Below are 115,094 nucleotides of genomic sequence, written 5' to 3'. Positions count from 1 at the left end.
CGCTAGCAACCGATACACCCTATTTACAACACGCTGATTCGCCTTAACCGCCAGAATATGCAGGTGGCAATTGGCTAAGGTGTCTTGGCTTATGTGTCTTGGCTAATGTGTCTTGGCTAAGGTGTCTTGGCTAAGGTGTCTTGGCTAAGGTGTCTTGGCTAATGTGTCATGGCTAATGTGTCTTGGCTAAGGTGTCTTGGCTAAGGTGTCTTGGCTAAGGTGTCTTGGCTAAGGTGTCTTGGCTAATGTGTCATGGCTAATGTGTCTTGGCTAAGGTGTCTTGGCTAAGGTGTCTTGGCTAAGGTGTCTTGGCTAAGGTGTCTTGGCTAATGTGTCTTGGCTTATGTGTCTTGGCTAATGTGTCTTGGCAAAGGTGTCTTGGCTAATGTGTCTTGGCTAAGGTGTCTTGGCTAAGGTGTCTTGGCTAATGTGTCTCGGCTAAAGTGTCTTGGCTAAGGTGTCTTGGCTAAGGTGTCTTGGCTAAGGTGTCTCGGTAAAAGTGTCTTGGCTAAGGTGTCTTGGCTAAGGTGTCTTGGCTAATGTGTCTCGACTAAAGTGTCTTGGCTAATGTGTCTTGGCTAAGGTGTCTTGGCTAAGGTGTCTTGGCTAATGTGTCTTGGCTAATGTGTCTTGGCTAAGGTGTCTTGGCTAATGTGTCTTGGCTAAGGTGTCTTGGCTAAGTTGTCTTGGCTAATGTGTCATGGCTAATGTGTCTTGGCTAATGTGTCTTGGCTTATGTGTCTTGGCTAATGTGTCTTGGCTAAGGTGTCTTGGCTAATGTGTCTTGGCTAATGTGTCTCGGCTAAAGTGTCTTGGCTAAGGTGTCTTGGCTAAGGTGTCTTGGCTAATGTGTCTCGGCTAAAGTGTCTTGGCTAAGGTGTCTTGGCTAATGTGTCTCGACTAAAGTGTCTTGGCTAATGTGTCTTGGCTAAGGTGTCTTGGCTAAGTTGTCTTGGCTAATGTGTCATGGCTAATGTGTCTTGGCTAATGTGTCTTGGCTTATGTGTCTTGGCTAATGTGTCTTGGCTAAGGTGTCTTGGCTAAGGTGTCTTGGCTAATGTGTCTCGGCTAAAGTGTCTTGGCTAAGGTGTCTTGGCTAAGGTGTCTTGGCTAATGTGTCTCGGCTAAAGTGTCTTGGCTAAGGTGTCTTGGCTAATGTGTCTTGGCTAATGTGTCTCGACTAATATGTCTCGGCTAAGGTGTCTTGGCTAAGGTGTCTTGGCTAAGGTGTCTTGGCTAATGTGTCTTGGCTAAGGTGTCTTGGCTAATGTGTCTTGGATAAGGTGTCTTGGCTAAGGTGTCTTGGCTAAGGTGTCTTGGCTAAGGTGTCTTGGCTAAGGTGTCTCGACTAATGTGTCTCGGCTAAGGTGTCTTGGCTAATGTGTCTTGGCTAAGGTGTCTCGGCTAAGGTGTCTTGGCTAAGGTGTCTTGGCTAATGTGTCTCGGCAAAGGTGTCTTGGCTAAGGTGTCTTGGCTAAGGTGTCTTGGCTAAGGTGTCTTGGCTAATGTGTCATGGCTAATGTGTCTTGGCTAATGTGTCTTGGCTTATGTGTCTTGGCTAATGTGTCTTGGCTAAGGTGTCTTGGCTGATGTGTCTTGGCTAAGGTGTCTTGGGTAAGGTGTCTTGGCTAATGTGTCTCGGCTAAAGTGTCTTGGCTAAGGTGTCTTGGCTAAGGTGTCTTGGCTAATGTGTCTTGGCAAATGTGTCATGGCTAATGTGTCTTGGCTAATGTGTCTTGGCTAAGGTGTCTTGGCTAAGGTGTCTTGGCTAATGTGTCTCGGCTAAGGTGTCTTGGCTAATGTGTCTTGGCTTATGTGTCTTGGCTAATGTGTCTTGGCTAAGGTGTCTTGGCTAATGTGTCTTGGCTAAGGTGTCTTGGCTAACGTGTCTTGGCTAATGTGTCTCGGCTAAAGTGTCTTGGCTAAGGTGTCTTGGCTAATGTGTCTTGGCTAATGTGTCTCGACTAATATGTCTCGGCTAAGGTGTCTTGGCTAAGGTGTCTTGGCTAATGTGTCTTGGCTAAGGTGTCTTGGCTAAGGTGTCTTGGCTAATGTGTCTTGGCTAATGTGTCTTGGCTAAGGTGTCTTGGCTAATGTGTCTTGGCTAATGTGTCTTGGCTAATGTGTCTTGGCTAAGGTGTCTTGGCTAATGTGTCTTGGCTAAGGTGTCTTGGCTAAGGTGTCTTGGCTAATGTGTCATGGCTAATGTGTCTTGGCTAATGTGTCTTGGCTAAGGTGTCTTGGCTAATGTGTCTTGGCTAATGTGTCTTGGCTAATGTGTCTTGGCTAAGGTGTCTTGGCTAAGGTGTCTTGGCTAATGTGTCTCGGCTAAAGTGTCTTGGCTAAGGTGTCTTGGCTAATGTGTCTTGGCTAATGTGTCTTGGCTAAGGTGTCTTGGCTAAGGTGTCTTGGCTAATGTGTCTCGGCTAAAGTGTCTTGGCTAAGGTGTCTTGGCTAAGGTGTCTTGGCTAATGTGCCTCGACTAAAGTGTCTTGGCTAATGTGTCTTGGCTAAGGTGTCTTGGCTAATGTGTCTTGGCTAATGTGTCTCGACTAATATGTCTCGGCTAAGGTGTCTTGGCTAAGGTGTCTTGGCTAAGGTGTCTTGGCTAATGTGTCTTGGCTAAGGTGTCTTGGCTAAGGTGTCTTGGATAAGGTGTCTTGGCTAAGGTGTCTTGGCTAAGGTGTCTTGGCTAAGGTGTCTTGGCTAAGGTGTCTCGACTAATGTGTCTCGGCTAAGGTGTCTTGGCTAATGTGTCTTGGCTAAGGTGTCTCGGCTAAGGTGTCTTGGCTAAGGTGTCTTGGCTAATGTGTCTCGGCAAAGGAGTCTTGGCTAAGGTGTCTTGGCTAAGGTGTCTTGGCTAAGGTGTCTTGGCTAATGTGTCATGGCTAATGTGTCTTGGCTAATGTGTCTTGGCTTATGTGTCTTGGCTAAGGTGTCTTGGCTTATGTGTCTTGGCTAATGTGTCTTGGCTAAGGTGTCTTGGCTAAGGTGTCTTGGCTAAGGTGTCTTGGCTAATGTGTCTTGGCTAAGGTGTCTTGGCTAAGGTGTCTTGGCTAATGTGTCTTGGCTAATGTGTCTTGGCTAAGGTGTCTTGGCTAATGTGTCTTGGCTAAGGTGTCTTGGCTAAGGTGTCTTGGCTAATGTGTCTCGGCTAAGGTGTCTTGGCTAATGTGTCTTGGCTTATGTGTCTTGGCTAATGTGTCTTGGCTAAGGTGTCTTGGCTAATGTGTCTTGGCTAAGGTGTCTTGGCTAACGTGTCTTGGCTAATGTGTCTCGGCTAAAGTGTCTTGGCTAAGGTGTCTTGGCTAATGTGTCTTGGCTAATGTGTCTCGACTAATATGTCTCGGCTAAGGTGTCTTGGCTAAGGTGTCTTGGCTAATGTGTCTTGGCTAAGGTGTCTTGGCTAAGGTGTCTTGGCTAATGTGTCTTGGCTAATGTGTCTTGGCTAAGGTGTCTTGGCTAATGTGTCTTGGCTAATGTGTCTTGGCTAATGTGTCTTGGCTAAGGTGTCTTGGCTAATGTGTCTTGGCTAAGGTGTCTTGGCTAAGGTGTCTTGGCTAATGTGTCATGGCTAATGTGTCTTGGCTAATGTGTCTTGGCTAAGGTGTCTTGGCTAATGTGTCTTGGCTAATGTGTCTTGGCTAATGTGTCTTGGCTAAGGTGTCTTGGCTAAGGTGTCTTGGCTAATGTGTCTCGGCTAAAGTGTCTTGGCTAAGGTGTCTTGGCTAATGTGTCTTGGCTAATGTGTCTTGGCTAAGGTGTCTTGGCTAAGGTGTCTTGGCTAATGTGTCTCGGCTAAAGTGTCTTGGCTAAGGTGTCTTGGCTAAGGTGTCTTGGCTAATGTGCCTCGACTAAAGTGTCTTGGCTAATGTGTCTTGGCTAAGGTGTCTTGGCTAATGTGTCTTGGCTAATGTGTCTCGACTAATATGTCTCGGCTAAGGTGTCTTGGCTAAGGTGTCTTGGCTAAGGTGTCTTGGCTAATGTGTCTTGGCTAAGGTGTCTTGGCTAAGGTGTCTTGGATAAGGTGTCTTGGCTAAGGTGTCTTGGCTAAGGTGTCTTGGCTAAGGTGTCTTGGCTAAGGTGTCTCGACTAATGTGTCTCGGCTAAGGTGTCTTGGCTAATGTGTCTTGGCTAAGGTGTCTCGGCTAAGGTGTCTTGGCTAAGGTGTCTTGGCTAATGTGTCTCGGCAAAGGAGTCTTGGCTAAGGTGTCTTGGCTAAGGTGTCTTGGCTAAGGTGTCTTGGCTAATGTGTCATGGCTAATGTGTCTTGGCTAATGTGTCTTGGCTTATGTGTCTTGGCTAAGGTGTCTTGGCTTATGTGTCTTGGCTAATGTGTCTTGGCTAAGGTGTCTTGGCTAAGGTGTCTTGGCTAAGGTGTCTTGGCTAATGTGTCATGGCTAATGTGTCTTGGCTAAGGTGTCTTGGCTAAGGTGTCTTGGCTAAGGTGTCTTGGCTAAGGTGTCTTGGCTAATGTGTCATGGCTAATGTGTCTTGGCTAATGTGTCTTGGCTTATGTGTCTTGGCTAATGTGTCTTGGTTAAGGTGTCTTGGCTAATGTGTCTTGGCTAAGGTGTCTTGTCTAAGGTGTCTTGGCTAATGTGTCTCGGCTAAAGTGTCTTGGCTAAGGTGTCTTGGCTAAGGTGTCTTGGCTATTGTGTCTCGACTAAAGTGTCTTGGCTAATGTGTCTTGGCTAAGGTGTCTTGGCTAATGTGTCTTGGCTAATGTGTCTCGACTAATATGTCTCGGCTAAGGTGTCTTGGCTAAGGTATCTTGGCTAAGGTGTCTTGGCTAATGTGTCTTGGCTAATGTGTCTTTTCTAATGTGTCTTGGCTAAGGTGTCTTGGCTAAGGTGTCTTGGCTAATGTGTCTCGGCTAAAGTGTCTTGGCTAATGTGTCTTGGCTAAGGTGTCTTGGCTAATGTGTCTTTTCTAATGTGTCTCGACTAATGTGTCTCGGCTAAGGTGTCTTGGCTAAGGTGTCTTGGCTAAGGTGTCTTGGCTAATGTGTCTCGGCTAAAGTGTCTTGGCTAAGGTGTCTTGGCTAAGGTGTCTTGGCTAAGGTGTCTTGGCTAAGGTGTCTTGGCTAAGGTGTCTTGGCTAATGTGTCTCGATTAATGTGTCTCGGCTAAGGTGTCTTGGCTAATGTGTCTTGGCTAAGGTGTCTCGGCTAAGGTGTCTTGGCTAAGGTGTCTTGGCTAATGTGTCTCGGCAAAGGTGTCTTGGCTAAGGTGTCTTGGCTTATGTGTCTTGGGTAAGGTGTCTTGGCTAAGGTGTCTTGGCTAAGGTGTCTTGGCTAAGGTGTCTTGGCTAAGGTGTCTTGGCTAAGGTGTCTTGGCTAATGTGTCTTGGCTAAGGTGTCTTGGCTTATGTGTCTTGGCTAAGGTGTCTCGGCTAAGGTGTCTTGGGTAAGGTGTCTTGGCTAAGGTGTCTTGGCTAATGTGTCTTGGCTAAGGTGTCTTGGCTAATGTGTCATGGCTAATGTGTCTTGGCTAATGTGTCTTGGCTTATGTGTCTTGGCTAAGGTGTCTTGGCTTATGTGTCTCGGCTAATGTGTCTTGGCTAAGGTGTCTTGGCTAAGGTGTCTTGGCTAAGGTGTCTTGGCTAATGTGTCTTGGCTAATGTGTCTTGGCTAAGGTGTCTTGGCTAAGGTGTCTTGGCTAAGGTGTCTTGGCTAAGGTGTCTTGGCTAATGTGTCATGGCTAATGTGTCTTGGCTAATGTGTCTTGGCTTATGTGTCTTGGCTAATGTGTCTTGGCTAAGGTGTCTTGGCTAATGTGTCTTGGCTAAGGTGTCTTGGCTAAGGTGTCTTGGCTAATGTGTCTCGGCTAAAGTGTCTTGGCTAAGGTGTCTTGGCTAAGGTGTCTTGGCTATTGTGTCTCGACTAAAGTGTCTTGGCTAATGTGTCTTGGCTAAGGTGTCTTGGCTAATGTGTCTTGGCTAATGTGTCTCGACTAATATGTCTCGGCTAAGGTGTCTTGGCTAAGGTGTCTTGGCTAAGGTGTCTTGGCTAATGTGTCATGGCTTATGTGTCTTGGCTAATGTGTCTTGGCTAAGGTGTCTTGGCTAAGGTGTCTTGGCTAAGGTGTCTTGGCTAAGGTGTCTTGGCTAATGTGTCTTGGGTAAGGTGTCTTGGCTAAGGTGTCTTGGCTAAGGTATCTTGGCTAAGTTGTCTTGGCTAAGGTGTCTTGGCTAATGTGTCTTGGCTAATGTGTCTCGACTAATATGTCTCGGCTAAGGTGTCTTGGCTAAGGTGTCTTGGCTAAGGTGTCTTGGCTAATGTGTCATGGCTTATGTGTCTTGGCTAATGTGTCTTGGCTAATGTGTCTTGGCTAAGGTGTCTTGGCTAAGGTGTCTTGGCTAAGGTGTCTTGGCTAAGGTGTCTTGGCTAAGGTGTCTTGGCTAATGTGTCATGGCTTATGTGTCTTGGCTAATGTGTCTTGGCTAAGGTGTCTTGGCTAAGGTGTCTTGGCTAAGGTGTCTTGGCTAAGGTGTCTTGGCTAATGTGTCTCGGCTAAAGTGTCTTGGGTAAGGTGTCTTGGCTAAGGTGTCTTGGCTAATGTGTCTCGGCTAAAGTGTCTTGGCTAAGGTGTCTTGGCTAAGGTGTCTTGGCTAATGTGTCTCGGCTAAAGTGTCTTGGCTAAGGTGTCTTGGCTAATGTGTCTTGGCTAATGTGTCTTGGATAATGTGTCATGGCTTATGTGTCTTGGCTAATGTGTCTTGGCTAAGGTGTCTTGGCTAAGGTGTCTTGGCTAAGGTGTCTTGGCTAAGGTGTCTTGGCTAAGGTGTCTTGGCTAAGGTGTCTTGGCTAAGGTGTCTTGGCTAATGTGTCTCGGCTAAAGTGTCTTGGGTAAGGTGTCTTGGCTAAGGTGTCTTGGCTAATGTGTCTCGGCTAAAGTGTCTTGGCTAAGGTGTCTTGGCTAAGGTGTCTTGGCTAATGTGTCTCGGCTAAAGTGTCTTGGCTAAGGTGTCTTGGCTAATGTGTCTTGGCTAAGGTGTCTTGGCTAATGTGTCATGGCTTATGTGTCTTGGCTAATGTGTCTTGGCTAAGGTGTCTTGGCTAAGGTGTTTTGGCTAAGGTGTCTTGGCTAATGTGTCTCGGCTAAAGTGTCTTGGCTAAGGTGTCTTGGGTAAGGTGTCTTGGCTAAGGTGTCTTGGCTAAGGTGTCTTGGCTAATGTGTCTTGGGTAAGGTGTCTTGGCTAATGTGTCTTGGCTAAAGTGTCTTGGCTTATGTGTCTTGGCTAAGGTGTCTTGGCTTATGTGTCTTGGCTAATGTGTCTTGGCTAAGGTGTCTTGGCTAAGGTGTCTTGGCTAAGGTGTCTTGGCTAAGGTGTCTTGGCTAATGTGTCTCGGCTAAAGTGTCTTGGGTAAGGTGTCTTGGCTAAGGTGTCTTGGCTAATGTGTCTTGGCTAATGTGTCTTGGCTTATGTGTCTTGGCTAAGGTGTCTTGGCTTATGTGTCTTGGCTAATGTGTCTTGGCTAAGGTGTCTTGGCTAAGGTGTCTTGGCTAAGGTGTCTTGGCTAAGGTGTCTTGGCTAATGTGTCTCGGCTAAAGTGTCTTGGCTAAGGTGTTTTGGCTAAGGTGTCTTGGCTAATGTGTCTCGGCTAAAGTGTCTTGGCTAAGGTGTCTTGGATAAGGTGTCTTGGCTAATGTGTCTCGGCTAAAGTGTCTTGGCTAAGGTGTCTTGGATAAGGTGTCTTGGCTAATGTGTCTTGGCTAATGTGTCTTGGCTAAGGTGTCTTGGCTAAGTTTCTTGGCTAAGGTGTCTTGGCTAAGGTGTCTTGGCTAATGTGTCTTGGCTAAGGTGTCTTGGCTTATGTGTCTTGGCTAATGTGTCTTGGCTAAGGTGTCTTGGCTAAGGTGTCTTGGCTAAGGTGTCTTGGCTAATGTGTCTTGGCTAATGTGTCTTGGCTAAGGTGTCTTGGCTAAGGTATCTTGGCTAAGGTGTCTTGGCTAATGTGTCTTGGCTAAGGTGTCTTTTCTAATGTGTCTTGGCTAAGGTGTCTTGGCTAAGGTGTCTTGGCTAATGTGTCTCGGCTAAAGTGTCTTGGCTAATGTGTCTTGGCTAAGGTGTCTTGGCTAATGTGTCTTTTCTAATGTGTCTCGACTAATGTGTCTCGGCTAAGGTGTCTTGGCTAAGGTGTCTTGGCTAAGGTGTCTTGGCTAATGTGTCTCGGCTAAAGTGTCTTGGCTAAGGTGTCTTGGCTAAGGTGTCTTGGCTAAGGTGTCTTGGCTAAGGTGTCTTGGCTAAGGTGTCTTGGCTAATGTGTCTCGATTAATGTGTCTCGGCTAAGGTGTCTTGGCTAAGGTGTCTTGGCTAATGTGTCTCGACTAATGTGTCTCGGCTAAGGTGTCTTGGCTAATGTGTCTTGGCTAAGGTGTCTCGGCTAAGGTGTCTTGGCTAAGGTGTCTTGGCTAATGTGTCTCGGCAAAGGTGTCTTGGCTAAGGTGTCTTGGCTAATGTGTCTTGGGTAAGGTGTCTTGGCTAAGGTGTCTTGGCTAAGGTGTCTTGGCTAAGGTGTCTTGGCTTATGTGTCTTGGCTAATGTGTCTTGGCTAAGGTGTCTTGGCTAAGGTGTCTTGGCTAAGGTGTCTTGGCTAATGTGTCTTGGCTGAGGTGTCTTGGCTTATGTGTCTTGGCTAATGTGTCTTGGCTAAGGTGTCTTGGCTAAGGTGTCTTGGCTAATGTGTCATGGCTAATGTGTCTTGGCTAAGGTGTCTTGGCTAAGGTGTCTTGGCTAAGGTGTCTTGGCTAATGTGTCTTGGCTAAGGTGTCTTTTCTAATGTGTCTTGGCTAAGGTGTCTTGGCTAAGGTGTCTTGGCTAAGGTGTCTTGGCTAAGGTGTCTTGGCTAAGGTGTCTTGGCTAAGGTGTCTTGGCTAATGTGTCTTGGCTTATGTGTCTTGGCTAATGTGTCTTGGCTAATGTGTCTTGGCTAAGGTGTCTTGGCTAAGGTGTCTTGGCTAAGGTGTCTTGGCTAAGGTGTCTTGGCTAATGTGTCTTGGCTAAGGTGTCTTGGCTTATGTGTCTTGGCTAATGTGTCTTGGCTAAGGTGTCTTGGCTAAGGTGTCTTGGCTAAGGTGTCTTGGCTAATGTGTCATGGCTAATGTGTCTTGGCTAAGGTGTCTTGGCTAAGGTATCTTGGCTAAGGTGTCTTGGCTAATGTGTCTTGGCTAAGGTGTCTTTTCTAATGTGTCTTGGCTAAGGTGTCTTGGCTAAGGTGTCTTGGCTAAGGTGTCTTGGCTAAGGTGTCTTGGCTAAGGTGTCTTGGCTAAGGTGTCTTGGCTAATGTGTCTTGGCTTATGTGTCTTGGCTAATGTGTCTTGGCTAATGTGTCTTGGCTAAGGTGTCTTGGCTAAGGTGTCTTGGCTAAGGTGTCTTGGCTAATGTGTCTCGGCTAAACTGTCTTGGCTAAGGTGTCTTGGCTAAGGTGTCTTGGCTAAGGTGTCTTGGCTAATGTGTCTCGACTAATGTGTCTCGGCTAAGGTGTCTTGGCTAATGTGTCTTGGCTAAGGTGTCTTGGCTAAGGTGTCTTGGCTAAGGTGTCTTGGCTAAGGTGTCTTGGCTAATGTGTCTCGGCTAAAGTGTCTTGGCTAAGGTGTTTTGGCTAAGGTGTCTTGGCTAATGTGTCTCGGCTAAAGTGTCTTGGCTAAGGTGTCTTGGATAAGGTGTCTTGGCTAATGTGTCTTGGCTAATGTGTCTTGGCTAAGGTGTCTTGGCTAAGGTGTCTTGGCTAAGGTGTCTTGGCTAAGGTGTCTTGGCTAATGTGTCTTGGCTAAGGTGTCTTGGCTTATGTGTCTTGGCTAATGTGTCTTGGCTAAGGTGTCTTGGCTAAGGTGTCTTGGCTAAGGTGTCTTGGCTAATGTGTCATGGCTAATGTGTCTTGGCTAAGGTGTCTTGGCTAAGGTATCTTGGCTAAGGTGTCTTGGCTAATGTGTCTTGGCTAAGGTGTCTTTTCTAATGTGTCTTGGCTAAGGTGTCTTGGCTAAGGTGTCTTGGCTAATGTGTCTCGGCTAAAGTGTCTTGGCTAATGTGTCTTGGCTAAGGTGTCTTGGCTAAGGTGTCTTGGCTAATGTGTCTCGACTAATGTGTCTCGGCTAAGGTGTCTTGGCTAAGGTGTCTTGGCTAAGGTGTCTTGGCTAATGTGTCTCGGCTAAAGTGTCTTGGCTAAGGTGTCTTGGCTAAGGTGTCTTGGCTAAGGTGTCTTGGCTAAGGTGTCTTGGCTAAGGTGTCTTGGCTAATGTGTCTCGATTAATGTGTCTCGGCTAAGGTGTCTTGGCTAATGTGTCTTGGCTAAGGTGTCTCGGCTAAGGTGTCTTGGCTAAGGTGTCTTGGCTAATGTGTCTCGGCAAAGGTGTCTTGGCTAAGGTGTCTTGGCTTATGTGTCTTGGGTAAGGTGTCTTGGCTAAGGTGTCTTGGCTAAGGTGTCTTGGCTAAGGTGTCTTGGCTAAGGTGTCTTGGCTAATGTGTCTTGGCTAAGGTGTCTTGGCTTATGTGTCTTGGCTAAGGTGTCTCGGCTAAGGTGTCTTGGGTAAGGTGTCTTGGCTAAGGTGTCTTGGCTAATGTGTCTTGGCTAAGGTGTCTTGGCTAATGTGTCATGGCTAATGTGTCTTGGCTAATGTGTCTTGGCTTATGTGTCTTGGCTAAGGTGTCTTGGCTTATGTGTCTTGGCTAATGTGTCTTGGCTAATGTGTCATGGCTAATGTGTCTTGGCTAAGGTGTCTTGGCTAAGGTGTCTTGGCTAATGTGTCTTGGCTAAGGTGTCTCGGCTAAGGTGTCTTGGCTAAGGTGTCTTGGCTAAGGTGTCTTGGCTAATGTGTCTTGGCTAAGGTGTCTTTTCTAATGTGTCTTGGCTAAGGTGTCTTGGCTAAGGTGTCTTGGCTAAGGTGTCTTGGCTAATGTGTCATGGCTAATGTGTCTTGGCTAAGGTGTCTTGGCTAAGGTGTCTTGGCTAAGGTGTCTTGGCTAAGGTGTCTTGGCTAATGTGTTATGGCTAATGTGTCTTGGCTAATGTGTCTTGGCTTATGTGTCTTGGCTAATGTGTCTTGGCTAAGGTGTCTTGGCTAATGTGTCTTGGCTAAGGTGTCTTGGCTAAGGTGTCTTGGCTAATGTGTCTCGGCTAAAGTGTCTTGGCTAAGGTGTCTTGGCTAAGGTGTCTTGGCTATTGTGTCTCGACTAAAGTGTCTTGGCTAATGTGTCTTGGCTAAGGTGTCTTGGCTAAGGTGTCTTGGCTAATGTGTCATGGCTAATGTGTCTTGGCTAAGGTGTCTTGGCTAAGGTGTCTTGGCTAAGGTGTCTTGGCTAAGGTGTCTTGGCTAATGTGTCATGGCTAATGTGTCTTGGCTAATGTGTCTTGGCTTATGTGTCTTGGCTAATGTGTCTTGGCTAAGGTGTCTTGGCTAATGTGTCTTGGCTAAGGTGTCTTGGCTAAGGTGTCTTGGCTAATGTGTCTCGGCTAAAGTGTCTTGGCTAAGGTGTCTTGGCTAAGGTGTCTTGGCTATTGTGTCTCGACTAAAGTGTCTTGGCTAATGTGTCTTGGCTAAGGTGTCTTGGCTAATGTGTCTTGGCTAATGTGTCTCGACTAATATGTCTCGGCTAAGGTGTCTTGGCTAAGGTGTCTTGGCTAAGGTGTCTTGGCTAATGTGTCATGGCTTATGTGTCTTGGCTAATGTGTCTTGGCTAAGGTGTCTTGGCTAAGGTGTCTTGGCTAAGGTGTCTTGGCTAAGGTGTCTTGGCTAATGTGTCTTGGGTAAGGTGTCTTGGCTAAGGTGTCTTGGCTAAGGTATCTTGGCTACGTTGTCTTGGCTAAGGTGTATTGGCTAATGTGTCTTGGCTAATGTGTCTCGACTAATATGTCTCGGCTAAGGTGTCTTGGCTAAGGTGTCTTGGCTAATGTGTCATGGCTTATGTGTCTTGGCTAATGTGTCTTGGCTAAGGTGTCTTGGCTAAGGTGTCTTGGCTAAGGTGTCTTGGCTAAGGTGTCTTGGCTAATGTGTCTCGGCTAAAGTGTCTTGGGTAAGGTGTCTTGGCTAAGGTGTCTTGGCTAATGTGTCTCGGCTAAAGTGTCTTGGCTAAGGTGTCTTGGCTAAGGTGTCTTGGCTATTGTGTCTCGACTAAAGTGTCTTGGCTAATGTGTCTTGGCTAAGGTGTCTTGGCTAATGTGTCTTGGCTAATGTGTCTCGACTAATATGTCTCGGCTAAGGTGTCTTGGCTAAGGTGTCTTGGCTAATGTGTCATGGCTTATGTGTCTTGGCTAATGTGTCTTGGCTAAGGTGTCTTGGCTAAGGTGTCTTGGCTAAGGTGTCTTGGCTAAGGTGTCTTGGCTAATGTGTCTCGGCTAAAGTGTCTTGGGTAAGGTGTCTTGGCTAAGGTGTCTTGGCTAATGTGTCTCGGCTAAAGTGTCTTGGCTAAGGTGTCTTGGCTAAGGTGTCTTGGCTAATGTGTCTCGGCTAAAGTGTCTTGGCTAAGGTGTCTTGGCTAAGGTGTCTTGGCTAATGTGTCTTGGATAATGTGTTTCGACTAATGTGTCTCGGCTAAGGTGTCTTGGCTAAGGTGTCTTGGCTAAGGTGTCTTGGCTAATGTGTCTTGGCTAATGTGTCTTGGCTAAGGTGTCTTGGCTAAGGTGTCTTGGCTAAGGTGTCTTGGCTAAGGTGTCTTGGCTAAGGTGTCTTGGCTAATGTGTCTCGACTAATGTGTCTCGGCTAAGGTGTCTTGGCTAATGTGTCTTGGCTAAGGTGTCTCGGCTAAGGTGTCTTGGCTAAGGTGTCTTGGCTAATGTGTCTCGGCAAAGGTGTCTTGGCTAAGGTGTCTTGGCTAATGTGTCTTGGGTAAGGTGTCTTGGCTAAGGTGTCTTGGCTAAGGTGTCTTGGCTAAGGTGTCTTGGCTTATGTGTCTTGGCTAATGTGTCTTGGCTAAGGTGTCTTGGCTAAGGTGTCTTGGCTAAGGTGTCTTGGCTAATGTGTCTTGGCTGAGGTGTCTTGGCTTATGTGTCTTGGCTAATGTGTCTTGGCTAAGGTGTCTTGGCTAAGGTGTCTTGGCTAAGGTGTCTTGGCTAATGTGTCATGGCTAATGTGTCTTGGCTAAGGTGTCTTGGCTAAGGTGTCTTGGCTAAGGTGTCTTGGCTAATGTGTCTTGGCTAAGGTGTCTTTTCTAATGTGTCTTGGCTAAGGTGTCTTGGCTAAGGTGTCTTGGCTAAGGTGTCTTGGCTAAGGTGTCTTGGCTAAGGTGTCTTGGCTAAGGTGTCTTGGCTAATGTGTCTTGGCTTATGTGTCTTGGCTAATGTGTCTTGGCTAATGTGTCTTGGCTAAGGTGTCTTGGCTAAGGTGTCTTGGCTAAGGTGTCTTGGCTAAGGTGTCTTGGCTAATGTGTCTTGGCTAAGGTGTCTTGGCTTATGTGTCTTGGCTAATGTGTCTTGGCTAAGGTGTCTTGGCTAAGGTGTCTTGGCTAAGGTGTCTTGGCTAATGTGTCATGGCTAATGTGTCTTGGCTAAGGTGTCTTGGCTAAGGTATCTTGGCTAAGGTGTCTTGGCTAATGTGTCTTGGCTAAGGTGTCTTTTCTAATGTGTCTTGGCTAAGGTGTCTTGGCTAAGGTGTCTTGGCTAAGGTGTCTTGGCTAAGGTGTCTTGGCTAAGGTGTCTTGGCTAAGGTGTCTTGGCTAATGTGTCTTGGCTTATGTGTCTTGGCTAATGTGTCTTGGCTAATGTGTCTTGGCTAAGGTGTCTTGGCTAAGGTGTCTTGGCTAAGGTGTCTTGGCTAATGTGTCTCGGCTAAACTGTCTTGGCTAAGGTGTCTTGGCTAAGGTGTCTTGGCTAAGGTGTCTTGGCTAATGTGTCTCGACTAATGTGTCTCGGCTAAGGTGTCTTGGCTAATGTGTCTTGGCTAAGGTGTCTTGGCTAATGTGTCTTGGCTAAGGTGTCTTGGCTAATGTGTCTCGGCTAAAGTGTCTTGGCTAAGGTGTTTTGGCTAAGGTGTCTTGGCTAATGTGTCTCGGCTAAAGTGTCTTGGCTAAGGTGTCTTGGATAAGGTGTCTTGGCTAATGTGTCTTGGCTAATGTGTCTTGGCTAAGGTGTCTTGGCTAAGGTGTCTTGGCTAAGGTGTCTTGGCTAAGGTGTCTTGGCTAATGTGTCTTGGCTAAGGTGTCTTGGCTTATGTGTCTTGGCTAATGTGTCTTGGCTAAGGTGTCTTGGCTAAGGTGTCTTGGCTAAGGTGTCTTGGCTAATGTGTCATGGCTAATGTGTCTTGGCTAAGGTGTCTTGGCTAAGGTATCTTGGCTAAGGTGTCTTGGCTAATGTGTCTTGGCTAAGGTGTCTTTTCTAATGTGTCTTGGCTAAGGTGTCTTGGCTAAGGTGTCTTGGCTAATGTGTCTCGGCTAAAGTGTCTTGGCTAATGTGTCTTGGCTAAGGTGTCTTGGCTAATGTGTCTTTTCTAATGTGTCTCGACTAATGTGTCTCGGCTAAGGTGTCTTGGCTAAGGTGTCTTGGCTAAGGTGTCTTGGCTAATGTGTCTCGGCTAAAGTGTCTTGGCTAAGGTGTCTTGGCTAAGGTGTCTTGGCTAAGGTGTCTTGGCTAAGGTGTCTTGGCTAAGGTGTCTTGGCTAATGTGTCTCGATTAATGTGTCTCGGCTAAGGTGTCTTGGCTAATGTGTCTTGGCTAAGGTGTCTCGGCTAAGGTGTCTTGGCTAAGGTGTCTTGGCTAATGTGTCTCGGCAAAGGTGTCTTGGCTAAGGTGTCTTGGCTTATGTGTCTTGGGTAAGGTGTCTTGGCTAAGGTGTCTTGGCTAAGGTGTCTTGGCTAAGGTGTCTTGGCTAAGGTGTCTTGGCTAAGGTGTCTTGGCTAATGTGTCTTGGCTAAGGTGTCTTGGCTTATGTGTCTTGGCTAAGGTGTCTCGGCTAAGGTGTCTTGGGTAAGGTGTCTTGGCTAAGGTGTCTTGGCGAAGGTGTCTTGGCTAAGGTGTCTTGGCTAAGGTGTCTTGGCTAAGGTGTCTTGGCTAAGGTGTCTTGGCTAATGTGTCTTGGCTAAGGTGTCTTGGCTAATGTGTCTCGGCTAAAGTGTCTTTTCTAAGGTGTTTTGGCTAAGGTGTCTTGGCTAAGGTGTCTTGGCTAAGGTGTCTTGGCTAATGTGTCTCGACTAATGTGTCTCGGCTAATGTGTCTTGGCTCAGGTGTCTTGGCTAATGTGTCTCGACTAATGTGTCTCGGCTAAGGTGTCTTGGCTAAGGTGTCTTGGCTAATGTGTCTTGGCTAATGTGTCTTGGCTAAGGTGTCTTGGCTAATGTGTCTCGGCTAAAGTGTCTGGGCTAAGGTGTTTTGGCTAAGGTGTCTTGGCTAAGGTGTCTTGGCTAAGGTGTCTTGGCTAATGTGTCTCGACTAATGTGTCTCGGCTAAGGTGTCTTGGCTAAGGTGTCTTGGCTAAGGTGTCTTGGCTAAGGTGTCTTGGCTAAGGTGTCTTGGCTAATGTGTCTTGGCTAAGGTGTCTTGGCTTATGTGTCTTGGCTAATGTGTCTTGGCTAAGGTGTCTTGGCTAAGGTGTCTTGGCTAAGGTGTCTTGGCTAAGGTGTCTTGGCTAATGTGTCTTGGCTAAGGTGTCTTGGCTAATGTGTCTTGGCTAATGTGTCTTGGCTAAGGTGTCTTGGCTAAGGTGTCTTGGCTAATGTGTCTTGGCTAAGGTGTCTTGGCTAATGTGTCTCGACTAATGTGTCTCGGCTAAGGTGTCTTGGCTAAGGTGTCTTGGCTAAGGTGTCTTGGCTAATGTGTCTCGGCTAAAGTGTCTTGGCTAAGGTGTCTTGGCTAAGGTGTCTTGGCTAAGGTGTCTTGGCTAAGGTGTCTTGGCTAAGGTGTCTTGGCTAATGTGTCTCGACTAATGTGTCTCGGCTAAGGTGTCTTGGCTAATGTGTCTTGGCTAAGGTGTCTTGGCTAAGGTGTCTTGGCTAAGGTGTCTTGGCTAATGTGTCTCGGCTAAAGTGTCTTGGCTAAGGTGTTTTGGCTAAGGTGTCTTGGCTAATGTGTCTTGGCTAAGGTGTCTTGGCTTAGGTGTCTTGGCTAATGTGTCTCGGCTAAGGTGTCTTGGCTAAGGTGTCTTGGCTAAGGTGTCTTGGCTAAGGTGTCTTGGCTAAGGTGTCTTGGCTAATGTGTCTCGGCTAAAGTGTCTTGGCTAAGGTGTCTTGGCTAAGGTGTCTTGGCTAAGGTGTCTTGGCTAAGGTGTCTTGGCTAATGTGTCTTGGCTAAGGTGTCTTGGCTAAAGTGTCTTGGCTAATGTGTCTCGGCTAAGGTGTCTTGGCTAATGTGTCTTGGCTAAGGTGTCTTGGCTAAGGTGTCTTGGCTAAGGTGTCTTGGCTAAAGTGTCTTGGCTAAGGTGTCTTGGCTAAGGTGTCTTGGCTAAGGTGTCTTGGCTAAGGTGTCTTGGCTAATGTGTCTTGGCTAATGTGTCTTGGCTAATGTGTCTTGGCTAAGGTGTCTTGGCTAATGTGTCTTGGCTAAGGTGTCTTGGCTAAGGTGTCTTGGCTAATTTGTCTTGGCTAATGTGTCTTGGCTAATGTGTCTTGGCTAAGGTGTCTTGGCTAAGGTGTCTTGGCTAAGGTGTCTTGGCTAATGTGTCTTGGCTAAGGTGTCTTGGCTAATGTGTCTCGGCTAAGGTGTCTTGGCTAAGGTGTCTTGGCTAAGGTGTCTTGGCTAAGGTGTCTTGGCTAATGTGTCTTGGCTAATGTGTCTTGGCTAATGTGTCTTGGCTAAGGTGTCTTGGCTAAGGTGTCTTGGCTAATGTGTCTTGGCTAAAGTGTCTTGGCTAAGGTGTCTTGGCTAAGGTGTCTTGGCTAAGGTGTCTTGGCTAAGGTGTCTTGGCTAAGGTGTCTTGGCTAATGTGTCTTGGCTAAAGTGTCTTGGCTAAGGTGTCTTGGCTAATGTGTCTTGGCTAAGGTGTCTTGGCTAATATGTCTTGGCTAAGGTGTCTTGGCTAATGTGTCTTGGCTAAGGTGTCTTGGCTAAGGTGTCTTGGCTAAGGTATCTGGGCTAAGGTGTCTTGGCTAAGGTGTCTTGGCTAATGTGTCTTGGCTAATGTGTCTTGGCTAAGGTGTCTTGGCTAAGGTGTCTTGGCTAAGGTGTCTTGGCTAAGGTGTCTTGGCTAAGGTGTCTTGGCTAATGTGTCTCGGCTAAAGTGTCTTGGCTAAGGTGTCTTGGCTAAGGTGTCTGGGCTAAGGTGTCTTGGCTAAGGTGTCTTGGCTAAGGTGTCTTGGCTAATGTGTCTTGGCTAATGTGTCTTGGCTAAGGTGTCTTGGCTAAGGTGTCTTGGCTAAGGTGTCTTGGCTAAGGTGTCTTGGCTAAGGTGTCTTGGCTAATGTGTCTTGGCTAATGTGTCTTGGCTAATGTGTCTTGGCTAATGTGTCTTGGCTAATGTGTCTTGGCTAATGTGTCTTGGCTAATGTGTCTTGGCTAAGGTGTCTTGGCTAATATGTCTTGGCTAAGGTGTCTTGGCTAAGGTGTCTTGGCTAATGTGTCTTGGCTAATGTGTCTTGGCTAATGTGTCTTGGCTAAGGTGTCTTGGCTAATATGTCTTGGCTAAGGTGTCTTGGCTAATGTGTCTTGGCTAATGTGTCTTGGCTAATGTGTCTTGGCTAAGGTGTCTTGGCTAAGGTGTCTTGGCTAAGGTGTCTTGGCTAAGGTGTCTTGGCTAATGTGTCTTGGCTAAGGTGTCTTGGCTAAGGTGTCTTGGCTAATGTGTCTTGGCTAATGTGTCTTGGCTAATGTGTCTTGGCTAATGTGTCTTGGCTAAGGTGTCTTGGCTAATGTGTCTTGGCTAAGGTGTCTTGGCTAATATGTCTTGGCTAAGGTGTCTTGGCTAATGTGTCTTGGCTAATGTGTCTTGGCTAAGGTGTCTTGGCTAAGGTGTCTTGGCTAAGGTGTCTTGGCTAAGGTGTCTTGGCTAAGGTGTCTTGGCTAATGTGTCTTGGCTAAGGTGTCTTGGCTAAGGTGTCTTGGCTAAGGTGTCTTGGCTAAGATGTCTTGGCTAAGGTGTCTTGGCTAATGTGTCTTGGCTAATATGTCTTGGCTAATGTGTCTTGGCTAAGGTGTCTTGGCTAAGGTGTCTTGGCTAATATGTCTTGGCTAATGTGTCTTGGCTAATGTGTCTTGGCTAAGGTGTCTTGGCTAAGGTGTCTTGGCTAAGGTGTCTTGGCTAAGGTGTCTTGGCTAAGGTGTCTTGGCTAATGTGTCTTGGCTAATGTGTCTTGGCTAATGTGTCTTGGCTAAGGTGTCTTGGCTAAGGTGTCTTGGCTAAGGTGTCTTGGCTAAGGTGTCTTGGCTAATGTGTCTTGGCTAAGGTGTCTTGGCTAAGGTGTCTTGGCTAAGGTATCTTGGCTAATGTGTCTTGGCTAATGTGTCTTGGCTAATGTGTTTTGGCTAAGGTGTCTTGGCTAAGGTGTCTTGGCTAAGGTGTCTTGGCTAATATGTCTTGGCTAATGTGTCTTGGCTAATGTGTCTTGGCTAATGTGTCTTGGCTAAGGTGTCTTGGCTAAGGTGTCTTGGCTAAGGTGTCTTGGCTAAGGTGTCTTGGCTAAGGTGTCTTGGCTAATGTGTCTCGGCTAAAGTGTCTTGGCTAAGGTGTCTTGGCTAAGGTGTCTTGGCTAAGGTGTCTTGGCTAAGGTGTCTTGGCTAAGGTGTCTTGGCTAAGGTGTCTTGGCTAATGTGTCTTGGCTAAGGTGTCTTGGCTAATATGTCTTGGCTAAGGTGTCTTTTCTAATGTGTCTTGGCTAAGGTGTCTTGGCTAAGGTATCTTGGCTAAGGTGTCTTGGCTAAGGTGTCTTGGCTAATGTGTCTTGGCTAATGTGTCTTGGCTAAGGTGTCTTGGCTAATGTGTCTTGGCTAAGGTGTCTTGGCTAAGGTGTCTTGGCTAAGGTGCCTGGGCTAAGGTGTCTTGGCTAAGGTGTCTTGGCTAATGTGTCTTGGCTAATGTGTCTTGGCTAATGTGTCTTGGCTAAGGTGTCTTGGCTAAGGTGTCTTGGCTAAGGTGTCTTGGCTAAGGTGTCTTGGCTAATGTGTCTTGGCTAAGGTGTCTTGGCTAAGGTGTCTTGGCTAAGGTGTCTTGGCTAATGTGTCTTGGCTAATGTGTCTTGGCTAATGTGTCTTGGCTAATGTGTCTTGGCTAATGTGTCTTGGCTAAGGTGTCTTGGCTAAGGTGTCTTGGCTAATGTGTCTTGGCTAATGTGTCTTGGCTAAGGTGTCTTGGCTAAGGTGTCTTGGCTAAGGTGTCTTGGCTAATGTGTCTTGGCTAATGTGTCTTGGCTAAGGTGTCTTGGCTAATGTGTCTTGGCTAAGGTGTCTTGGCTAAGGTGTCTTGGCTAAGGTGTCTTGGCTAATGTGTCTTGGCTAAGGTGTCTTGGCTAAGGTGCCTTGGCTAATGTGTCTTGGCTAATGTGTCTTGGCTAAGGTGTCTTGGCTAATGTGTCTTGGCTAATGTGTCTTGGCTAATGTGTCTTGGCTAAGGTGTCTGGGCTAAGGTGTCTTGGCTAAGGTGTCTTGGCTAATGTGTCTTGGCTAATGTGTCTTGGCTAATGTGTCTTGGCTAAGGTGTCTTGGCTAAGGTGTCTTGGCTAAGGTGTCTTGGCTAAGGTGTCTTGGCTAAGGTGTCTTGGCTAATGTGTCTTGGCTAATGTGTCTTGGCTAATGTGTCTTGGCTAATGTGTCTTGGCTAATGTGTCTTGGCTAATGTGTCTTGGCTAATGTGTCTTGGCTAAGGTGTCTTGGCTAATATGTCTTGGCTAAGGTGTCTTGGCTAAGGTGTCTTGGCTAATGTGTCTTGGCTAATGTGTCTTGGCTAATGTGTCTTGGCTAAGGTGTCTTGGCTAATATGTCTTGGCTAAGGTGTCTTGGCTAATGTGTCTTGGCTAATGTGTCTTGGCTAATGTGTCTTGGCTAAGGTGTCTTGGCTAAGGTGTCTTGGCTAAGGTGTCTTGGCTAAGGTGTCTTGGCTAAGGTGTCTTGGCTAATGTGTCTTGGCTAAGGTGTCTTGGCTAAGGTGTCTTGGCTAATGTGTCTTGGCTAATGTGTCTTGGCTAATGTGTCTTGGCTAATGTGTCTTGGCTAATGTGTCTTGGCTAATGTGTCTTGGCTAAGGTGTCTTGGCTAATGTGTCTTGGCTAAGGTGTCTTGGCTAATGTGTCTTGGCTAATGTGTCTTGGCTAATGTGTCTTGGCTAAGGTGTCTTGGCTAAGGTGTCTTGGCTAAGGTGTCTTGGCTAAGGTGTCTTGGCTAAGGTGTCTTGGCTAATGTGTCTTGGCTAAGGTGTCTTGGCTAAGGTGTCTTGGCTAAGGTGTCTTGGCTAATGTGTCTCGGCTAATGTGTCTCGGCTAAGGTGTCTTGGCTAAGGTGTCTTGGCTAATGTGTCTCGGCTAAGGTGTCTTGGCTAAGGTGTCTTGGCTAATGTGTCTTGGCTAATGTGTCTCGGCTAATGTGTCTTGGCTAAGGTGTCTTGGCTAATGTGTCTTGGTTAAGGTGTCTTGGCTAAGGTGTCTTGGCTAAGGTGTCTTGGCTAATGTGTCTTGGCTAATGTGTCTTGGCTAATGTGTCTTGGCTAAGGTGTCTTGGCTAAGGTGTCTTGGCTAAGGTGTCTTGGCTAAGGTGTCTTGGCTAAGGTGTCTTGGCTAATGTGTCTTGGCTAAGGTGTCTTGGCTAAGGTGTCTTGGCTAAGGTGTCTTGGCTAAGGTGTCTTGGCTAATGTGTCTTGGCTAATGTGTCTTGGCTAATGTGTCTTGGCTAAGGTGTCTTGGCTAATGTGTCTTGGCTAAGGTGTCTTGGCTAATATGTCTTGGCTAATGTGTCTTGGCTAATGTGTCTTGGCTAATGTGTCTTGGCTAAGGTGTCTTGGCTAAGGTGTCTTGGCTAAGGTGTCTTGGCTAAGGTGTCTTGGCTAAGGTGTCTTGGCTAATGTGTCTCGGCTAAAGTGTCTTGGCTAAGGTGTCTTGGCTAAGGTGTCTTGGCTAAGGTGTCTTGGCTAAGGTGTCTTGGCTAAGGTGTCTTGGCTAAGGTGTTTTGGCTAATGTGTCTTGGCTAAGGTGTCTTGGCTAATATGTCTTGGCTAAGGTGTCTTTTCTAATGTGTCTTGGCTAAGGTGTCTTGGCTAAGGTATCTTGGCTAAGGTGTCTTGGCTAAGGTGTCTTGGCTAATGTGTCTTGGCTAATGTGTCTTGGCTAAGGTGTCTTGGCTAATGTGTCTTGGCTAAGGTGTCTTGGCTAAGGTGTCTTGGCTAAGGTGTCTGGGCTAAGGTGTCTTGGCTAAGGTGTCTTGGCTAATGTGTCTTGGCTAATGTGTCTTGGCTAAGGTGTCTTGGCTAAGGTGTCTTGGCTAAGGTGTCTTGGCTAATGTGTCTTGGCTAAGGTGTCTTGGCTAAGGTGTCTTGGCTAAGGTGTCTTGGCTAAGGTGTCTTGGCTAATGTGTCTTGGCTAATGTGTCTTGGCTAATGTGTCTTGGCTAAGGTGTCTTGGCTAAGGTGTCTTGGCTAAGGTGTCTTGGCTAATATGTCTTGGCTAATGTGTCTTGGCTAATGTGTCTTGGCTAATGTGTCTTGGCTAAGGTGTCTTGGCTAAGGTGTCTTGGCTAAGGTGTCTTGGCTAAGGTGTCTTGGCTAAGGTGTCTTGGCTAATGTGTCTTGGCTAAGGTGTCTGGGCTAAGGTGTCTTGGCTAAGGTGTCTTGGCTAATGTGTCTTGGCTAATGTGTCTTGGCTAATGTGTCTTGGCTAAGGTGTCTTGGCTAAGGTGTCTTGGCTAAGGTGTCTTGGCTAATATGTCTTGGCTAAGGTGTCTTGGCTAATGTGTCTTGGCTAAGGTGTCTTGGCTAAGGTGTCTTGGCTAAGGTGCCTGGGCTAAGGTGTCTTGGCTAAGGTGTCTTGGCTAATGTGTCTTGGCTAATGTGTCTTGGCTAAGGTGTCTTGGCTAAGGTGTCTTGGCTAAGGTGTCTTGGCTAAGGTGTCTTGGCTAAGGTGTCTTGGCTAAGGTGTCTTGGCTAATGTGTCTTGGCTAATGTGTCTTGGCTAATGTGTCTTGGCTAAGGTGTCTTGGCTAAGGTGTCTTGGCTAATGTGTCTTGGCTAAGGTGTCTTGGCTAAGGTGTCTTGGCTAAGGTGTCTTGGCTAAGGTGTCTTGGCTAATGTGTCTCGGCTAAAGTGTCTTGGCTAAGGTGTCTTGGCTAAGGTGTCTTGGCTAAGGTGTCTTGGCTAAGGTGTCTTGGCTAAGGTGTCTTGGCTAAGGTGTCTTGGCTAATGTGTCTTGGCTAAGGTGTCTTGGCTTATGTGTCTTGGCTAATGTGTCTTGGCTAAGGTGTCTTGGCTAATGTGTCTTGGCTAATGTGTCTTGGCTAAGGTGTCTTGGCTAATGTGTCTTGGCTAAAGTGTCTTGGCTAAGGTGTCTTGGCTAAGGTGTCTTGGCTAAGGTGTCTTGGCTAATGTGTCTTGGCTAATGTGTCTTGGCTAATGTGTCTTGGCTAAGGTGTCTTGGCTAAGGTGTCTTGGCTAAGGTGTCTTGGCTAAGGTGTCTTGGCTAATGTGTCTTGGCTAATGTGTCTTGGCTAATGTGTCTTGGCTAAGGTGTCTTGGCTAAGGTGTCTTGGCTAATGTGTCTTGGCTAAAGTGTCTTGGCTAAGGTGTCTTGGCTAAGGTGTCTTGGCTAAGGTGTCTTGGCTAAGGTGTCTTGGCTAAGGTGTCTTGGCTAAGGTGTCTTGGCTAATGTGTCTTGGCTAAAGTGTCTTGGCTAAGGTGTCTTGGCTAATGTGTCTTGGCTAAGGTGTCTTGACTAATATGTCTTGGCTAAGGTGTCTTGGCTAATGTGTCTTGGCTAAGGTGTCTTGGCTAAGGTGTCTTGGCTAAGGTGTCTGGGCTAAGGTGTCTTGGCTAAGGTGTCTTGGCTAAGGTGTCTTGGCTAATGTGTCTTGGCTAATGTGTCTTGGCTAATGTGTCTTGGCTAAGGTGTCTTGGCTAAGGTGTCTTGGCTAAGGTGTCTTGCCTAATGTGTCTTGGCTAATGTGTCTTGGCTAATGTGTCTTGGCTAAGGTGTCTTGGCTAAGGTGTCTTGGCTAATGTGTCTTGGCTAAAGTGTCTTGGCTAAGGTGTCTTGGCTAAGGTGTCTTGGCTAAGGTGTCTTGGCTAAGGTGTCTTGGCTAATGTGTCTCGGCTAAAGTGTCTTGGCTAAGGTGTCTTGGCTAAGGTGTCTTGGCTAAGGTGTCTTGGCTAAGGTGTCTTGGCTAAGGTGTCTTGGCTAAGGTGTCTTGGCTAATGTGTCTTGGCTAAGGTGTCTTGGCTAATATGTCTTGGCTAAGGTGTCTTTTCTAATGTGTCTTGGCTAAGGTGTCTTGGCTAAGGTATCTTGGCTAAGGTATCTTGGCTAAGGTGTCTTGGCTAAGGTGTCTTGGCTAATGTGTCTTGGCTAATGTGTCTTGGCTAATGTGTCTTGGCTAAGGTGTCTTGGCTAAGGTGTCTTGGCTAAGGTGTCTTGGCTAATGTGTCTTGGCTAATGTGTCTTGGCTAATGTGTCTCGGCTAAGGTGTCTTGGCTAAGGTGTCTTGGCTAAGGTGTCTTGGCTAAGGTGTCTTGGCTAAGGTGTTTTGGCTAATGTGTCTCGGCTAAGGTGTCTTGGCTAAGGTGTCTTGGCTAAGGTGTCTTGGCTAAGGTGTCTTGGCTAAGGTGTCTTGGCTAAGGTGTCTTGGCTAATGTGTCTCGGCTAAGGTGTTTCGGCTAAAGTGTCTTGGCTAATGTGTCTTGGCTAAGGTGTCTCGGCTAAGGTGTCTTGGCTAATGTGTCTTGGCTAAGGTGTCTTGGCTAATGTGTCTTGGCTAATGTGTCTTGGCTAAGGTGTCTTGGCTAAGGTGTCTTGGCTAATGTGTCTCGGCTAAAGTGTCTTGGCTAAGGTGTCTTGGCTAAGGTGTCTTGGCTAATGTGTCTCGGCTAAAGTGTCTTGGCTAAGGTGTCTTGGCTAAGGTGTCTTGGCTAATGTGTCTCGGCTAAGGTGTCTTGGCTATTGTGTCTTGGCTAAGGTGTCTTGGCTAAGGTGTCTTGGCTAAGGTGTCTTGGCTAAGGTGTCTTGGCTAAGGTGTCTTGGCTAAGGTGTCTTGGCTAAGGTGTCTTGGCTAATGTGTCTTGGCTAAGGTGTCTTGGCTAAGGTGTCTTGGCTAAGGTGTCTTGGCTAAGGTGTCTTGGCTAATGTGTCTTGGCTAATGTGTCTTGGCTAATGTGTCTTGGCTAAGGTGTCTTGGCTAAGGTGTCTTGGCTAAGGTGTCTTGGCTAAGGTGTCTTGGCTAATGTGTCTTGGCTAATGTGTCTTGGCTAATGTGTCTTGGCTAAGGTGTTTTGGCTAAGGTGTCTTGGCTAATGTGTCTTGGCTAAAGTGTCTTGGCTAAGGTGTCTTGGCTAAGGTGTCTTGGCTAAGGTGTCTTGGCTAAGGTGTCTTGGCTAAGGTGTCTTGGCTAATGTGTCTTGGCTAATGTGTCTTGGCTAATGTGTCTTGGCTAATGTGTCTTGGCTAAGGTGTCTTGGCTAAGGTGTCTTGGCTAATGTGTCTTGGCTAATGTGTCTTGGCTAATGTGTCTCGGCTAAGGTGTCTTGGCTAAGGTGTCTTGGCTAAGGTGTCTTGGCTAAGGTGTCTTGGCTAAGGTGTTTTGGCTAATGTGTCTCGGCTAATGTGTCTTGGCTAAGGTGTCTTGGCTAAGGTGTCTTGGCTAAGGTGTCTTTCTAATGTGTCTTGGCTAATGTGTCTTGGCTAATGTGTCTTGACTAAGGTGTCTTGGCTAAGGTGTCTTGGCTAAGGTGTCTTGGCTAAGGTGTCTTGGCTAAGGTGTCTTGGCTAATGTGTCTTGGCTAATGTGTCTTGGCTAAGGTGTCTTGGCTAAGGTGTCTTGGCTAAGGTGTCTTGGCTAAGGTGTCTTGGCTAATGTGTCTTGGCTAATGTGTCTTGGCTAAGGTGTCTTGGCTAAGGTGTCTTGGCTAATGTGTCTTGGCTAATGTGTCTTGGCTAATGTGTCTTGGCTAAGGTGTCTTGGCTAAGGTGTCTTGGCTAAGGTATCTTGGCTAAGGTGTCTTGGCTAAGGTGTCTTGGCTAATGTGTCTTGGCTAATGTGTCTTGGCTAATGTGTCTTGGCTAAGGTGTCTTGGCTAAGGTGTCTTGGCTAAGGTGTCTTGGCTAATGTGTCTCGGCTAAAGTGTCTTGGCTAAGGTGTCTTGGCTAAGGTGTCTTGGCTAATGTGTCTCGGCTAAAGTGTCTTGGCTAAGGTGTCTTGGCTAAGGTGTCTTGGCTAATGTGTCTCGGCTAAGGTGTCTTGGCTATTGTGTCTTGGCTAATGTGTCTTGGCTAAGGTGTCTTGGCTAAGGTGTCTTGGCTAAGGTGTCTTGACTAAGGTGTCTTGGCTAATGTGTCTTGGCTAATGTGTCTTGGCTAAGGTGTCTTGGCTAAGGTGTCTTGGCTAAGGTGTCTTGGCTAATGTGTCTTGGCTAAGGTGTCTTGGCTAATGTGTCTTGGCTAATGTGTCTTGGCTAATGTGTCTTGGCTAATGTGTCTTGGCTAAGGTGTCTTGGCTAAGGTGTCTTGGCTAAGGTGTCTTGGCTAATGTGTCTTGGCTAATGTGTCTTGGCTAATGTGTCTTGGCTAAGGTGTCTTGGCTAAGGTGTCTTGGCTAATGTGTCTTGGCTAAAGTGTCTTGGCTAAGGTGTCTTGGCTAAGGTGTCTTGGCTAAGGTGTCTTGGCTAAGGTGTCTTGGCTAAGGTGTCTTGGCTAAGGTGTCTTGGCTAATGTGTCTTGGCTAAAGTGTCTTGGCTAAGGTGTCTTGGCTAATGTGTCTTGGCTAAGGTGTCTTGGCTAATATGTCTTGGCTAAGGTGTCTTGGCTAATGTGTCTTGGCTAAGGTGTCTTGGCTAAGGTGTCTGGGCTAAGGTGTCTTGGCTAAGGTGTCTTGGCTAATGTGTCTTGGCTAATGTGTCTTGGCTAATGTGTCTTGGCTAAGGTGTCTTGGCTAAGGTGTCTTGGCTAAGGTGTCTTGGCTAAGGTGTCTTGGCTAAGGTGTCTTGGCTAATGTGTCTTGGCTAATGTGTCTTGGCTAATGTGTCTTGGCTAAGGTGTCTTGGCTAAGGTGTCTTGGCTAATGTGTCTTGGCTAAAGTGTCTTGGCTAAGGTGTCTTGGCTAAGGTGTCTTGACTAAGGTGTCTTGGCTAAGGTGTCTTGGCTAATGTGTCTTGGCTAATGTGTCTTGGCTAAGGTGTCTTGGCTAAGGTGTCTTGGCTAAGGTGTCTTGGCTAAGGTGTCTTGGCTAAGGTGTCTTGGCTAATGTGTCTTGGCTAAGGTGTCTTGGCTAATATGTCTTGGCTAAGGTGTCTTGGCTAATGTGTCTTGGCTAAGGTGTCTTGGCTAAGGTGTCTTGGCTAAGGTGTCTTGGCTAAGGTGTCTTGGCTAATGTGTCTTGGCTAATGTGTCTTGGCTAATGTGTCTTGGCTAAGGTGTCTTGGCTAAGGTGTCTTGGCTAATGTGTCTTGGCTAAAGTGTCTTGGCTTAGGTGTCTTGGCTAATGTGTCTCGGCTAAGGTGTCTTGGCTAAGGTGTCTTGGCTAATGTGTCTTGGCTAAGGTGTCTTGGCTAATGTGTCTTGGCTAAGGTGTCTTGGCTAAGGTGTCTTGGCTAAGGTGTCTTGGCTTAGGTGTCTTGGCTAAGGTGTCTTGGCTAAGGTGTCTTGGCTAATGTGTCTCGGCTAATGTGTCTTGGCTATTGTGTCTTGGCTAATGTGTCTTGGCTAATGTGTCTTGGCTAAGGTGTCTTGGCTAAGGTGTCTTGGCTAAGGTGTCTTGGCTAAGGTGTCTTGGCTAAGGTGTCTTGGCTAATGTGTCTCGGCTAAAGTGTCTTGGCTAAGGTGTCTTGGCTAAGGTGTCTTGGCTAAGGTGTCTTGGCTAAGGTGTCTTGGCTAATGTGTCTCGGCTAAGGTGTCTTGGCTATTGTGTCTTGGCTAAGGTGTGTTGGCTAAGGTGTCTTGGCTAAGGTGTCTTGGCTAATGTGTCTTGGCTAATGTGTCTTGGCTAAGGTGTCTTGGCTAAGGTGTCTTGGCTAAGGTATCTTGGCTAAGGTGTCTTGGCTAAGGTGTCTTGGCTAATGTGTCTTGGCTAATGTGTCTTGGCTAATGTGTCTTGGCTAAGGTGTCTTGGCTAAGGTGTCTTGGCTAAGGTGTCTTGGCTAATGTGTCTTGGCTAATGTGTCTTGGCTAATGTGTCTCGGCTAAGGTGTCTTGGTTAAGGTGTCTTGGCTAAGGTGTCTTGGCTAAGGTGTCCCCACTTGGCAGAAATCGCATGAGAGGGGGGAAATTTCTTCATTCTCGCTACCCCTGACCCTCACTTTCGAGCGATCGTACGACAAACTCTCACTCCACCACCCTACCTCACTCACACACGCTCCTATATTCTATGTAAACCCTCACCGCAACCTGCGTCACCAACCCACCCCACACCTGAACGGTCCCATACTCGAAGTGTTAGACAATTTTGGTTCCACACTTTGAAGCCTGTCGAGGAGTGTGGCACTATATTGTTTTTCGCTGTCTCCTTTCTTTCACTGCAAAATTGCTTTTGCCCTGTCTTTGGCGTATTCATATGAGTTTGGCCTTTGCTAAAGGCGGAGGTGTGTGCGCAAGCGTTATCGTGTTTTGTGAAGTGATTCTTTGCTCCGGTAAGTAATGTGAAAACTAATGATTGTGATTAGTGAATTAATTCTAATCCATGTGTTTTGTGCGTAGTGAATCCCATCGAGTCGATCAGCTGATGGAAAGAGTTTGGCCGTGAAGCGGAAAGGGTGCAGCCGGAGTTAAACCGCAGGATGGCAGGACAAATCACATCGGAGAGAGTGCTGAATATTCGACGTCTTGAGAGGTACGCATTTTAACACTCGAAATGAGTCAAAGAAAAAAACAAAGTGTAAAGATTTCTCATGTCTCTCCGTTTTTTTTCTTCTATATATTTACAGAAACCTCTGCCGAACATAGGCACCCCATCCCACCGTCCGCTTCGCAGAACGCCGGCAGTTTTTTTTACCTGTTCTTCCAGCGACCGCTTGCGCATGATGAGCAGAGGTGCAATAAAAAAAGGGATCGTATGTATTTCCTGGTAATTATTTCGTTCACTGTCGTGGTGTGTTTGGGACGAGGGTGTCCCGAATGCAGCAATAGGAAAGAAAGGGAAAGCGAGAAAGAAAAAAAGCGAAGGAAAGAACGGGACAAAATAAAGCTAATTTTTTGGCTTCCAGGCTTATTATAAATAAGCTTGGGAGCTTCCATGCTTGCAAGCTTGCATGCTCGTATGCAAGCGTACATACGCCCTGCCCCCTATACTCGATTCCCCCACCCCCGCGAACGATCCACGAACGAGGCTTACTAAGTTGCTAGTAAGCCTTTAATAAGCCGGCTAATAAGCCTCGATGTCGTACGACTTTTGCCAAGTGGGTCTTGGCTAAGGTGTTTTGGCTAATGTGTCTCGGCTAAGGTGTCTTGGCTAAGGTGTCTTGGCTAAGGTGTCTTGGCTAAGGTGTCTTGGCTAATGTGTCTCGGCTAAGGTGTTTCGGCTAAAGTGTCTTGGCTAATGTGTCTTGGCTAATGTGTCTCGGCTAAGGTGTCTTGGCTAATGTGTCTTGGCTAATGTGTCTTGGCTAATGTGTCTTGGCTAAGGTGTCTTGGCTAAGGTGTCTTGGCTAAGGTGTCTTGGCTAATGTGTCTTGGCTAATGTGTCTTGGCTAATGTGTCTCGGCTAAGGTGTCTTGGCTAAGGTGTCTTGGCTAAGGTGTCTTGGCTAAGGTGTCTTGGCTAAGGTGTTTTGGCTAATGTGTCTCGGCTAAGGTGTCTTGGCTAAGGTGTCTTGGCTAAGGTGTCTTGGCTAAGGTGTCTTGGCTAAGGTGTCTTGGCTAAGGTGTCTTGGCTAATGTGTCTCGGCTAAGGTGTTTCGGCTAAAGTGTCTTGGCTAATGTGTCTTGGCTAAGGTGTCTCGGCTAAGGTGTCTTGGCTAATGTGTCTTGGCTAAGGTGTCTTGGCTAATGTGTCTTGGCTAATGTGTCTTGGCTAAGGTGTCTTGGCTAAGGTGTCTTGGCTAATGTGTCTCGGCTAAAGTGTCTTGGCTAAGGTGTCTTGGCTAAGGTGTCTTGGCTAATGTGTCTCGGCTAAAGTGTCTTGGCTAAGGTGTCTTGGCTAAGGTGTCTTGGCTAATGTGTCTCGGCTAAGGTGTCTTGGCTAAGGTGTCTTGGCTAAGGTGTCTTGGCTAAGGTGTCTTGGCTAAGGTGTCTTGGCTAAGGTGTCTTGGCTAATGTGTCTTGGCTAAGGTGTCTTGGCTAAGGTGTCTTGGCTAAGGTGTCTTGGCTAAGGTGTCTTGGCTAAGGTGTCTTGGCTAATGTGTCTTGGCTAATGTGTCTTGGCTAATGTGTCTTGGCTAAGGTGTCTTGGCTAAGGTGTCTTGGCTAAGGTGTCTTGGCTAAGGTGTCTTGGCTAATGTGTCTTGGCTAATGTGTCTTGGCTAATGTGTCTTGGCTAAGGTGTTTTGGCTAAGGTGTCTTGGCTAATGTGTCTTGGCTAAAGTGTCTTGGCTAAGGTGTCTTGGCTAAGGTGTCTTGGCTAAGGTGTCTTGGCTAAGGTGTCTTGGCTAATGTGTCTTGGCTAATGTGTCTTGGCTAATGTGTCTTGGCTAATGTGTCTTGGCTAAGGTGTCTTGGCTAAGGTGTCTTGGCTAATGTGTCTTGGCTAATGTGTCTTGGCTAATGTGTCTCGGCTAAGGTGTCTTGGCTAAGGTGTCTTGGCTAAGGTGTCTTGGCTAAGGTGTCTTGGCTAAGGTGTTTTGGCTAATGTGTCTCGGCTAATGTGTCTTGGCTAAGGTGTCTTGGCTAAGGTGTCTTGGCTAAGGTGTCTTGGCTAATGTGTCTTGGCTAATGTGTCTTGGCTAATGTGTCTTGACTAAGGTGTCTTGGCTAAGGTGTCTTGGCTAAGGTGTCTTGGCTAAGGTGTCTTGGCTAAGGTGTCTTGGCTAATGTGTCTTGGCTAATGTGTCTTGGCTAAGGTGTCTTGGCTAAGGTGTCTTGGCTAAGGTGTCTTGGCTAAGGTGTCTTGGCTAATGTGTCTTGGCTAATGTGTCTTGGCTAAGGTGTCTTGGCTAAGGTGTCTTGGCTAATGTGTCTTGGCTAATGTGTCTTGGCTAATGTGTCTTGGCTAAGGTGTCTTGGCTAAGGTGTCTTGGCTAAGGTATCTTGGCTAAGGTGTCTTGGCTAAGGTGTCTTGGCTAATGTGTCTTGGCTAATGTGTCTTGGCTAATGTGTCTTGGCTAAGGTGTCTTGGCTAAGGTGTCTTGGCTAAGGTGTCTTGGCTAATGTGTCTCGGCTAAAGTGTCTTGGCTAAGGTGTCTTGGCTAAGGTGTCTTGGCTAATGTGTCTCGGCTAAAGTGTCTTGGCTAAGGTGTCTTGGCTAAGGTGTCTTGGCTAATGTGTCTCGGCTAAGGTGTCTTGGCTATTGTGTCTTGGCTAATGTGTCTTGGCTAAGGTGTCTTGGCTAAGGTGTCTTGGCTAAGGTGTCTTGACTAAGGTGTCTTGGCTAATGTGTCTTGGCTAATGTGTCTTGGCTAAGGTGTCTTGGCTAAGGTGTCTTGGCTAAGGTGTCTTGGCTAATGTGTCTTGGCTAAGGTGTCTTGGCTAATGTGTCTTGGCTAATGTGTCTTGGCTAATGTGTCTTGGCTAATGTGTCTTGGCTAAGGTGTCTTGGCTAAGGTGTCTTGGCTAAGGTGTCTTGGCTAATGTGTCTTGGCTAATGTGTCTTGGCTAATGTGTCTTGGCTAAGGTGTCTTGGCTAAGGTGTCTTGGCTAATGTGTCTTGGCTAAAGTGTCTTGGCTAAGGTGTCTTGGCTAAGGTGTCTTGGCTAAGGTGTCTTGGCTAAGGTGTCTTGGCTAAGGTGTCTTGGCTAAGGTGTCTTGGCTAATGTGTCTTGGCTAAAGTGTCTTGGCTAAGGTGTCTTGGCTAATGTGTCTTGGCTAAGGTGTCTTGGCTAATATGTCTTGGCTAAGGTGTCTTGGCTAATGTGTCTTGGCTAAGGTGTCTTGGCTAAGGTGTCTGGGCTAAGGTGTCTTGGCTAAGGTGTCTTGGCTAATGTGTCTTGGCTAATGTGTCTTGGCTAATGTGTCTTGGCTAAGGTGTCTTGGCTAAGGTGTCTTGGCTAAGGTGTCTTGGCTAAGGTGTCTTGGCTAAGGTGTCTTGGCTAATGTGTCTTGGCTAATGTGTCTTGGCTAATGTGTCTTGGCTAAGGTGTCTTGGCTTAGGTGTCTTGGCTAAGGTGTCTTGGCTAATGTGTCTCGGCTAAAGTGTCTTGGCTAAGGTGTCTTGGCTAAGGTGTCTTGGCTAAGGTGTCTTGGCTAATGTGTCTCGGCTAAGGTGTCTTGGCTAATGTGTCTTGGCTAAGGTGTCTTGGCTAATGTGTCTTGGCTAATGTGTCTCGGCTAAAGTGTCTTGGCTAAGGTGTCTCGGCTAAGGTGTCTTGGCTAATGTGTCTTGGCTAAGGTGTCTTGGCTAAGGTGTCTTGGCTAAGGTGTCTTGGCTTATGTGTCTTGGCTAAAGTGTCTTGGCTAAGGTGTCTTGGCTAAGGTGTCTTGGCTAAGGTGTCTTGGCTAAGGTGTCTTGGCTAAGGTGTCTTGGCTAATGTGTCTTGGCTAATGTGTCTTGGCTAAGGTGTCTTGGCTAATGTGTCTTGGCTAAGGTGTCTTGGCTAATGTGTCTTGGCTAATGTGTCTTGGCTAAGGTGTCTTGGCTAAGGTGTCTTGGCTAAGGTGTCTTGGCTAAGGTGTCTTGGCTAAGGTGTCTTGGCTAATGTGTCTTGGCTAATGTGTCTTGGCTAAGGTGTCTTGGCTAAGGTGTCTTGGCTAAGGTGTCTTGGCTAATGTGTCTCGGCTAATGTGTCTTGGCTAAGGTGTCTTGGCAAAGGTGTCTTGGCTAAGGTGTCTTGGCTAATGTGTCTTGGCTAATGTGTCTTGGCTAATGTGTCTTGGCTAAGGTGTCTTGGCTTAGGTGTCTTGGCTAATGTGTCTTGGCTAAAGTGTCTTGGCTAAGGTGTCTTGGCTAATGTGTCTCGGCTAAGGTGTCTTGGCTAAGGTGTCTTGGCTAATGTGTTTTAGCTAAAGTGTCTTGGCTAAGGTGTCTTGGCTAATGTGTCTCAGCTAAAGTGTCTTGGCTAAGGTGTCTTGGCTAAGGTGTCTTGGCTAAGGTGCCTTGGTTAATGTGTCTCGGCTAAGGTGTCTTGGCTAAAGTGTCTTGGCTAATGTGTCTCGGCTAAGGTGTCTTGGCTAATGTGTCTTGGCTAAGGTGTCTTGGCTAAGGTGTCTTGGCTAAGGTGTCTTGGCTAATGTGTCTTGGCTAAGGTGTCTTGGCTAATGTGTCTCGGCTAAGGTGTCTTGGCTAAAGTGTCTTGGCTAATGTGTCTCGGCTAAGGTGTCTTGGCTAAGGTGTCTTGGCTAAGGTGTCTTGGCTAATGTGTCTTGGCTAAGGTGTCTTGGCTAATGTGTCTCGGCTAAGGTGTCTTGGCTAATGTGTCTTGGCTAAGGTGTCTTGGCTAAGGTGTCTTGGCTAAAGTGTCTTGGCTAGGGTGTCTTGGCTAATGTGTCTCGGCTAAAGTGTCTTGGCTAAGGTGTCTTGGCTAATGTGTCTTGGCTAAGGTGTCTTGGCTAAGGTGTCTTGGCTAAAGTGTCTTGGCTAGGGTGTCTTGGCTAATGTGTCTCGGCTAAAGTGTCTTGGCTAAGGTGTCTTGGCTAAGGTGTCTTGGCTAAGGTGTCTTGGCTTATGTGTCTTGGCTAATGTGTCTTGGCTAAGGTGTCTTGGCTAAGGTGTCTTGGCTAATGTGTCTTTGCTAATGTGTCTCGGCTAATGTGTCTCGGCTAAAGTGTCTTGGCTAAGGTGTCTTGGCTAAGGTGTCTTGGCTAATGTGTCTCGGCTAAAGTGTCTTGGCTAAGGTGTCTTGGCTAAGGTGTCTTGGCTATGGTGTCTTGGCTAAAGTGTCTTGGCTTAAGTTTCTTGGCTAATGTGTCTCGGCTAAGGTGTCTTGGCTAAGGTGTCTTTGCTAAGGTGTCTTGGCTAAGGTGTCTTGGCTAAGGTGTCTTGGCTAATGTGTCTCGGCTAAAGTGTCTTGGCTAAGGTGTCTTGGCTAATGTGTCTCGGCTAAAGTGTCTTGGCTAAGGTGTCTTGGCTAAGGTGTCTTGGCTAAGGTGTCTTGGCTAAGGTGTCTTGGCTAAGGTGTCTTGGCTAATGTGTCTCGGCTAAAGTGTCTTGGCTAAGGTGTCTTGGCTAATGTGTCTTGGCTAAGGTGTCTTGGCTAATGTGTCTTGGCTAATGTGTCTTGGCTAAGGTGTCTTGGCTAAGGTGTCTTGGCTAAGGTGTCTTGGCTAAGGTGTCTTGGCTAAGGTGTCTTGGCTAATGTGTCTTGGCTAAAGTGTCTTGGCTAAGGTGTCTTGGCTAAGGTGTCTTGGCTAAGGTGTCTTGGCTAATGTGTCTCGGCTAATGTGTCTTGGCTAAGGTGTCTTGGCAAAGGTGTCTTGGCTAAGGTGTCTTGGCTAATGTGTCTTGGCTAATGTGTCTTGGCTAATGTGTCTTGGCTAAGGTGTCTTGGCTTAGGTGTCTTGGCTAATGTGTCTTGGCTAAAGTGTCTTGGCTTAGGTGTCTTGGCTAATGTGTCTCGGCTAAGGTGTCTTGGCTAAGGTGTCTTGGCTAATGTGTTTTAGCTAAAGTGTCTTGGCTAAGGTGTCTTGGCTAATGTGTCTCAGCTAAAGTGTCTTGGCTAAGGTGTCTTTGCTAAGGTGTCTTGGCTAAGGTGCCTTGGTTAATGTGTCTCGGCTAAGGTGTCTTGGCTAAAGTGTCTTGGCTAATGTGTCTCGGCTAAGGTGTCTTGGCTAATGTGTCTTGGCTAAGGTGTCTTGGCTAAGGTGTCTTGGCTAAGGTGTCTTGGCTAATGTGTCTTGGCTAAGGTGTCTTGGCTAATGTGTCTCGGCTAAGGTGTCTTGGCTAAAGTGTCTTGGCTAATGTGTCTCGGCTAAGGTGTCTTGGCTAATGTGTCTTGGCTAAGGTGTCTTGGCTAAGGTGTCTTGGCTAAAGTGTCTTGGCTAGGGTGTCTTGGCTAATGTGTCTCGGCTAAAGTGTCTTGGCTAAGGTGTCTTGGCTAAGGTGTCTTGGCTAATGTGTCTTGGCTAATGTGTCTTGGCTAAGGTGTCTTGGCTTATGTGTCTTGGCTAATGTGTCTTGGCTAAGGTGTCTTGGCTAAGGTGTCTTGGCTAATGTGTCTTTGCTAATGTGTCTCGGCTAATGTGTCTCGGCTAAAGTGTCTTGGCTAAGGTGTCTTGGCTAAGGTGTCTTGGCTAATGTGTCTCGGCTAAAGTGTCTTGGCTAAGGTGTCTTGGCTAAGGTGTCTTGGCTATGGTGTCTTGGCTAAAGTGTCTTGGCTTAAGTTTCTTGGCTAATGTGTCTCGGCTAAGGTGTCTTGGCTAAGGTGTCTTTGCTAAGGTGTCTTGGCTAAGGTGTCTTGGCTAAGGTGTCTTGGCTAATGTGTCTCGGCTAAAGTGTCTTGGCTAAGGTGTCTTGGCTAATGTGTCTCGGCTAAAGTGTCTTGGCTAAGGTGTCTTGGCTAAGGTGTCTTGGCTAAGGTGTCTTGGCTAAGGTGTCTTGGCTAAGGTGTCTTGGCTAATGTGTCTCGGCTAAAGTGTCTTGGCTAAGGTGTCTTGGCTAAGGTGTCTTGGCTAAGGTGTCTTGGCTAAGGTGTTTTGGCTAAGGTGTCTTGGCTAATGTGTCTCGGCTAAAGTGTCTTGGCTAATGTGTCTTGGCTTAGGTGTCTTGGCTAAGGTGTCTTGGCTAATGTTTCTTGGCTAAGGTGTCTTGACTAAGGTGTCTTGGCTAAGGTGTCTTGGCTAATGTGTCTTGGCTAATGTGTCTTGGCTAATGTGTCTTGGCTAATGTGTCTCGGCTAAGGTGTCCTGGCTAAGGTGTCTTGGCTAAGGTGTCTCGGCTAAGGTGTCTTGGCTAAGGTGTCTTGGCTAATGTGTCTTGGCTAAGGTGTCTTGGCTAATGTGTCTTGGCTAAGGTGTCTTGGCTAATGTGTCTCGGCAAAGGTGTCTTGGCTAAGGTGTCTTGGCTAATGTGTCTTGGCTAAGGTGTCTTGGCTAAGGTGTCTCGGCTAAGGTGTCTTGGCTAATGTGTCTCGGCTAAGGTGTCTTGGCTAATGTGTCTTGGCTAAGGTGTCTTGGCTAATGTGTCTTGGCTAAGGTGTCTTGGCTAAGGTGTCTTGGCTAAGGTGTCTTGGCTAAGGTGTCTTGGCTAAGGTGTCTTGGCTAATGTGTCTTGGCTAAAGTGTCTTGGCTAAGGTGTCTTGGCTAAGGTGTCTTGGCTAAGGTGCCTTGGTTAATGTGTCTCGGCTAAGGTGTCTTGGCTAATGTGTCTCGGCAAAGGTGTCTCGGCTAAGGTGTCTTGGCTAATGTGTCTTGGCTAAGGTGTCTTGGCTAATGTGTCTTGGCTAAGGTGTCTTGGTTAAGGTGTCTTGGCTAAGGTGTCTTGGCTTATGTGTCTTGGCTAAAGTGTCTTGGCTAAGGTGTCTTGGCTAAGGTGTCTTGGCTAAGGTGTCTTGGCTTAGGTGTTTTGGCTAAGGTGTCTTGGCTAATGTGTCTTGGCTAATGTGTCTTGGCTAAGGTGTCTTGGCTAATGTGTCTTGGCTAAGGTGTCTTGGCTAATGTGTCTTGGCTAATGTGTCTTGGCTAAGGTGTCTTGGCTAAGGTGTCTTGGCTAAGGTATCTTGGCTAAGGTGTCTTGGCTAAGGTGTCTTGGCTAATGTGTCTTGGCTAATGTGTCTTGGCTAAGGTGTCTTGGCTAAGGTGTCTTGGCTAATGTGTCTTGGCTAAAGTGTCTTGGCTAAGGTGTCTTGGCTAATGTGTCTTGGCTAAAGTGTCTTGGCTAAGGTGTCTTGGCTAAGGTGTCTTGGCTAATGTGTCTTGGCTAATGTGTCTTGGCTAATGTGTCTTGGCTAAGGTGTCTTGGCTTAGGTGTCTTGGCTAAGGTGTCTTGGCTAATGTGTCTCGGCTAAAGTGTCTTGGCTAAGGTGTCTTGGCTAAGGTGTCTTGGTTAAGGTGTCTTGGCTAATGTGTCTCGGCTAAGGTGTCTTGGCTAATGTGTCTTGGCTAAGGTGTCTTGGCTAAGGTGTCTTGGCTAATGTGTCTTGGCTAATGTGTCTCGGCTAAAGTGTCTTGGCTAAGGTGTCTCTGCTAAGGTGTCTTGGCTAATGTGTCTTGGCTAAGGTGTCTTGGCTAAGGTGTCTTGGCTAAGGTGTCTTGGCTTATGTGTCTTGGCTAAAGTGTCTTGGCTAAGGTGTCTTGGCTAAGGTGTCTTGGCTAAGGTGTCTTGGCTAAGGTGTCTTGGCTAAGGTGTCTTGGCTAATGTGTCTTGGCTAATGTGTCTTGGCTAAGGTGTCTTGGCTAATGTGTCTTGGCTAAGGTGTCTTGGCTAATGTGTCTTGGCTAAGGTGTCTTGGGTAAGGTGTCTTGGCTAAGGTGTCTTGGCTAAGGTGTCTTGGCTAATGTGTCTTGGCTAAGGTGTCTTGGCTAATGTGTCTCGGCTAAAGTGTCTTGGCTAAGGTGTCTTGGCTAAGGTGTCTTGGCTAATGTGTCTCGGCTAAAGTGTCTTGGCTAAGGTGTCTTGGCTAAGGTGTCTTGGCTAAGGTGTCTTGGCTAAGGTGTCTTGGCTAAGGTGTCTTGGCTAATGTGTCTTGGCTAATGTGTCTTGGCTAATGTGTCTTGGCTAATGTGTCTTGGCTAAGGTGTCTTGGCTAAGGTGTCTTGGCTAATGTGTCTTGGCTAATGTGTCTTGGCTAATGTGTCTCGGCTAAGGTGTCTTGGCTAAGGTGTCTTGGCTAAGGTGTCTTGGCTAAGGTGTCTTGGCTAAGGTGTTTTGGCTAATGTGTCTCGGCTAATGTGTCTTGGCTAAGGTGTCTTGGCTAAGGTGTCTTGGCTAAGGTGTCTTGGCTAATGTGTCTTGGCTAATGTGTCTTGGCTAATGTGTCTTGACTAAGGTGTCTTGGCTAAGGTGTCTTGGCTAAGGTGTCTTGGCTAAGGTGTCTTGGCTAAGGTGTCTTGGCTAATGTGTCTTGGCTAATGTGTCTTGGCTAAGGTGTCTTGGCTAAGGTGTCTTGGCTAAGGTGTCTTGGCTAAGGTGTCTTGGCTAATGTGTCTTGGCTAATGTGTCTTGGCTAAGGTGTCTTGGCTAAGGTGTCTTGGCTAATGTGTCTTGGCTAATGTGTCTTGGCTCATGTGTCTTGGCTAAGGTGTCTTGGCTAAGGTGTCTTGGCTAAGGTATCTTGGCTAAGGTGTCTTGGCTAAGGTGTCTTGGCTAATGTGTCTTGGCTAATGTGTCTTGGCTAATGTGTCTTGGCTAAGGTGTCTTGGCTAAGGTGTCTTGGCTAAGGTGTCTTGGCTAATGTGTCTCGGCTAAAGTGTCTTGGCTAAGGTGTCTTGGCTAAGGTGTCTTGGCTAATGTGTCTCGGCTAAAGTGTCTTGGCTAAGGTGTCTTGGCTAAGGTGTCTTGGCTAATGTGTCTCGGCTAAGGTGTCTTGGCTATTGTGTCTTGGCTAATGTGTCTTGGCTAAGGTGTCTTGGCTAAGGTGTCTTGGCTAAGGTGTCTTGACTAAGGTGTCTTGGCTAATGTGTCTTGGCTAATGTGTCTTGGCTAAGGTGTCTTGGCTAAGGTGTCTTGGCTAAGGTGTCTTGGCTAATGTGTCTTGGCTAAGGTGTCTTGGCTAATGTGTCTTGGCTAATGTGTCTTGGCTAATGTGTCTTGGCTAATGTGTCTTGGCTAAGGTGTCTTGGCTAAGGTGTCTTGGCTAAGGTGTCTTGGCTAATGTGTCTTGGCTAATGTGTCTTGGCTAATGTGTCTTGGCTAAGGTGTCTTGGCTAAGGTGTCTTGGCTAATGTGTCTTGGCTAAAGTGTCTTGGCTAAGGTGTCTTGGCTAAGGTGTCTTGGCTAAGGTGTCTTGGCTAAGGTGTCTTGGCTAAGGTGTCTTGGCTAAGGTGTCTTGGCTAATGTGTCTTGGCTAAAGTGTCTTGGCTAAGGTGTCTTGGCTAATGTGTCTTGGCTAAGGTGTCTTGGCTAATGTGTCTTGGCTAAGGTGTCTTGGCTAATGTGTCTTGGCTAAGGTGTCTTGGCTAAGGTGTCTGGGCTAAGGTGTCTTGGCTAAGGTGTCTTGGCTAATGTGTCTTGGCTAATGTGTCTTGGCTAATGTGTCTTGGCTAAGGTGTCTTGGCTAAGGTGTCTTGGCTAAGGTGTCTTGGCTAAGGTGTCTTGGCTAAGGTGTCTTGGCTAATGTGTCTTGGCTAATGTGTCTTGGCTAATGTGTCTTGGCTAAGGTGTCTTGGCTTAGGTGTCTTGGCTAAGGTGTCTTGGCTAATGTGTCTCGGCTAAAGTGTCTTGGCTAAGGTGTCTTGGCTAAGGTGTCTTGGCTAAGGTGTCTTGGCTAATGTGTCTCGGCTAAGGTGTCTTGGCTAATGTGTCTTGGCTAAGGTGTCTTGGCTAATGTGTCTTGGCTAATGTGTCTCGGCTAAAGTGTCTTGGCTAAGGTGTCTCGGCTAAGGTGTCTTGGCTAATGTGTCTTGGCTAAGGTGTCTTGGCTAAGGTGTCTTGGCTAAGGTGTCTTGGCTTATGTGTCTTGGCTAAAGTGTCTTGGCTAAGGTGTCTTGGCTAAGGTGTCTTGGCTAAGGTGTCTTGGCTAAGGTGTCTTGGCTAAGGTGTCTTGGCTAATGTGTCTTGGCTAATGTGTCTTGGCTAAGGTGTCTTGGCTAATGTGTCTTGGCTAAGGTGTCTTGGCTAATGTGTCTTGGCTAATGTGTCTTGGCTAAGGTGTCTTGGCTAAGGTGTCTTGGCTAAGGTGTCTTGGCTAAGGTGTCTTGGCTAAGGTGTCTTGGCTAATGTGTCTTGGCTAATGTGTCTTGGCTAAGGTGTCTTGGCTAAGGTGTCTTGGCTAAGGTGTCTTGGCTAATGTGTCTCGGCTAATGTGTCTTGGCTAAGGTGTCTTGGCAAAGGTGTCTTGGCTAAGGTGTCTTGGCTAATGTGTCTTGGCTAATGTGTCTTGGCTAATGTGTCTTGGCTAAGGTGTCTTGGCTTAGGTGTCTTGGCTAATGTGTCTTGGCTAAAGTGTCTTGGCTTAGGTGTCTTGGCTAATGTGTCTCGGCTAAGGTGTCTTGGCTAAGGTGTCTTGGCTAATGTGTTTTAGCTAAAGTGTCTTGGCTAAGGTGTCTTGGCTAATGTGTCTCAGCTAAAGTGTCTTGGCTAAGGTGTCTTGGCTAAGGTGTCTTGGCTAAGGTGCCTTGGTTAATGTGTCTCGGCTAAGGTGTCTTGGCTAAAGTGTCTTGGCTAATGTGTCTCGGCTAAGGTGTCTTGGCTAATGTGTCTTGGCTAAGGTGTCTTGGCTAAGGTGTCTTGGCTAAGGTGTCTTGGCTAATGTGTCTTGGCTAAGGTGTCTTGGCTAATGTGTCTCGGCTAAGGTGTCTTGGCTAAAGTGTCTTGGCTAATGTGTCTCGGCTAAGGTGTCTTGGCTAATGTGTCTTGGCTAAGGTGTCTTGGCTAAGGTGTCTTGGCTAAAGTGTCTTGGCTAGGGTGTCTTGGCTAATGTGTCTCGGCTAAAGTGTCTTGGCTAAGGTGTCTTGGCTAAGGTGTCTTGGCTAATGTGTCTTGGCTAATGTGTCTTGGCTAAGGTGTCTTGGCTTATGTGTCTTGGCTAATGTGTCTTGGCTAAGGTGTCTTGGCTAAGGTGTCTTGGCTAATGTGTCTTTGCTAATGTGTCTCGGCTAATGTGTCTCGGCTAAAGTGTCTTGGCTAAGGTGTCTTGGCTAAGGTGTCTTGGCTAATGTGTCTCGGCTAAAGTGTCTTGGCTAAGGTGTCTTGGCTAAGGTGTCTTGGCTATGGTGTCTTGGCTAAAGTGTCTTGGCTTAAGTTTCTTGGCTAATGTGTCTCGGCTAAGGTGTCTTGGCTAAGGTGTCTTTGCTAAGGTGTCTTGGCTAAGGTGTCTTGGCTAAGGTGTCTTGGCTAATGTGTCTCGGCTAAAGTGTCTTGGCTAAGGTGTCTTGGCTAATGTGTCTCGGCTAAAGTGTCTTGGCTAAGGTGTCTTGGCTAAGGTGTCTTGGCTAAGGTGTCTTGGCTAAGGTGTCTTGGCTAAGGTGTCTTGGCTAATGTGTCTCGGCTAAAGTGTCTTGGCTAAGGTGTCTTGGCTAATGTGTCTTGGCTAAGGTGTCTTGGCTAATGTGTCTTGGCTAATGTGTCTTGGCTAAGGTGTCTTGGCTAAGGTGTCTTGGCTAAGGTGTCTTGGCTAAGGTGTCTTGGCTAAGGTGTCTTGGCTAATGTGTCTTGGCTAAAGTGTCTTGGCTAAGGTGTCTTGGCTAAGGTGTCTTGGCAAAGGTGTCTTGGCTAAGGTGTCTTGGCTAATGTGTCTTGGCTAATGTGTCTTGGCTAATGTGTCTTGGCTAAGGTGTCTTGGCTTAGGTGTCTTGGCTAATGTGTCTTGGCTAATGTGTCTTGGCTAAAGTGTCTTGGCTTAAGTTTCTTGGCTAATGTGTCTCGGCTAAGGTGTCTTGGCTAAGGTGTCTTTGCTAAGGTGTCTTGGCTAAGGTGTCTTGGCTAAGGTGTCTTGGCTAATGTGTCTCGGCTAAAGTGTCTTGGCTAAGGTGTCTTGGCTAATGTGTCTCGGCTAAAGTGTCTTGGCTAAGGTGTCTTGGCTAAGGTGTCTTGGCTAAGGTGTCTTGGCTAAGGTGTCTTGGCTAAGGTGTCTTGGCTAATGTGTCTCGGCTAAAGTGTCTTGGCTAAGGTGTCTTGGCTAATGTGTCTTGGCTAAGGTGTCTTGGCTAATGTGTCTTGGCTAATGTGTCTTGGCTAAGGTGTCTTGGCTAAGGTGTCTTGGCTAAGGTGTCTTGGCTAAGGTGTCTTGGCTAAGGTGTCTTGGCTAATGTGTCTTGGCTAAAGTGTCTTGGCTAAGGTGTCTTGGCTAAGGTGTCTTGGCAAAGGTGTCTTGGCTAAGGTGTCTTGGCTAATGTGTCTTGGCTAATGTGTCTTGGCTAATGTGTCTTGGCTAAGGTGTCTTGGCTTAGGTGTCTTGGCTAATGTGTCTTGGCTAAAGTGTCTTGGCTTAGGTGTCTTGGCTAATGTGTCTCGGCTAAGGTGTCTTGGCTAAGGTGTCTTGGCTAATGTGTTTTAGCTAAAGTGTCTTGGCTAAGGTGTCTTGGCTAATGTGTCTCGGCTAAAGTGTCTTGGCTAAGGTGTCTTGGCTAAGGTGTCTTGGCTAATGTGTCTTGGCTAATGTGTCTTGGCTAAGGTGTCTTGGCTTATGTGTCTTGGCTAATGTGTCTTGGCTAAGGTGTCTTGGCTAAGGTGTCTTGGCTAATGTGTCTTTGCTAATGTGTCTCGGCTAATGTGTCTCGGCTAAAGTGTCTTGGCTAAGGTGTCTTGGCTAAGGTGTCTTGGCTAATGTGTCTCGGCTAAAGTGTCTTGGCTAAGGTGTCTTGGCTAAGGTGTCTTGGCTATGGTGTCTTGGCTAAAGTGTCTTGGCTTAAGTTTCTTGGCTAATGTGTCTCGGCTAAGGTGTCTTGGCTAAGGTGTCTTGGCTAAGGTGTCTTGGCTAAGGTGTCTTGGCTAAGGTGTCTTGGCTAATGTGTCTCGGCTAAAGTGTCTTGGCTAAGGTGTCTTGGCTAATGTGTCTCGGCTAAAGTGTCTTGGCTAAGGTGTCTTGGCTAAGGTGTCTTGGCTAAGGTGTCTTGGCTAAGGTGTCTTGGCTAAGGTGTCTTGGCTAATGTGTCTCGGCTAAAGTGTCTTGGCTAAGGTGTCTTGGCTAATGTGTCTTGGCTAAGGTGTCTTGGCTAATGTGTCTTGGCTAATGTGTCTTGGCTAAGGTGTCTTGGCTAAGGTGTCTTGGCTAAGGTGTCTTGGCTAAGGTGTCTTGGCTAAGGTGTCTTGGCTAATGTGTCTTGGCTAAAGTGTCTTGGCTAAGGTGTCTTGGCTAAGGTGTCTTGGCAAAGGTGTCTTGGCTAAGGTGTCTTGGCTAATGTGTCTTGGCTAATGTGTCTTGGCTAATGTGTCTTGGCTAAGGTGTCTTGGCTTAGGTGTCTTGGCTAATGTGTCTTGGCTAATGTGTCTTGGCTAAAGTGTCTTGGCTTAAGTTTCTTGGCTAATGTGTCTCGGCTAAGGTGTCTTGGCTAAGGTGTCTTTGCTAAGGTGTCTTGGCTAAGGTGTCTTGGCTAAGGTGTCTTGGCTAATGTGTCTCGGCTAAAGTGTCTTGGCTAAGGTGTCTTGGCTAATGTGTCTCGGCTAAAGTGTCTTGGCTAAGGTGTCTTGGCTAAGGTGTCTTGGCTAAGGTGTCTTGGCTAAGGTGTCTTGGCTAAGGTGTCTTGGCTAATGTGTCTCGGCTAAAGTGTCTTGGCTAAGGTGTCTTGGCTAATGTGTCTTGGCTAAGGTGTCTTGGCTAATGTGTCTTGGCTAATGTGTCTTGGCTAAGGTGTCTTGGCTAAGGTGTCTTGGCTAAGGTGTCTTGGCTAAGGTGTCTTGGCTAAGGTGTCTTGGCTAATGTGTCTTGGCTAAAGTGTCTTGGCTAAGGTGTCTTGGCTAAGGTGTCTTGGCAAAGGTGTCTTGGCTAAGGTGTCTTGGCTAATGTGTCTTGGCTAATGTGTCTTGGCTAATGTGTCTTGGCTAAGGTGTCTTGGCTTAGGTGTCTTGGCTAATGTGTCTTGGCTAAAGTGTCTTGGCTTAGGTGTCTTGGCTAATGTGTCTCGGCTAAGGTGTCTTGGCTAAGGTGTCTTGGCTAATGTGTTTTAGCTAAAGTGTCTTGGCTAAGGTGTCTTGGCTAATGTGTCTCAGCTAAAGTGTCTTGGCTAAGGTGTCTTGGCTAAGGTGTCTTGGCTAAGGTGCCTTGGTTAATGTGTCTCGGCTAAGGTGTCTTGGCTAAAGTGTCTTGGCTAATGTGTCTCGGCTAAGGTGTCTTGGCTAATGTGTCTTGGCTAAGGTGTCTTGGCTAAGGTGTCTTGGCTAAGGTGTCTTGGCTAATGTGTCTTGGCTAAGGTGTCTTGGCTAATGTGTCTCGGCTAAGGTGTCTTGGCTAAAGTGTCTTGGCTAATGTGTCTCGGCTAAGGTGTCTTGGCTAATGTGTCTTGGCTAAGGTGTCTTGGCTAAGGTGTCTTGGCTAAAGTGTCTTGGCTAGGGTGTCTTGGCTAATGTGTCTCGGCTAAAGTGTCTTGGCTAAGGTGTCTTGGCTAAGGTGTCTTGGCTAATGTGTCTTGGCTAATGTGTCTTGGCTAAGGTGTCTTGGCTTATGTGTCTTGGCTAATGTGTCTTGGCTAAGGTGTCTTGGCTAAGGTGTCTTGGCTAATGTGTCTTTGCTAATGTGTCTCGGCTAATGTGTCTCGGCTAAAGTGTCTTGACTAAGGTGTCTTGGCTAAGGTGTCTTGGCTAATGTGTCTCGGCTAAAGTGTCTTGGCTAAGGTGTCTTGGCTAAGGTGTCTTGGCTATGGTGTCTTGGCTAAAGTGTCTTGGCTTAAGTTTCTTGGCTAATGTGTCTCGGCTAAGGTGTCTTGGCTAAGGTGTCTTTGCTAAGGTGTCTTGGCTAAGGTGTCTTGGCTAAGGTGTCTTGGCTAATGTGTCTCGGCTAAAGTGTCTTGGCTAAGGTGTCTTGGCTAATGTGTCTCGGCTAAAGTGTCTTGGCTAAGGTGTCTTGGCTAAGGTGTCTTGGCTAAGGTGTCTTGGCTAAGGTGTCTTGGCTAAGGTGTCTTGGCTAATGTGTCTCGGCTAAAGTGTCTTGGCTAAGGTGTCTTGGCTAAGGTGTCTTGGCTAAGGTGTCTTGGCTAAGGTGTTTTGGCTAAGGTGTCTTGGCTAATGTGTCTCGGCTAAAGTGTCTTGGCTAATGTGTCTTGGCTTAGGTGTCTTGGCTAAGGTGTCTTGGCTAATGTTTCTTGGCTAAGGTGTCTTGGCTAAGGTGTCTTGGCTAAGGTGTCTTGGCTAATGTGTCTTGGCTAATGTGTCTTGGCTAATGTGTCTTGGCTAATGTGTCTCGGCTAAGGTGTCCTGGCTAAGGTGTCTTGGCTAAGGTGTCTCGGCTAAGGTGTCTTGGCTAAGGTGTCTTGGCTAATGTGTCTTGGCTAAGGTGTCTTGGCTAATGTGTCTTGGCTAAGGTGTCTTGGCTAATGTGTCTCGGCAAAGGTGTCTTGGCTAAGGTGTCTTGGCTAATGTGTCTTGGCTAAGGTGTCTTGGCTAAGGTGTCTCGGCTAAGGTGTCTTGGCTAATGTGTCTCGGCTAAGGTGTCTTGGCTAATGTGTCTTGGCTAAGGTGTCTTGGCTAATGTGTCTTGGCTAAGGTGTCTTGGCTAAGGTGTCTTGGCTAAGGTGTCTTGGCTAAGGTGTCTTGGCTAAGGTGTCTTGGCTAATGTGTCTTGGCTAAAGTGTCTTGGCTAAGGTGTCTTGGCTAAGGTGTCTTGGCTAAGGTGCCTTGGTTAATGTGTCTCGGCTAAGGTGTCTTGGCTAATGTGTCTCGGCAAAGGTGTCTCGGCTAAGGTGTCTTGGCTAATGTGTCTTGGCTAAGGTGTCTTGGCTAATGTGTCTTGGCTAAGGTGTCTTGGCTAAGGTGTCTTGGCTAAGGTGTCTTGGCTTATGTGTCTTGGCTAAAGTGTCTTGGCTTAGGTGTCTTGGCTAAGGTGTCTTGGCTAAGGTGTCTTGGCTTAGGTGTTTTGGCTAAGGTGTCTTGGCTAATGTGTCTTGGCTAATGTGTCTTGGCTAAGGTGTCTTGGCTAATGTGTCTTGGCTAAGGTGTCTTGGCTAATGTGTCTTGGCTAATGTGTCTTGGCTAAGGTGTCTTGGCTAAGGTGTCTTGGCTAAGGTGTCTTGGCTAAGGTGTCTTGGCTAAGGTGTCTTGGCTAATGTGTCTTGGCTAATGTGTCTTGGCTAAGGTGTCTTGGCTAAGGTGTCTTGGCTAATGTGTCTTGGCTAAAGTGTCTTGGCTAAGGTGTCTTGGCTAATGTGTCTTGGCTAAAGTGTCTTGGCTAAGGTGTCTTGGCTAAGGTGTCTTGGCTAATGTGTCTTGGCTAATGTGTCTTGGCTAATGTGTCTTGGCTAAGGTGTCTTGGCTTAGGTGTCTTGGCTAAGGTGTCTTGGCTAATGTGTCTCGGCTAAAGTGTCTTGGCTAAGGTGTCTTGGCTAAGGTGTCTTGGTTAAGGTGTCTTGGCTAATGTGTCTCGGCTAAGGTGTCTTGGCTAATGTGTCTTGGCTAAGGTGTCTTGGCTAAGGTGTCTTGGCTAATGTGTCTTGGCTAATGTGTCTCGGCTAAAGTGTCTTGGCTAAGGTGTCTCTGCTAAGGTGTCTTGGCTAATGTGTCTTGGCTAAGGTGTCTTGGCTAAGGTGTCTTGGCTAAGGTGTCTTGGCTTATGTGTCTTGGCTAAAGTGTCTTGGCTAAGGTGTCTTGGCTAAGGTGTCTTGGCTAAGGTGTCTTGGCTAAGGTGTCTTGGCTAAGGTGTCTTGGCTAATGTGTCTTGGCTAATGTGTCTTGGCTAAGGTGTCTTGGCTAATGTGTCTTGGCTAAGGTGTCTTGGCTAATGTGTCTTGGCTAATGTGTCTTGGCTAAGGTGTCTTGGCTAAGGTGTCTTGGCTAAGGTGTCTTGGCTAAGGTGTCTTGGCTAAGGTGTCTTGGCTAATGTGTCTTGGCTAAAGTGTCTTGGCTAAGGTGTCTTGGCTAAGGTGTCTTGGCTAAGGTGTCTTGGCTAATGTGTCTCGGCTAATGTGTCTTGGCTAAGGTGTCTTGGCTAAGGTGTCTTGGCTAAGGTGTCTTGGCTAATGTGTCTTGGCTAATGTGTCTTGGCTAATGTGTCTTGGCTAAGGTGTCTTGGCTTAGGTGTCTTGGCTAATGTGTCTTGGCTAAAGTGTCTTGGCTTAGGTGTCTTAGCTAATGTGTCTCGGCTAAGGTGTCTTGGCTAAGGTGTCTTGGCTAATGTGTTTTAGCTAAAGTGTCTTGGCTAAGGTGTCTTGGCTAATGTGTCTCAGCTAAAGTGTCTTGGCTAAGGTGTCTTGGCTAAGGTGTCTTGGCTAAGGTGCCTTGGTTAATGTGTCTCGGCTAAGGTGTCTTGGCTAAAGTGTCTTGGCTAATGTGTCTCGGCTAAGGTGTCTTGGCTAATGTGTCTTGGCTAAGGTGTCTTGGCTAAGGTGTCTTGGCTAAGGTGTCTTGGCTAATGTGTCTTGGCTAAGGTGTCTTGGCTAATGTGTCTCGGCTAAGGTGTCTTGGCTAAAGTGTCTTGGCTAATGTGTCTCGGCTAAGGTGTCTTGGCTAATGTGTCTTGGCTAAGGTGTCTTGGCTAAGGTGTCTTGGCTAAGGTGTCTTGGCTAATGTGTCTTGGCTAAGGTGTCTTGGCTAAGGTGTCTCGGCTAAGGTGTCTTGGCTAATGTGTCTTGGCTAAGGTGTCTCGGCTAAGGTGTCTTGGCTAATGTGTCTCGGCAAAGGTGTCTTGGCTAAGGTGTCTTGGCTAAGGTGTCTTGGCTAAGGTGTCTTGGCTAAGGTGTCTTGGCTTATGTGTCTTGGCTAATGTGTCTTGGCTAAGGTGTCTTGGCTAAGGTGTCTTGGCTAATGTGTCTCGGCTAAAGTGTCTTGGCTAGGGTGTCTTGGCTAATGTGTCTCGGCTAAAGTGTCTTGGCTAAAGTGTCTTGGCTAAGGTGTCTTGGCTAAGGTGTCTTGGCTAATGTGTCTTGGCTAAGGTGTCTTGGCTTATGTGTCTTGGCTAATGTGTCTTGGCTAAGGTGTCTTGGCTAAGGTGTCTTGGCTAATGTGGCTTTGCTAATGTGTCTCGGCTAATGTGTCTCGGCTAAAGTGTCTTGGCTAAGGTGTCTTGGCTAAGGTGTCTTGGCTAATGTGTCTCGGCTAAAGTGTCTTGGCTAAGGTGTCTTGGCTAAGGTGTCTTGGCTATGGTGTCTTGGCTAAAGTGTCTTGGCTTTAGTTTCTTGGCTAATGTGTCTCGGCTAAGGTGTCTTGGCTAAGGTGTCTTTGCTAAGGTGTCTTGGCTAAGGTGTCTTGGCTAAGGTGTCTTGGCTAATGTGTCTCGGCTAAAGTGTCTTGGCTAAGGTGTCTTGGCTAATGTGCCTCGGCTAAAGTGTCTTGGCTAAGGTGTCTTGGCTAAGGTGTCTTGGCTAAGGTGTCTTGGCTAAGGTGTCTTGGCTAAGGTGTCTTGGCTAATGTGTCTCGGCTAAAGTGTCTTGGCTAAGGTGTCTTGGCTAAGGTGTCTTGGCTAAGGTGTCTTGGCTAAGGTGTTTTGGCTAAGGTGTCTTGGCTAATGTGTCTCGGCTAAAGTGTCTTGGCTAATGTGTCTTGGCTTAGGTGTCTTGGCTAAGGTGTCTTGGCTAATGTTTCTTGGCTAAGGTGTCTTGGCTAAGGTGTCTTGGCTAAGGTGTCTTGGCTAATGTGTCTTGGCTAATGTGTCTTGGCTAATGTGTCTTGGCTAATGTGTCTCGGCTAAGGTGTCCTGGCTAAGGTGTCTTGGCTAAGGTGTCTCGGCTAAGGTGTCTTGGCTAAGGTGTCTTGGCTAATGTGTCTTGGCTAAGGTGTCTTGGCTACTGTGTCTTGGCTAAGGTGTCTTGGCTAATGTGTCTCGGCAAAGGTGTCTTGGCTAAGGTGTCTTGGCTAAGGTGTCTTGGCTAAGGTGTCTTGGCTAAGGTGTCTTGGCTAATGTGTCTTGGCTAAAGTGTCTTGGCTTAGGTGTCTTGGCTAATGTGTCTCGGCTAAGGTGTCTTGGCTAAGGTGTCTTGGCTAATGTGTCTTGGCTAAAGTGTCTTGGCTAAGTTGTCTTGGCTAATGTGTCTCGGCTAAAGTGTCTTGGCTAAGGTGTCTTGGCTAAGGTGTCTTGGCTAAGGTGTCTTGGCTAAGGTGTCTTGGCTAATGTGTCTTGGCTAAAGTGTCTTGGCTAATGTGTCTCGGCTAATGTGTCTTGGCTAATGTGTCTTGGCTAATGTGTCTTGGCTAAGGTGTCTTGGCTAAGGTGTCTTGGCTTATGTGTCTTGGCTAAGGTGTCTTGGCTTATGTGTCTCGGCTAAGGTGTCTTGGCTAAGGTGTCTCGGCTAATGTGTCTCGGCTAAGGTGTCTTGGCTAAGGTGTCTTGGCTAAGGTGTCTCGGCTAAGGTGTCTTGGCTAATGTGTCTTGGCTAAGGTGTCTCGGCTAAGGTGTCTCGGCTAAGGTGTCTTGGCTAATGTGTCTCGGCAAAGGTGTCTTGGCTAAGGTGTCTTGGCTAAGGTGTCTTGGCTAAGGTGTCTTGGCAAAGGTGTCTTGGCTAATGTGTCTTGGCTAAGGTGTCTTGGCTAAGGTGTCTTGGCTAAGGTGTCTTGGCTAAGGTGTCTTGGCTAATGTGTCTTGGCTAAGGTGTTTTGGCTAATGTGTCTCGGCTAAGGTGTCTTGGCTAAGGTGTCTTGGCTAATGTGTCTCGGCTAAGGTGTCTTGGCTTATGTGTCTTGGCTAATGTGTCTTGGCTAAGGTGTCTTGGCTAAGGTGTCTTGGCTAAGGTGTCTTGGCTAATGTGTCTTGGCTAATGTGTCTTGGCTAAGGTGTCTTGGCTAAGGTGTCTTGGCTAAGGTGTCTTGGCTAATGTGTCTTGGCTAATGTGTCTTGGCTAATGTGTCTTGGCTAAGGTGTCTTGGCTAATGTGTCTTGGCTAAAGTGTCTTGGCTTAGGTGTCTTGGCTAATGTGTCTCGGCTAATGTGTCTTGGCTAATGTGTCTTGGCTAATGTGTCTCGGCTAAGGTGTCTTGGCTAAAGTGTCTTGGCTAATGTGCCTTGGCTAATGTGTCTCGGCTAATGTGTCTTGGCTAAGGTGTCTTGGCTAATGTGTCTTGGCTAAGGTGTCTTGGCTAAGGTGTCTTGGCTAAGGTGTCTTGGCTAAAGTGTCTCGGCTAAGGTGTCTTGGCTAAGGTGTCTTGGCTAATGTGTCTTGGCTAATGTGTCTTGGCTAAGGTGTCTTGGCTAAGGTGTCTTGGCTAATGTGTCTTGGCTAATGTGTCTTGGCTAATGTGTCTCGGCTAAGGTATCTTGGCTAAGGTGTCTTGGCTAAGGTGTCTTGGCTAAGGTGTCTTGGCTAAGGTGTCTTGGCTAATGTGTCTTGGCTAAGGTGTCTTGGCTAATGTGTCTTGGCTAAGGTGTCTTGGCTAATGTGTCTCGGCAAAGGTGTCTTGGCTAAGGTGTCTTGGCTAATGTGTCTTGGCTAAGGTGTCTTGGCTAAGGTGTCTTGGCTAATGTGTCTTGGCTAAAGTGTCTTGGCTTAGGTGTCTTGGCTAATGTGTCTCGGCTAAGGTGTCTTGGCTAAGGTGTCTTGGCTAATGTGTCTTGGCTAAAGTGTCTTGGCTAAGGTGTCTTGGTTAATGTGTCTCGGCTAAAGTGTCTTGGCTAAGGTGTCTTGGCTAAGGTGTCTTGGCTTAGGTGTCTTGGCTAAGGTGTCTTGGCTAATGTGTCTTGGCTAAAGTGTCTTGGCTAATGTGTCTCGGCTAAGGTGTCTTGGCTAATGTGTCTTGGCTAATGTGTCTTGGCTAAGGTGTCTTGGCTAAGGTGTCTTGGCTAATGTGTCTTGGCTAATGTGTCTTGGCTAATGTGTCTTGGCTAATGTGTCTTGGCTAAGGTGTCTTGGCTAAGGTGTCTTGGCTAATGTGTCTTGGCTAAAGTGTCTTGGCTTAGGTGTCTTGGCTAATGTGTCTCGGCTAAGGTGTCTTGGCTAAGGTGTCTTGGCTAATGTGTCTTGGCTAAGGTGTCTTGGCTAATGTGTCTTGGCTAAGGTGTCTTGGCTAAGGTGTCTTGGCTAAGGTGTCTTGGCTAAGGTGTCTTGGCTAAGGTGTCTTGGCTAATGTGTCTCGGCTAATGTGTCTTGGCTAATGTGTCTTGGCTAATGTGTCTTGGCTAATGTGTCTTGGCTAAGGTGTCTTGGGTAAGGTGTCTTGGCTAAGGTGTCTTGGCTAAGGTGTCTTGGCTAAGGTGTCTTGGCTAATGTGTCTCGGCTAAAGTGTCTTGGCTAACGTGTCTTGGCTAAGGTGTCTTGGCTAATGTGTCTTGGCTAAGGTGTCTTGGCTAATGTGTCTCGGCTAAGGTGTCTTGGCTAAGGTGTCTTGGCTAAGGTGTCTTGGCTAAGGTGTCTCGGCTAAAGTGTCTTGGCTAAGGTGTCTTGGCTAATGTGTCTTGGCTAAGGTGTCTTGGCTAAGGTGTCTTGGCTAAGGTATCTTGGCTAAGGTGTCTTGGCTAAGGTGTCTTGGCTAATGTGTCTTGGCTAATGTGTCTTGGCTAATGTGTCTTGGCTAAGGTGTCTTGGCTAAGGTGTCTTGGCTAAGGTGTCTTGGCTAAGGTGTCTTGGCTAATGTGTCTTGGCTAATGTGTCTCGGCTAAGGTGTCTTGGCTAAGGTGTCTTGGCTAAGGTGTCTTGGCTAAGGTGTCTTGGCTAAGGTGTTTTGGCTAATGTGTTTCGGCTAAGGTGTCTTGGCTAAGGTGTCTTGGCTAAGGTGTCTTGGCTAAGGTGTCTTGGCTAAGGTGTCTTGGCTAAGGTGTCTTGGCTAGTGTGTCTCGGCTAAGGTGTTCCGGCTAAAGTGTCTTGGCTAATGTGTCTTGGCTAATGTGTCTCGGCTAAGGTGTCTTGGCTAATGTGTCTTGGCTAAGGTGTCTTGGCTAATGTGTCTTGGCTAATGTGTCTTGGCTAAGGTGTCTTGGCTAAGGTGTCTTGGCTAATGTGTCTCGGCTAAAGTGTCTTGGCTAAAGTGTCTTGGCTAAGGTGTCTTGGCTAATGTGTCTCGGCTAAAGTGTCTTGGCTAAGGTGTCTTGGCTAAGGTGTCTTGGCTTAGGTGTCTTGGCTAAGGTGTCTTGGCTAATGTGTCTTGGCTAATGTGTCTTGGCTAAGGTGTCTTGGCTAAGGTGTCTTGGCTAAGGTGTCTTGGCTAAGGTGTCTTGGCTAAGGTGTCTTGGCTAATGTGTCTTGGCTAATGTGTCTTGGCTAATGTGTCTTGGCTAAGGTGTCTTGGCTAAGGTGTCTTGGCTAATGTGTCTTGGCTAAAGTGTCTTGGCTAAGGTGTCTTGGCTAATGTGTCTTGGCTAAGGTGTCTTGGCTAAGGTGTCTTGGCTAAGGTGTCTTGGCTAATGTGTCTTGGCTAATGTGTCTTGGCTAATGTGTCTTGGCTAAGGTGTCTTGGCTTAGGTGTCTTGGCTAAGGTGTCTTGGCTAATGTGTCTCGGCTAAAGTGTCTTGGCTAAGGTGTCTTGGCTAAGGTGTCTTGGCTAAGGTGTCTTGGCTAATGTGTCTCGGCTAATGTGTCTTGGCTAAGGTGTCTTGGCTAAGGTGTCTTGGCTAAGGTGTCTTGGCTAATGTGTCTTGGCTAATGTGTCTTGGCTAATGTGTCTTGGCTAAGGTGTCTTGGCTTAGGTGTCTTGGCTAATGTGTCTTGGCTAAAGTGTCTTGGCTTAGGTGTCTTGGCTAATGTGTCTCGGCTAAGGTGTCTTGGCTAAGGTGTCTTGGCTAATGTGTTTTAGCTAAAGTGTCTTGGCTAAGGTGTCTTGGCTTATGTGTCTCAGCTAAAGTGTCTTGGCTAAGGTGTCTTGGCTAAGGTGTCTTGGCTAAGGTGCCTTGGTTAATGTGTCTCGGCTAAGGTGTCTTGGCTAAAGTGTGTTGGCTAATGTGTCTCGGCTAAGGTGTCTTGGCTAATGTGTCTTGGCTAAGGTGTCTTGGCTAAGGTGTCTTGGCTAAGGTGTCTTGGCTAATGTGTCTTGGCTAAGGTGTCTTGGCTAATGTGTCTCGGCTAAGGTGTCTTGGCTAAAGTGTCTTGGCTAATGTGTCTCGGCTAAGGTGTCTTGGCTAATGTGTCTTGGCTAAGGTGTCTTGGCTAAGGTGTCTTGGCTAAGGTGTCTTGGCTAATGTGTCTTGGCTAAGGTGTCTTGGCTAAGGTGTCTCGGCTAAGGTGTCTTGGCTAATGTGTCTTGGCTAAGGTGTCTCGGCTAAGGTGTCTTGGCTAATGTGTCTCGGCAAAGGTGTCTTGGCTAAGGTGTCTTGGCTAAGGTGTCTTGGCTAAGGTGTCTTGGCTAAGGTGTCTTGGCTAAGGTGTCTTGGCTTATGTGTCTTGGCTAATGTGTCTTGGCTAAGGTGTCTTGGCTAAGGTGTCTTGGCTAATGTGTCTCGGCTAAAGTGTCTTGGCTAGGGTGTCTTGGCTAATGTGTCTCGGCTAAAGTGTCTTGGCTAAGGTGTCTTGGCTAAGGTGTCTTGGCTAAGGTGTCTTGGCTAATGTGTCTTGGCTAATGTGTCTTGGCTTATGTGTCTTGGCTAATGTGTCTTGGCTAAGGTGTCTTGGCTAAGGTGTCTTGGCTAATGTGTCTTTGCTAATGTGTCTCGGCTAATGTGTCTCGGCTAAAGTGTCTTGGCTAAGGTGTCTTGGCTAATGTGTCTCGGCTAAAGTGTCTTGGCTAAGGTGTCTTGGCTAAGGTGTCTTGGCTATGGTGTCTTGGCTAAAGTGTCTTGGCTTTAGTTTCTTGGCTAATGTGTCTCGGCTAAGGTGTCTTGGCTAAGGTGTCTTTGCTAAGGTGTCTTGGCTAAGGTGTCTTGGCTAAGGTGTCTTGGCTAATGTGTCTCGGCTAAAGTGTCTTGGCTAAGGTGTCTTGGCTAATGTGTCTCGGCTAAAGTGTCTTGGCTAAGGTGTCTTGGCTAAGGTGTCTTGGCTAAGGTGTCTTGGCTAAGGTGTCTTGGCTAAGGTGTCTTGGCTAATGTGTCTCGGCTAAAGTGTCTTGGCTAAGGTGTCTTGGCTAAGGTGTCTTGGCTAAGGTGTTTTGGCTAAGGTGTCTTGGCTAATGTGTCTCGGCTAAAGTGTCTTGGCTAATGTGTCTTGGCTTAGGTGTCTTGGCTAAGGTGTCTTGGCTAATGTTTCTTGGCTAAGGTGTCTTGGATAAGGTGTCTTGGCTAAGGTGTCTTGGCTAATGTGTCTTGGCTAATGTGTCTTGGCTAATGTGTCTTGGCTAATGTGTCTCGGCTAAGGTGTCCTGGCTAAGGTGTCTTGGCTAAGGTGTCTCGGCTAAGGTGTCTTGGCTAAGGTGTCTTGGCTAATGTGTCTTGGCTAAGGTGTCTTGGCTAATGTGTCTTGGCTAAGGTGTCTTGGCTAATGTGTCTCGGCAAAGGTGTCTTGGCTAAGGTGTCTTGGCTAAGGTGTCTTGGCTAAGGTGTCTTGGCTAAGGTGTCTTGGCTAATGTGTCTTGGCTAAAGTGTCTTGGCTTAGGTGTCTTGGCTAATGTGTCTCGGCTAAGGTGTCTTGGCTAAGGTGTCTTGGCTAATGTGTCTTGGCTAAAGTGTCTTGGCTAAGTTGTCTTGGCTAATGTGTCTCGGCTAAAGTGTCTTGGCTAAGGTGTCTTGGCTAAGGTGTCTTGGCTAAGGTGTCTTGGCTAATGTGTCTTGGCTAAAGTGTCTTGGCTAATGTGTCTCGGCTAATGTGTCTTGGCTAATGTGTCTTGGCTAATGTGTCTTGGCTAAGGTGTCTTGGCTAAGGTGTCTTGGCTTATGTGTCTTGGCTAAGGTGTCTTGGCTTATGTGTCTCGGCTAAGGTGTCTTGGCTAAGGTGTCTCGGCTAATGTGTCTCGGCTAAGGTGTCTTGGCTAAGGTGTCTTGGCTAAGGTGTCTCGGCTAAGGTGTCTTGGCTAATGTGTCTTGGCTAAGGTGTCTCGGCTAAGGTGTCTCGGCTAAGGTGTCTTGGCTAATGTGTCTCGGCAAAGGTGTCTTGGCTAAGGTGTCTTGGCTAAGGTGTCTTGGCTAAGGTGTCTTGGCAAAGGTGTCTTGGCTAAGGTGTCTTGGCTAAGGTGTCTTGGCTAAGGTGTCTTGGCTAAGGTGTCTTGGCTAATGTGTCTTGGCTAAGGTGTTTTGGCTAATGTGTCTCGGCTAAGGTGTCTTGGCTAAGGTGTCTTGGCTAATGTGTCTCGGCTAAGGTGTCTTGGCTTATGTGTCTTGGCTAATGTGTCTTGGCTAAGGTGTCTTGGCTAAGGTGTCTTGGCTAAGGTGTCTTGGCTAATGTGTCTTGGCTAATGTGTCTTGGCTAAGGTGTCTTGGCTAAGGTGTCTTGGCTAAGGTGTCTTGGCTAATGTGTCTTGGCTAATGTGTCTTGGCTAATGTGTCTTGGCTAAGGTGTCTTGGCTAATGTGTCTTGGCTAAAGTGTCTTGGCTTAGGTGTCTTGGCTAATGTGTCTCGGCTAATGTGTCTTGGCTAAGGTGTCTTGGCTAATGTGTCTCGGCTAAGGTGTCTTGGCTAAAGTGTCTTGGCTAATGTGTCTTGGCTAATGTGTCTCGGCTAATGTGTCTTGGCTAAGGTGTCTTGGCTAATGTGTCTTGGCTAAGGTGTCTTGGCTAAGGTGTCTTGGCTAAGGTGTCTTGGCTAAAGTGTCTCGGCTAAGGTGTCTTGGCTAAGGTGTCTTGGCTAATGTGTCTTGGCTAATGTGTCTTGGCTAAGGTGTCTTGGCTAAGGTGTCTTGGCTAATGTGTCTCGGCTAATGTGTCTTGGCTAAGGTGTCTTGGCTAAGGTGTCTTGGCTAATGTGTCTTGGCTAATGTGTCTTGGCTAATGTGTCTTGGCTAAGGTGTCTTGGCTAAGGTGTCTTGGCTTAGGTGTCTTGGCTAAGGTGTCTTGGCTAATGTGTCTTGGCTAAAGTGTCTTGGCTAATGTGTCTCGGCTAAGGTGTCTTGGCTAATGTGTCTTGGCTAAAGTGTCTTGGCTAATGTGTCTCGGCTAAGGTGTCTTGGCTAATGTGTCTTGGCTAATGTGTCTTGGCTAAGGTGTCTTGACTAAGGTGTCTTGGCTAATGTGTCTTGGCTAATGTGTCTTGGCTAATGTGTCTTGGCTAATGTGTCTTGGCTAAGGTGTCTTGGCTAAGGTGTCTTGGCTAAGGTGTCTTTTCTAAGGTGTCTTGGCTAAGGTGTCGTGGCTAAAGTGTCTTGGCTAATGTGTCTTGGCTAATGTGTCTTGGCTAAGGTGTCTTGACTAAGGTGTCTTGGCTAATGTGTCTTGGCTAATGTGTCTTGGCTAATGTGTCTTGGCTAATGTGTCTTGGCTAAGGTGTCTTGGCTAAGGTGTCTTGGCTAAGGTGTCTTTTCTAAGGTGTCTTGGCTAAGGTGTCGTGGCTAAAGTGTCTTGGCTAATGTGTCTTGGCTAAGGTGTCTTGGCTAATGTGTCTTGGCTAAGGTGTCTTGGCTAAGGTGTCTTGGCTTATGTATCTCGGCTAATGTGTCTTGGCTAAGGTGTCTTGGCTAAGGTGTCTTGGCTAAGGTGTCTTGGCTAAGGTGTCTTGGCTAAGGTGTCTTGGCTAATGTATCTTGGCTAAGGTGTCTTGGCTAATGTGTCTTGGCTAAGGTGTCTTGGCTAAGGTGTCTTGGCTAATGTGTCTCGGCTAATGTGTCTTGGCTAAGGTGTCTTGGCTAAGGTGTCTTGGCTAAGGTGTCTTGGCTAAGGTGTCTTGGCTAATGTATCTTGGCTAAGGTGTCTTGGCTAATGTGTCTTGGCTAAGGTGTCTTGGCTAAGGTGTCTTGGCTAATGTGTCTTGGCTAAAGTGTCTTGGCTAAGGTGTCTTGGCTAAGGTGTCTTGGCTAATGTGTCTCGGCTAATGTGTCTTGGCTAATGTGTCTTGGCTAATGTGTCTTGGCTAAGGTGTCTTGGCTAAGGTGTCTTGGCTAATGTATCTTGGCTAAGGTGTCTTGGCTAATGTGTCTTGGCTAAGGTGTCTTGGCTAAGGTGTCTTGGCTAATGTGTCTCGGCTAATGTGTCTTGGCTAAGGTGTCTTGGCTAAGGTGTCTTGGCTAAGGTGTCTTGGCTAAGGTGTCTTTGCTAAGGTGTCTTGTCTAATGTGTCTCGGCTAAAGTGTCTTGGCTAATGTGTCTTGGCTAAGGTGTCTTGGCTAATGTGTCTTGGCTAAAGTGTCTTGGCTTAGGTGTCTTGGCTAATGTGTCTCGGCTAATGTGTCTTGGCTAAGGTGTCTTGGCTAATGTGTCTCGGCTAAGGTGTCTTGGCTAAAGTGTCTTGGCTAATGTGCCTTGGCTAATGTGTCTCGGCTAATGTGTCTTGGCTAAGGTGTCTTGGCTAATGTGTCTTGGCTAAGGTGTCTTGGCTAAGGTGTCTTGGCTAAGGTGTCTTGGCTAAAGTGTCTCGGCTAAGGTGTCTTGGCTAAGGTGTCTTGGCTAATGTGTCTTGGCTAATGTGTCTTGGCTAAGGTGTCTTGGCTAAGGTGTCTTGGCTAATGTGTCTCGGCTAATGTGTCTTGGCTAAGGTGTCTTGGCTAAGGTGTCTTGGCTAATGTGTCTTGGCTAATGTGTCTTGGCTAATGTGTCTTGGCTAAGGTGTCTTGGCTAAGGTGTCTTGGCTTAGGTGTCTTGGCTAAGGTGTCTTGGCTAATGTGTCTTGGCTAAAGTGTCTTGGCTAATGTGTCTCGGCTAAGGTGTCTTGGCTAATGTGTCTTGGCTAAAGTGTCTTGGCTAATGTGTCTCGGCTAAGGTGTCTTGGCTAATGTGTCTTGGCTAATGTGTCTTGGCTAAGGTGTCTTGACTAAGGTGTCTTGGCTAATGTGTCTTGGCTAATGTGTCTTGGCTAATGTGTCTTGGCTAATGTGTCTTGGCTAAGGTGTCTTGGCTAAGGTGTCTTGGCTAAGGTGTCTTTTCTAAGGTGTCTTGGCTAAGGTGTCGTGGCTAAAGTGTCTTGGCTAATGTGTCTTGGCTAATGTGTCTTGGCTAAGGTGTCTTGACTAAGGTGTCTTGGCTAATGTGTCTTGGCTAATGTGTCTTGGCTAATGTGTCTTGGCTAATGTGTCTTGGCTAAGGTGTCTTTTCTAAGGTGTCTTGGCTAAGGTGTCGTGGCTAAAGTGTCTTGGCTAATGTGTCTTGGCTAAGGTGTCTTGGCTAATGTGTCTTGGCTAAGGTGTCTTGGCTAAGGTGTCTTGGCTTATGTATCTCGGCTAATGTGTCTTGGCTAAGGTGTCTTGGCTAAGGTGTCTTGGCTAAGGTGTCTTGGCTAAGGTGTCTTGGCTAAGGTGTCTTGGCTAATGTATCTTGGCTAAGGTGTCTTGGCTAATGTGTCTTGGCTAAGGTGTCTTGGCTAAGGTGTCTTGGCTAATGTGTCTCGGCTAATGTGTCTTGGCTAAGGTGTCTTGGCTAAGGTGTCTTGGCTAAGGTGTCTTGGCTAAGGTGTCTTGGCTAATGTATCTTGGCTAAGGTGTCTTGGCTAATGTGTCTTGGCTAAGGTGTCTTGGCTAAGGTGTCTTGGCTAATGTGTCTGGGCTAAAGTGTCTTGGCTAAGGTGTCTTGGCTAAGGTGTCTTGGCTAATGTGTCTCGGCTAATGTGTCTTGGCTAATGTGTCTTGGCTAATGTGTCTTGGCTAAGGTGTCTTGGCTAAGGTGTCTTGGCTAATGTATCTTGGCTAAGGTGTCTTGGCTAATGTGTCTTGGCTAAGGTGTCTTGGCTAAGGTGTCTTGGCTAATGTGTCTCGGCTAATGTGTCTTGGCTAAGGTGTCTTGGCTAAGGTGTCTTGGCTAAGGTGTCTTGGCTAAGGTGTCTTTGCTAAGGTGTCTTGTCTAATGTGTCTCGGCTAAAGTGTCTTGGCTTAGGTGTCTTGGCTAAGCTGTCTTGACTAAGGTGTCTTGGCTAAGGTGTCTTGGCTAAGGTGTCTTGGCTAATGTGTCTCGGCTAATGTGTCTTGGCTAAGGCGTCTTGGCTAAGGTGTCTTGGCTAAGGTGTCTTGGCTAATGTGCCTTGGCTAATGTGTCTCGGCTAATGTGTCTTGGCTAAGGTGTCTTGGCTAATGTGTCTTGGCTAAGGTGTCTTGGCTAAGGTGTCTCGGCTAAAGTGTCTTGGCTAGGGTGTCTTGGCTAATGTGTCTCGGCTAAGGTGTCTTGGCTTATGTGTCTTGGCTAATGTGTCTTGGCTAAGGTGTCTTGGCTAAGGTGTCTTGGCTAAGGTGTCTTGGCTAATGTGTCTTGGCTAATGTGTCTTGGCTAAGGTGTCTTGGCTAAGGTGTCTTGGCTAAGGTGTCTTGGCTAATGTGTCTTGGCTAATGTGTCTTGGCTAATGTGTCTTGGCTAAGGTGTCTTGGCTAATGTGTCTTGGCTAAAGTGTCTTGGCTTAGGTGTCTTGGCTAATGTGTCTCGGCTAATGTGTCTTGGCTAATGTGTCTTGGCTAATGTGTCTCGGCTAAGGTGTCTTGGCTAAAGTGTCTTGGCTAATGTGCCTTGGCTAATGTGTCTCGGCTAATGTGTCTTGGCTAAGGTGTCTTGGCTAATGTGTCTTGGCTAAGGTGTCTTGGCTAAGGTGTCTTGGCTAAGGTGTCTTGGCTAAAGTGTCTCGGCTAAGGTGTCTTGGCTAAGGTGTCTTGGCTAATGTGTCTTGGCTAATGTGTCTTGGCTAAGGTGTCTTGGCTAAGGTGTCTTGGCTAATGTGTCTCGGCTAATGTGTCTTGGCTAAGGTGTCTTGGCTAAGGTGTCTTGGCTAATGTGTCTTGGCTAATGTGTCTTGGCTAATGTGTCTCGGCTAAGGTATCTTGGCTAAGGTGTCTTGGCTAAGGTGTCTTGGCTAAGGTGTCTTGGCTAAGGTGTCTTGGCTAATGTGTCTTGGCTAAGGTGTCTTGGCTAATGTGTCTTGGCTAAGGTGTCTTGGCTAATGTGTCTCGGCAAAGGTGTCTTGGCTAAGGTGTCTTGGCTAATGTGTCTTGGCTAAGGTGTCTTGGCTAAGGTGTCTTGGCTAATGTGTCTTGGCTAAAGTGTCTTGGCTTAGGTGTCTTGGCTAATGTGTCTCGGCTAAGGTGTCTTGGCTAAGGTGTCTTGGCTAATGTGTCTTGGCTAAAGTGTCTTGGCTAAGGTGTCTTGGTTAATGTGTCTCGGCTAAAGTGTCTTGGCTAAGGTGTCTTGGCTAAGGTGTCTTGGCTTAGGTGTCTTGGCTAAGGTGTCTTGGCTAATGTGTCTTGGCTAAAGTGTCTTGGCTAATGTGTCTCGGCTAAGGTGTCTTGGCTAATGTGTCTTGGCTAATGTGTCTTGGCTAAGGTGTCTTGGCTAAGGTGTCTTGGCTAATGTGTCTTGGCTAATGTGTCTTGGCTAATGTGTCTTGGCTAATGTGTCTTGGCTAAGGTGTCTTGGCTAAGGTGTCTTGGCTAATGTGTCTTGGCTAAAGTGTCTTGGCTTAGGTGTCTTGGCTAATGTGTCTCGGCTAAGGTGTCTTGGCTAAGGTGTCTTGGCTAATGTGTCTTGGCTAAGGTGTCTTGGCTAATGTGTCTTGGCTAAGGTGTCTTGGCTAAGGTGTCTTGGCTAAGGTGTCTTGGCTAAGGTGTCTTGGCTAAGGTGTCTTGGCTAATGTGTCTCGGCTAATGTGTCTTGGCTAATGTGTCTTGGCTAATGTGTCTTGGCTAATGTGTCTTGGCTAAGGTGTCTTGGGTAAGGTGTCTTGGCTAAGGTGTCTTGGCTAAGGTGTCTTGGCTAAGGTGTCTTGGCTAATGTGTCTCGGCTAAAGTGTCTTGGCTAAGGTGTCTTGGCTAAGGTGTCTTGGCTAATGTGTCTTGGCTAAGGTGTCTTGGCTAATGTGTCTCGGCTAAGGTGTCTTGGCTAAGGTGTCTTGGCTAAGGTGTCTTGGCTAAGGTGTCTCGGCTAAAGTGTCTTGGCTAAGGTGTCTTGGCTAATGTGTCTTGGCTAAGGTGTCTTGGCTAAGGTGTCTTGGCTAAGGTATCTTGGCTAAGGTGTCTTGGCTAAGGTGTCTTGGCTAATGTGTCTTGGCTAATGTGTCTTGGCTAATGTGTCTTGGCTAAGGTGTCTTGGCTAAGGTGTCTTGGCTAAGGTGTCTTGGCTAATTTGTCTTGGCTAATGTGTCTTGGCTAATGTGTCTCGGCTAAGGTGTCTTGGCTAAGGTGTCTTGGCTAAGGTGTCTTGGCTAAGGTGTCTTGGCTAAGGTGTTTTGGCTAATGTGTTTCGGCTAAGGTGTCTTGGCTAAGGTGTCTTGGCTAAGGTGTCTTGGCTAAGGTGTCTTGGCTAAGGTGTCTTGGCTAAGGTGTCTTGGCTAGTGTGTCTCGGCTAAGGTGTTTCGGCTAAAGTGTCTTGGCTAATGTGTCTTGGCTAATGTGTCTCGGCTAAGGTGTCTTGGCTAATGTGTCTTGGCTAAGGTGTCTTGGCTAATGTGTCTTGGCTAATGTGTCTTGGCTAAGGTGTCTTGGCTAAGGTGTCTTGGCTAATGTGTCTCGGCTAAAGTGTCTTGGCTAAAGTGTCTTGGCTAAGGTGTCTTGGCTAATGTGTCTCGGCTAAAGTGTCTTGGCTAAGGTGTCTTGGCTAAGGTGTCTTGGCTAAGGTGTCTTGGCTAAGGTGTCTTGGCTAATGTGTCTTGGCTAATGTGTCTTGGCTAAGGTGTCTTGGCTAAGGTGTCTTGGCTAAGGTGTCTTGGCTAAGGTGTCTTGGCTAAGGTGTCCTGACTAATGTGTCTTGGCTAATGTGTCTTGGCTAATGTGTCTTGGCTAAGGTGTCTTGGCTAAGGTGTCTTGGCTAATGTGTCTTGGCTAAAGTGTCTTGGCTAAGGTGTCTTGGCTAATGTGTCTTGGCTAAGGTGTCTTGGCTAAGGTGTCTTGGCTAATGTGTCTTGGCTAATGTGTCTTGGCTAATGTGTCTTGGCTAAGGTGTCTTGGCTTAGGTGTCTTGGCTAAGGTGTCTTGGCTAATGTGTCTCGGCTAAAGTGTCTTGGCTAAGGTGTCTTGGCTAAGGTGTCTTGGCTAAGGTGTCTTGGCTAATGTGTCTCGGCTAATGTGTCTTGGCTAAGGTGTCTTGGCTAAGGTGTCTTGGCTAATGTGTCTTGGCTAATGTGTCTTGGCTAATGTGTCTTGGCTAAGGTGTCTTGGCTTAGGTGTCTTGGCTAATGTGTCTTGGCTAAAGTGTCTTGGCTTAGGTGTCTTGGCTAATGTGTCTCGGCTAAGGTGTCTTGGCTAAGGTGTCTTGGCTAATGTGTTTTAGCTAAAGTGTCTTGGCTAAGGTGTCTTGGCTTATGTGTCTCAGCTAAAGTGTCTTGGCTAAGGTGTCTTGGCTAAGGTGTCTTGGCTAAGGTGCCTTGGTTAATGTGTCTCGGCTAAGGTGTCTTGGCTAAAGTGTGTTGGCTAATGTGTCTCGGCTAAGGTGTCTTGGCTAATGTGTCTTGGCTAAGGTGTCTTGGCTAAGGTGTCTTGGCTAAGGTGTCTTGGCTAATGTGTCTTGGCTTAGGTGTCTTGGCTAATGTGTCTCGGCTAAGGTGTCTTGGCTAAAGTGTCTTGGCTAATGTGTCTCGGCTAAGGTGTCTTGGCTAATGTGTCTTGGCTAAGGTGTCTTGGCTAAGGTGTCTTGGCTAAGGTGTCTTGGCTAATGTGTCTTGGCTAAGGTGTCTTGGCTAAGGTGTCTCGGCTAAGGTGTCTTGGCTAATGTGTCTTGGCTAAGGTGTCTCGGCTAAGGTGTCTTGGCTAATGTGTCTCGGCAAAGGTGTCTTGGCTAAGGTGTCTTGGCTAAGGTGTCTTGGCTAAGGTGTCTTGGCTAAGGTGTCTTGGCTAAGGTGTCTTGGCTTATGTGTCTTGGCTAATGTGTCTTGGCTAAGGTGTCTTGGCTAAGGTGTCTTGGCTAATGTGTCTCGGCTAAAGTGTCTTGGCTAGGGTGTCTTGGCTAATGTGTCTCGGCTAAAGTGTCTTGGCTAAGGTGTCTTGGCTAAGGTGTCTTGGCTAAGGTGTCTTGGCTAATGTGTCTTGGCTAAGGTGTCTTGGCTTATGTGTCTTGGCTAATGTGTCTTGGCTAAGGTGTCTTGGCTAAGGTGTCTTGGCTAATGTGTCTTTGCTAATGTGTCTCGGCTAATGTGTCTCGGCTAAAGTGTCTTGGCTAAGGTGTCTTGGCTAAGGTGTCTTGGCTAATGTGTCTCGGCTAAAGTGTCTTGGCTAAGGTGTCTTGGCTAAGGTGTCTTGGCTATGGTGTCTTGGCTAAAGTGTCTTGGCTTTAGTTTCTTGGCTAATGTGTCTCGGCTAAGGTGTCTTGGCTAAGGTGTCTTTGCTAAGGTGTCTTGGCTAAGGTGTCTTGGCTAAGGTGTCTTGGCTAATGTGTCTCGGCTAAAGTGTCTTGGCTAAGGTGTCTTGGCTAATGTGTCTCGGCTAAAGTGTCTTGGCTAAGGTGTCTTGGCTAAGGTGTCTTGGCTAAGGTGTCTTGGCTAAGGTGTCTTGGCTAAGGTGTCTTGGCTAATGTGTCTCGGCTAAAGTGTCTTGGCTAAGGTGTCTTGGCTAAGGTGTCTTGGCTAATGTGTCTCGGCTAAAGTGTCTTGGCTAATGTGTCTTGGCTTAGGTGTCTTGGCTAAGGTGTCTTGGCTAATGTTTCTTGGCTAAGGTGTCTTGGATAAGGTGTCTTGGCTAAGGTGTCTTGGCTAATGTGTCTTGGCTAATGTGTCTTGGCTAATGTGTCTTGGCTAATGTGTCTCGGCTAAGGTGTCCTGGCTAAGGTGTCTTGGCTAAGGTGTCTCGGCTAAGGTGTCTTGGCTAAGGTGTCTTGGCTAAGGTGTCTTGGCTAAGGTGTCTTGGCTAATGTTTCTTGGCTAAGGTGTCTTGGATAAGGTGTCTTGGCTAAGGTGTCTTGGCTAATGTGTCTTGGCTAATGTGTCTTGGCTAATGTGTCTTGGCTAATGTGTCTCGGCTAAGGTGTCCTGGCTAAGGTGTCTTGGCTAAGGTGTCTTGGCTAAGGTGTCTTGGCTAAGGTGTCTTGGCTAAGGTGTCTTGGCTAATGTGTCTCGGCTAAAGTGTCTTGGCTAAGGTGTTTTGGCTAAGGTGTCTTGGCTAATGTGTCTCGGCTAAAGTGTCTTGGCTAATGTGTCTTGGCTTAGGTGTCTTGGCTAAGGTGTCTTGGCTAATGTTTCTTGGCTAAGGTGTCTTGGATAAGGTGTCTTGGCTAAGGTGTCTTGGCTAATGTGTCTTGGCTAATGTGTCTTGGCTAATGTGTCTTGGCTAATGTGTCTCGGCTAAGGTGTCCTGGCTAAGGTGTCTTGGCTAAGGTGTCTCGGCTAAGGTGTCTTGGCTAAGGTGTCTTGGCTAATGTGTCTTGGCTAAGGTGTCTTGGCTAATGTGTCTTGGCTAAGGTGTCTTGGCTAATGTGTCTCGGCAAAGGTGTCTTGGCTAAGGTGTCTTGGCTAAGGTGTCTTGGCTAAGGTGTCTTGGCTAAGGTGTCTTGGCTAATGTGTCTTGGCTAAAGTGTCTTGGCTTAGGTGTCTTGGCTAAGGTGTCTCGGCTAAGGTGTCTTGGCTAAGGTGTCTTGGCTAATGTGTCTTGGCTAAAGTGTCTTGGCTAAGTTGTCTTGGCTAATGTGTCTCGGCTAAAGTGTCTTGGCTAAGGTGTCTTGGCTAAGGTGTCTTGGCTAAGGTGTCTTGGCTAATGTGTCTTGGCTAAAGTGTCTTGGCTAATGTGTCTCGGCTAATGTGTCTTGGCTAATGTGTCTTGGCTAATGTGTCTTGGCTAAGGTGTCTTGGCTAAGGTGTCTTGGCTTATGTGTCTTGGCTAAGGTGTCTTGGCTTATGTGTCTCGGCTAAGGTGTCTTGGCTAAGGTGTCTCGGCTAATGTGTCTCGGCTAAGGTGTCTTGGCTAAGGTGTCTTGGCTAAGGTGTCTCGGCTAAGGTGTCTTGGCTAATGTGTCTTGGCTAAGGTGTCTCGGCTAAGGTGTCTCGGCTAAGGTGTCTTGGCTAATGTGTCTCGGCAAAGGTGTCTTGGCTAAGGTGTCTTGGCTAAGGTGTCTTGGCTAAGGTGTCTTGGCAAAGGTGTCTTGGCTAAGGTGTCTTGGCTAAGGTGTCTTGGCTAAGGTGTCTTGGCTAAGGTGTCTTGGCTAATGTGTCTTGGCTAAGGTGTTTTGGCTAATGTGTCTCGGCTAAGGTGTCTTGGCTAAGGTGTCTTGGCTAATGTGTCTCGGCTAAGGTGTCTTGGCTTATGTGTCTTGGCTAATGTGTCTTGGCTAAGGTGTCTTGGCTAAGGTGTCTTGGCTAATGTGTCTTGGCTAATGTGTCTTGGCTAAGGTGTCTTGGCTAAGGTGTCTTGGCTAAGGTGTCTTGGCTAATGTGTCTTGGCTAATGTGTCTTGGCTAATGTGTCTTGGCTAAGGTGTCTTGGCTAATGTGTCTTGGCTAAAGTGTCTTGGCTTAGGTGTCTTGGCTAATGTGTCTCGGCTAATGTGTCTTGGCTAAGGTGTCTTGGCTAATGTGTCTCGGCTAAGGTGTCTTGGCTAAAGTGTCTTGGCTAATGTGCCTTGGCTAATGTGTCTCGGCTAATGTGTCTTGGCTAAGGTGTCTTGGCTAATGTGTCTTGGCTAAGGTGTCTTGGCTAAGGTGTCTTGGCTAAGGTGTCTTGGCTAAAGTGTCTCGGCTAAGGTGTCTTGGCTAAGGTGTCTTGGCTAATGTGTCTTGGCTAATGTGTCTTGGCTAAGGTGTCTTGGCTAAGGTGTCTTGGCTAATGTGTCTCGGCTAATGTGTCTTGGCTAAGGTGTCTTGGCTAAGGTGTCTTGGCTAATGTGTCTTGGCTAATGTTTCTTGGCTAATGTGTCTTGGCTAAGGTGTCTTGGCTAAGGTGTCTTGGCTTAGGTGTCTTGGCTAAGGTGTCTTGGCTAATGTGTCTTGGCTAAAGTGTCTTGGCTAATGTGTCTCGGCTAAGGTGTCTTGGCTAATGTGTCTTGGCTAAAGTGTCTTGGCTAATGTGTCTCGGCTAAGGTGTCTTGGCTAATGTGTCTTGGCTAATGTGTCTTGGCTAAGGTGTCTTGACTAAGGTGTCTTGGCTAATGTGTCTTGGCTAATGTGTCTTGGCTAATGTGTCTTGGCTAATGTGTCTTGGCTAAGGTGTCTTGGCTAAGGTGTCTTGGCTAAGGTGTCTTTTCTAAGGTGTCTTGGCTAATGTGTCTTGGCTAAGGTGTCTTGGCTAAGGTGTCTTGGCTAATGTGTCTCGGCTAATGTGTCTTGGCTAAGGTGTCTTGGCTAAGGTGTCTTGGCTAATGTGTCTTGGCTAATGTGTCTTGGCTAATGTGTCTTGGCTAAGGTGTCTTGGCTAAGGTGTCTTGGCTTAGGTGTCTTGGCTAAGGTGTCTTGGCTAATGTGTCTTGGCTAAAGTGTCTTGGCTAATGTGTCTTGGCTAAAGTGTCTTGGCTAATGTGTCTCGGCTAAGGTGTCTTGGCTAAGGTGTCGTGGCTAAAGTGTCTTGGCTAATGTGTCTTGGCTAATGTGTCTTGGCTAAGGTGTCTTGACTAAGGTGTCTTGGCTAATGTGTCTTGGCTAATGTGTCTTGGCTAATGTGTCTTGGCTAATGTGTCTTGGCTAAGGTGTCTTGGCTAAGGTGTCTTGGCTAAGGTGTCTTTTCTAAGGTGTCTTGGCTAAGGTGTCGTGGCTAAAGTGTCTTGGCTAATGTGTCTTGGCTAAGGTGTCTTGGCTAATGTGTCTTGGCTAAGGTGTCTTGGCTAAGGTGTCTTGGCTTATGTATCTCGGCTAATGTGTCTTGGCTAAGGTGTCTTGGCTAAGGTGTCTTGGCTAAGGTGTCTTGGCTAAGGTGTCTTGGCTAAGGTGTCTTGGCTAATGTATCTTGGCTAAGGTGTCTTGGCTAATGTGTCTTGGCTAAGGTGTCTTGGCTAAGGTGTCTTGGCTAATGTGTCTCGGCTAATGTGTCTTGGCTAAGGTGTCTTGGCTAAGGTGTCTTGGCTAAGGTGTCTTGGCTAAGGTGTCTTGGCTAATGTATCTTGGCTAAGGTGTCTTGGCTAATGTGTCTTGGCTAAGGTGTCTTGGCTAAGGTGTCTTGGCTAATGTGTCTGGGCTAAAGTGTCTTGGCTAAGGTGTCTTGGCTAAGGTGTCTTGGCTAATGTGTCTCGGCTAATGTGTCTTGGCTAATGTGTCTTGGCTAATGTGTCTTGGCTAAGGTGTCTTGGCTAAGGTGTCTTGGCTAATGTATCTTGGCTAAGGTGTCTTGGCTAATGTGTCTTGGCTAAGGTGTCTTGGCTAAGGTGTCTTGGCTAATGTGTCTCGGCTAATGTGTCTTGGCTAAGGTGTCTTGGCTAAGGTGTCTTGGCTAAGGTGTCTTGGCTAAGGTGTCTTTGCTAAGGTGTCTTGTCTAATGTGTCTCGGCTAAAGTGTCTTGGCTTAGGTGTCTTGGCTAAGCTGTCTTGACTAAGGTGTCTTGGCTAAGGTGTCTTGGCTAAGGTGTCTTGGCTAATGTGTCTCGGCTAATGTGTCTTGGCTAAGGCGTCTTGGCTAAGGTGTCTTGGCTAAGGTGTCTTGGCTAAGGTGTCTTGGCTAATGTGTCTCGGCTAATGTGTCTTGGCTAAGGTGTCTTGGCTAATGTGTCTTTGCTAAGGTGTCTTGGCTAATGTGTCTCGGCTAAGGTATCTTGGCTTAGGTGTCTTGGCTAATGTGTCTTGGCTAATGTGTCTTGGCTAATGTGTCTCGGCTAAGGTGTCTTGGCTAAGGTGTCTCGGCTAATGTGTCTTGGCTAAGGTGTCTTGGCTAATGTGTCTCGGCTAAGGTGTCTCGGCTAATGTTTCTTGGCTAAGGTGTCTTGGCTAAGGTGTCTTGGCTAATGTGTCTCGGCTAATGTGTCTTGGCTAATGTGTCTTGGCTAATGTGTCTTGGCTAAGGTGTCTTGGCTAATGTGTCTTGGCTGATGTGTCTTGGCTAAGGTGTCTTGGCTAAGGTGTCTTGGCTAAGGTGTCTTGGCTAATGTGTCTCGGCTAAGGTGTCTCGGCTAATGTTTCTTGGCTAAGGTGTCTTGGCTAAGGTGTCTTGGCTAATGTGTCTCGGCTAATGTGTCTTGGCTAATGTGTCTTGGCTAATGTGTCTTGGCTAAGGTGTCTTGGCTAATGTGTCTCGGCTAATGTGTCTTGGCTAAGGTGTCTTGGCTAAGGTGTCTTGGCTAATGTGTCTTGGCTAAAGTGTCTTGGCTAAGGTGTCTTGGCTAAGGTGTCTTGGCTAAGGTGTCTCGGCTAATGTGTCTTGGCTAATGTGTCTTTGCTAAGGTGTCTCGGCTAATATGTCTTGGCTAATGTGTCTTGGCTAAGGTGTCTTGGCTAAGGTGTCTTGGCTTAGGTGTCTTGGCTAATGTGTTTCGGCTAATGTGTCTTGGCTAAGGTGTCTTGGCTAATGCGTCTTGGCTAATGTGTCTTGGCTAAGGTGTCTTGGCTAAGGTGTCTTGGCTTATGTATCTCGGCTAATGTGTCTTGTCTAAGGTGTCTTGGCTAATGTGTCTCTGCTAAGGTGTCTCTGCTTATGTGTCTTGGCTAATGTGTCTTGGCTAATGTGTCTTGGCTAAGGTGTCTTGGCTAAGGTGTCTTGGCTAATGTGTCTTGGCTAATGTGTCTTGGCTAAGGTGTCTTGGCTAAGGTGTCGTGGCTAATGTGTCTTGGCTAATGTGTCTTGGCTAAGGTGTCTTGGCTAAGGTGTGTTGGTTAAGGTGTCTAGGCTAAGGTGTCTTTGCTAAGGTGTCTTGGCTAATGTGTCTTGGCTAAGGTGTCTTGGCTAAGGTGTCTCGGCTAAGGTGTCTTGGCTAAGGTGTCTTGGCTAATGTGTCTTGGCTAAGGTGTCTTGGCTAAGGTGTCTCGGCTAATGTGTCTTGGCTAATGTGTCTTGGCTAAAGTGTCTTGGCTAAGGTGTCTTGGCTAATGTGTCTCCGCTAATGTGTCTTGGCTAATGTGTCTTTGCTAAGGTGTCTCGGCTAATGTGTCTTGGCTAATGTGTCTTGGCTAAGGTGTCTTGGCTAAGGTGTCTTGGCTTAGGTGTCTTGGCTAATGTGTTTCGGCTAATGTGTCTTGGCTAATGTGTCTTGGCTAATGTGTCTTGGCTAAGGTGTCGTGGCTAATGTGTCTTGGCTAATGTGTCTTGGCTAAGGTGTCTTGGCTAAGGTGTGTTGGTTAAGGTGTCTAGGCTAAGGTGTCTTTGCTAAGGTGTCTTGGCTAATGTGTCTTGGCTAAGGTGTCTTGGCTAAGGTGTCTTGGCTAAGGTGTCTCTGCTTATGTGTCTTGGCTAAGGTGTCTTGGCTAAGGTGTCTTGGCTAATGTGTCTTGGCTAAAGTGTCTTGGCTAAGGTGTCTTGGCTAATGTGTCTCCGCTAATGTGTCTTGGCTAATGTGTCTTTGCTAAGGTGTCTCGGCTAATGTGTCTTGGCTAATGTGTCTTGGCTAAGGTGTCTTGGCTAAGGTGTCTTGGCTAAGGTGTCTTGGCTAATGTGTCTCGGCTAATGTGTCTTGGCTAAGGTGTCTTGGCTTAGAAGTCTTGGCTAAGGTGTCTCGGCTTATGTGTCTCGGCTAATGTGTCTTGGCTAAGGTGTCTCGGCTAATGTGTCTTGGCTAAGGTGTCTTGGCTAATGTGTCTTGGCTAATGTGTCTTGGCTGATGTGTCTTGGCTAAGGTGTCTTGGCTAAGGTGTCTTGGCTAAGGTGTCTTGGCTAATGTGTCTCGGCTAAGGTGTCTCGGCTAATGTTTCTTGGCTAAGGTGTCTTGGCTAAGGTGTCTTGGCTAATGTGTCTCGGCTAATGTGTCTTGGCTAATGTGTCTTGGCTAATGTGTCTTGGCTAAGGTGTCTTGGCTAATGTGTCTTGGCTAAGGTGTCTTGGCTAATGTGTCTCGGCTAATGTGTCTTGGCTAATGTGTCTTGGCTAATGTGTCTTGGCTAAGGTGTCTTGGCTAATGTGTCTCGGCTAATGTGTCTTGGCTAAGGTGTCTTGGCTAAGGTGTCTTGGCTAATGTGTCTTGGCTAAAGTGTCTTGGCTAAGGTGTCTTGGCTAAGGTGTCTTGGCTAAGGTGTCTCGGCTAATGTGTCTTGGCTAATGTGTCTTTGCTAAGGTGTCTCGGCTAATGTGTCTTGGCTAATGTGTCTTGGCTAAGGTGTCTTGGCTAAGGTGTCTTGGCTTAGGTGTCTTGGCTAATGTGTTTCGGCTAATGTGTCTTGGCTAAGGTGTCTTGGCTAATGCGTCTTGGCTAATGTGTCTTGGCTAAGGTGTCTTGGCTAAGGTGTCTTGGCTTATGTATCTCGGCTAATGTGTCTTGTCTAAGGTGTCTTGGCTAATGTGTCTCTGCTAAGGTGTCTCTGCTTATGTGTCTTGGCTAATGTGTCTTGGCTAATGTGTCTTGGCTAAGGTGTCTTGGCTAAGGTGTCTTGGCTAATGTGTCTTGGCTAATGTGTCTTGGCTAAGGTGTCTTGGCTAAGGTGTCGTGGCTAATGTGTCTTGGCTAATGTGTCTTGGCTAAGGTGTCTTGGCTAAGGTGTGTTGGTTAAGGTGTCTAGGCTAAGGTGTCTTTGCTAAGGTGTCTTGGCTAATGTGTCTTGGCTAAGGTGTCTTGGCTAAGGTGTCTCGGCTAAGGTGTCTTGGCTAAGGTGTCTTGGCTAATGTGTCTTGGCTAAGGTGTCTTGGCTAAGGTGTCTCGGCTAATGTGTCTTGGCTAATGTGTCTTGGCTAAAGTGTCTTGGCTAAGGTGTCTTGGCTAATGTGTCTCCGCTAATGTGTCTTGGCTAATGTGTCTTTGCTAAGGTGTCTCGGCTAATGTGTCTTGGCTAATGTGTCTTGGCTAAGGTGTCTTGGCTAAGGTGTCTTGGCTTAGGTGTCTTGGCTAATGTGTTTCGGCTAATGTGTCTTGGCTAATGTGTCTTGGCTAATGTGTCTTGGCTAAGGTGTCGTGGCTAATGTGTCTTGGCTAATGTGTCTTGGCTAAGGTGTCTTGGCTAAGGTGTGTTGGTTAAGGTGTCTAGGCTAAGGTGTCTTTGCTAAGGTGTCTTGGCTAATGTGTCTTGGCTAAGGTGTCTTGGCTAAGGTGTCTCGGCTAAGGTGTCTTGGCTAAGGTGTCTTGGCTAAGGTGTCTCTGCTTATGTGTCTTGGCTAAGGTGTCTTGGCTAAGGTGTCTTGGCTAATGTGTCTTGGCTAAAGTGTCTTGGCTAAGGTGTCTTGGCTAATGTGTCTCCGCTAATGTGTCTTGGCTAATGTGTCTTTGCTAAGGTGTCTCGGCTAATGTGTCTTGGCTAATGTGTCTTGGCTAAGGTGTCTTGGCTAAGGTGTCTTGGATTAGGTGTCTTGGCTAATGTGTTTCGGCTAATGTGTCTTGGCTAAGGTGTCTTGGCTAATGCGTCTTGGCTAATGTGTCTTGGCTAAGGTGTCTTGGCTAAGGTGTCTTGGCTTATGTATCTCGGCTAATGTGTCTTGTCTAAGGTGTCTTGGCTAATGTGTCTCTGCTAAGGTGTCTCTGCTTATGTGTCTTGGCTAATGTGTCTTGGCTAATGTGTCTTGGCTAATGTGTCTTGGCTAATGTGTCTTGGCTAAGGTGTCTTGGCTAAGGTGTGTTGGTTAAGGTGTCTAGGCTAAGGTGTCTTTGCTAATGTGTCTTGGCTAATGTGTCTTGGCTAAGGTGTCTTGGCTAAGGTGTCTTGGCTAAAGTGTCTCGGCTAAGGTGTCTTGGCTTAGGTGTCTTGGCTAAGGTGTCTCGGCTAATGTGTCTTGGCTAATGTGTCTTGGCTAATGTGTCTTTGCTAAGGTGTCTTGGCTAAGGTGTCTTGGCTAATGTGTCTTGGCTAAGGTGTCTTGGCTAAGGTGTCATGGCTAATGTGTCTCTGCTAAAGTGTCTTGGCTTAGGTGTCTTGGCTAAGGTGTCTTGGCTAAGGTGTCTTGGCTAAGGTGTCTTTACTAAGGTGTCTTGGCTAATGTGTCTTTGCTAAGGTGTCTCGGCTAATGTGTCTTGGCTAATGTGTCTTGGCTAAGGTGTCTTGGCTAAGGTGTCTTGGCTTAGGTGTCTTGGCTAATGTGTTTCGGCTAATGTGTCTTGGCTAATGTGTCTTGGCTAATGTGTCTTGGCTAAGGTGTCGTGGCTAATGTGTCTTGGCTAATGTGTCTTGGCTAAGGTGTCTTGGCTAAGGTGTCTTGGCTAATGTGTCTAGGCTAAGGTGTCTTTGCTAAGGTGTCTTGGCTAAGGTGTCTTGGCTAAGGTGTCTTGGCTAATGTGTCTTGGCTAATGTGTCTTGGCTAAGGTGTCTTGGCTAAGGTGTCTTGGCTAATGTGTCTCGGCTAATGTGTCTTGGCTAAGGTGTCTTGGCTAAGGTGTCTTGGCTAATGTGTCTTGGCTAATGTGTCTTGGCTAATGTGTCTTGGCTAAGGTGTCTTGGCTAAGGTGTCTTGGCTTAGGTGTCTTGGCTAAGGTGTCTTGGCTAATGTGTCTTGGCTAAAGTGTCTTGGCTAATGTGTCTCGGCTAAGGTGTCTTGGCTAATGTGTCTTGGCTAAAGTGTCTTGGCTAATGTGTCTCGGCTAAGGTGTCTTGGCTAATGTGTCTTGGCTAATGTGTCTTGGCTAAGGTGTCTTGACTAAGGTGTCTTGGCTAATGTGTCTTGGCTAATGTGTCTTGGCTAATGTGTCTTGGCTAATGTGTCTTGGCTAAGGTGTCTTGGCTAAGGTGTCTTGGCTAAGGTGTCTTTTCTAAGGTGTCTTGGCTAATGTGTCTTGGCTAATGTATCTTGGCTAAGGTGTCTTGGCTAATGTGTCTTGGCTAAGGTGTCTTGGCTAAGGTGTCTTGGCTAATGTGTCTCGGCTAATGTGTCTTGGCTAAGGTGTCTTGGCTAAGGTGTCTTGGCTAAGGTGTCTTGGCTAAGGTGTCTTTGCTAAGGTGTCTTGTCTAATGTGTCTCGGCTAAAGTGTCTTGGCTTAGGTGTCTTGGCTAAGCTGTCTTGACTAAGGTGTCTTGGCTAAGGTGTCTTGGCTAAGGTGTCTTGGCTAATGTGTCTCGGCTAATGTGTCTTGGCTAAGGCGTCTTGGCTAAGGTGTCTTGGCTAAGGTGTCTTGGCTAAGGTGTCTTGGCTAATGTGTCTCGGCTAATGTGTCTTGGCTAAGGTGTCTTGGCTAATGTGTCTTTGCTAAGGTGTCTTGGCTAATGTGTCTCGGCTAAGGTATCTTGGCTTAGGTGTCTTGGCTAATGTGTCTTGGCTAATGTGTCTTGGCTAATGTGTCTCGGCTAAGGTGTCTTGGCTAAGGTGTCTCGGCTAATGTGTCTTGACTAATGTGTCTTGGCTAATGTATCTCAGCTAATTTTTCTTGGCTAAGGTGTCTTGGCTTAGAAGTCTTGGCTAAGGTGTCTCGGCTTATGTGTCTCGGCTAATGTGTCTTGGCTAAGGTGTCTCGGCTAATGTGTCTTGGCTAAGGTGTCTTGGCTAATGTGTCTTGGCTAATGTGTCTTGGCTGATGTGTCTTGGCTAAGGTGTCTTGGCTAAGGTGTCTTGGCTAAGGTGTCTTGGCTAATGTGTCTCGGCTAAGGTGTCTCGGCTAATGTTTCTTGGCTAAGGTGTCTTGGCTAAGGTGTCTTGGCTAATGTGTCTCGGCTAATGTGTCTTGGCTAATGTGTCTTGGCTAATGTGTCTTGGCTAAGGTGTCTTGGCTAATGTGTCTCGGCTAATGTGTCTTGGCTAAGGTGTCTTGGCTAAGGTGTCTTGGCTAATGTGTCTTGGCTAAAGTGTCTTGGCTAAGGTGTCTTGGCTAATGTGTCTCCGCTAATGTGTCTTGGCTAATGTGTCTTTGCTAAGGTGTCTCGGCTAATGTGTCTTGGCTAATGTGTCTTGGCTAAGGTGTCTTGGCTAAGGTGTCTTGGCTTAGGTGTCTTGGCTAATGTGTTTCGGCTAATATGTCTTGGCTAAGGTGTCTTGGCTAATGCGTCTTGGCTAATGTGTCTTGGCTAAGGTGTCTTGGCTAAGGTGTCTTGGCTTATGTATCTCGGCTAATGTGTCTTGTCTAAGGTGTCTTGGCTAATGTGTCTCTGCTAAGGTGTCTCTGCTTATGTGTCTTGGCTAATGTGTCTTGGCTAATGTGTCTTGGCTAAGGTGTCTTGGCTAAGGTGTCTTGGCTAATGTGTCTTGGCTAATGTGTCTTGGCTAAGGTGTCTTGGCTAAGGTGTCGTGGCTAATGTGTCTTGGCTAATGTGTCTTGGCTAAGGTGTCTTGGCTAAGGTGTGTTGGTTAAGGTGTCTAGGCTAAGGTGTCTTTGCTAAGGTGTCTTGGCTAATGTGTCTTGGCTAAGGTGTCTTGGCTAAGGTGTCTCGGCTAAGGTGTCTTGGCTAAGGTGTCTTGGCTAATGTGTCTTGGCTAAGGTGTCTTGGCTAAGGTGTCTCGGCTAATGTGTCTTGGCTAATGTGTCTTGGCTAAAGTGTCTTGGCTAAGGTGTCTTGGCTAATGTGTCTCCGCTAATGTGTCTTGGCTAATGTGTCTTTGCTAAGGTGTCTCGGCTAATGTGTCTTGGCTAATGTGTCTTGGCTAAGGTGTCTTGGCTAAGGTGTCTTGGCTTAGGTGTCTTGGCTAATGTGTTTCGGCTAATGTGTCTTGGCTAATGTGTCTTGGCTAATGTGTCTTGGCTAAGGTGTCGTGGCTAATGTGTCTTGGCTAATGTGTCTTGGCTAAGGTGTCTTGGCTAAGGTGTGTTGGTTAAGGTGTCTAGGCTAAGGTGTCTTTGCTAAGGTGTCTTGGCTAATGTGTCTTGGCTAAGGTGTCTTGGCTAAGGTGTCTCGGCTAAGGTGTCTTGGCTAAGGTGTCTTGGCTAAGGTGTCTCTGCTTATGTGTCTTGGCTAAGGTGTCTTGGCTAAGGTGTCTTGGCTAATGTGTCTTGGCTAAAGTGTCTTGGCTAAGGTGTCTTGGCTAATGTGTCTCCGCTAATGTGTCTTGGCTAATGTGTCTTTGCTAAGGTGTCTCGGCTAATGTGTCTTGGCTAATGTGTCTTGGCTAAGGTGTCTTGGCTAAGGTGTCTTGGATTAGGTGTCTTGGCTAATGTGTTTCGGCTAATGTGTCTTGGCTAAGGTGTCTTGGCTAATGCGTCTTGGCTAATGTGTCTTGGCTAAGGTGTCTTGGCTAAGGTGTCTTGGCTTATGTATCTCGGCTAATGTGTCTTGTCTAAGGTGTCTTGGCTAATGTGTCTCTGCTAAGGTGTCTCTGCTTATGTGTCTTGACTAAGGTGTCTTTGCTAAGGTGTCTTGGCTAATGTGTCTTGGCTAATGTGTCTTGGCTAATGTGTCTTGGCTAAGGTGTCTTGGCTAAGGTGTGTTGGTTAAGGTGTCTAGGCTAAGGTGTCTTTGCTAATGTGTCTTGGCTAATGTGTCTTGGCTAAGGTGTCTTGGCTAAGGTGTCTTGGCTAAAGTGTCTCGGCTAAGGTGTCTTGGCTTAGGTGTCTTGGCTAAGGTGTCTCGGCTAATGTGTCTTGGCTAATGTGTCTTGGCTAATGTGTCTTTGCTAAGGTGTCTTGGCTAAGGTGTCTTGGCTAATGTGTCTTGGCTAAGGTGTCTTGGCTAAGGTGTCATGGCTAATGTGTCTCTGCTAAAGTGTCTTGGCTTAGGTGTCTTGGCTAAGGTGTCTTGGCTAAGGTGTCTTGGCTAAGGTGTCTTTACTAAGGTGTCTTGGCTAATGTGTCTTTGCTAAGGTGTCTCGGCTAATGTGTCTTGGCTAATGTGTCTTGGCTAAGGTGTCTTGGCTAAGGTGTCTTGGCTTAGGTGTCTTGGCTAATGTGTTTCGGCTAATGTGTCTTGGCTAATGTGTCTTGGCTAATGTGTCTTGGCTAAGGTGTCGTGGCTAATGTGTCTTGGCTAATGTGTCTTGGCTAAGGTGTCTTGGCTAAGGTGTCTTGGCTAATGTGTCTAGGCTAAGGTGTCTTTGCTAAGGTGTCTTGGCTAAGGTGTCTTGGCTAAGGTGTCTTGGCTAATGTGTCTTGGCTAATGTGTCTTGGCTAAGGTGTCTTGGCTAAGGTGTCTTGGCTAATGTGTCTCGGCTAATGTGTCTTGGCTAAGGTGTCTTGGCTAAGGTGTCTTGGCTAATGTGTCTTGGCTAATGTGTCTTGGCTAATGTGTCTTGGCTAAGGTGTCTTGGCTAAGGTGTCTTGGCTTAGGTGTCTTGGCTAAGGTGTCTTGGCTAATGTGTCTTGGCTAAAGTGTCTTGGCTAATGTGTCTCGGCTAAGGTGTCTTGGCTAATGTGTCTTGGCTAAAGTGTCTTGGCTAATGTGTCTCGGCTAAGGTGTCTTGGCTAATGTGTCTTGGCTAATGTGTCTTGGCTAAGGTGTCTTGACTAAGGTGTCTTGGCTAATGTGTCTTGGCTAATGTGTCTTGGCTAATGTGTCTTGGCTAATGTGTCTTGGCTAAGGTGTCTTGGCTAAGGTGTCTTGGCTAAGGTGTCTTTTCTAAGGTGTCTTGGCTAATGTGTCTTGGCTAAGGTGTCTTGGCTAAGGTGTCTTGGCTAATGTGTCTCGGCTAATGTGTCTTGGCTAAGGTGTCTTGGCTAAGGTGTCTTGGCTAATGTGTCTTGCTAATGTGTCTTGGCTAATGTGTCTTGGCTAAGGTGTCTTGGCTAAGGTGTCTTGGCTTAGGTGTCTTGGCTAAGGTGTCTTGGCTAATGTGTCTTGGCTAAAGTGTCTTGGCTAATGTGTCTTGGCTAAAGTGTCTTGGCTAATGTGTCTCGGCTAAGGCGTCTTGGCTAAGGTGTCGTGGCTAAAGTGTCTTGGCTAATGTGTCTTGGCTAATGTGTCTTGGCTAAGGTGTCTTGACTAAGGTGTCTTGGCTAATGTGTCTTGGCTAATGTGTCTTGCTAATGTGTCTTGGCTAATGTGTCTTGGCTAAGGTGTCTTGGCTAAGGTGTCTTGGCTAAGGTGTCTTTTCTAAGGTGTCTTGGCTAAGGTGTCGTGGCTAAAGTGTCTTGGCTTATGTGTCTTGGCTAAGGTGTCTTGGCTAATGTGTCTTGGCTAAGGTGTCTTGGCTAAGGTGTCTTGGCTTATGTATCTCGGCTAATGTGTCTTGGCTAAGGTGTCTTGGCTAAGGTGTCTTGCTAAGGTGTCTTGGCTAATAAGGTGTCTTGGCTAAGGTGTCTTGGCTAATGTATCTTGGCTAAGGTGTCTTGGCTAATGTGTCTTGGCTAAGGTGTCTTGGCTAAGGTGTCTTGGCTAATGTGTCTCGGCTAATGTGTCTTGGCTAAGGTGTCTTGGCTAAGGTGTCTTGGCTAAGGTGTCTTGGCTAAGGTGTCTTGGCTAATGTATCTTGGCTAAGGTGTCTTGGCTAATGTGTCTTGGCTAAGGTGTCTTGGCTAAGGTGTCTTGGCTAATGTGTCTGGGCTAAAGTGTCTTGGCTAAGGTGTCTTGGCTAAGGTGTCTTGGCTAATGTGTCTCGGCTAATGTGTCTTGGCTAATGTGTCTTGGCTAATGTGTCTTGGCTAAGGTGTCTTGGCTAAGGTGTCTTGGCTAATGTATCTTGGCTAAGGTGTCTTGGCTAATGTGTCTTGGCTAAGGTGTCTTGGCTAAGGTGTCTTGGCTAATGTGTCTCGGCTAATGTGTCTTGGCTAAGGTGTCTTGGCTAAGGTGTCTTGGCTAAGGTGTCTTGGCTAAGGTGTCTTTGCTAAGGTGTCTTGTCTAATGTGTCTCGGCTAAAGTGTCTTGGCTTAGGTGTCTTGGCTAAGCTGTCTTGACTAAGGTGTCTTGGCTAAGGAGTCTTGGCTAAGGTGTCTTGGCTAATGTGTCTCGGCTAATGTGTCTTGGCTAAGGCGTCTTGGCTAAGGTGTCTTGGCTAAGGTGTCTTGGCTAAGGTGTCTTGGCTAATGTGTCTCGGCTAATGTGTCTTGGCTAAGGTGTCTTGGCTAATGTGTCTTTGCTAAGGTGTCTTGGCTAATGTGTCTCGGCTAAGGTATCTTGGCTTAGGTGTCTTGGCTAATGTGTCTTGGCTAATGTGTCTTGGCTAATGTGTCTCGGCTAAGGTGTCTTGGCTAAGGTGTCTCGGCTAATGTGTCTTGACTAATGTGTCTTGGCTAATGTATCTCAGCTAATTTTTCTTGGCTAAGGTGTCTTGGCTAAGAAGTCTTGGCTAAGGTGTCTCGGCTTATGTGTCTCGGCTAATGTGTCTTGGCTAAGGTGTCTCGGCTAATGTGTCTTGGCTAAGGTGTCTTGGCTAATGTGTCTTGGCTAATGTGTCTTGGCTGATGTGTCTTGGCTAAGGTGTCTTGGCTAAGGTGTCTTGGCTAAGGTGTCTTGGCTAATGTGTCTCGGCTAAGGTGTCTCGGCTAATGTTTCTTGGCTAAGGTGTCTTGGCTAAGGTGTCTTGGCTAATGTGTCTCGGCTAATGTGTCTTGGCTAATGTGTCTTGGCTAATGTGTCTTGGCTAAGGTGTCTTGGCTAATGTGTCTCGGCTAATGTGTCTTGGCTAAGGTGTCTTGGCTAAGGTGTCTTGGCTAATGTGTCTTGGCTAAAGTGTCTTGGCTAAGGTGTCTTGGCTAATGTGTCTCCGCTAATGTGTCTTGGCTAATGTGTCTTTGCTAAGGTGTCTCGGCTAATGTGTCTTGGCTAATGTGTCTTGGCTAAGGTGTCTTGGCTAAGGTGTCTTGGCTTAGGTGTCTTGGCTAATGTGTTTCGGCTAATGTGTCTTGGCTAAGGTGTCTTGGCTAATGCGTCTTGGCTAATGTGTCTTGGCTAAGGTGTCTTGGCTAAGGTGTCTTGGCTTATGTATCTCGGCTAATGTGTCTTGTCTAAGGTGTCTTGGCTAATGTGTCTCTGCTAAGGTGTCTCTGCTTATGTGTCTTGGCTAATGTGTCTTGGCTAATGTGTCTTGGCTAAGGTGTCTTGGCTAAGGTGTCTTGGCTAATGTGTCTTGGCTAATGTGTCTTGGCTAAGGTGTCTTGGCTAAGGTGTCGTGGCTAATGTGTCTTGGCTAATGTGTCTTGGCTAAGGTGTCTTGGCTAAGGTGTGTTGGTTAAGGTGTCTAGGCTAAGGTGTCTTTGCTAAGGTGTCTTGGCTAATGTGTCTTGGCTAAGGTGTCTTGGCTAAGGTGTCTCGGCTAAGGTGTCTTGGCTAAGGTGTCTTGGCTAATGTGTCTTGGCTAAGGTGTCTTGGCTAAGGTGTCTCGGCTAATGTGTCTTGGCTAATGTGTCTTGGCTAAAGTGTCTTGGCTAAGGTGTCTTGGCTAATGTGTCTCCGCTAATGTGTCTTGGCTAATGTGTCTTTGCTAAGGTGTCTCGGCTAATGAGTCTTGGCTAATGTGTCTTGGCTAAGGTGTCTTGGCTAAGGTGTCTTGGCTTAGGTGTCTTGGCTAATGTGTTTCGGCTAATGTGTCTTGGCTAATGTGTCTTGGCTAATGTGTCTTGGCTAAGGTGTCGTGGCTAATGTGTCTTGGCTAATGTGTCTTGGCTAAGGTGTCTTGGCTAAGGTGTGTTGGTTAAGGTGTCTAGGCTAAGGTGTCTTTGCTAAGGTGTCTTGGCTAATGTGTCTTGGCTAAGTTGTCTTGGCTAAGGTGTCTCGGCTAAGGTGTCTTGGCTAAGGTGTCTTGGCTAAGGTGTCTCTGCTTATGTGTCTTGGCTAAGGTGTCTTGGCTAAGGTGTCTTGGCTAATGTGTCTTGGCTAAAGTGTCTTGGCTAAGGTGTCTTGGCTAATGTGTCTCCGCTAATGTGTCTTGGCTAATGTGTCTTTGCTAAGGTGTCTCGGCTAATGTGTCTTGGCTAATGTGTCTTGGCTAAGGTGTCTTGGCTAAGGTGTCTTGGATTAGGTGTCTTGGCTAATGTGTTTCGGCTAATGTGTCTTGGCTAAGGTGTCTTGGCTAATGCGTCTTGGCTAATGTGTCTTGGCTAAGGTGTCTTGGCTAAGGTGTCTTGGCTTATGTATCTCGGCTAATGTGTCTTGTCTAAGGTGTCTTGGCTAATGTGTCTCTGCTAAGGTGTCTCTGCTTATGTGTCTTGGCTAATGTGTCTTGGCTAATGTGTCTTGGCTAATGTGTCTTGGCTAATGTGTCTTGGCTAATGTGTCTTGGCTAAGGTGTCTTGGCTAAGGTGTGTTGGTTAAGGTGTCTAGGCTAAGGTGTCTTTGCTAATGTGTCTTGGCTAATGTGTCTTGGCTAAGGTGTCTTGGCTAAGGTGCCTTGGCTAAAGTGTCTCGGCTAAGGTGTCTTGGCTTAGGTGTCTTGGCTAAGGTGTCTCGGCTAATGTGTCTTGGCTAATGTGTCTTGGCTAATGTGTCTTTGCTAAGGTGTCTTGGCTAAGGTGTCTTGGCTAATGTGTCTTGGCTAAGGTGTCTTGGCTAAGGTGTCATGGCTAATGTGTCTCTGCTAAAGTGTCTTGGCTTAGGTGTCTTGGCTAAGGTGTCTTGGCTAAGGTGTCTTGGCCAAGGTGTCTTTACTAAGGTGTCTTGGCTAATGTGTCTTTGCTAAGGTGTCTCGGCTAATGTGTCTTGGCTAATGTGTCTTGGCTAAGGTGTCTTGGCTAAGGTGTCTTGGCTTAGGTGTCTTGGCTAATGTGTTTCGGCTAATGTGTCTTGGCTAATGTGTCTTGGCTAATGTGTCTTGGCTAAGGTGTCGTGGCTAATGTGTCTTGGCTAATGTGTCTTGGCTAAGGTGTCTTGGCTAAGGTGTGTTGGTTAAGGTGTCTAGGCTAAGGTGTCTTGGCTAATGTGTCTTGGCTAAGGTGTCTTGGCTAAGGTGTCTCGGCTAAGGTGTCTTGGCTAAGGTGTCTTGGCTAAGGTGTCTCTGCTTATGTGTCTTGGCTAAGGTGTCTTGGCTAAGGTGTCTTGGCTAATGTGTCTTGGCTAAAGTGTCTTGGCTAAGGTGTCTTGGCTAATGTGTCTCCGCTAATGTGTCTTGGCTAATGTGTCTTTGCTAAGGTGTCTCGGCTAATGTGTCTTGGCTAATGTGTCTTGGCTAAGGTGTCTTGGCTAAGGTGTCTTGGCTTAGGTGTCTTGGCTAATGTGTTTCGGCTAATGTGTCTTGGCTAAGGTGTCTTGGCTAATGCGTCTTGGCTAATGTGTCTTGGCTAAGGTGTCTTGGCTAAGGTGTCTTGGCTTATGTATCTCGGCTAATGTGTCTTGTCTAAGGTGTCTTGGCTAATGTGTCTCTGCTAAGGTGTCTCTGCTTATGTGTCTTGGCTAATGTGTCTTGGCTAATGTGTCTTGGCTAATGTGTCTTGGCTAATGTGTCTTGGCTAAGGTGTCTTGGCTAAGGTGTGTTGGTTAAGGTGTCTAGGTTAAGGTGTCTTTGCTAATGTGTCTTGGCTAATGTGTCTTGGCTAAGCTGTCTTGGCTAAGGTGTCTTGGCTAAAGTGTCTCGGCTAAGGTGTCTTGGCTTAGGTGTCTTGGCTAAGGTGTCTCGGCTAATGTGTCTTGGCTAATGTGTCTTGGCTAATGTGTCTCTGCTTATGTGTCTTGGCTAATGTGTCTTGGCTAATGTGTCTCTGCTTATGTGTCTTGGCTAATGTGTCTTGGCTAATGTGTCTTGGCTAATGTGTCTTGGCTAAGGTGTCTTGGCTAAGGTGTCTTTTCTAAGGTGTCTTGGCTAAGGTGTCGTGGCTAAAGTGTCTTGGCTAATGTGTCTTGGCTAAGGTGTCTTGGCTAATGTGTCTTGGCTAAGGTGTCTCGGTTAATGTGTCTTGGCTAAGGTGTCGTGGCTAAAGTGTCTTGGCTAAGGTGTCTTGGCTAATGTGTCTCGGCTAATGTGTCTTGGCTAAGGTGTCTTGGCTAATGTGTCTTGGCTAAGGTGTCTTGGCTAAGGTGTCTTGGCTTATGTATCTCGGCTAATGTGTCTTGTCTAAGGTGTCTTGGCTAATGTGTCTCTGCTAAGGTGTCTCTGCTTATGTGTCTTGGCTAAGGTGTCATGGCTAATGTGTCTCTGCTAAAGTGTCTTGGCTTAGGTGTTTTGGCTAAGGTGTCTTGGCTAAGGTGTCTTGGCTAAGGTGTCTTGGCTAAGGTGTCTTGGCTAATGTGTCTCGGCTAATGTGTCTTGGCTAAGGTGTCTTGGCTAAGGTGTCTTGGCTAAGGTGTCTTGGCTAATGTGTCTCGGCTAATGTGTCTTTTCTAAGGTGTCTTGGCTAAGGTGTCTCGGCTAAGGTGTCTTGGCTAAGGTGTCTTGGCTAATGCGTCTTTGCTAAGGTGTCTTGGCTAAAGTGTCTCGGCTAAGGTGTCTTGGCTTAGGTGTCTTGGCTAATGTGTCTTGGCTAATGTGTCTCGGCTAATGTGTCTCGGCTAAGGTGTCTTGGCTAAGGTGTCTCGGCTAATGTGTCTTGGCTAATGTGTCTTGGCTAATGTGTCTCGGCTAATGTGTCTTGGCTAATGTGTCTTGGCTAAGGTGTCTTGGCTAAGGTGTCTCGGCTAATGTGTCGCGGCTAATGTGTCTTGGCTAAGGTGTCTCGGCTAATGTGTCTTGGCTAAGGTGTCTTGGCTAATGTGTCTTGGCTAATGTGTCTTGGCTAAGGTGTCTTGGCTAATGTGTCTCAGCTAATGTGTCTTGGCTAAGGTGTCTCGGCTAATGTGTCTTGGCTAAGGTGTCTTGGCTAAGGTGTCTTGGCTAATGTGTCTCGGCTAATGTGTCGTGGCTAATGTGTCTTGGCTAATGTGTCTTGGCTAAGGTGTCTTGGCTAAGGTGTCTTGGCTAAGGTGTCTTGGCTAATGTGTCTTGGCTAATGTATCTTGGCTAAGGTGTCTTGGCTAAGGTGTCTTGGCTAATGTGTCTCGGCTAAGGTGTATCGGCTAATGTGTCTCGGCTAATGTGTCTTGGCTAAGGTGTCTTTGCTAAGGTGTCTTGGTCAAAGTGTCTCGACTAAGGTGTCTTGGCTTCGGTGTCTTGGCTAATGTGTCTTGGCTAATGTGTCTCGGCTAATGTGTCTCGGCTAAGGTGTCTCGGCTAATGTGTCTCGGCTAATGAGTCTCGGCTAAGGTGTCTCGGCTAATGTGTCTTGGCTGATGTGTCTTGGCTAAGGTGTCTTGGCTCATGTGTCTTGGCTAATGTGTCTTGGCTAATGTGTCTTGGCTAAGGTGTCTTGGCTAATGTGTCTTGGCTAAGGTGTCTTGGCTAATGTGTCTCGGCTAATGTGTCTTGGCTAAGGTGTCTTGGCTAAGGTGTCTTGGCTAATGTGTCTTGGCTAATGTGTCTTGGCTAATGTGTCTTGGCTAATGTGTCTTGGCTAAGGTGTCTTGGCTAAGGTGTCTTGGCTAAGGTGTCTTGGCTTATGTGTCTTGGCTAAGGTGTCTTGGCTAATGTGTCTTGGCTAATGTGTCTTGGCTAAGGTGTCTTGGCTAAGGTGTCTTGGCTAAGGTGTCTTGGCTAAGGTGTCTTGGTTAATGTGTCTCGGCTAAGGTGTCTTGGCTAATGTGTCTTGGCTAAGGTGTCTTGGCTAATGTGTCTTGGCTAAGGTGTCTTGGCTAAAGTGTCTTGGCTAAGGTGTCTTGGCTTATGTGTCTCGGCTAAGGTGTCTTGGCTAATGTGTCTTGGCTAATGTGTCTTGGCTAATGTGTCTTGGCTAATGTGTCTTGGCTAAGGTGTCTTGGCTAAGGTGTCTTGGCTAAGGTGTCTTGGCTAATGTGTCTCGGCTAAGGTGTCTTGGCTAAGGTGTCTTGGCTAAGGTGTCTTGGCTAATGTGTCTTGGCTAAGGTGTCTTGGCTAAGGTGTCTTGGCTAACGTGTCTTGGCTAAGGTGTCTTGGCTAAGGTGTCTTGGCTAAGGTGTCTTGGCTAAGGTGTCTTGGCTAATGTGTCTCGGCTAAGGTGTCTTGGCTAAGGTGTCTTGGCTAATGTGTCTTGGCTAAGGTGTCTTGGCTAATGTGTCTTGGCTAATGTGTCTTGGCTAAGGTGTCTTGGCTAAGGTGTCTTGGCTAAGGTGTCTTGGCTAAGGTGTCTTGGCTAATGTGTCTCGGCTAAGGTGTCTTGGCTAATGTGTCTTGGCTAAGGTGTCTTGGCTAATGTGTCTTGGCTAATGTGTCTTGGCTAAGGTGTCTTGGCTAAGGTGTCTTGGCAAAGGTGTCTTGGCTTATGTGTCTCGGCTAATGTGTCTTGGCTAAGGTGTCTTGGCTAATGTGTCTTGGCTAAGGTGTCTTGGCTAAGGTGTCTTGGCTAAGGTGTCTTGGCTAAGGTGTCTTGGCTAATGTGTCTCGGCTAAGGTGTCTTGGCTAATGTGTCTTGGCTAAGGTGTCTTGGCTAATGTGTCTTGGCTAATGTGTCTTGGCTAAGGTGTCTTGGCTAATGTGTCTCGGCTAATGTGTCTTGGCTAAGGTGTCTTGGCTAAGGTGTCTTGGCTAAGGTGTCTAGGCTAATGTGTCTTGGCTAATGTGTCTTGGCTAATGTGTCTTGGCTAAGGTGTCTTGGCTAAGGTGTCTCGGCTAATGTGTCTTGGCTAATGTGTCTTGGCTAAGGTGTCTTGGCTAATGTGTCTTGGCTAAGGTGTCTTGGCTAATGTGTCTTGGCTAAGGTGTCTTGGCTAAGGTGTCTAGGCTAATGTGTCTTGGCTAAGGTGTCTTGGCTAATGTGTCTTGGCTAAGGTGTCTTGGCTAAGGTGTCTTGGCTAATGTGTCTTGGCTTAGGTGTCTTGGCTAATGTGTCTTGGCTAAGGTGTCTTGGCTAATGTGTCTTGGCTAATGTGTCTTGGCTAAGGTGTCTTGGCTAATGTGTCTCGGCTTAGGTGTCTTGGCTAAAGTGTCTTGGCTAATGTGTCTCGGCTAAGGTGTCTTGGCTAAGGTAACTTGGCTAAGGTGTCTTGGCTAAGGTGTCTTGGCTAATGTGTCTTGGCTTAGGTGTCTTGGCTAATGTGTCTTGGCTAAGGTGTCTTGGCTAATGTGTCTTGGCTAATGTGTCTTGGCTAAGGTGTCTTGGCTAAGGTGTCTTGGCTAAGGTGTCTTGGCTTATGTGTCTTGGCTAAGGTGTCTTGGCTAAGGTGTCTTGGCTAAGGTGTCTTGGCTAATGTGTCTTGGCTAATGTATCTTGGCTAAGGTGTCTTGGCTAAGGTGTCTTGGCTAATGTGTCTCGGCTAAGGTGTATCGGCTAATGTGTCTCGGCTAATGTGTCTTGGCTAAGGTGTCTTTGCTAAGGTGTCTTGGTCAAAGTGTCTCGGCTAAGGTGTCTTGGCTTCGGTGTCTTGGCTAATGTGTCTTGGCTAAGGTGTCTTGGCTAATGTGTCTTGGCTAAGGTGTCTTGGCTAAGGTGTCTTGGCTAAGGTGTCTTGGCTAAGGTGTCTTGGCTAATGTGTCTCGGCTAAGGTGTCTTGGCTAATGTGTCTTGGCTAAGGTGTCTTGGCTAATGTGTCTTGGCTAATGTGTCTTGGCTAAGGTGTCTTGGCTAATGTGTCTCGGCTAATGTGTCTTGGCTAAGGTGTCTTGGCTAAGGTGTCTTGGCTAAGGTGTCTAGGCTAATGTGTCTTGGCTAATGTGTCTTGGCTAATGTGTCTTGGCTAAGGTGTCTTGGCTAAGGTGTCTCGGCTAATGTGTCTTGGCTAATGCGTCTTGGCTAATGTGTCTTGGCTAAGGTGTCTTGGCTAAGGTGTCTTGGCTTATGTATCTCGGCTAATGTGTCTTGTCTAAGGTGTCTTGGCTAATGTGTCTCTGCTAAGGTGTCTCTGCTTATGTGTCTTGGCTAATGTGTCTTGGCTAATGTGTCTTGGCTAAGGTGTCTTGGCTAAGGTGTCTTGGCTAATGTGTCTTGGCTAATGTGTCTTGGCTAAGGTGTCTTGGCTAAGGTGTCGTGGCTAATGTGTCTTGGCTAATGTGTCTTGGCTAAGGTGTCTTGGCTAAGGTGTGTTGGTTAAGGTGTCTAGGCTAAGGTGTCTTTGCTAAGGTGTCTTGGCTTATGTGTCTTGGCTAAGGTGTCTTGGCTAAGGTGTCTCGGCTAAGGTGTCTTGGCTAAGGTGTCTTGGCTAATGTGTCTTGGCTAAGGTGTCTTGGCTAAGGTGTCTCGGCTAATGTGTCTTGGCTAAGGTGTCTTGGCTAATGTGTCTCCGCTAATGTGTCTTGGCTAATGTGTCTTTGCTAAGGTGTCTCGGCTAATGTGTCTTGGCTAATGTGTCTTGGCTAAGGTGTCTTGGCTAAGGTGTCTTGGCTTAGGTGTCTTGGCTAATGTGTTTCGGCTAATGTGTCTTGGCTAAGGTGTCTTGGCTAATGCGTCTTGGCTAATGTGTCTTGGCTAAGGTGTCTTGGCTAAGGTGTCTTGGCTTATGTATCTCGGCTAATGTGTCTTGTCTAAGGTGTCTTGGCTAATGTGTCTCTGCTAAGGTGTCTCTGCTTATGTGTCTTGGCTAATGTGTCTTGGCTAATGTGTCTTGGCTAATGTGTCTTGGCTAAGGTGTCTTGGCTAAGGTGTCTTGGTTAAGGTGTCTAGGCTAAGGTGTCTTTGCTAATGTGTCTTGGCTAATGTGTCTTGGCTAAGGTGTCTTGGCTAAGGTGTCTTGGCTAAAGTGTCTCGGCTAAGGTGTCTTGGCTTAGGTGTCTTGGCTAAGGTGTCTCGGCTAATGTGTCTTGGCTAATGTGTCTTGGCTAATGTGTCTTTGCTAAGGTGTCTTGGCTAAGGTGTCTTGGCTAATGTGTCTTGGCTAAGGTCTCTTGGCTAAGGTGTCATGGCTAATGTGTCTCTGCTAAAGTGTCTTGGCTTAGGTGTCTTGGCTAAGGTGTCTTGGCTAAGGTGTCTTGGCTAAGGTGTCTTTACTAAGGTGTCTTGGCTAATGTGTCTCGGCTAATGTGTCTCTGCTTATGTGTCTTGGCTAATGTGTCTTGGCTAATGTGTCTTGGCTAAGGTGTCTTGGCTAAGGTGTCGTGGCTAATGTGTCTTGGCTAATGTGTCTTGGCTAATGTGTCTTGGCTAAGGTGTCTTGGCTAAGGTATCGTGGCTAATGTGTATCGGCTAATGTGTCTTGGCTAAGGTGTCTTGGCTAAGGTGTCTTGGCTAAGGTGTCTTGGCTAATGTGTCTTGGCTAAGGTGTCTTGGCTAATGTGTCTCGGCTAATGTGTCTTGGCTAAGGTGTCTTGGCTAAGGTGTCTTGGCTAAGGTGTCTTGGCTAATGTGTCTCGGCTAATGTGTCTTGGCTAAGGTGTCTTGGCTAATGTGTCTTTGCTAAGGTGTCTTGGCTAAAGTGTCTCGGCTAAGGTGTCTTGGCTTAGGTGTCTTGGCTAATGTGTCTTGGCTAATGTGTCTCGGCTAATGTGTCTCGGCTAAGGTGTCTTGGCTAAGGTGTCTTTTCTAAGGTGTCTTGGCTAAGGTGTCGTGGCTAAAGTGTCTTGGCTAATGTGTCTTGGCTAAGGTGTCTTGGCTAATGTGTCTTGGCTAAGGTGTCTCGGTTAATGTGTCTTGGCTAAGGTGTCGTGGCTAAAGTGTCTTGGCTAAGGTGTCTTGGCTAATGTGTCTCGGCTAATGTGTCTTGGCTAAGGTGTCTTGGCTAATGTGTCTTGGCTAAGGTGTCTTGGCTAAGGTGTCTTGGCTTATGTATCTCGGCTAATGTGTCTTGTCTAAGGTGTCTTGGCTAATGTGTCTCTGCTAAGGTGTCTCTGCTTATGTGTCTTGGCTAAGGTGTCATGGCTAATGTGTCTCTGCTAAAGTGTCTTGGCTTAGGTGTTTTGGCTAAGGTGTCTTGGCTAAGGTGTCTTGGCTAAGGTGTCTTGGCTAATGTGTCTCGCCTAATGTGTCTTGGCTAAGGTGTCTTGGCTAAGGTGTCTTGGCTAAGGTGTCTTGGCTAATGTGTCTCGGCTAATGTGTCTTTTCTAAGGTGTCTTGGCTAAGGTGTCTCGGCTAAGGTGTCTTGGCTAAGGTGTCTTGGCTAATGCGTCTTTGCTAAGGTGTCTTGGCTAAAGTGTCTCGGCTAAGGTGTCTTGGCTTAGGTGTCTTGGCTAATGTGTCTTGGCTAATGTGTCTCGGCTAATGTGTCTCGGCTAAGGTGTCTTGGCTAAGGTGTCTCGGCTAATGTGTCTTGGCTAATGTGTCTTGGCTAATGTGTCTCGGCTAATGTGTCTTGGCTAATGTGTCTTGGCTAAGGTGTCTTGGCTAAGGTGTCTCGGCTAATGTGTCGCGGCTAATGTGTCTTGGCTAAGGTGTCTCGGCTAATGTGTCTTGGCTAAGGTGTCTTGGCTAATGTGTCTTGGCTAATGTGTCTTGGCTAAGGTGTCTTGGCTAATGTGTCTCAGCTAATGTGTCTTGGCTAAGGTGTCTCGGCTAATGTGTCTTGGCTAAGGTGTCTTGGCTAAGGTGTCTTGGCTAATGTGTCTCGGCTAATGTGTCTTGGCTAATGTGTCTTGGCTAATGTGTCTTGGCTAAGGTGTCTTGGCTAAGGTGTCTTGGCTAAGGTGTCTTGGCTAATGTGTCTTGGCTAATGTATCTTGGCTAAGGTGTCTTGGCTAAGGTGTCTTGGCTAATGTGTCTCGGCTAAGGTGTATCGGCTAATGTGTCTCGGCTAATGTGTCTTGGCTAAGGTGTCTTTGCTAAGGTGTCTTGGTCAAAGTGTCTCGGCTAAGGTGTCTTGGCTTCGGTGTCTTGGCTAATGTGTCTTGGCTAATGTGTCTCGGCTAATGTGTCTCGGCTAAGGTGTCTCGGCTAATGTGTCTCGGCTAATGAGTCTCGGCTAAGGTGTCTCGGCTAATGTGTCTTGGCTGATGTGTCTTGGCTAAGGTGTCTTGGCTCATGTGTCTTGGCTAATGTGTCTTGGCTAAGGTGTCTTGGCTTATGTGTCTTGGCTAAGGTGTCTTGGCTAATGTGTCTCGGCTAATGTGTCTTGGCTAAGGTGTCTTGGCTAAGGTGTCTTGGCTAATGTGTCTTGGCTAATGTGTCTTGGCTAATGTGTCTTGGCTAATGTGTCTTGGCTAAGGTGTCTTGGCTAAGGTGTCTTGGCTAAGGTGTCTTGGCTAATGTGTCTTGGCTAAGGTGTCTTGGCTAATGTGTCTTGGCTAATGTGTCTTGGCTAAGGTGTCTTGGCTAAGGTGTCTTGGCTAAGGTGTCTTGGCTAAGGTGTCTTGGTTAATGTGTCTCGGCTAAGGTGTCTTGGCTAATGTGTCTTGGCTAAGGTGTCTTGGCTAATGTGTCTTGGCTAAGGTGTCTTGGCTAAGGTGTCTTGGCTAAGGTGTCTTGGCTTATGTGTCTCGGCTAATGTGTCTTGGCTAATGTGTCTTGGCTAAGGTGTCTTGGCTAATGTGTCTTGGCTAAGGTGTCTCGGCTAATGTGTCTTGGCTAATGTGTCTTGGCTAAGGTATCTTGGCTAATGTGTCTTGGCTAAGGTGTCTTGGCTAAGGTGTCTTGGCTAATGTGTCTTGGCTAAGGTGTCTTGGCTAATGTGTCTTGGCTAATGTGTCTTGGCTAAAGTGTCTTGGCTAAGGTGTCTTGGCTAAGGTGTCTTGGCTAATGTGTCTTGGCTAAGGTGTCTTGGCTAATGTGTCTCGGCTAATGTGTCCTGGCTAAGGTGTCTTGGCTAAGGTGTCTTGGCTAAGGTGTCTTGGCTAAGGTGTCTTGGCTAATGTGTCTCGGCTAAGGTGTCTTGGCTAAAGTGTCTTGGCTAATGTGTCTCGGCTTAGGTGTCTTGGCTAATGTGTCTTGGCTAAGGTGTCTTGGCTTATGTGTCTTGGCTAAGGTGTCTTGGCTAAGGTGTCTTGGCTAATGTGTCTCGGCTAAAGTGTCTTGGCTAAGGTGTCTTGGCTAAGGTGTCTTGGCTAAGGTGTCTTGGCTAATGTGTCTCGGCTTAGGTGTCTTGGCTAAAGTGTCTTGGCTAATGTGTCTCGGCTAAGGTGTCTTGGCTAAGGTGTCTTGGCTAAGGTGTCTTGGCTAAGGTGTCTTGGCTAATGTGTCTCGGCTAAGGTGTCTTGGCTAAGGTGTCTTGGCTAAGGTGTCTTGGCTAAGGTGTCTTGGCTAATGTGTCTTGGCTAAGGTGTCTTGGCTAAGGTGTCTTGGCTAATGTGTCTTGGCTAATGTGTCTTGGCTAAGGTGTCTTGGCTAAGGTGTCTTGGCTAAGGTGTCTTGGCTAAGGTGTCTTGGCTAATGTGTCTCGGCTAAGGTGTCTTGGCTAAAGTGTCTTGGCTAAGGTGTCTTGGCTAAGGTGTCTTGGCTAATGTGTCTTGGCTAATGTGTCTTGGCTAATGTGTCTTGGCTAAGGTGTCTTGGCTAAGATGTCTTGGCTAAGGTGTCTTGGCTAAGGTGTCTTGGCTAATGTGTCTCGGCTAAGGTGTCTTGGCTAATGTGTCTTGGCTAAGGTGTCTTGGCTAATGTGTCTTGGCTAAGGTGTCTTGGCTAAGGTGTCTAGGCTAATGTGTCTTGGCTAATGTGTCTTGGCTAATGTGTCTTGGCTAAGGTGTCTTGGCTAATGTGTCTTGGCTAATGTGTCTTGGCTAAGGTGTCTTGGCTAAGGTGTCTTGGCTAAGGTGTCTTGGCTAAGGTGTCTTGGCTAATGTGTCTCGGCTAAGGTGTCTTGGCTAATGTGTCTTGGCTAAGGTGTCTTGGCTAATGTGTCTTGGCTAATGTGTCTTGGCTAATGTGTCTTGGCTAAGGTGTCTTGGCTAATGTGTCTTGGCTAATGTGTCTTGGCTAAGGTGTCTTGGCTAAGGTGTCTTGGCTAAGGTGTCTTGGCTAAGGTGTCTTGGCTAATGTGTCTTGGCTAAGGTGTCTTGGCTAAGGTGTCTTGGCTAACGTGTCTTGGCTAAGGTGTCTTGGCTAAGGTGTCTTGGCTAAGGTGTCTTGGCTAAGGTGTCTTGGCTAATGTGTCTCGGCTAAGGTGTCTTGGCTAAGGTGTCTTGGCTAATGTGTCTCGGCTAAAGTGTCTTGGTTAAGGTGTCTTGGCTAAGGTGTCTTGGCTAAGGTGTCTTGGCTAAGGTGTCTTGGCTAAGGTGTCTTGGCTAAGGTGTCTCGGCTAATGTGTCTTGGCTAATGTGTCTTGCCTAAGGTGTCTTGGCTAATGTGTCTTGGCTAAGGTGTCTTGGCTAATGTAACTCAGCTAAGGTGTCTTGGCTAATGTGTCTTGGCTAAGGTGTCTTGGCTAAGGTGTCTTGGCTAATGTGTCTCGGCTAAGGTGTCTGGGCTAAGGTGTCTTGGCTAAGGTGTCTTGGCTATGGTGTCTTGGCTAATGTGTCTTGGCTAAGGTGTCTTGGCTAATGTGTCTTGGCTAATGTGTCTCGGCTAATGTGTCTTGGCTAAGGTGTCCTGGCTAAGGTGTCTTGGCTAAGGTGTCTTGGCTAATGTGTCTCGGCTAAGGTGTCTTGGCTAATGTGTCTTGGCTAAGGTGTCTTGGCTAAGGTGTCTTGGCTAATGTGTCTTGGCTAATGTGTCTTGGCTAAAGTGTCTTGGCTAATGTGTCTTGGCTAATGTGTCTTGGCTAATGTGTCTCGGCTAAGGTGTCTTGGCTAAGGTGTCTTGGCTAAGGTGTCTTGGCTAAGGTGTCTTGGCTAATGTGTCTTGGCTAATGTGTCTTGGCTAAGGTGTCTTGGCTAAGGTGTCTTGGCTAAGGTGTCTCGGCTAATGTGTCTTGGCTAATGTGTCTTGGCTAAGGTGTCTTGGCTAATGTGTCTTGGCTAAGGTGTCTTGGCTAAGGTGTCTTGGCTAAGGTGTCTTGGCTAATGTGTCTTGGCTAAGGTGTCTTGGCTAAGGTGTCTTGGCAAATGTGTCTCGGCTAAGGTGTCTTGGCTAAGGTGTCTTGGCTAAAGTGTCTTGGCTAAGGTGTTTAGGCTAAGGTGTCTTGGCTAAGGTGTCTTGGCTAAGGTGTCTTGGCTAAGGTGTCTTGGCTAATGTGTCTCGGCTAAGGTGTCTTGGCTAAGGTGTCTTGGCTAAGGTGTCTTGGCTAATGTGTCTTGGCTAAGGTGTCTTGGCTAATGTGTCTTGGCTAATGTGTCTTGGCTAAGGTGTCTTGGCTAATGTGTCTTGGCTAATGTGTCTTGGCTAAGGTGTCTTGGCTAAGGTGTCTTGGCTAAGGTGTCTTGGCTAAGGTGTCTTGGCTAATGTGTCTCGGCTAAGGTGTCTTGGCTAATGTGTCTTGGCTAAGGTGTCTTGGCTAATGTGTCTTGGCTAATGTGTCTTGGCTAAGGTGTCTTGGCTAAGGTGTCTTGGCAAAGGTGTCTTGGCTTATGTGTCTCGGCTAATGTGTCTTGGCTAAGGTGTCTTGGCTAATGTGTCTTGGCTAAGGTGTCTTGGCTAAGGTGTCTTGGCTAAGGTGTCTTGGCTAAGGTGTCTTGGCTAATGTGTCTCGGCTAAGGTGTCTTGGCTAATGTGTCTTGGCTAAGGTGTCTTGGCTAATGTGTCTTGGCTTATGTGTCTTGGCTAAGGTGTCTTGGCTAATGTGTCTCGGCTAATGTGTCTTGGCTAAGGTGTCTTGGCTAAGGTGTCTTGGCTAAGGTGTCTAGGCTAATGTGTCTTGGCTAATGTGTCTTGGCTAATGTGTCTTGGCTAAGGTGTCTTGGCTAAGGTGTCTCGGCTTATGTGTCTTGGCTAATGTGTCTTGGCTAAGGTGTCTTGGCTAATGTGTCTTGGCTAAGGTGTCTTGGCTAATGTGTCTTGGCTAAGGTGTCTTGGCTAAGGTGTCTAGGCTAATGTGTCTTGGCTAAGGTGTCTTGGCTAAGGTGTCTTGGCTAAGGTGTCTTGGCTAAGGTGTCTTGGCTAATGTGTCTCGGCTAAGGTGTCTAGGCTAATGTGTCTTGGCTAAGGTGTCTTGGCTAAGGTGTCTTGGCTAAGGTGTCTTGGCTAATGTGTCTCGGCTTAGGTGTCTTGGCTAAAGTGTCTTGGCTAATGTGTCTCGGCTAAGGTGTCTTGGCTAAGGTGTCTTGGCTAAGGTGTCTTGGCTAAGGTGTCTTGGCTAATGTGTCTTGGCTTAGGTGTCTTGGCTAATGTGTCTTGGCTAAGGTGTCTTGGCTAATGTGTCTTGGCTAATGTGTCTTGGCTAAGGTGTCTTGGCTAAGGTGTCTTGGCTAAGGTGTCTTGGCTTATGTGTCTTGGCTAAGGTGTCTTGGCTAAGGTGTCTTGGCTAAGGTGTCTTGGCTAAGGTGTCTTGGCTAAGGTGTCTTGGCTAATGTGTCTCGGCTAAGGTGTCTTGGCTAATGTGTCTTGGCTAAGGTGTCTTGGCTAATGTGTCTTGGCTAATGTGTCTTGGCTAAGGTGTTTTGGCTAATGTGTCTTGGCTAATGTGTCTTGGCTAAGGTGTCTTGGCTAAGGTGTCTCGGCTAAGGTGTCTTGGCTAAAGTGTCTTGGCTAATGTGTCTTGGCTAAGGTGTCTTGGCTAATGTGTCTTGGCTAAGGTGTCTTGGCTAAGGTGTCTTGGCTAAGGTGTCTTGGCTAAGGTGTCTTGGCTAATGTGTCTCGGCTTAGGTGTCTTGGCTAAAGTGTCTTGGCTAATGTGTCTCGGCTAAGGTGTCTTGGCTAAGGTGTCTTGGCTAAGGTGTCTTGGCTAATGTGTCTCGGCTAAGGTGTCTTGGCTAATGTGTCTTGGCTAAGGTGTCTTGGCTAATGTGTCTTGGCTAATGTGTCTTGGCTAAGGTGTCTTGGCTAAGGTGTCTTGGCTAAGGTGTCTTGGCTAATGTGTCTTGGCTAAGGTGTCTTGGCTAAGGTGTCTTGGCTAAGGTGTCTTGGCTAAGGTGTCTTGGCTAAGGTGTCTTGGCTAATGTGTCTCGGCTAAGGTGTCTTGGCTAATGTGTCTTGGCTAAGGTGTCTTGGCTAATGTGTCTTGGCTAATGTGTCTTGGCTAAGGTGTCTTGGCTAATGTGTCTTGGCTAATGTGTCTTGGCTAAGGTGTCTTGGCTAAGGTGTCTTGACTAAGGTGTCTTGGCTAAGGTGTCTTGGCTAATGTGTCTTGGCTAAGGTGTCTTCGCTAAGGTGTCGTGGCTAATGTGTCTTGGCTAAGGTGTCTTGGCTAAGGTGTCTAGGCTAATGTGTCTTGGCTAATGTGTCTTGGCTAATGTGTCTTGGCTAAGGTGTCTTGGCTAAGGTGTCTTGGCTAATGTGTCTTGGCTAATGTGTCTTGGCTAAGGTGTCTTGGCTAAGGTGTCTTGGCTAAGGTGTCTTGGCTAATGTGTCTTGGCTAAGGTGTCTTGGCTAATGTGTCTTGGCTAATGTGTCTTGGCTAAGGTGTCTTGGCTAAGGTGTCTTGGCTAAGGTGTCTTGGCTAAGGTGTCTTGGCTAAGGTGTCTTGGCTAATGTGTCTCGGCTAAGGTGTCTTGGCTAATGTGTCTTGGCTAAGGTGTCTTGGCTAATGTGTCTTGGCTAATGTGTCTTGGCTAAGGTGTCTTGGCTAAGGTGTCTTGGCAAAGGTGTCTTGGCTTATGTGTCTCGGCTAATGTGTCTTGGCTAAGGTGTCTTGGCTAATGTGTCTTGGCTAAGGTGTCTTGGCTAAGGTGTCTTGGCTAAGGTGTCTTGGCTAAGGTGTCTTGGCTAATGTGTCTCGGCTAAGGTGTCTTGGCTAATGTGTCTTGGCTAAGGTGTCTTGGCTAATGTGTCTTGGCTAATGTGTCTTGGCTAATGTGTCTTGGCTAATGTGTCTTGGCTTATGTGTCTTGGCTAAGGTGTCTTGGCTAATGTGTCTTGGCTAATGTGTCTTGGCTAATGTGTCTTGGCTAAGGTGTCTTGGCTAATGTGTCTTGGCTAATGTGTCTTGGCTAAGGTGTCTTGGCTAAGGTGTCTTGGCTAAGGTGTCTTGGCTAAGGTGTCTTGGCTAAGGTGTCTTGGCTAATGTGTCTCGGCTAAGGTGTCTTGGCTAATGTGTCTTGGCTAAGGTGTCTTGGCTAATGTGTCTTGGCTAATGTGTCTTGGCTAAGGTGTCTTGGCTAAGGTGTCTTGGCAAAGGTGTCTTGGCTTATGTGTCTCGGCTAATGTGTCTTGGCTAAGGTGTCTTGGCTAATGTGTCTTGGCTAAGGTGTCTTGGCTAAGGTGTCTTGGCTATGGTGTCTTGGCTAAGGTGTCTTGGCTAATGTGTCTCGGCTTAGGTGTCTTGGCTAAAGTGTCTTGGCTAATGTGTCTCGGCTAATGTGTCTTGGCTAATGTGTCTTGGCTAAGGTGTCTTGGCTAATGTGTCTTGGCTAAGGTGTCTTGGCTAATGTGTCTTGGCTAAGGTGTCTTGGCTAAGGTGTCTAGGCTAATGTGTCTTGGCTAAGGTGTCTTGGCTAAGGTGTCTTGGCTAAGGTGTCTTGGCTAATGTGTCTCGGCTTAGGTGTCTTGGCTAAAGTGTCTTGGCTAATGTGTCTCGGCTAAGGTGTCTTGGCTAAGGTGTCTTGGCTAAGGTGTCTTGGCTAAGGTGTCTTGGCTAATGTGTCTCGGCTTAGGTGTCTTGGCATATGTGTCTTGGCTAAGGTGTCTTGGCTAATGTGTCTTGGCTAATGTGTCTTGGCTAAGGTGTCTTGGCTAAGGTGTCTTGGCTAAGGTGTCTTGGCTAAGGTGTCTTGGCTTATGTGTCTTGGCTAAGGTGTCTTGGCTAAGGTGTCTTGGCTAAGGTGTCTTGGCTAAGGTGTCTTGGCTAAGGTGTCTTGGCTAATGTGTCTCGGCTAAGGTGTCTTGGCTAATGTGTCTTGGCTAAGGTGTCTTGGCTAATGTGTCTTGGCTAATGTGTCTTGGCTAAGGTGTTTTGGCTAATGTGTCTTGGCTAATGTGTCTTGGCTAAGGTGTCTTGGCTAAGGTGTCTTGGCTAATGTGTCTTGGCTAAGGTGTCTTGGCTAATGTGTCTTGGCTAAGGTGTCTTGGCTAAGGTGTCTAGGCTAATGTGTCTTGGCTAAGGTGTCTTGGCTAAGGTGTCTTGGCTAAGGTGTCTTGGCTAATGTGTCTCGGCTTAGGTGTCTTGGCTAAAGTGTCTTGGCTAATGTGTCTCGGCTAAGGTGTCTTGGCTAAGGTGTCTTGGCTAAGGTGTCTTGGCTAAGGTGTCTTGGCTAATGTGTCTCGGCTAAGGTGTCTTGGCTAATGTGTCTCGGCTAAGGTGTCTTGGCTAATGTGTCTTGGCTAATGTGTCTTGGCTAAGGTGTCTTGGCTAAGGTGTCTTGGCTAAAGTGTCTTGGCTAATGTGTCTTGGCTAAGGTGTCTTGGCTAAGGTGTCTTGGCTAAGGTGTCTTGGCTAAGGTGTCTTGGCTAATGTGTCTCGGCTAAGGTGTCTTGGCTAATGTGTCTTGGCTAAGGTGTCTTGGCTAATGTGTCTTGGCTAAGGTGTCTTGGCTAAGGTGTCTTGGCTAAGGTGTCTTGGCTAAGGTGTCTTGGCTAAGGTGTCTTGGCTAAGGTGTCTTGGCTAATGTGTCTTGGCTAAGGTGTCTTCGCTAAGGTGTCGTGGCTAATGTGTCTTGGCTAAGGTGTCTTGGCTAAGGTGTCTAGGCTAATGTGTCTTGGCTAATGTGTCTTGGCTAATGTGTCTTGGCTAAGGTGTCTTGGCTAAGGTGTCTTGGCTAATGTGTCTTGGCTAATGTGTCTTGGCTAAGGTGTCTTGGCTAAGGTGTCTTGGCTAAGGTGTCTTGGCTAATGTGTCTTGGCTAAGGTGTCTTGGCTAATGTGTCTTGGCTAATGTGTCTTGGCTAAGGTGTCTTGGCTAAGGTGTCTTGGCTAAGGTGTCTTGGCTAAGGTGTCTTGGCTAAGGTGTCTTGGCTAATGTGTCTCGGCTAAGGTGTCTTGGCTAATGTGTCTTGGCTAAGGTGTCTTGGCTAAGGTGTCTTGGCTAAGGTGTCTTGGCTAAGGTGTCTTGGCTATGGTGCTTGGCTAAGGTGTCTTGGCTAATGTGTCTTGGCTAATGTGTCTTGGCTAAGGTGTCTTGGCTAAGGTGTCTTGGCAAAGGTGTCTTGGCTTATGTGTCTCGGCTAAGGTGTCTTGGCTAAGGTGTCTTGGCTAATGTGTCTTGGCTAAGGTGTCTTGGCTAAGGTGTCTTGGCTAAGGTGTCTTGGCTAAGGTGTCTTGGCTAATGTGTCTCGGCTAAGGTGTCTTGGCTAATGTGTCTTGGCTAAGGTGTCTTGGCTAATGTGTCTTGGCTAATGTGTCTTGGCTAAGGTGTCTTGGCTAAGGTGTCTTGGCTAAGGTGTCTAGGCTAATGTGTCTTGGCTAATGTGTCTTGGCTAATGTGTCTTGGCTAAGGTGTCTTGGCTAAGGTGTCTCGGCTAATGTGTCTTGGCTAAGGTGTCTTGGCTAAGGTGTCTTGGCTAATGTGTCTTGGCTAAGGTGTCTTGGCTAATGTGTCTTGGCTAAGGTGTCTTGGCTAAGGTGTCTAGGCTAATGTGTCTTGGCTAAGGTGTCTTGGCTAAGGTGTCTCGGCTAATGTGTCTTGGCTAAGGTGTCTTGGCTAAGGTGTCTTGGCTAATGTGTCTTGGCTAAGGTGTCTTGGCTAATGTGTCTTGGCTAAGGTGTCTTGGCTAAGGTGTCTAGGCTAATGTGTCTTGGCTAAGGTGTCTTGGCTAAGGTGTCTTGGCTAAGGTGTCTTGGCTAATGTGTCTCGGCTTAGGTGTCTTGGCTAAAGTGTCTTGGCTAATGTGTCTCGGCTTAGGTGTCTTGGCTAAGGTGTCTTGGCTAAGGTGTCTTGGCTAAGGTGTCTTGGCTAATGTGTCTCGGCTAAGGTGTCTTGGCTAATGTGTCTTGGCTAAGGTGTCTTGGCTAAGGTGTCTTGGCTAAGGTGTCTTGGCTAATGTGTCTTGGCTAAGGTGTCTAGGCTAATGTGTCTTGGCTAAGGTGTCTTGGCTAAGGTGTCTTGGCTAAGGTGTCTTGGCTAATGTGTCTCGGCTTAGGTGTCTTGGCTAAAGTGTCTTGGCTAATGTGTCTCGGCTAAGGTGTCTTGGCTAAGGTGTCTTGGCTAAGGTGTCTTGGCTAAGGTGTCTTGGCTAATGTGTCTCGGCTAAGGTGTCTTGGCTAATGTGTCTTGGCTAAGGTGTCTTGGCTAATGTGTCTTGGCTAAGGTGTCTTGGCTAAGGTGTCTTGGCTAAGGTGTCTTGGCTAATGTGTCTTGGCTAAGGTGTCTTGGCTAAGGTGTCTTGGCTAAGGTGTCTTGGCTAAGGTGTCTTGGCTAAGGTGTCTTGGCTAATGTGTCTTGGCTAAGGTGTCTTGGCTAATGTGTCTTGGCTAAGGTGTCTTGGCTAAGGTGTCTTGGCTAAGGTGTCTTGGCTAATGTGTCTTGGCTAAGGTGTCTTGGCTAATGTGTCTTGGCTAAGGTGTCTTGGCTAAGGTGTCTTGGCTAAGGTGTCTTGGCTAAGGTGTCTTGGCTAATGTGTCTCGGCTAAGGTGTCTTGGCTAATGTGTCTTGGCTAAGGTGTCTTGGCTAATGTGTCTTGGCTAATGTGTCTTGGCTAAGGTGTCTTGGCTAACGTGTCTTGGCTAAGGTGTCTTGGCTTATGTGTCTCGGCTAATGTGTCTTGGCTAAGGTGTCTTGGCTAAGGTGTCTCGGCTAATGTGTCTTGGCTAATGTGTCTTGGCTAAGGTGTCTTGGCTAATGTGTCTTGGCTAAGGTGTCTTTGCTAAGGTGTCTTGGCTAATGTGTCTTGGCTAAGGTGTCTTGGCTAATGTGTCTTGGCTAATGTGTCTTGGCTAATGTGTCTTGGCTAAAGTGTCTTGGCTAAGGTGTCTCGGTTAATGTGTCTTGGCTAATGTGTCTTGGCTAAGGTGTCTTGGCTAATGTGTCTCGGCTAATGTGTCCTGGCTAAGGTGTCTTGGCTAAGGTGTCTTGGCTAAGGTGTCTTGGCTAAGGTGTCTTGGCTAATGTGTCTCGGCTAAGGTGTCTTGGCTAAAGTGTCTTGGCTAATGTGTCTCGGCTTAGGTGTCTTGGCTAATGTGTCTTGGCTAAGGTGTCTTGGCTTATGTGTCTTGGCTAAGGTGTCTTGGCTAATGTGTCTTGGCTAATGTGTCTCGGCTAAAGTGTCTTGGCTAAGGTGTCTTGGCTAAGGTGTCTTGGCTAATGTGTCTCGGCTTAGGTGTCTTGGCTAAAGTGTCTTGGCTAATGTGTCTTGGCTAAGGTGTCTTGGCTAAGGTGTCTTGGCTAATGTGTCTTGGCTAATGTGTCTTGGCTAAGGTGTCTTGGCTAAGGTGTCTTGGCTAAGGTGTCTTGGCTAAGGTGTCTTGGCTAAGGTGTCTTGACTAATGTGTCTTGGCTAATGTGTCTTGGCTAAGGTGTCTTGGCTAATGTGTCTTGGCTAAGGTGTCTTGGCTAAGGTGTCTTGGCTAAGGTGTCTTGGCTAAGGTGTCTTGGCTAAGGTGTCTTGGCTTATGTGTCTCGGCTAATGTGTCTTGGCTAATGTGTCTTGGCTAAGGTGTCTTGGCTAATGTGTCTTGGCAAAGGTGTCTCGGCTAATGTGTCTTGGCTAATGTGTCTTGGCTAAGGTGTCTTGGCTAATGTGTCTTGGCTAAGGTGTCTTGGCTAAGGTGTCTTGGCTAATGTGTCTTGGCTAAGGTGTCTTGGCTAAGGTGTCTTGGCTAATGTGTCTTGGCTAAGGTGTCTTGGCTAATGTGTCTCGGCTAAAGTGTCTTGGCTAAGGTGTCTTGGCTAAGGTGTCTTGGCTAATGTGTCTTGGCTAATGTGTCTTGGCTAATGTGTCTTGGCTAATGTGTCTCGGCTTAGGTGTCTTGGCTAAGGTGTCTTGGCTAATGTGTCTCGGCTAAGGTGTCTTGGCTAAGGTGTCTTGGCTAAGGTGTCTTGGCTAAGGTGTCTTGGCTAATGTGTCTCGGCTAAGGTGTCTTGGCTAATGTGTCTTGGCTAAGGTGTCTTGGCTAATGTGTCTTGGCTAATGTGTCTTGGCTAAGGTGTCTTGGCTAAGGTGTCTTGGCTAAGGTGTCTTGGCTAATGTGTCTTGGCTAAGGTGTCTTGGCTAAGGTGTCTTGGCTAAGGTGTCTTGGCTAAGGTGTCTTGGCTAAGGTGTCTTGGCTAATGTGTCTCGGCTAAGGTGTCTTGGCTAATGTGTCTTGGCTAAGGTGTCTTGGCTAATGTGTCTTGGCTAATGTGTCTTGGCTAAGGTGTCTTGGCTAATGTGTCTTGGCTAAGGTGTCTTGGCTAATGTGTCTTGGCTAATGTGTCTTGGCTAAGGTGTCTTGGCAAAGGTGTCTTGGCTTAGGTGTCTTGGCTAATGTGTCTCGGCTAAGGTGTCTTGGCTAAGGTGTCTTGGCTAAGGTGTCTTGGCTATGGTGTCTTGGCTAATGTGTCTTGGCTAAGGTGTCTTGGCTAATGTGTCCTGGCTAATGTGTCTCGGCTAATGTGTCTTGGCTAAAGTGTCTTGGCTAATGTGTCTTGGCTAAGGTGTCTTGGCTAAGGTGTCTTGGCTAAGGTGTCTTGGCTAATGTGTCTTGGCTAAGGTGTCTTGGCTTATGTGTCTTGGCTAAGGTGTCTTGGCTAATGTGTCTTGGCTAAGGTGTCTTGGCTAAGGTGTCTTGGCTAAGGTGTCTTGGCTAAAGTGTCTTGGCTAATGTGTCTTGGCTAAGGTGTCTTGGCTAAGGTGTCTTGGCTAAGGTGTCTTGGCTAATGTGTGTCGGCTAAAGTGTCTTGGCTAAGGTGTCTTGGCTAAGGTGTCTTGGCTAATGTGTCTCGGCTAAGGTGTCTCGGCTAATGTGTCTTGGCTAATGTGTCTTGGCTAAGGTGTCTTGGCTAATGTGTCTTGGCTAAGGTGTCTCGGCTAATGTGTCTTGGCTAATGTGTCTTGGCTAAGGTGTTTTGGCTAATGTGTCTTGGCTAAGGTGTCTTGGCTAAGGTGTCTTGACTAATGTGTCTTGGCTAAGGTGTCTTGGCTAAGGTGTCTTGGCTAAGGTGTCTTGGCTAAAGTGTCTCGGCTCAGGTGTCTTGGCTAAAGTGTCTTGGCTAATGTGTCTCGGCTAAGGTGTCTTGGCTAAGGTGTCTTGGCTAAGGTGTCTTGGCTAAGGTGTCTTGGCTAATGTGTCTCGGCTAAGGTGTCTTGGCTAATGTGTCTTGGCTAAGGTGTCTTGGCTAATGTGTCTTGGCTAATGTGTCTTGGCTAAGGTGTCTTGGCTAAGGTGTCTTGGCTAAGGTGTCTTGGCTAAGGTGTCTTGGCTAAGGTGTCTTGGCTAAGGTGTCTTGGCTAAGGTGTCTTGGCTAAGGTGTTTTGGCTAAGGTGTCTTGGCTAATGTAACTCAGCTAAGGTGTCTTGGCTAATGTGTCTTGGCTAAGGTGTCTTGGCTAATGTGTCTTGGCTAATGTGTCTTGGCTAAGGTGTCTTGGCTAAGGTGTCTTGGCTAATGTGTCTTGGCTAAGGTGTCTTGGCTAATGTGTCTTGGCTAATGTGTCTTGGCTAAGGTGTCTTGGCTAAGGTGTCTTGGCTTAGGTGTCTTGGCTAATGTGTCTCGGCTAAGGTGTCTTGGCTAAGGTGTCTTGGCTAAGGTGTCTTGGCTATGGTGTCTTGGCTAATGTGTCTTGGCTATGGTGTCTTGGCTAATGTGTCTTGGCTAATGTGTCTCGGCTAATGTGTCTTGGCTAAAGTGTCTTGGCTAATGTGTCTTGGCTAAGGTGTCTTGGCTAAGGTGTCTTGGCTAATGTGTCTTGGCTAATGTGTCTTGGCTAATGTGTCTTGGCTAATGTGTCTCGGCTTAGGTGTCTTGGCTAAAGTGTCTTGGCTAATGTGTCTCGGCTAAGGTGTCTTGGCTAATGTGTCTTGGCTAAGGTGTCTTGGCTAATGTGTCTTGGCTAAGGTGTCTTGGCTAATGTGTCTTGGCTAAGGTGTCTTGGCTAATGTGTCTTGGCTAATGTGTCTCGGCTAATGTGTCTTGGCTAAAGTGTCTTGGCTAATGTGTCTTGGCTAAGGTGTCTTGGCTAAGGTGTCTTGGCTAAGGTGTCTTGGCTAATGTGTCTCGGCTAAGGTGTCTGGGCTAAGGTGTCTTGGCTAAGGTGTCTTGGCTATGGTGTCTTGGCTAATGTGTCTTGGCTAAGGTGTCTTGGCTAATGTGTCTTGGCTAATGTGTCTCGGCTAATGTGTCTTGGCTAAAGTGTCTTGGCTAATGTGTCTTGGCTAAGGTGTCTTGGCTAAGGTGTCTTGGCTAAGGTGTCTTGGCTAATGTGTCTCGGCTAAGGTGTCTTGGCTAATGTGTCTTGGCTAAGGTGTCTTGGCTAAGGTGTCTTGGCTAATGTGTCTTGGCTAATGTGTCTTGGCTAAAGTGTCTTGGCTAATGTGTCTTGGCTAAGGTGTCTTGGCTAAGGTGTCTTGGCTAATGTGTCTCGGCTAAAGTGTCTTGGCTAAGGTGTCTTGGCTAAGGTGTCTTGGCTAAGGTGTCTTGGCTAAGGTGTCTTGGCTAATGTGTCTCGGCTAAGGTGTCTTGGCTAATGTGTCTTGGCTAAGGTGTCTTGGCTAATGTGTCTTGGCTAAGGTGTCTTGGCTAAGGTGTCTTGGCTAATGTGTCTTGGCTAATGTGTCTTGGCTAAGGTGTCTTGGCTAATGTGTCTTGGCTAATGTGTCTCGGCTAATGTGTCTTGGCTAAAGTGTCTTGGCTAATGTGTCTTGGCTAAGGTGTCTTGGCTAATGTGTCTTGGCTAAGGTGTCTTGGCTAAGGTGTCTTGGCTAATGTGTCTCGGCTAAAGTGTCTTGGCTAAGGTGTCTTGGCTAAGGTGTCTTGGCTAAGGTGTCTTGGCTTAGGTGTCTTGGCTAATGTGTCTCGGCTAAGGTGTCTTGGCTAAAGTGTCTTGGCTAATATGTCTTGGCTAAAGTGTCTTGGCTAATGTGTCTTGGCTAAGGTGTCTTGGCTAAGGTGTCTTGGCTAATGTGTCTTGACTAAGGTGTCTTGGCTAAGGTGTCTTGGCTAAGGTGTCTTGGCTAAGGTGTCTTGGCTAATGTGTCTTGGCTAAGGTGTCTTGGCTAAGGTGTCTTGGCTAATGTGTCTCGGCTAAGGTGTCTTGGCTAAGGTGTCTTGGCTAAGGTGTCTTGGCTAATGTGTCTTGGCTAAGGTGTCTTGGCTAAGGTGTCTTGGCTAAGGTGTCTTGGCTAATGTGTCTTGGCTAAGGTGTCTTGGCTTAGTTGTCTTGGCTAATGTGTCTCGGCTAAGGTGTCTTGGCAAATGTGTCTTTGCTAATGTGTCTTGGCTAATGTGTCTTGGCTAATGTGTCTCGGCTAAGGTGTCTTGGCTAATGTGTCTTGGCTAAGGTGTCTTGGCTAATGTGTCTTGGCTTATGTGTCTTGGCTAATGTATCCTGACTAATGTGTCTTGGCTAATGTGTCTTGGCTAAGGTGTCTTGGCTAAGGTGTCTTGGCTAATGTGTCGTGGCTAAGGTGTCTTGGCTAAGGTGTCTTGGCTAATGTGTCTTGGCTAATGTGTCTTGGCTAAGGTGTCTTGGCTAATGTGTCTTGGCTAATGTGTCTTGGCTAAGGTGTCTTGGCTAATGTGTCTTGGCTAATGTGTCTTGGCTAAGGTGTCTCGGCTAATGTGTCTTGGCTAATGTGTCTTGGCTAAGGTGTCTTGGCTAATGTGTCTTGGCTAAGGTGTCTTGGCTAAGGTGTCTTGGCTAATGTGTCTTGGCTAAGGTGTCTTGGCTAATGTGTCTTGGCTAATGTGTCTTGGCTAATGTGTCTTGGCTAAAGTGTCTTGGCTAAGGTGTCTTGGCTAAGGTGTCTTGGCTAATGTGTTTTGGGTAAGGTGTCTTGGCTAATGTGTCTCGGCTAATGTGTCCTGGCTAAGGTGTCTTGGCTAAGGTGTCTTGGCTAAGGTGTCTTGGCTAAGGTGTCTTGGCTAATGTGTCTCGGCAAAGGTGTCTTGGCTAAAGTGTCTTGGCTAATGTGTCTCGGCTTAGGTGTCTTGGCTAATGTGTCTTGGCTAAGGTGTATTTTCTTATGTGTCTTGGCTAATGTGTCTCGGCTTAGGTGTCTTGGCTAAAGTGTCTTGGCTAATGTGTCTCGGCTAAGGTGTCTTGGCTAAGGTGTCTTGGCTAAGGTGTCTTGGCTAAGGTGTCTTGGCTAATGTGTCTCGGCTAAGGTGTCTTGGCTAATGTGTCTTGGCTAAGGTGTCTTGGCTAATGTGTCTTGGCTAATGTGTCTTGGCTAAGGTGTCTTGGCTAAGGTGTCTTGGCTAAGGTGTCTTGGCTAATGTGTCTTGGCTAAGGTGTCTTGGCTAATGTGTCTTGGCTAAGGTGTCTTGGCTAAGGTGTCTTGGCTAAGGTGTCTTGGCTAATGTGTCTCGGCTAAGGTGTCTTTGCTAATGTGTCTTGGCTAAGGTTTCTTGGCTAATGTGTCTTGGCTAATGTGTCTTGGCTAAGGTGTCTTGGCTAAGGTGTCTTGGCTAATGTGTCTTGGCTAAGGTGTCTTGGCTAATGTGTCTTGGCTAATGTGTCTTGGCTAAGGTGTCTTGGCTAAGGTGTCTTGGCTTAGGTGTCTTGGCTAATGTGTCTCGGCTAAGGTGTCTTGGCTAAGGTGTCTTGGCTAAGGTGTCTTGGCTAATGTGTCTTGGCTAATGTGTCTTGGCTAATGCGTCTTGGCTAAGGTGTCTTGGCTAATGTGTCTTGGCTAAGGTGTCTTGGCTAAAGTGTCTTGGCTAAGGTGTCTTGGCTAATGTGTCTTGGCTAAGGTGTCTTGGCTAATGTGTCTTGGCTAAAGTGTCTTGGCTAATGTGTCTTGGCTAAGGTGTCTTGGCTAAGGTGTCTTGGCTAAGGTGTCTTGGCTAATGTGTCTCGGCTAAAGTGTCTTGGCTAAGGTGTCTTGGCTAAGGTGTCTTGGCTAAGGTGTCTTGGCTAAGGTGTCTTGGCTAATGTGTCTCGGCTAAGGTGTCTTGGCTTATGTGTCTTGGCTAAGGTGTCTTGGCTAATGTGTCTTGGCTAAGGTGTCTTGGCTAAGGTGTCTTGGCTAATGTGTCTTGGCTAAGGTGTCTTGGCTAATGTGTCTTGGCTAATGTGTCTCGGCTAATGTGTCTTGGCTAAAGTGTCTTGGCTAATGTGTCTTGGCTAAGGTGTCTTGGCTAATGTGTCTTGGCTAAGGTATCTTGGCTAAGGTGTCTTGGCTAATGTGTCTCGTCTAAAGTGTCTTGGCTAAGGTGTCTTGGCTAAGGTGTCTTGGCTAAGGTGTCTTGGCTAAGGTGTCTCGGCTAATGTGTCTCGGCTAAGGTGTCTTGGCTAAAATGTCTTGGCTAATGTGTCTCGGCTAATGTGCCTTGGCTAATGTGTCTTGGCTAAGGTGTCTTGGCTAAGGTGTCTTGGCTAATGTGTCTTGGCTAATGTGTCTTGGCTAAGGTGTCTTGGCTTAGGTGTCTTGGCTAATGTGTCTCGGCTAAGGTGTCTCGGCTAAGGTGTCTTGGCTAAGGTGTCTTGGCTAATGTGTCTTGGCTAATGTGTCTTGGCTAATGCGTCTTGGCTAAGGTGTCTTGGCTAATGTGTCTTGGCAAAGGTGTCTTGGCTAAAGTGTCTTGGCTAAGGTGTCTTGGCTAATGTGTCTTGGCTAATGTGTCTTGGCTAATGTGTCTTGGCTAAAGTGTCTTGGCTAATGTGTCTTGGCTAAGGTGTCTTGGCTAAGGTGTCTTGGCTAAGGTGTCTTGGCTAATGTGTCTCGGCTAAAGTGTCTTGGCTAAGGTGTCTTGGCTAAGGTGTCTTGGCTAAGGTGTCTTGGCTAAGGTGTCTTGGCTAATGTGTCTCGGCTAAGGTGTCTTGGCTTATGTGTCTTGGCTAATGTGTCTTGGCTAATGTGTCTTGGCTAAGGTGTCTTGGCTAAGGTGTCTTGGCTAATGTGTCTTGGCTAAGGTGTCTTGGCTAATGTGTCTTGGCTAATGTGTCTCGGCTAATGTGTCTTGGCTAATGTGTCTTGGCTAAGGTGTCTTGGCTAATGTGTCTTGGCTAATGTGTCTTGGCTAAGGTGTCTTGGCTAAGGTGTCTTGGCTAAGGTGTCTTGGCTAATGTGTCTTGGCTAAGGTGTCTTGGCTAATGTGTCTTGGCTAAGGTGTCCTGGCTAAGGTGTCTTGGCTAATGTGTCTCGGCTAAGGTGTCTTGGCTAATGTGTCTTGGCTAAGGTTTCTTGGCTAATGTGTCTTGGCTAATGTGTCTTGGCTAAGGTGTCTTCGCTAAGGTGTCTTGGCTAAGGTGTCTTGGCTAATGTGTCTTGGCTAAGGTGTCTTGGCTAAGGTGTCTTGGCTAAGGTGTCTTGGCTAATGTGTCTTGGCTAAGGTGTCTTGGCTAATGTGTCTTGGCTAAGGTGTCCTGGCTAAGGTGTCTTGGCTAATGTGTCTCGGCTAAGGTGTCTTGGCTAATGTGTCTTGGCTAAGGTTTCTTGGCTAATGTGTCTTGGCTAATGTGTCTTGGCTAAGGTGTCTTCGCTAAGGTGTCTTGGCTAAGGTGTCTTGGCTAATGTGTCTTGGCTAAGGTGTCTTGGCTAATGTGTCTTGGCTAATGTGTCTTGGCTAAGGTGTCTTGGCTAAGGTGTCTTGGCTTAGGTGTCTTGGCTAATGTGTCTTGGCTAAGGTGTCTTGGCTTAGGTGTCTTGGCTAATGTGTCTCGGCTAAGGTGTCTTGGCTAAGGTGTCTTGGCTAAGGTGTCTTGGCTATGGTGTCTTGGCTAATGTGTCTTGGCTAAGGTGTCTTGGCTAATGTGTCTTGGCTAATGTGTCTCGGCTAATGTGTCTTGGCTAAAGTGTCTTGGCTAATGTGTCTTGGCTAAGGTGTCTTGGCTAAGGTGTCTTGGCTAATGTGTCTTGGCTAATGTGTCTTGGCTAATGTGTCTCGGCTTAGGTGTCTTGGCTAAAGTGTCTTGGCTAATGTGTCTCGGCTAAGGTGTCTTGGCTAATGTGTCTTGGCTAAGGTGTCTTGGCTAATGTGTCTTGGCTAAGGTGTCTTGGCTAATGTGTCTTGGCTAAGGTGTCTTGGCTAATGTGTCTTGGCTAATGTGTCTCGGCTAATGTGTCTTGGCTAAAGTGTCTTGGCTAATGTGTCTTGGCTAAGGTGTCTTGGCTAAGGTGTCTTGGCTAAGGTGTCTTGGCTAATGTGTCTCGGCTAAGGTGTCTGGGCTAAGGTGTCTTGGCTAAGGTGTCTTGGCTATGGTGTCTTGGCTAAGGTGTCTTGGCTAATGTGTCTTGGCTAATGTGTCTCGGCTAATGTGTCTTGGCTAAAGTGTCTTGGCTAATGTGTCTTGGCTAAGGTGTCTTGGCTAAGGTGTCTTGGCTAAGGTGTCTTGGCTAATGTGTCTCGGCTAAGGTGTCTTGGCTAATGTGTCTTGGCTAAGGTGTCTTGGCTAAGGTGTCTTGGCTAATGTGTCTTGGCTAATGTGTCTTGGCTAAAGTGCCTGGCTAATGTGTCTTGGCTAAGGTGTCTTGGCTAAGGTGTCTTGGCTAATGTGTCTCGGCTAAAGTGTCTTGGCTAAGGTGTCTTGGCTAAGGTGTCTTGGCTAAGGTGTCTTGGCTAAGGTGTCTTGGCTAATGTGTCTCGGCTAAGGTGTCTTGGCTAATGTGTCTTGGCTTAGGTGTCTTGGCTAATGTGTCTTGGCTAAGGTGTCTTGGCTAAGGTGTCTTGGCTAATGTGTCTTGGCTAATGTGTCTTGGCTAAGGTGTCTTGGCTAATGTGTCTTGGCTAATGTGTCTCGGCTAATGTGTCTTGGCTAAAGTGTCTTGGCTAATGTGTCTTGGCTAAGGTGTCTTGGCTAATGTGTCTTGGCTAAGGTGTCTTGGCTAAGGTGTCTTGGCTAATGTGTCTCGGCTAAAGTGTCTTGGCTAAGGTGTCTTGGCTAAGGTGTCTTGGCTAAGGTGTCTTGGCTTAGGTGTCTTGGCTAATGTGTCTCGGCTAAGGTGTCTTGGCTAAAGTGTCTTGGCTAATATGTCTTGGCTAAAGTGTCTTGGCTAATGTGTCTTGGCTAAGGTGTCTTGGCTAAGGTGTCTTGGCTAATGTGTCTTGACTAAGGTGTCTTGGCTAAGGTGTCTTGGCTAAGGTGTCTTGGCTAAGGTGTCTTGGCTAATGTGTCTTGGCTAAGGTGTCTTGGCTAAGGTGTCTTGGCTAATGTGTCTCGGCTAAGGTGTCTTGGCTAAGGTGTCTTGGCTAAGGTGTCTTGGCTAATGTGTCTTGGCTAAGGTGTCTTGGCTAAGGTGTCTTGGCTAAGGTGTCTTGGCTAATGTGTCTTGGCTAAGGTGTCTTGGCTTAGTTGTCTTGGCTAATGTGTCTCGGCTAAGGTGTCTTGGCAAATGTGTCTTTGCTAATGTGTCTTGGCTAATGTGTCTTGGCTAATGTGTCTCGGCTAAGGTGTCTTGGCTAATGTGTCTTGGCTAAGGTGTCTTGGCTAATGTGTCTTGGCTTATGTGTCTTGGCTAATGTATCCTGACTAATGTGTCTTGGCTAATGTGTCTTGGCTAAGGTGTCTTGGCTAAGGTGTCTTGGCTAATGTGTCGTGGCTAAGGTGTCTTGGCTAAGGTGTCTTGGCTAATGTGTCTTGGCTAATGTGTCTTGGCTAAGGTGTCTTGGCTAATGTGTCTTGGCTAATGTGTCTTGGCTAAGGTGTCTTGGCTAATGTGTCTTGGCTAATGTGTCTTGGCTAAGGTGTCTCGGCTAATATGTCTTGGCTAATGTGTCTTGGCTAAGGTGTCTTGGCTAATGTGTCTTGGCTAAGGTGTCTTGGCTAAGGTGTCTTGGCTAATGTGTCTTGGCTAAGGTGTCTTGGCTAATGTGTCTTGGCTAATGTGTCTTGGCTAATGTGTCTTGGCTAAAGTGTCTTGGCTAAGGTGTCTTGGCTAAGGTGTCTTGGCTAATGTGTTTTGGGTAAGGTGTCTTGGCTAATGTGTCTCGGCTAATGTGTCCTGGCTAAGGTGTCTTGGCTATGGTGTCTTGGCTAAGGTGTCTTGGCTAAGGTGTCTTGGCTAATGTGTCTCGGCAAAGGTGTCTTGGCTAAAGTGTCTTGGCTAATGTGTCTCGGCTTAGGTGTCTTGGCTAATGTGTCTTGGCTAAGGTGTATTTTCTTATGTGTCTTGGCTAATGTGTCTCGGCTTAGGTGTCTTGGCTAAAGTGTCTTGGCTAATGTGTCTCGGCTAAGGTGTCTTGGCTAAGGTGTCTTGGCTAAGGTGTCTTGGCTAAGGTGTCTTGGCTAATGTGTCTCGGCTAAGGTGTCTTGGCTAATGTGTCTTGGCTAAGGTGTCTTGGCTAATGTGTCTTGGCTAATGTGTCTTGGCTAAGGTGTCTTGGCTAAGGTGTCTTGGCTAAGGTGTCTTGGCTAATGTGTCTTGGCTAAGGTGTCTTGGCTAATGTGTCTTGGCTAAGGTGTCTTGGCTAAGGTGTCTTGGCTAAGGTGTCTTGGCTAATGTGTCTCGGCTAAGGTGTCTTTGCTAATGTGTCTTGGCTAAGGTTTCTTGGCTAATGTGTCTTGGCTAATGTGTCTTGGCTAAGGTGTCTTGGCTAAGGTGTCTTGGCTAATGTGTCTTGGCTAAGGTGTCTTGGCTAATGTGTCTTGGCTAATGTGTCTTGGCTAAGGTGTCTTGGCTAAGGTGTCTTGGCTTAGGTGTCTTGGCTAATGTGTCTCGGCTAAGGTGTCTTGGCTAAGGTGTCTTGGCTAAGGTGTCTTGGCTAATGTGTCTTGGCTAATGTGTCTTGGCTAATGCGTCTTGGCTAAGGTGTCTTGGCTAATGTGTCTTGGCTAAGGTGTCTTGGCTAAAGTGTCTTGGCTAAGGTGTCTTGGCTAATGTGTCTTGGCTAAGGTGTCTTGGCTAATGTGTCTTGGCTAAAGTGTCTTGGCTAATGTGTCTTGGCTAAGGTGTCTTGGCTAAGGTGTCTTGGCTAAGGTGTCTTGGCTAATGTGTCTCGGCTAAAGTGTCTTGGCTAAGGTGTCTTGGCTAAGGTGTCTTGGCTAAGGTGTCTTGGCTAAGGTGTCTTGGCTAATGTGTCTCGGCTAAGGTGTCTTGGCTTATGTGTCTTGGCTAAGGTGTCTTGGCTAATGTGTCTTGGCTAAGGTGTCTTGGCTAAGGTGTCTTGGCTAATGTGTCTTGGCTAAGGTGTCTTGGCTAATGTGTCTTGGCTAATGTGTCTCGGCTAATGTGTCTTGGCTAAAGTGTCTTGGCTAATGTGTCTTGGCTAAGGTGTCTTGGCTAATGTGTCTTGGCTAAGGTATCTTGGCTAAGGTGTCTTGGCTAATGTGTCTCGTCTAAAGTGTCTTGGCTAAGGTGTCTTGGCTAAGGTGTCTTGGCTAAGGTGTCTTGGCTAAGGTGTCTCGGCTAATGTGTCTCGGCTAAGGTGTCTTGGCTAAAATGTCTTGGCTAATGTGTCTCGGCTAATGTGCCTTGGCTAATGTGTCTTGGCTAAGGTGTCTTGGCTAAGGTGTCTTGGCTAATGTGTCTTGGCTAAGGTGTCTTGGCTAATGTGTCTTGGCTAATGTGTCTTGGCTAAGGTGTCTTGGCTTAGGTGTCTTGGCTAATGTGTCTCGGCTAAGGTGTCTCGGCTAAGGTGTCTTGGCTAAGGTGTCTTGGCTAATGTGTCTTGGCTAATGTGTCTTGGCTAATGCGTCTTGGCTAAGGTGTCTTGGCTAATGTGTCTTGGCAAAGGTGTCTTGGCTAAAGTGTCTTGGCTAAGGTGTCTTGGCTAATGTGTCTTGGCTAATGTGTCTTGGCTAATGTGTCTTGGCTAAAGTGTCTTGGCTAATGTGTCTTGGCTAAGGTGTCTTGGCTAAGGTGTCTTGGCTAAGGTGTCTTGGCTAATGTGTCTCGGCTAAAGTGTCTTGGCTAAGGTGTCTTGGCTAAGGTGTCTTGGCTAAGGTGTCTTGGCTAATGTGTCTCGGCTAAGGTGTCTTGGCTTATGTGTCTTGGCTAAGGTGTCTTGGCTAATGTGTCTTGGCTAAGGTGTCTTGGCTAAGGTGTCTTGGCTAATGTGTCTTGGCTAAGGTGTCTTGGCTAATGTGTCTTGGCTAATGTGTCTCGGCTAATGTGTCTTGGCTAATGTGTCTTGGCTAAGGTGTCTTGGCTAATGTGTCTTGGCTAGTGTGTCTTGGCTAAGGTGTCTTGGCTAAGGTGTCTTGGCTAAGGTGTCTTGGCTAATGTGTCTTGGCTAAGGTGTCTTGGCTAATGTGTCTTGGCTAAGGTGTCCTGGCTAAGGTGTCTTGGCTAATGTGTCTCGGCTAAGGTGTCTTGGCTAATGTGTCTTGGCTAAGGTTTCTTGGCTAATGTGTCTTGGCTAATGTGTCTTGGCTAAGGTGTCTTCGCTAAGGTGTCTTGGCTAAGGTGTCTTGGCTAATGTGTCTTGGCTAAGGTGTCTTGGCTAATGTGTCTTGGCTAATGTGTCTTGGCTAAGGTGTCTTGGCTAAGGTGTCTTGGCTTAGGTGTCTTGGCTAATGTGTCTTGGCTAATGTGTCTTGGCTTATGTGTCTTGGCTAAAGTGTCTTGGCTAATGTGTCTTGGCTAAGGTGTCTTGGCTAAGGTGTCTTGGCTAAGGTGTCTTGGCTAATGTGTCTCGGCTAAAGTGTCTTGGCTAAGGTGTCTTGGCTAAGGTGTCTTGGCTAAGGTGTCTTGGCTAAGGTGTCTTGGCTAATGTGTCTCGGCTAAGGTGTCTTGGCTTATGTGTCTTGGTTAAGGTGTCTTGGCTAATGTGTCTTGGCTAAGGTGTCTTGGCTAAGGTGTCTTGGCTAAGGTGTCCTGGCTAAGGTGTCTTGGCTAAGGTGTCTTGGCTAATGTGTCTTGGCTAAGGTGTCTTGGCTAAGGTGTCTTGGCTAATGTGTCTTGGCTAATGTGTCTTGGCTAATGCGTCTTGGCTAAGGTGTCTTGGCTAATGTGTCTTGGCTAAGGTGTCTTGGCTAAAGCGTCTTGGCTAAGGTGTCTTGGCTAATGTGTCTTGGCTAATGTGTCTTGGCTAATGTGTCTTGGCTAAAGTGTCTTGGCTAATGTGTCTTGGCTAAGGTGTCTTGACTAAGGTGTCTTGGCTAAGGTGTCTTGGCTAATGTGTCTCGGCTAAAGTGTCTTGGCTAAGGTGTCTTGGCTAAGGTGTCTTGGCTAAGGTGTCTTGGCTAAGGTGTCTTGGCTAATGTGTCTCGGCTAAGGTGTCTTGGTTTATGTGTCTTGGCTAAGGTGTCTTGGCTAATGTGTCTTGGCTAAGGTGTCTTGGCTAAGGTGTCTTGGCTAATGTGTCTTGGCTAAGGTGTCTTGGCTAATGTGTCTTGGCTAAGGTGTCTTGGCTATGGTGTCTTGGCTAATGTGTCCTGGCTAAGGTGTCTTGGCTAAGGTGTCTTGGCTAAGGTGTCTTGGCTAAGGTGTCTTGGCTAAGGTGTCTCGGCAAAGGTGTCTTGGCTAAAGTGTCTTGGCTAATGTGTCTCGGCTTAGGTGTCTTGGCTAATGTGTCTTGGCTAAGGTGTCTTGGCTTATGTGTCTTGGCTAAGGTGTCTTGGCTAAGGTGTCTTGGCTAATGTGTCTCGGCTAAAGTGTCTTGGCTAAGGTGTCTTGGCTAATGTGTCTTGGCTAAGGTGTCTTGGCTAAGGTGTCTTGGCTAATGTGTCTTGGCTAATGTGTCTTGGCTAAGGTGTCTTGGCTAATGTGTCTTGGCTAAGGTGTCTTGGCTAAGGTGTCTTGGCTATGGTGTCTTGGCTAATGTGTCTTGGCTAATGTGTCTCGGCTAATGTGTCTTGGCTAAAGTGTCTTGGCTAATGTGTCTTGGCTAAGGTGTCTTGGCTAAGGTGTCTTGGCTAAGGTGTCTTGGCTAATGTGTCTCGGCTAAGGTGTCTTGGCTAAGGTGTCTTGACTAAGGTGTCTTGGCTATGGTGTCTTGGCTAATGTGTCTTGGCTAAGGTGTCTTGGCTAATGTGTCTTGGCTAATGTGTCTCGGCTAATGTGTCTTGGCTAAAGTGTCTTGGCTAATGTGTCTTGGCTAAGGTGTCTTGGCTAAGGTGTCTTGGCTAAGGTGTCTTGGCTAATGTGTCTCGGCTAAGGTGTCTTGGCTAATGTGTCTTGGCTAAGGTGTCTTGGCTAAGGTGTCTTGGCTAATGTGTCTTGGCTAATGTGTCTTGGCTAAAGTGTCTTGGCTAATGTGTCTTGGCTAAGGTGTCTTGGCTAAGGTGTCTTGGCTAATGTGTCTCGGCTAAAGTGTCTTGGCTAAGGTGTCTTGGCTAAGGTGTCTTGGCTAAGGTGTCTTGGCTAAGGTGTCTTGGCTAATGTGTCTCGGCTAAGGTGTCTCGGCTAATGTGTCTTGGCTAAGGTGTCTTGGCTAATGTGTCTTGGCTAAGGTGTCTTGGCTAAGGTGTCTTGGCTAATGTGTCTTGGCTAAGGTGTCTTGGCTAATGTGTCTTGGCTAATGTGTCTCGGCTAATGTGTCTTGGCTAAAGTGTCTTGGCTAATGTGTCTTGGCTAAGGTGTCTTGGCTAATGTGTCTTGGCTAAGGTGTCTTGGCTAAGGTGTCTTGGCTAATGTGTCTCGGCTAAAGTGTCTTGGCTAAGGTGTCTTGGCTAAGGTGTCTTGGCTAAGGTGTCTTGGCTAAGGTGTCTTGGCTAATTTGTCTCGGCTAAGGTGTCTTGGCTAAAGTGTCTTGGCTAATATGTCTTGGCTAAAGTGTCTTGGCTAATGTGTCTTGGCTAAGGTGTCTTGGCTAAGGTGTCTTGGCTAATGTGTCTTGACTAAGGTGTCTTGGCTAAGGTGTCTTGGCTAAGGTGTCTTGGCTAAGGTGTCTTGGCTAATGTGTCTTGGCTAAGGTGTCTTGGCTAAGGTGTCTTGGCTAATGTGTCTCGGCTAAGGTGTCTTGGCTAAGGTGTCTTGGCTAAGGTGTCTTGGCTAATGTGTCTTGGCTAAGGTGTCTTGGCTAAGGTGTCTTGGCTAATGTGTCTTGGCTAAGGTGTCTTGGCTAAGGTGTCTTGGCTAAGGTGTCTTGGCTAATGTGTCTTGGCTAAGGTGTCTTGGCAAATGTGTCTTTGCTAATGTGTCTTGGCTAATGTGTCTTGGCTAATGTGTCTCGGCTAAGGTGTCTTGGCTAATGTGTCTTGGCTAAGGTGTCTTGGCTAATGTGTCTTGGCTTATGTGTCTTGGCTAATGTATCCTGACTTATGTGTCTTGGCTAATGTGTCTTGGCTAAGGTGTCTTGGCTAAGGTGTCTTGGCTAATGTGTCGTGGCTAAGGTGTCTTGGCTAAGGTGTCTTGGCTAATGTGTCTTGGCTAAGGTGTCTTGGCTAAGGTGTCTTGGCTAATGTGTCTTGGCTAATGTGTCTTGGCTAAGGTGTCTTGGCTAATGTGTCTTGGCTAATGTGTCTTGGCTAAGGTGTCTCGGCTAATGTGTCTTGGCTAATGTGTCTTGGCTAAGGTGTCTTGGCTAATGTGTCTTGGCTAAGGTGTCTTGGCTAAGGTGTCTTGGCTAATGTGTCTTGGCTAAAGTGTCTTGGCTAATGTGTCTCGGCTTAGGTGTCTTGGCTAATGTGTCTTGGCTAAGGTGTCTTGGCTTATGTGTCTTGGCTAATGTGTCTTGGCTAAGGTGTCTTGGCTAATGTGTCTCGGCTAAAGTGTCTTGGCTAAGGTGTCTTGGCTAATGTGTCTTGGCTAAGGTGTCTTGGCTAATGTGTCTTGGCTAATGTGTCTTGGCTAAGGTGTCTTGGCTAATGTGTCTTGGCTAATGTGTCTTGGCTAAGGTGTCTTGGCTAATGTGTCTTGGCTAATGTGTCTTGGCTAAGGTGTCTCGGCTAATGTGTCTTGGCTAATGTGTCTTGGCTAAGGTGTCTTGGCTAAGGTGTCTTGGCTAAGGTGTCTTGGCTAAGGTGTCTCGGCAAAGGTGTCTTGGCTAAAGTGTCTTGGCTAATGTGTCTCGGCTTAGGTGTCTTGGCTAATGTGTCTTGGCTAAGGTGTCTTGGCTTATGTGTCTTGGCTAAGGTGTCTTGGCTAAGGTGTCTTGGCTAATGTGTCTCGGCTAAAGTGTCTTGGCTAAGGTGTCTTGGCTAATGTGTCTTGGCTAAGGTGTCTTGGCTAAGGTGTCTTGGCTAATGTGTCTTGGCTAATGTGTCTTGGCTAAGGTGTCTTGGCTAATGTGTCTTGGCTAATGTGTCTCGGCTAATGTGTCTTGGCTAAAGTGTCTTGGCTAATGTGTCTTGGCTAAGGTGTCTTGGCTAAGGTGTCTTGGCTAAGGTGTCTTGGCTAATGTGTCTCGGCTAAGGTGTCTTGGCTAAGGTGTCTTGGCTAAGGTGTCTTGGCTATGGTGTCTTGGCTAATGTGTCTTGGCTAAGGTGTCTTGGCTAATGTGTCTTGGCTAATGTGTCTCGGCTAATGTGTCTTGGCTAAAGTGTCTTGGCTAATGTGTCTTGGCTAAGGTGTCTTGGCTAAGGTGTCTTGGCTAAGGTGTCTTGGCTAATGTGTCTCGGCTAAGGTGTCTTGGCTAATGTGTCTTGGCTAAGGTGTCTTGGCTAAGGTGTCTTGGCTAATGTGTCTTGGCTAATGTGTCTTGGCTAAAGTGTCTTGGCTAATGTGTCTTGGCTAAGGTGTCTTGGCTAAGGTGTCTTGGCTAATGTGTCTCGGCTAAAGTGTCTTGGCTAAGGTGTCTTGGCTAAGGTGTCTTGGCTAAGGTGTCTTGGCTAAGGTGTCTTGGCTAATGTGTCTCGGCTAAGGTGTCTTGGCTAATGTGTCTTGGCTAAGGTGTCTTGGCTAATGTGTCTTGGCTAAGGTGTCTTGGCTAAGGTGTCTTGGCTAATGTGTCTTGGCTAAGGTGTCTTGGCTAATGTGTCTTGGCTAATGTGTCTCGGCTAATGTGTCTTGGCTAAAGTGTCTTGGCTAATGTGTCTTGGCTAAGGTGTCTTGGCTAATGTGTCTTGGCTAAGGTGTCTTGGCTAAGGTGTCTTGGCTAATGTGTCTCGGCTAAAGTGTCTTGGCTAAGGTGTCTTGGCTAAGGTGTCTTGGCTAAGGTGTCTTGGCTAAGGTGTCTTGGCTAATGTGTCTTGGCTAAGGTGTCTTGGCTAAAGTGTCTTGGCTAATATGTCTTGGCTAAAGTGTCTTGGCTAATGTGTCTTGGCTAAGGTGTCTTGGCTAAGGTGTCTTGGCTAATGTGTCTTGACTAAGGTGTCTTGGCTAAGGTGTCTTGGCTAAGGTGTCTTGGCTAAGGTGTCTTGGCTAATGTGTCTCGGCTAAGGTGTCTTGGCTAAGGTGTCTTGGCTTAGGTGTCTTGGCTAATGTGTCTTGGCTAAGGTGTCTTGGCTAAGGTGTCTTGGCTAATGTGTCTTGGCTAAGGTGTCTTGGCTAAGGTGTCTTGGCTAATGTGTCTTGGCTAAGGTGTCTTGGCTAATGTGTCGTGGCTAAGGTGTCTTGGCTAAGGTGTCTTGGCTAATGTGTCGTGGCTAAGGTGTCTTGGCTAAGGTGTCTTGGCTAATGTGTCTTGGCTAATGTGTCTTGGCTAAGGTGTCTTGGCTAATGTGTCTTGGCTAATGTGTCTCGGCTAATGTGTCTTGGCTAAAGTGTCTTGGCTAATGTGTCTTGGCTAAGGTGTCTTGGCTAAGGTGTCTTGGCTAAGGTGTCTTGGCTAATGTGTCTCGGCTAAGGTGTCTTGGCTAAGGTGTCTTGGCTAAGGTGTCTTGGCTATGGTGTCTTGGCTAATGTGTCTTGGCTAAGGTGTCTTGGCTAATGTGTCTTGGCTAATGTGTCTCGGCTAATGTGTCTTGGCTAAAGTGTCTTGGCTAATGTGT

At 47.2% G+C, this 115,094-nt stretch overlaps 2 long non-coding RNA genes across 4 annotated transcripts; both read left to right on the top strand.

The window, feature by feature from the left end:
• The first annotated feature begins 4,775 nt into the window (after nucleotides 1-4,775).
• On the top strand, nucleotides 4,776-109,895 carry LOC125774509 (uncharacterized). Of its 3 annotated transcripts, none has more exons than XR_007420988.1 (3): nucleotides 4,776-4,811; nucleotides 64,847-64,902; nucleotides 109,547-109,895. It is a non-coding gene; the product is annotated as an uncharacterized LOC125774509 (long non-coding RNA). The 3 variants fall into 3 exon arrangements; XR_007420989.1 differs by lacking the exon at nucleotides 109,547-109,895 and adding an exon at nucleotides 104,704-105,605; XR_007420987.1 differs by lacking the exon at nucleotides 109,547-109,895 and adding an exon at nucleotides 104,452-105,605.
• On the top strand, nucleotides 6,057-54,436 carry LOC125774503 (uncharacterized). The gene is made up of 3 exons (XR_007420982.1): nucleotides 6,057-7,219; nucleotides 49,923-50,020; nucleotides 53,395-54,436. It is a non-coding gene; the product is annotated as an uncharacterized LOC125774503 (long non-coding RNA).
• Nucleotides 109,896-115,094: the final 5,199 nt, after the last annotated feature.

The sequence above is a fragment of the Anopheles funestus genome, unplaced genomic scaffold (genome assembly GCF_943734845.2).
Source record: "Anopheles funestus unplaced genomic scaffold, idAnoFuneDA-416_04 scaffold_13_ctg1, whole genome shotgun sequence".
Taxonomy (NCBI): Eukaryota; Metazoa; Arthropoda; class Insecta; order Diptera; family Culicidae; genus Anopheles; species Anopheles funestus.
The sequence above is the reverse complement of the archived record's forward strand: the minus strand, read 5'-3'. Positions and strand labels throughout refer to the sequence as shown.